At 38.6% G+C, this 120,638-nt stretch overlaps 6 protein-coding genes and 1 long non-coding RNA gene across 11 annotated transcripts; all 7 read left to right on the forward strand.

The window, feature by feature from the left end:
• The first annotated feature begins 1,487 nt into the window (after nucleotides 1-1,487).
• Nucleotides 1,488-13,738, forward strand: LOC143706445 (uncharacterized). Its single transcript, XR_013192980.1, has 3 exons — nucleotides 1,488-1,616; nucleotides 2,788-2,838; nucleotides 13,651-13,738. It is a non-coding gene; the product is annotated as an uncharacterized LOC143706445 (long non-coding RNA).
• A 294-nt stretch (nucleotides 13,739-14,032) lies between these two features.
• pfkmb (phosphofructokinase, muscle b) lies at nucleotides 14,033-24,789 on the forward strand. Its single transcript, XM_077198349.1, has 22 exons — nucleotides 14,033-14,270; nucleotides 16,148-16,221; nucleotides 16,472-16,549; nucleotides 17,942-18,131; nucleotides 18,682-18,847; nucleotides 18,933-18,977; nucleotides 19,612-19,720; nucleotides 19,820-19,915; nucleotides 19,995-20,087; nucleotides 20,165-20,290; nucleotides 21,030-21,094; nucleotides 21,187-21,250; nucleotides 21,397-21,543; nucleotides 21,627-21,697; nucleotides 21,822-21,909; nucleotides 22,042-22,194; nucleotides 22,287-22,451; nucleotides 22,533-22,594; nucleotides 22,745-22,856; nucleotides 22,978-23,077; nucleotides 24,159-24,264; nucleotides 24,354-24,789. Exons 1-22 carry the CDS (start codon nucleotides 14,186-14,188, stop codon nucleotides 24,487-24,489), a joined length of 2,331 nt encoding a protein of 776 aa, XP_077054464.1. The 5' UTR covers nucleotides 14,033-14,185; the 3' UTR covers nucleotides 24,490-24,789.
• An 812-nt stretch (nucleotides 24,790-25,601) lies between these two features.
• Nucleotides 25,602-40,930, forward strand: itgb7 (integrin, beta 7). The gene is made up of 16 exons (XM_077198350.1): nucleotides 25,602-25,989; nucleotides 27,845-27,893; nucleotides 27,999-28,078; nucleotides 33,111-33,309; nucleotides 33,593-33,763; nucleotides 34,375-34,616; nucleotides 34,752-34,907; nucleotides 35,056-35,151; nucleotides 35,715-35,804; nucleotides 36,448-36,588; nucleotides 36,695-36,885; nucleotides 38,692-38,918; nucleotides 39,004-39,211; nucleotides 39,475-39,665; nucleotides 39,801-39,961; nucleotides 40,132-40,930. The coding sequence occupies exons 2-16, from the start codon at nucleotides 27,845-27,847 to the stop codon at nucleotides 40,207-40,209; spliced, it is 2,280 nt and encodes a 759-aa protein (XP_077054465.1). The 5' UTR covers nucleotides 25,602-25,989; the 3' UTR covers nucleotides 40,210-40,930.
• Nucleotides 40,931-41,209: 279 nt separating this feature from the next.
• espl1 (extra spindle pole bodies like 1, separase) lies at nucleotides 41,210-57,457 on the forward strand. Of its 2 annotated transcripts, none has more exons than XM_077198351.1 (32): nucleotides 41,210-41,344; nucleotides 41,700-41,797; nucleotides 41,932-42,237; nucleotides 42,599-43,315; nucleotides 43,393-43,482; nucleotides 43,567-43,678; nucleotides 44,279-44,406; nucleotides 44,657-44,850; nucleotides 45,746-45,988; nucleotides 46,094-46,238; nucleotides 47,222-47,387; nucleotides 47,514-47,650; nucleotides 47,774-47,908; nucleotides 48,017-48,133; nucleotides 48,258-48,426; nucleotides 48,999-49,127; nucleotides 49,212-49,368; nucleotides 49,568-49,677; nucleotides 50,948-52,161; nucleotides 52,260-52,674; nucleotides 52,768-52,908; nucleotides 53,219-53,432; nucleotides 53,537-53,730; nucleotides 54,308-54,444; nucleotides 54,588-54,710; nucleotides 54,802-54,945; nucleotides 55,022-55,186; nucleotides 55,313-55,417; nucleotides 56,188-56,303; nucleotides 56,393-56,476; nucleotides 56,577-56,741; nucleotides 56,830-57,457. In XM_077198351.1, the coding sequence occupies exons 2-32, from the start codon at nucleotides 41,711-41,713 to the stop codon at nucleotides 57,029-57,031; spliced, it is 6,561 nt and encodes a 2,186-aa protein (XP_077054466.1). In that variant the 5' UTR covers nucleotides 41,210-41,344; nucleotides 41,700-41,710; the 3' UTR covers nucleotides 57,032-57,457. The 2 variants fall into 2 exon arrangements, with proteins under 2 accessions (XP_077054466.1, XP_077054467.1); XM_077198352.1 differs by having other exon boundaries at nucleotides 54,308-54,435.
• A 658-nt stretch (nucleotides 57,458-58,115) lies between these two features.
• pfdn5 (prefoldin 5) lies at nucleotides 58,116-62,132 on the forward strand. The gene is made up of 6 exons (XM_077198354.1): nucleotides 58,116-58,232; nucleotides 58,851-58,953; nucleotides 59,048-59,079; nucleotides 59,226-59,300; nucleotides 59,396-59,501; nucleotides 61,488-62,132. Exons 1-6 carry the CDS (start codon nucleotides 58,167-58,169, stop codon nucleotides 61,565-61,567), a joined length of 462 nt encoding a protein of 153 aa, XP_077054469.1. The 5' UTR covers nucleotides 58,116-58,166; the 3' UTR covers nucleotides 61,568-62,132.
• Nucleotides 62,133-62,399: 267 nt separating this feature from the next.
• On the forward strand, nucleotides 62,400-102,357 carry larp4ab (La ribonucleoprotein 4Ab). 2 transcript variants are annotated; one of them, XM_077198355.1, is made up of 16 exons: nucleotides 62,400-62,869; nucleotides 70,007-70,148; nucleotides 70,871-70,984; nucleotides 71,072-71,162; nucleotides 78,159-78,295; nucleotides 78,380-78,483; nucleotides 78,842-78,952; nucleotides 79,414-79,467; nucleotides 84,074-84,274; nucleotides 86,566-86,669; nucleotides 97,630-97,821; nucleotides 98,175-98,223; nucleotides 98,302-98,478; nucleotides 98,592-98,716; nucleotides 98,940-99,120; nucleotides 99,227-102,357. In XM_077198355.1, the coding sequence occupies exons 1-16, from the start codon at nucleotides 62,765-62,767 to the stop codon at nucleotides 99,602-99,604; spliced, it is 2,265 nt and encodes a 754-aa protein (XP_077054470.1). In that variant the 5' UTR covers nucleotides 62,400-62,764; the 3' UTR covers nucleotides 99,605-102,357. The 2 variants fall into 2 exon arrangements, with proteins under 2 accessions (XP_077054470.1, XP_077054471.1); XM_077198356.1 differs by lacking the exon at nucleotides 62,400-62,869 and adding an exon at nucleotides 67,964-68,259.
• A 736-nt stretch (nucleotides 102,358-103,093) lies between these two features.
• atf7b (activating transcription factor 7b) lies at nucleotides 103,094-112,089 on the forward strand. 3 transcript variants are annotated; one of them, XM_077198357.1, is made up of 12 exons: nucleotides 103,100-103,176; nucleotides 104,521-104,596; nucleotides 105,045-105,141; nucleotides 106,833-106,963; nucleotides 107,071-107,229; nucleotides 107,325-107,479; nucleotides 108,735-108,828; nucleotides 109,653-109,772; nucleotides 109,959-110,054; nucleotides 110,264-110,452; nucleotides 111,024-111,126; nucleotides 111,211-112,089. In XM_077198357.1, the coding sequence occupies exons 2-12, from the start codon at nucleotides 104,549-104,551 to the stop codon at nucleotides 111,396-111,398; spliced, it is 1,380 nt and encodes a 459-aa protein (XP_077054472.1). In that variant the 5' UTR covers nucleotides 103,100-103,176; nucleotides 104,521-104,548; the 3' UTR covers nucleotides 111,399-112,089. The 3 variants fall into 3 exon arrangements, with proteins under 3 accessions (XP_077054474.1, XP_077054472.1, XP_077054473.1); XM_077198358.1 differs by lacking the exon at nucleotides 103,100-103,176 and adding an exon at nucleotides 103,960-104,099 and having other exon boundaries at nucleotides 111,211-111,669; XM_077198359.1 differs by lacking the exon at nucleotides 109,959-110,054 and having other exon boundaries at nucleotides 103,094-103,176; nucleotides 111,211-111,669.
• The last annotated feature ends 8,549 nt before the right edge of the window (nucleotides 112,090-120,638 follow it).

Raw genomic sequence — 120,638 nt, forward strand, 5'->3', positions numbered from 1 at the left:
GGAGGAGGACAAACAGAAAAATGTATTGAAAAGATAAATGGAGAAAAAAAGAGATGGCGAAAAGGCTAAAGAGAAATTAAATATGGGGGAATGAATCAAGTGAGAATAGTAGACATGATAATAAATAAATAAAGGTAGCTGGAAGAGGTAATGGTGGGAAGTAGCAAGTGAATATCTATTTCCACCCACTGGTAAGAAATGGTATTGCAGTTTAACGAATGACGACTATGACAGAAAAAGAGAAAGTATCTGAATAAAAACAGGATTTTTATTATATGGTTGGTATAATATGGTTGTGATGTCACATAAGTAAGCCATAACTCATGAATATTAATTAGGTTATTCAGAAACAAAATAGCATAATCTGTTACTATTCTAATATAGTCTTTTTTCTGTTGAGCGGTTAGCTGTGATTTGTACTGTATTAGGCCCCATTAACAGATTATCTGATGTGATGACTGGCAGAAAAAGAGATTTTTCTGGGAGATTTTAAATGTTTTCCCCTAAATAAATAAATCTATGAATTAATAAATCATGAATTAATTATGATTCATTAACATATTAATGTTTGTTTAAATATTGATATTTATTTTATTATTATATTATTTATTAATATTGTATTAAATAAATATTTATTCTATATTTATTTATACATGTGTAAATATTTATTCTATATTTATTTATACATGTGTAAAAGGATAAAGTACATCTTGTATCCACTCTTGGTCTCTACCTTGTGTCAAATAATGTTAGTGATATTAAATCTAGGTACAGTACATCACAGAAAAGCAACCGTTATGTTTACAATTAAGGCAAAAACAACATGCACATGATCAACTAACATAAGATTTTGTGACAACGCATACAGGCCTGATTAGTCAAGTAACAGTAAATTGGCATGAAACTCTTTCACACTGACCCCGGGGCAATCAAGCCACCATAATCTTTTAAAATCACAGTTTGTCAAAAAGTTCTTTATTTCTTTTTTTACATTCACTATTCACTAACATTACCTCTATTAACTCCTGCTTTGATCCAATAAAATCTACACGTGAAATGTGTTGCGTGCAATCCTATTACAGTATTAGACTGCCTCTACTGCTGTTAGTCAAGCTGATTTCGAAGTATTGAGCCAGAACCAAACTACTATACATTCATTTGATTAAGAAAAATCCAGTGAAAACAGACCGACGAACAAATGCTAATTTAAAAACACCAGAGAGTTAGAGAGTCAGATTTGGGAAACACCAAAGAAATAAGGATGGTGTGTAGAAGGAGGGAACACACTGGAAGAAGAGAGGAAAAACGTGAGTAGGAACGTGAGGTCAGTTCTAATAATACTGATAAGACCTTGTTATGGCCACCACACCATCTCATTCTAATGGGAAGAATGGAGGCAGTGTGGGACAATTGTGTGTGTGTCTGCCAGGTGTGTGTATGCATTTGGGATGTGTTTGTATGCGTGTGTCAGATTAGTGTTTGTTTGTTAGAGTTGTTTGTGTGCTTTCTGCAACTGTCTTTTCTCCTGTTCCACTGGATCCCTCATATTGGACTGGCGGTGCTGATCTGGCAATGCACACACAGGAAGATTCAGTTCGATGCTAATCATGTCTACGGTACGCGTAGTGTGTGTGTGTGTGTGTGTGTGTGTGTGTGTGTGTGTGTGTGTGTGTGTGTGTGTGTGTGTGTGTGTGTGTGTGTGTGTGTGTGTGTGTGTGTGTGTGTGTGTGTGTGTGTGTGTGTGTGTGTTTTTGTGTACATATGTGTGTAAAAATAAAAAAAGCTGTGCATCTTTTATCTCTATACATTGTTGTGGGTGTATGTGGTCAACGTTAGTAATACTACATAGCCTACATCAGAAAATACTCTGTGTATTTTGATTGTGTATCTGTGTCGAGTACGAGATGCCATGTTTCAGTGGTCAAGCAGGCAGATGACCAAATGACACCACACTTTAATATTCTGATGTCACAGTGAGCAAGCATTGCTCATAGGGAACTGATATTTTTAAAACAGGAGTGGCTTATTAAACTTTTTTCAATGGCTTGATTCCAGAATTAGGCTACTGTATGTACTCGATTCTTTAAAAAGTAGAGATGGAAAGTGAGACTGTCTGATGTATACAAGCTAGTATATTTTACACTAACATGAATGATAATGTGAAACGGCAAAATAGCTTGACATAGCTTAGCTTAACTAAATCTGACAAGACTCCAATTTGAAAAGAACAAACTTGCTGTTACCTGTTTTATCGCCTTAAATGATGCTATGATTTGCCGTGATTTTAAAAATCTGTTTTTTTTATTAGTGTTGTTATGGTAACACTTTACAATAAGGTTTATTAGTTAATGTATTAACTAACATGAAATAACAATGAGCAATACATTTGTTACAGCATTCACTAATCTTTGTTAATGTTAGTTAATAAAAATACAACTCTTCATTGTTTGTTCATGTTAGTGCATTAACTAATGTTAACAAATACAACCTTTGACTTTAATGACGTATTAGTAAATGTAAGTAAATTAGTTATTAAGTAAGATTAATAAAATGCTGAAGAAGTATTGTTCGTTCTTAGTCCATGTTAACTAGGGTAGTTAAACAATGTTAACTAATGAACCTTATTGTAAAGTGTTACCGTTGTTATAGTATTTCCATCACAAAACGGCAAAACTGAATGGAATGAATCTGTTGAGTACAAATTACTCAAGACTCACGCATTGTACTAAAGAAGGGATTGTCGCCACTACTGGTCTAGTGATGTAACACTTTTTTTTTTTTAAACAGGATCGGAAAATTTGAGTTGCCGGGATGAATCAAAATCCGAACTATGTGCTGGTAAGGCTCTTCTGGAAAGTGAAGTAGTTTGGCAATCAAGTTAACGGACATACTGTAGCTAAAGGGTTCATGACATTGGTTTGTTTTATTATTTTAATGTTCCTTGAGGTTCAATTAATAAAGATTTTGCTAAAAAATTAAAATAAATAATATGTACGGAAAATATATGTATATAAATATAAATATACTTTTGCCGAGAGCGGGCTCTTCAAAAGTGTGCATCAAGGGCGCATTTCGACCGCAAAGGGGGCACTCACGAGGATTTTAGCACTTCCGGTTCCCTTTTTCGTTTTTTTTTGGTAATCCATTAGGCGGAAACTGAAGCCTCCCTGGGGGCCGCCATTGTAGCAGACCATCACCTGCTGTTAGCATTCCATTGACTCCCATTCATTTTGGCGTCACTTTGACAGCGAATAACTTTACATCTGAGGCGTCCAATGACTTCATTTGTCCATTATTGATTTCTAAAGAAACACGACAATGTATAAAAGGCCCCATTACTTTGTAACTTTCCTTATGTCCCTGTAGAAGCCGTTTTTGTAAAAATAGGCTAACGGTTGCGTCATAACCCCGCGACTCTCTGTCGCACCGTAGAGAAATTACCGTATAGAAAGGAGGAGAAGCTCGCAGGCAATATTTTACTGTCTATGAGACAATCGGGGGGATATGGCAGAAAGTCAAAGGAAACCCCATTGATAGAGAGTCCATAAAAGCAACGGGACAAAATATTGAAACAACGATTTTGAGGAATTGGAAATAATTTGGTCGTGGCACAGCTACTAGAAGGTTTACAACTGTCAGTCTGCTCTACGTCGTCAAGCTCATTTTGACTTTGATCCTGCACAGTATGCTCGGCCATCAGGAAGTGAGTGCTTCTATTGGGCTTCACTTTTCTCCGTTGAAAATCAAGGGGGTCGCTGTGTCCTATTCTTTTACCGTCGGTTTTAAAAAGGATTTTGGTTAAAGTCCGTAACCTTTGGCGCTCTTGCGGTTAATAAACAGAACTGCATGCGTTTTGCGGAAGAACATTGTAGCCGGAGCAATGTTTGTGTAATGCAGGTATACTACTGGGCTAACGTTACTCCAAAGTGGTACTAAATACAATTTCAAGTTTTATTTTACAACATAAAATACATCAGTATTACCCTTTTACAGTCTATGGTATTACCCCATGATTTTTAAGCAGTTAACGTTACGTGTCTTGAAAAAGGCGGTTGCTAAAGAGTGGCTAACGTTAGGCTGTCGGTGACATTAAACGTCATTACGCCGAACATGTTAACGTTAGATCAATTACTTTTACAGCCTCGTTCGTTATGCTTATAAGCATCGGTGTGCTCTTATAAACTATTCGAACTCACTTTCATGGATTTTTTTATATAAAAACTGAAAGCGTAGTGGGGGTGACTGAAGTCTTGGGACCGTGGTGTAGTAACGTTAGCTACCTTACATTTAGCCGTTTACTTCTGGTGACTGCATTTAGCTGTCAAAATTCATAAAAATTGTGCTCGTCTGTGAAAATTATCTTGATGGACAAAACGTGTAAGTATCATAAACTTTTGTCGAGGGAACCAGTGTGATTCTACTGCCGATTGGACTAACGTTAAGTTACTACAAAGTGACGTCCTGCACCACTCTATTACCCACACTTGTAAATCCGTAATTTACAGACAAATCATTATTAAATAATGTACTTACTGTTTGTAATGCAGCTGCTGTCCGATCCAGTACAGTTGTCTGCTTCATTCAACAAAGTTTCGTTGCGAACTCTCCATTACACAATGCTTCGTTTACAAAACAATCTGCAGTCAAATGCTTTGAACAAAAAACCCCGACGCAATCCAGGACGCCATTTAAAAAAAAAAAAAAAAAGACCCACAACATATGCTGGTATCTTTCTTAAAGGTATTGTAGGTAGAAATCCACAAAAATACTTTTTGTCAAAATTTGTTTAAACTGTCTTTATATATCAATGCATAATTAAAATGTAAGTACTCTGGAAAAGAAATTATAAAAATCGAGTGTCTGTAGTCCTCTTAGGACTGCAATAAACACAGCTCATTATTCCATTAACTCCCACTCCCTCCCTACTCGGCTCCTTCCAAAGCCACGCCCCCAAAACAAATGAACGCGCGATCCCGGCCATTCGTTCAGCTGGAAGAGTCGGACGTGTTTACCAGCTTTACCAGATGTAGTGACATCATGTCAGAATCACAAGTAATAAAATAACTAACTTTATCAGTATGAATATAAACAATTAACATGGCTGTTAGTACTCACTATCCAGCTCGCATAACGATACTTGTAAAGTTTAAAATATTTTACTAGCTCGTAACGGAATCAAACTCAATATAAGGCAAAGCTATAAATAGCTTCATTGATACACGTTTGCCGTTACTATCAGTTACACTGTGATGAAGGTGAATTTGTAAGATTCATAACATAAGATTATTTACAGATAAACTGAATTACATACACTCAAACACCTTCTCACAACTGCATTGCAGACCCAAGATAATATAACACACACACACACAACATATATTGTATAGCACATACAGATACAACATAAAGACATATGTAAACATATGTAGAGCATATAACAACAAACCAAACGTGAAAAAACGGAGTAGGTAGAGTTCACGGTGAAAAATAGGAACACAGTTTAGGCAGAGGGTAAAGCTAGGTGTAAAAATAGATCCCCTAAACTTTTTAACCTAAAGTTAGATTCGGCGAAATTAAATAAAACAGCTTTCGACTGCAGATAGGCCTATTGCTTATTTATCGTCTCAACCCTGGCTCACTAACAGTAACGTTATACTAGTCGACACCAAAGTTACACTGTCATAGCTAAGCCAGTACCGTTAGTTATGCTACGTAACGTTAGGTAGCTAATATTAGGTAGTTAGGTGTGCTAGTGATACATGCTTCATGAAAAAATAAATGCCATCAAAATGAAAACAGCAAGATTACCTGTCCAGCAGAAATAAAGCCATCATGGAGTCACTTTTCAGCCCCTTGAGATCACTCAGTTGTAGCCGACGCTGGAAAGCCACGCCGACTCTCTTATGATTTCTTTATTTATCCAAAGACTTTTTGTTCATAGCCTTTTCAAATACTGTCTTCCTTTTTTTAACTCGTTTGACTTCGCTGCTTCTATATGCAGGTAACGTTACTGAGAATTGTGACTGTTCTTTCTCTGCCATAATTGTTTGTTATTACTAGGGTGCGCGCATTTGGGCTCCTCCTGTATCAGCAGAGGTGGTATCCATGGTAGCGAGGGAGAGTGACAGTCGCCCCAGCCAATCATTTCTTTCGTCCCGGTTGGAATAATGAGCTGTGTTTATTACAGTCCTGAGAGAACTACACACACTCGATTTTTATAATTTATTTTCCAGAGTACTTACATTTTAAAAATGCATTGATATATAAAGACAGTTTGAAAAAAATTGGAAAAAAGTATTTTTGGGGATTTCTACCTACAATACCTTTAAGTCTGTACCGAGACGCGACGCAAAAGAGCTGTTTAAACTGGACGCTTCAAATTCAATGTTCTTTCACTCTTCCATTTGTCCTGTTGTCCACAGACTCAAGAGGATACACAGAAACTGAACGCGCACCTGTATGTATCCTGTGTAGACAGCGTAAGTTATTATAATGGCATCTTTTGACGCGATGCTCACATCCAGTGTAGGCAAAACTCAGCTGTTAAGCCATTTACATACTTTCGCCTGGCCGCTGACTGCGCGTGCTCCTCCTATTCTTTGAAACGACAGGGCCACTTCGAGTAATTGTTTTCTAACAATAGAAAGGAAGCAGAAGTGAGAAGGTACACACGTGATGTTTGTTTTTCATTACACTTCACCAAACCAACAAAATAATCAAATAATCGTCTAAAATCCAGTAAACCATGAGATTTATACTTGTGACATTAGAACAAAATATATGGATATGAGAAAATATTTATAGAACAAATTAAACAACAATCTCTTAAATATGTTCTAATTTTATTAAATATTTGTATTTAATTTCATGAGCATTTTTATTAAATCTTTATTTTTATTAAAATGCATTATTTCTGCTATTGTAGGCTTATTCTGTAAATTTAAGCAATTTAATTGTACAAACGCAAACTGGGTGCCTGATGGTACAGACGTACCTGTCTTGCATCTACGAATGCGGAGCCATGCACAAAGTTACAAAAAAAAGCCGTGCACACCACCACACGAAAGACCGCCCACACCTCGTGCGGCAAGTAAAATCAAGCTTTAAGCGAATGAATGCCAGTAGGCTGGGCCTATGGTTAGATGAGTAATCTATTCCTTGATGTCTTGCTCTGGAAGATTTCCATTACACAAGAGTAGATGTTAAAACTTCATGCTGATTTGTACTCGGCTTTCGCCAAGATAAGCACCAACTGAATCTCCTTCTGTCTGGTGTTAATAGCTGCAGTGTATTTGCACACACAACGGCTGCAACCACAGTGCGGTCCCCTCATGACAACCTTCTGGATTGAGCAGTGTAGGGGACATCTCTAGGGTCTTCAAGTGGGCACCTTCCGTCCTCAGTGTTTCGTCGACTAGCCCACGACACCTCAAGAGGGCTCGACAGTGACTCTGGCGTCCCAGAGTCACCCCCCTCCGTCCCCCACTCAACTCAGCCCAGCTTACATCCTTTACATTTACAGCCCTCCTGCTGCCTTTGGTTACTCCTTCCTCGTAGTTCACATGTGACCTAACCACAATCTCTCACAACCTCTCTACAACCCGACCATACACGCCAACCCGTTTGACTAAGGCTGTCGAGCCCCACTGCGGACGTTAAAGCGGTCAGTGGCAACGGTTCCGTATGGCATACTACCGCAAAACACAATATCTGTCCAAACACCAATCCTCATTCACGCAAAATACACAGGAACGTAATAACTGTAATTACTATACAAACTATACAAATAAACCAACAGACTCTTCAAATTTTCAAGAATTTTTTGAAACCGTAGCATGGCGGCCTGTACACAGCCAGCCAGACTCTTTCCGTCTCAACCACAGCCAGTTGCTGCTCCTCTCTGCTGCTTCAGATAAGTTCTTTACTGTGCAACGCAACTCTTGGCCACTGAATCCGATGTCTCTGAGGAACCGGGTTGTGGAGTGTGCCACAAATCCTTGACAACCCACTTCCACTGGATAAACCCGGACTCTCCATCCTCGCTGTTCTGCTTCAGTGGCCAGCTGAGCATACCGCAGTTTCTTCCTCTCATATGCCTCATCTACAGCATCCTCCCATGGCACTGTTAACTCTATCAGTTGAACAATGCGTGCTGATCCAGACCACAAAACAATATCTGGTCGGAGGTTAGTGGTGGCAATTTCAGGTGGAAAAATAAGCCTTTGATCAAGATCAGCCAGAATTTTCCAGTCCCTAGCAGCTTCCAGTTGTCCTGAGCGAGAATTGGTTTTAACACCTTTTCCTGGTGGTTGCTCGCTTGGGCAGAGGAATATTTTCTTCTGTGTGTAATGTTTTGCTAGAACAGGTGGCAACTTATTGGTCAAGTTACGCTTGTCTTCCAATGCTAAAGCCAAACATCGGAGTACTTGGTCATGACGCCAAGTAAACCGACCTTGGCTAAGAGCCACCTTACATCCTGTCAAAATGTGCCTTAATGTGGCAGGTGATGAACACAAAGGACAAGAGGGATCCTCTCCTACCCAGAGGTTTAGGTTCTGTTGTGATGGGAGAACATCATATGTTGACCTGATAAGGAAACTGATCCTACTCTCTTCCATTGACCAAAGGTCTTGCCAGCCCATCTTGCGTTGTTCCACACTCTCCCATCTCATCCACTCTCCCTGCTTGGCCTGGGAAATGGCCTTTATATATTCATCCTCATATATTCATCCTCTCCTCCTGCTTTCGCACCTCGTTGACTACGAGCTTCCTCCTTTGAGCTGGGGCTTCCTTGTGACATTTAGGAGGAGCTAAACTGAGCCCAAAACCCCCTCTTCCACGCTGTACCTGCCCCACGATATCACCAATTTGAAGGGCAGCCTTTGCCTCTTCCACAGATTTCTTTGCTGACCACTTTCTACCAGTTTTTAACACAGGTACTGCCTCCCTTTACACATTTGTCGCGTGACTAAGGTTATCTTCTACTAAGGTTTTTTCCAGTCTGACCTTGGCGCACTTAAACTCCTCGGTTAAAGCAGAGACTGGCAGCTGCAATATTCCTTTACTATAAAGTCCCACTCTGCTGAGGCAGCGTGGAACTCCTAACCATTTCCTGATATATGAACTTATTAACGCTTGCAGCTTATCCACTGTTGTTGTCAAAGAAACCTTGTAAACACTCAGTGGCCACAGCAACCTCGGCAGTAGACCAAACTGAAAGCACCAGAGTCTTAGTTTCCCTGGTAGAGAACAGCTGTTTATGCTCTTCAACCCTTCCACTGCTTGTCGTCTAACTTCTCCCACTTCTCCCACTTGAACTGTGTCCTTTAGATCCCCATCGTACCATCTCCCAAGACTCTTCACTGGCTTCTCAGAAACTGTTGGTATTGCCTCACCATTAATGAAGAATGTTTTATCTATCACCTTGCCTTTAATTATCGAGATGCTCCTTGATTTAGAGGGCTTAAATTGCATTTGTGCCCATTCAATGTTATCGGTTAACTTACCCAATAACGATTAGTGCAGGCTACTGTTGTAGTCATGGTTGTCATGTCATCCATGTATGCTATGATTGGTGGTAGTCGCATCCCAGAAGCCAAGCGCTCTCCTCTTACTACCCATTTTGATGCCCTAATGATTACTGCCATTGCCATGGTAAAAGCCAGTGGAGAAATGGTGCATCCTGCCATTATTCCAACCTCTAAGCATTGCCATGTAGTGCTGAATTCTGGAGTTGAGAAACTAAATTGCAAATCTCCAAAATAGGCTTTCACAAAATTTGTTATCGACATCGGTACCCTGAAAAAATCAAATGCTGCCCAAAGAAGCTCATGTGGCACTGAACCATATGCATTAGCCAAATCCAGGAATGTCACATGGAGCTCCGTCCTCTCCTTTTTAGCTGATGGAATTCGTTGCCAGATAACATTGATGTGTTCTAAGCATCCTGAGAACCCTGGAATGCCCGCTTTTTGAACTGAAGTGTCAATGAAGCCATTCTTTAATAGGTAGGTTGAGAATCTCTGACCAATAATGCCGAAGAAAATCTTACCTTCGTCGTTTAATAGTGAAATAGGACGAAACTGACTGATGCTTGTAGCATCTTTTTCTTTGGGTATAAAGACTCCACCTGCTTGGCGCCATGCTCTAGGTACAACCTGCTTTTCCAATGCCACTTTTATCAATTTCCACAGATTTCGTAGAACTCCTGAAGCACTCTTGTACACTCTGTATGGAACTCCATTAGGCCCTGGAGATGATGAAGCCCTTGTCTTTCTCACAGCCTGCTCTATCTTTTTCCACTTAGGTGCACAGACCTCCATTTGGTATTCTGGTGGATTGATAGGTGGGATGTCTGACGGAATTGACATAGGCTCATGCCTTTTTGCATCTGTATGCGTTTCCTCCAAACATCTCTCTAGCTCAACCCTAGATGCTTTTAAAGTGCCATTCTGCTCACTGGTGAATAACTTCTTTAAGAAATTGAATGCAGACATATACGCAAATCTATTTGCCTGTGTGACATCACAGATCCCGTAAAATCAAAATCAGCCATATTTGAAGCTTGATTAAATAAATGCTTTGTTTATAATGAGGAGGATTTTGAGTTCTCATGTCATGACCCCTTTAAGTCACATTCTTCTGTGTAGTCAATTCTGCTTTGTAGATTTTGGGTTTTTCTTTATCATTCTTCTTTACATGATAACTAAGGTGACTAGATTTAGTATAGTTTTAATATTAATAAACTAACTTACAATAAATGTCAATTTTATTTTTTATATTCTTTTGCGATTATTTATTCATGTATTTCTATAAAAATATGAAGCAAGTTATTATTCTAACTAAAGGCCAGCACACACTGTTCAAATTTGACCACAATTTTTGCAATCTGAGACAAATTTCTGGGATCGGAAAGGATTTCTGTTGGCACTTACACTGTACACATTGCACAATATGTCCGTCTTTGAGATCACATTGTACAATCTATCATTACATTATCTTAAAGGATTCAAAAAAAACGTACAGCATATAGTAGGTTTAAGTCTGATTATATTCACAGGAATTTGTTTCCAGAACAAATTTGTCAGGACCACATAGAACTGTGGCTAGTCTAGAATAGACTATCTTGGAAATTAGTAACATCATTTTTTCTTCAAGATTGGTCTTAAATTTTCTTTACCTGAGTTACACAAAAAGGTATCTGAATCTGAAAAAGAAAGAGTGATTACCTCTTGTATAACTGCTAGTTGGTCAAACAAATTTTTAAGACACAGTCTTAACACAGACGCTAAGTTTATGCAACTGGCCCCAGATCACACTACATTTAATGTTGTTAAATAGAATTATCTGGTGTTAAGGAGGTTTAACTCAGCACTGTAAATAACTTGTTTAAATCGCAAAACAGGATTGGAAGGTTCATGGTGGTCCGCTTCTTTAACCCGTAGTAACTAACAGACATGACTGGCTGGGTGTAACCAAAAACAACAGCAAACTCTGATTAGTCTGCTAACCCTGATCCACAACAGCATTCGACCAGTAGACAGCAACATACTGGAGTCTGGACGCTACATCTAACACCAACGTTCACCAACACCCAGCAGCTGTTGCATGTTAGAGTCATAGAGTTTAATCCGGGCTCTACTATAATCACTTTAGGATGCTAATTTTGGTGACTAAAAGTCTTCTTTATACTATATAGAGAAATAAAAGATATATCTACCTCACCAGTACTGGATAATGTGTTAATTTACTTTTATTTACCTTAATTCTTTTATTTATCTTAATTACCTTACTTACTTAATATTTAGGATTTTTTCCTCCTGGTTTAGGGCTCAGGGGCCGTATTCACAAATAATTTTATTTTACCACTATAGGCTGCCTACTCCTAAATCACACTAAAATATTTTAGTTAGGAGTTTTCTCTTAAAAGTTATTCACAACGCCTTTCAGACCTACTCTTAGTAAGGAAAAATGACAACTCCTAAACTAAGAGTGAGTCTTCGTTGCTATGGATGACGTCAATTCTCATGCACGAGTTTCCTCGCAATGATCACGGTGATTGGTTGTTAGATGACAGGGCCATCATGCGGAACATAACATAGACGCAACAAATCATGGAATTACGACATCTAAATACATGTCTGTGTCCTACACAAAATAATAATAGTAATGTCATCGAAATACATATATAATGACATGTTTGTGCAGGCCCCAGTGAAGTGTAATTCTAAAAAGGCAGAGATGAGAAGGAGAAAAGTGGTGAATTAAATTAAATTAAATTAAGGTAGCCTAATACCCTAATGAAACCGCCACTTGCCTAATAATGAAAAACGACACTTGTATTAACACTTGCTTGGTTAATTGACATCCTATTAGTATGGAAGCTTGTTTCCTCCACTGAATAAAAAGAAATAAAAATAATTGCGACTTTTTATCTCACAATTGCGAGATATGAAGTCAGAATTGTGAGAAATAAAGTCGCAATTGTGAGATAAAAAGTCGTAATTACCTTTTTTATTTTTCATTCTGTGGCGGAAACAAGCGTCCATAGCCTAAATAGACTAGGCCTACTTAAAGCAAGGAAATGTTGCTCCTATTGAAGTAGGCCTAATGTAGCCTAATAGACGGTGGATTATGAACTCGCCAAAACCCAAAACGGAAAAGAAAGCCCAACTGGACGCAGAATCAGTTACTGCTGCTGGCACAGTTGGATCGAAAAAATAAATAAATAAATAAATAAATAAAAGGGAAATTTGACACTGGGATATCAAGTAAAACTAAGCGTGAGACATTGGAGAGGATTGGTTTGCAGATCAATGCAGCATTCCCGCTTGTGTCGCGGACCCCGGACAACTGCGAGAGGCGGTAGTATGCGCTACAATCCTTTGTGAATAGGTCTTAGTGAGTTAGGAGTCCTCTCGACTTATTTTAAGCTGTCCCAGACTTAGGTGCTACTTTTAGGGCTAAAATGCTTCGTGAATTACTCTTAGTGAAAAAAATCAGGAGTCCTAAAGTTATGAGTGACACGCCCATTATTTTTAGGAGTTGCTCCTGAATTCGCCAGTTATGAGCTACTTTTAGCCTTAAAATTCTTTGTGAATACGGCCCCAGATTTACACTGGCCTTGTCAACATCTTTACTGCCCCACCACAAAATGACGGTTTATATTTGTTAAAGTCACCAATGGACAATTCCTAATAATTTAATGGAATATTGCAGTATTTTTTGTTATAAATTATTTATCCGTGCAGATCATTCTTTTTTTTAAATTCATATCCCCTATAATCTATAATCAAAAAACTTACCCTCCCTTTTGCAGCAACATCGCTTCTCTTTTCTGATGATGTTTACTGATGGCGGGACAAAGAATCCCTCATATGAGATGATCACAGCAATAGCAAACCACAACGATCCAATCAATTTGCGATGGACAAAATCAAGTCCTACATTTCTTCTTGTTCGAGAAGCTGTTTCACTCTCATAAACAAACGCACACACCTCCTCACCATATAGTCATGATATTGTGTTCATACCATTGGGTGTTTTCTCAGAAAGATCAGATGGAAGAGTGCTAAAATTTAGTCAAGTCAGAGCTTCATTATTCTAGGATGAAAAAATTAATCTTTTTTTTTCAATGACCTTGTGTTACAGATGGAAAGACCACATCTACAAAGTATTTTGATGGAACCCTGGGAGATCTCAACTGCTCTACCACCATACACAATGGCTGTAAGTGTGTGTGTGTGTGTGTGTGTGTGTGGGAGAGTATTTTTGCACTGCATATTCACAGTATGACCTATAGGAAAAGATAGCGTAAAGGTCATGTTGCTGTATGTTGGTGTATGCTTGTCCAACCATGTGTGTTCCTCCGTGTAAGTGTTTTGTGTTTGTATCTGATTGGGTTTCTGCATAAAGATCCCATGACATGGGATTAAAGTGAAAGTAAATGCGGTTTGTATGTGTGTTTTAATCAGAACACTATAAGCACGTGGTGCAGCAGATCATTTTAAATTTAGTTATGACGGGGGTGGATACTGTGTGTGACACTGGATGCCAGGGTGGAGGGTGTTTATACTGCTGTCACGCTCCCATTCAGTCAGTCGGGAAGAGAGTGGTCTGATAGCGAGAGAAAGGTTGACAGTTCACTTCAAAATTTCTCTTGTCGTCTTCAGGCCATTTTGCCAAAATGCAGCGTTCAGCACCTGTGGACCCCACAAAGATGGGTGTTGGAAGGGCCATCGCTGTCCTCACCTCTGGAGGAGATGCACAGGGTGAGGAAGTGTGTATTTGTGTGTACAGGCATTTATGGAGTCTAACTCCATGGGTGTAGATACAGAACAAGTTTGCTGAATCCTTTGGCTCTTAATTCTGCCCATAATATGCCATTGGTCTTGTATTAATAGATGATCTGGTCATTAAGGTTCTCCGTACTAACATTCAAAGCTTTGGGGTCAGAATGCTTATAAGTTCTCTTATGCTCACCAAGGCTGCATTTATTTAATCGAAAAGCAGTAATATTGTGAATTGTTATGACAAATTTAAAATAACTGGTGTCTATTTAAATATATATATTTTCAAATGAATTTATTCCTGTGATTAAAGCTGAATTTTCAGCATCATTACTCTGATGTGTCTTCAGTGTCACATGATCCTTCAGAAATCATTCTAATATGCTGATTTGGTGCTCAGGAAACATTATTATTATCACAAAAAACAAATAGTTGTGTTTCTTAATATTATTCTTTGATGATTGTAAAGTTCAAAAGCAGCATTTGTTTGTAACATCATAAATTCCTTTACTGTCCCTTTTGATCAATTTAATGTGTCCCTGCTGAATTAAAATATTAATTTCTTTAAGAAAAGTCATACAGACCCCAAACTTTTGAACATTAGTGTAGATGTTTTTGTGTAGTTGAGCATAACATGCCCTTTACCTAAATGAGGATTATATTCAACATAAATCAAGATTTTAGGTTTAAATTTATAGGAACACAATAGTATTTATTTTAGCTTCAGCTAGCATCAGTGTTTAAAAATGAAAAATATTTGATAATTTTTCTGCAACTATTTTTGTTCAATGGAACACTAAATCCCGTCAAACTATAAAATTACACATGTAATGTTCATGATACAAACCTTGTTCATGTGTCTGTGCATTCAAAATGTGTGCAACTTGTTTTCTTCCTTTTTGTTGTTGCATACATTTCAACTATATAAATCATCATCCACTTTTGTTATATGGGAAAGAGCAGCAAGGACATTCTGCTAAACATCTCCCGTGTTTCATGAAATACAAACATATGGGGTTTGGAATCATGAGAGTGAGCAAATGATGACATCATTTACAGATATGAGGAAACTATACCTTCATGTAGGAAGGTTTTTGCAGTTTCCTCCATTAAAATGCAAGGTATAAAGTCAAATGTTTTTTGGTATTTAATTTAGGTGTAACTTGACAGATGATCATTTAAAGTGGTTGTGTTGGATCCTTGATTACCTGATTGAACTACCACCCCCTCATTTACTATATCAGCCATATTGAATGAGCAACAGGAATCATATATCAGAGAGGTCATGAGAGGTGCTAAAGCTCTCACACTGACCTTTTATCCAACCTTTAGCTGTAGGAAAAAGAACTGGCCTTTAACCTTATCTGGTACCAGCTGCAGAATAAGTCAAATAACTGTGTAATGTCAACTAGTCCTAGAAGAACCTTAACTATGGCCGTCCCATCATTCCCTCTCCCTCTCACTCAATTCCTCTCCATGATCTCTCTGTCTCTCTCTCTGTCTGGAGGGTGTTATATTTAGCCGGTGACCTTTGGGGAAATGTGGTTGCTTTGGAGAGCTGGGCAATGAAGCTTGCCTGTAGTCCTCTCTGGTTCAATCTTAAATGAAACTTGAGCCACTTAGATTGCCCTTTTCAATAGGACTTAACCACCATATGTGTTTGTATGACCAGATGACAAGATAACAGGTTTGGAATAAAACCAAAAACAGTTTCCAGTTAATAAGTCACCAAAACTTAGTTAAATCTAAAGCTTTTGACAAATTAAAAGAAACCTTTACTTCTGTATATAAATGTCTAACAAATCAAAATACTATCAAATATGTGCAGTAATTATGATTCATTAATTATTATATCTCAGGCATGAATGCTGCTGTCCGAGCCATAGTGAGAGTTGGGATCTACACCGGTGCGAAAGTCTATTTTGTGCATGAGGTTTGTACATCTAAATACACACACATACGAAAATAAAGAATTGAAAGTGAAAGATTGCCATTCGCTGCACACAAAAATTGAGAATTTGTAATTCTAATTCACTGTTATTCACTTATGCAGGAGAAATTCACTTTCCAATTCACTCAGCTCTTGCTCAATTCTAAGTCTACTCAATCTTTTTAAAGTCTATGCATTATGTAACATGTGTTTGCTTTCAATTATGCATCCTCAAATTTCTGTGTGCGTCTAGGGTTATCAGGGCCTAGTCGATGGAGGCGATAACATCCGACAAGCAACTTGGGAGAGCGTGTCAATGATGCTGCAGCTGGTAATTTGATAATCTTTTTCGGCAATCATATCATGTGTGTTTTCTATCAGCTGTTTGGATTCCGAACTAGCAATTTGTGAATGAATCACTATTTATGTAATTGGTCAAATGGTTTTGCAAAAAGGTCTGAAATTGTGATTGTTTGATTCATTCCAAAAGTGTTCTGCAGCTCAAACTGTAGAAAATGGCGCTAGTAATGACAAGGTCATGGGTTCAATCCTCAGGAAATGCATCAACTGATAAATTATATCCACTTTATTTAGCAACTCGGAAGTAAGCTATTTTCTGAGACTTCATTAGCCGCTATAGATACCTAGAACAGAGTGGAGTAATAGTAAAAATATTTGCGCTGCAAAACCAGTGTGTTTATAATTACGACTATTAAAATAATATGGTGAAAAATATCAGCTTGCAATATCAAGCAGCATAACAAGCTGTTCTGTATACAGTTAAAAATAACTGGAAGCAAATGACAACAAAAGTCAGACAAATTCAATTCACAAATGGCCACTCCCACTCTGATGTTAAAAATAAGGTGGGTACGTTCAATGCAATGTAAGTTGCTTTGGATAAAAGTGTAACTATAAATGTAAATTCAAACAGTTCAAATACAAACTTGCAGTGGTAAAACAAAAACAGCACTGGATGAGGTGATATTTAGCTACAGTCCATTGTATGACACAAAACTCGCATGCGTGTGTCAGCAATGAAGCTGCTCTTTATTGCACGTGCAGTTTGTGAACAAGCAGCACACTCAGTATTGCAGGTAAAATTTGTATCCATGTATCCAAAACAGCACTAAAAAAAATATTAAAATATGGGGATGCTTTTTGATGGGGTCCTGTGCCCCAGTACTTACGAAAGGCTAGAAACGCTCTTGCCTTTAACACACATTTAAACTCATTTAGTTGACTCTTGTGTACACATCAACACAATCAAACCATAACTGAAACTGAAGGGTGAGTGCATCAGGTTATTTCTGTATGCATGTTTGAGATCATATTGCATGGTTGGCTATAACCACTTTGATCTAGCACAAAATGCCAGAGTTCATCTAGAATTGCTGCTTTGGAGACTTAGGGTAATATTACATAGACACACATATTATACTGCCCACACTACAAATTACCATGTGAGTAATGGCATGAGCCATAGATTATGACAATGCTGATTGGCTAATGGCACCACAAAGACCACAGGGAGTTTCAAACCCTTACTATCAAGGCAAACCTTGACTCATTGGCATCCTGCACATTATGTAGTCAATAACCATCCACAGCACTTTAGTATATTCCTCTGCCAACATCTCAGGTCATGTTAATATTTGGCATTTTTGCTGAAGTGTCTGTATTTTTGATTATTTTTCATATTTACCTCCGTCTATTTTGTCAGGGGGGCACAGTCATAGGCAGTGCCCGCTGTCAGGACTTCCGCACTAAGGAGGGTAGAGCTAAAGCAGCATGCAACCTGGTGAAGTTGGGCATCACTAATCTGTGTGTAATTGGTGGAGACGGCAGCCTGACTGGTGCCAACGAGTTCCGTAATGAGTGGAGTGAACTGCTCCAAATCTTGCTGAAAGCAGGTAGGACTACACCATCCGGTAATCCTTGTCGGCCTGTTACATCAGGGGTTTTAAAACTTTTTTATGTCTACATCCATCCATCCATCCATCCATCCATTCTTGAGCACTACATCAGCATATTACAATGATTTCTGAAGGATCATGTGACACTAAAGGCTGGAGTAATGGAACGAACATTCAGTTGCCATGTCAGGAATATTCAAATGTATTCAAATAGAAAACAGTTCATTTAAATTGTAAAAATATATTACAATATTACAGTTTTTACTGTATTTATGACATAAATGCTGCCTTGGTGAGCACAAGAGACATCTTTCAAAAACATCAAAACAAATTCACAGACCCCAAACTCTTGAACAGTATTGTATATGGCGATCTTAAAGAATGTGTTTTGGCTTTGTAAATATATTAAATATGTACATAATATTTTGCAGAAAGTAAGACACTGTAACTTTATATAAACAGGGACACTGACGAGAAGATTCAATGTGTCAGTTATTAGGAAGTTACACATAAAACGCATGCCTGTCTGCCTGTGCTCATACTGTAGGTAAGATCACAGCAGAGGAGGCTAAACGTTCATCTCATCTGAACATCGTTGGGATGGTTGGATCCATAGACAATGATTTCTGTGGCACAGACATGACCATTGGCACCGATTCAGCTCTGCACAGAATCATGGAAGTAGTGGATGCCATCACAACAACAGCTCAGAGGTAAATGCGTACACACACATGTATGTACATATGTTGCTACACCGTTGCATTCTGAGCCTGACAACACATTGATTTGTCGTTGCAGTCATCAAAGAGCCTTTATACTGGAAGTGATGGGGAGGCATTGTGGGTATGTTGTAGTATGGATGCATGATATGTCATTCTGTTGTTGCATGTTACCATATTGTCTGTTCTAAAAAAAAATCCACTTATGCCAATCGGTGTTTGACTCGATTATTGATCATAAACCAGCTGCAGTAGTATTGTTATGCACAAGGTTACCACCAGTGTTATTTTAGTATCATTGAGATACTATTATAGTATTTTTGTAATATTTTGAATACGTTTTTATTTTTTTATTTTATTTTCTACGTTAATTTTATTTTAAAAATATATATTTCGTTGTGTGTTTTTGTAATTTTTATTACTTATTTATGTATAGTTTTTATTTTCTTTATTTTAGTTTTAGCTTTAGGTACTTTATCTCATCAAGATAAACTAAATGAAAAATGACTAATGTTGCTTTGGAAGCTAGCTAAAATAAAATTATAATATTATAAATTCATATGTTATGGCCTGGTTTCACAGACAGGCTTTAGACTAAGCCAGGACTAGGCCTTAGTTAAATTAGGACGTTTAATTAAGTACCATTTATTAAAACATGCATGAAAATAATTTTAGCTCTAATTAACTATAGGTATAATAGACCTGGTTATGACAGTGTGTAACCAAGAGTGTATGTATATTTTTATGTGTAAATCTAGGTATTTGGCCTTAGTCACTGCTCTGTCGTGTGGTGCTGACTGGGTGTTTATTCCTGAGATGCCTCCAGATGAAGGATGGGAGGACCATCTGTGCAGGAGACTTACCTATGTAGCATCTATACACATTATAATGCCTTACTTATCATCATAGTCAACATCATCATCATTATATTCTGTCTAATATAATTATACTGTCTTAATTGCGCAGCAAAGAAGCATTGGCCATCGTTTGAATGTCATCATTGTGGCAGAAGGTGCTTTGGATCGCCACGGCAAACCCATCACCAGTGACTTTATCAAGAACGTAAGCCCAAACTGTCACATAAATCATAGTGATTTTTTTAATCATGACTTATTCTTTGTGCATGTTTGTGTTTGTTTAGCTGGTCACTAAAAAGCTCGGCTTTGACACACGTGCCACTATTCTGGGTCATGTTCAGAGAGGAGGAACACCTTCAGCCTTTGACAGAATCTTGGTATGATCAGTATTCAGATTCTGGTCTGACAGCATGTTTATTTGATGCATATGTAACATGCTCTGTCTTGTTCTCAGGGCAGTAGGATGGGGGTGGAGGCTGTGATGGCATTGCTAGAGGCCACTCCTGACACCCCTGCATGTGTGGTCAGTCTGTCTGGAAACATGGCTGTTCGACTGCCCCTCATGGAGTGTGTGCAAGTGGTGAGCAGGCATAGACACATCCTGACTTCCTGGCCGCATTAATATTTTATGTTTGATGTGTTTTGATGCGGTAGTTCAAATCAAATCAAAATAACTGCTGTTTTCCCCAAACAGATATAAAAGTATTTATATGAACAGGTCGTTTCGGTCGTTCATGTTTGATTTTTTTAAAATAAGTCTCTTATGCTCACCAAGGCTGCATATATTTGATCAAAAATACAGTAAAAACAGTAATATTGTGAAATGTTATTACAATTTAAAATAACAGTTTGCTATTTTTATATATTTTAAAATTTAATGAATTCCTTTGATGGCACTGAATTTTCAGCATCATTACTCAAGTCTTCAGTGTCACATGATCCTTCAGAAATCATTCTAATATGCAGATTCGGTGCTCAAGAAATAGTCATTATTATTATCAATGTTATTCTATTCTTTGATGAATAGAAAGTTGAAACAGCATTTATTTGAAATAGAACATTTTGAGACAATATAACAGTCTTTACGGTGCGATGAATTTAATGAATCTTTACTGAATAAAAGTATTAATTTATTTTTTTTAAATCTTACTGACCCCAAACTTTTGAATGGTAGTGTAATTTTATATAACATTTAATATATTATTATTATGTATTTTATTTTATTTTATTGCAGTCAATTTGATGAAGATGTTTGGTTTGTTGATTTGTACCATAATTACGTGAATTAATTTGAAATACATCTTGTTCTCTTTTTTTAGACAAAAGAAGTGACCATAGCTATGGCAGAGGGCAGGTTTGAGGAAGCTGTTAAGCTCAGGGGAAAGTGAGTTATTTGTCCTCGTCTGTCTATCTTTCTTTTTTTTCTTTGCTATAACAAACTAAACATGCGACTGATTTGCTGTTTCTCTTCTGCAGGAGTTTTGAGAACAATTGGAACACATATAAACTCCTGGCCCATGTGACCGCCCCAGATGTGAAGGTGCGTAACAAGATATGAAACATTTAATCGTTCATTTTATCCCATTTATTAGACTTTACACCAGATATGTATGAATTTCTCTTCTAGAAATGTATTTATTTTGATTTTCATTATCTTCCTCTTTCCATCTTTCTCTCCTTCTTTAGAGTAATATAAACATAGCTATACTGAACGTGGGAGCTCCGTGTGCAGGAATGAACGCAGCAGTCCGTTCAGCAGTCAGAATCGGTATCATTCAAGGACACAACATGCTAGCAGTAAATGACGGCTTCGAGGGACTTGCACACGGAACTGTAAAGTATTTAACATACATGAGGAATCCATGAGTCCTTATGAAGAAATGTCTTCTCTTTGATTTAAACTCTGTCTCCTGCAGATTGAACCAATAGATTGGGGCTATGTGGGAGGCTGGACAGGCAAAGGCGGTTCTGATTTAGGAACCAAGAGGTATGTTTTTTTTTTAATCAAATAAATACAAATTGGTGAACAAAAGAAATCTTACTTACCCCAAACTTGTGTATATAGTGTGTGTTATTTTTGTATCTCTTTCTTTCTCCTTCTCTCTCTGTAGGTCACTGCCGGCTAGTATGATCGAAGATATCAGTCTGAATATAGCCAAGTTTAACATTCATGCCCTGGTTATCATTGGAGGATTTGAGGTGAGAAAATCTCAAATACTACTGCCAATATGAAACAAAAATATTTGAAATCCTTTTATTTGTCCACCGGCAACTACCTCACCTTGTTGTTTCATTTTTACACACACTCTCTCGCTCCCCCTTTCTGTTTAGGCCTTTGTTGGAGGTTTGGAATTAGTGACTGCCAGAGAAAAATATGAGGAGTTGTGTATTCCCCTGGTTGTTATTCCTGCTACTGTGTCTAATAACGTTCCTGGATCAGACTTCAGCATCGGTGCTGATACTGCTCTCAATACTATCACGACTGTGAGAAACCACACACTATAAAATTGTATAATGTACAATTCACAGACATGTCCCCAACTATCTGTTTAATCTTCTGTTTTGTGTCTTTTAAGACATGCGATAGGATCAAGCAATCCGCCGCTGGAACAAAGCGCAGGGTTTTCATCATTGAAACAATGGGGGGATTTTGTGGATATCTGGCTACCATGGCAGGACTGGCTGCGGGGGCTGATGCTGCTTATATCTATGAAGATCCATTTGCCATTCACGACCTAGAGGTGAGGCATGTTTGGATGGGTGATTGGATGGATATATGTCATTTTGTTTGTTTTTAACTTAAATTTTTGGTTGAGAAATAGACAAATGTGGAGCACTTATTGGAGAAGATGAAGACCACAGTGAAAAGAGGCCTCATCCTCAGGTTGGTCATTTTTGTCACACAATCGGTTTCTGCATCTTTTCACTCTTTCTTTCTCATTCGGTCAACTTCTGCGATAATCTAGATAAATGACTCTAGTCTTATGTAATTCTTGTGACAGCACTCTGATAACATCAAACTGTTTTCCCTCAGGAATGAGAAATGTAATGCAAACTACACTACAGATTTTATCTTCAACTTGTACTCAGAAGAGGGCAAAGGAGTTTTTGACTGCCGTAAGAATGTGCTTGGGCACATGCAGCAGGTGTGTGTGTACAATATTGATAGTATTCTAGGGCTTTGGCCTGTGTTTTTGAACATTATTGCTGAGCTTCCTTGTCATCATCTCTGGGCTCAATTGCTAACTTTTCTCATGGTATTTTCAGGGTGGAACGCCTACACCGTTTGACAGGAACTTTGGCACAAAGATGGGTGCTAAAGCAGTGTTGTGGTTGACTGATAAACTGAAGGAGTGTTACAGACATGGTGAGTGAACAATAATTTAAATGGGTGGATGATAGGAGACTAAATAGGAGACTTAATGGGTTTGTATTGTGTTTAAATTTACAGCACTTTCCATGAATGGGTTGCAAAATAGTGACTGAGATTTTACACACTCAAACACACACACACACACACACACACACACACACAAACGCACATGCACACACTCGCACATACAAACATGCGTGCGTGCACACACACGGTTACATACTACTACTAATAATTACAATTTTATAATAATTAAAATAATAAACATTTCAATTAATAAATAATAAGAATAATTACATATAACATGTTTTACTGCAATAAATTTATTATCAGTAGCTATGTTTCCATCAACCTATTTTTATGCGCATTTTAGGAAATCGTAAGAGAAAAAAAATCCACCAAGATGTGCATTCAGATAATTTTTTATCAGATAGGAAGACATGGACATACAGTAAACTAAGATGAAAACGCATTTACCAAATAAATCCCTCGATGCGCAACAGAAAAAGTCATATGAGTTCCGTCCTGAGATTCATATACTGTAGCCTCAGAATGCAAGATGCAGAATGCATGACAATTTTGCATATGTTAAATTCACAGCTTTGCATGGAAACATAGCTAGTGTCAAAGTCATGACTTGACTGTGTTTTAATTGATGGTTGCAGTCAAGATGTGGGAATGGCCTAAATCACCATTTCAAGAGAGGAATACAAACATTTAGGCCTTAGTTTAATTAGGACATTTAAGTGGCTTTTATAAATGTGTCTTGAGACAAAACAATGGAACTGACATATTTTAAGATCAGTCAGTGCAAGTTCCTTTCAGTTAAAACAGCTCAAACATGCATTTTAGTACTATAGGCTTAAGCCTTGTCTAACCGGGGGTTAATGTTTCAAATTAGCTACTTTTAATGCTCGGTTAATTGTATCTTACATAATATTTTATGTAACATAAGTAATAATTCTCACAATCTTTAATGCATTAAAAAGCAATGGAACACCAAAGTGTACTGTATTCATTGAAAGTGCCCTACATAAATTCTTTACATAAACATCTTTCACTCTTGTATGAGCAGGCCGTATCTTTGCTAACACACCGGACTCTGCATGTGTTCTGGGAATGAGGAAGAGAGCCATGATTTTCCAGCCTCTCACTGATCTCAAAGATGACACTGACTTTGTGTGAGTGATCCCTGATTCATTTACCTATTGTTTCATCTCATCGCTCACATTGTCATTCACTGAGTGAATCCCATCTGTTTCTGTTCCAGACATCGTTTACCGAAGACTCAGTGGTGGCTGAAGCTTAGGCCCATTCTCAAGATTCTGGCCAAATACAAGATCACTTTGGACACCTCAGAGACCGCTACGATGGAGCATGTTATTAAGAAGAGAGGAGCAGTCTAGACACGCTGAATTACAGTGGGATTAAAAAAAAAATCGTAGTATAAAAGAATAATCAGCTGATCACTCTAACGTTCTAACAAAACCATGTAAACATAAAAAGAAATATAGGTTACATGAGTGACTAAATAATGACAGAATTTCCAGTTTTGGGTGAACTATCCCTTTAAGTACGAAACCCCACAAATTTTAACTCTCAACTGTATTTTTACCATTATCTGGCCTAAATGTACTATTGTTAAAAAATAAATAAACTATTGTACTATTGTTTCTAAATAAATAAAACTCCCAGAATAAATTAAACCTGTAGATTTAATTTTCGATGATTTCCCTGAACACAGAAAATTTGTACAGTCACATTAATATCAACATGGCAGCATTGCCAGAGAAATACAATTTATTACACTGCATATTTTCAGTGCTTTTTTATTTGTTTATTTGTTTGTTTTATTTTCTAAAAGACTAACATGATTTATATATGTGAGAAATGAAGTTTTCAAAGTGCCCAATTTTTCTTATGTATATGGTAACAAACACACTCACACACACACACACACACACACACACACACACACACACACACACACACAAAGAACCTGTACAATATATCAATGTCATCAAGTACTCAAATCCTACCACCCAATATTTTCCCTTTCGTCCTGAATAGAGACAATCTGATCGAGTGCATTTCTAATCACATTTATGTGGAGGTGAAATAAAGATGCCTGTCTAAAACTGTTGTTATTCATATAGGCTATATATAGCGGTATATATAACGGTTTTCTAAAGTAGAATTTTCAGATTACTTTGAATGTGAGATTCAAATAGAAGTTAATCAACATCCAATAGCTGAAAAATTGGTGCTGAAGAGAGAACAAAGAGCACCGCCATGTGGACACAATGCCCTTGTTACAAGAATAATCTAGTAAAACTAAACGGGTGTCTTTCTTGATTCAGTGCTCATTAACATGTTTGTAATAACTTTATTAACATTTGCTTTGCAAATATCAATACTCATTTTGAATCTTATTTGAATATTTTGAAGCGTGTTGCATTTGGCTTGTGGGGGGAAAGTTACAAAAGTAAGATACACAGTGACAACTAAAATATAAGACAGGAAGAGGAAGAGGTGAACTAAAGTGACCACATTATTCATGTAGATCTTGCATGGTAGCCTACCTCTGTGATGTGATCGATAAACTGTGTCTCAAATCCTAGTGAACTTCCTATCTAGACATCATGTCTAAACATCATAAGCGCAGGTGACATTTTTGGGAACCACATATAACATACACGCTCAGTGTTTTTTGTTGTTTATGTTTAGCTTCATAGGGCGGTACCCTGTGCAAACACGTGTCTGTAGCAACTAAATATGCTGTCTAGGTAGGAAGCTCATTAGATTTTGAGCCACAACCATAGACAATCTGACGAGAATTATAATGACGCCTCCAGTGACGTTTTGAATTCGTATTCACACGTTCTGCGCGACATCTCACATTTACGGTAAGAGACGATTAACATTATTTCAATTTTTAATAGATTTCGTTGTGTTCGATTCTATATAATTGACCTGGTTTTGTTAAGGGTTGACAGGTTTAGTTTATAACAGTTTGAAAAGTACCATTTTAATTAGGAGAAAAGCAAGTTGTGTTGGATTTGATTAGGGAACCGTTGCTGTAGGGCTGAAACTGGTATACTGACCAACATCGAATTACTGGTTGGGTGTCCCACTTTGTTTGAAAGAAATTAAATACATAAATGAAGTAAAAAAATAAACAATTAGTATAATGGTAGACAATAAATATGTAGACCTAAATAAATAAACTAAATACACTTTAGCCTAGACTGTTAATATGAAATTGGGCAATTTAGATTTTTCAAAGGGTTATAAATAGTTTCTGTTTACATGACAAGTATAATGTAATATATGAACCCAATATTTACATGATGAACTAAATTATGCCATCACTTGCGTGTTGTAACTACACATTTACATCGTTTTATCTCCATTAATTAGAGTACCATTATACAATAGAGGCCTACCTCTAAAATAAAAGTGGATTTATTTTTTCCCCCTCTCACTTCCACTCCAAACATTTTCAAGGTTTTCTAATTAGAAAACAAAAACAAAATACATACAAACTATCATATTGTTAAAAGGGTGCTACCTACATATTTTGTAGCTCTTTAAATGCTTTATCTCATATTGCTCCTATTGCAAAACCTTATTAGGTAATTGTTACAAACTTTATTTTATTCTGGCATATTTGCTTTCTTAATTATTTAAGCTACACAATTTGGAATTTATAAAAAAATAAATAATATTTTTTTTAGCCCAGTTGTCTATTAGAATGCTTGCTTTACTAAAGTATATATATATATATATATATATATATATATATATATATATATATATATATATAATATAAACAGTAATAAAAACAACAACAACACTCTTTCTCTCTGTTTCTCTGAATGTTTCCGTTACTGTTACAGGGCTAACTCACACCTAAAAATGTGAGAATGTTTTTTTTCCACACACTACTTAAAAAAACGACTTAAAAAACAGCTGACGGTTGCACCTAGATGTCTGATGTCTGATGTCTAATTGTCAGATGTCTGGTGTTGAGTATGTTCACATGAATGTTCAGATTGTAACTACTGGGAAAGAATGCTAGAATGTGTGTTTTCACCTTTGAATGAGTTGTCTCTCATCTGGTCTATGTCCATGTGATACTATAGTCAATGCTGAGCGATAAAGAGGAAGAGTGACACTGTGGTTTTATGACTTTCTGTCTGCCGCTTTGGTTTACAGATGCTTGCACATTTCCATCCTGTAACGTCTGACTCATTGTCAGATGTCTGGTGTTGAGTATGTTCACATGAATGAGTAGTAGGCTATACAGCGTGGTGGAAGTGCAGTTGTGTAGCATTTAGTTCTGTTTCTCTTTATTCATGTGCCTGTCATATGGTATAGTATGTCACGTACATGTAGAAATCCTGTTTTTTTGTTTTGTTTTTTAACAAAAGAGCAATTGTAAAAATGTAAAAAGAGAACGTCAGATGGGATATGTCTTTCTGGTCCCAAAACCTCAGATATTTCAATATTTATTTCAATATTTATTTGTGTAAAAAGAAAAAGGAAGTTAAAATGAATATTGTTTTGATTAACAAATCTGGTAAATATGGAAACATCTGTGTTTGTTTGGTAATTCTGTATTATTTTGATTTTATTAAATGGACAGTATCTTTGAAATACAGTATCAGTAAGGTATATTTCATATTATAATTCTAATATATTCTAAGAGCTCAAAATGAACTTTTTGTCATTATAATCTAAAACACATTTTCTCTGCAGATGAAGGCTTTTGTGATAGCTGTGACAGTTCTCTTTCACTGTATACAAGGTAATGCACATAGACATCCATGCCTTTTTAGAAAAGTAAAACAAGTCTTTGATGCTTTTTATATTTGATTTTATTAAAGTGTGCATTTTATTATTTGCATTTTAGGGCAAGAACCATTTTGTCAATCTCACTCGTCATGTGCTGAATGTATAAGGAGTCCTGGATGTGCGTGGTGCACACAGACGGTAGGTTATCATGTGAATGGATCAATAGGTAGTTTATTTGAACCTTCCTCTAGAGTCAGTTTCCCATGATCAGAATGGAGAAGATGTCATACTTTGTCAGAGCTGAAGAGAACTGAGAGAAGAGATTACAGAGAAACAAAGCATTCACATTTAACTTTGTGCTCTCTTTTGGAGGCTCTTTCCTGCAGTGGTACCTGTGGTTGAGCATGTTTTTCTGTGCAAACTTAACAGCTGCTTCATTGTAAAACCTGTTAAGTTCAGAATACTCAAAACATTTGTGGAAACCTATTACTTCAAAATATTTAAGTAAACTAACTCAATTTTTTAAAGTTAACTAACTAAAAGATTCAGTTAGATCTTAAAAATGTTGTACTACACTAACGTGTTAATTACAATTCAGTTGAAATATTGAAAACGCTACCTCATACAGTTTATTTGCATGAACATCCTATTAACTTAAACCTTTATGATTAATTGTTAATTAGCAATAGATAGCTAATGCTAATTTAACCATCAAAGGGTCTATCACTCTATACTTGCAAGTAGCCCACCTAATCAACATTCAGTAAAGCCTTGAACTTTTGCTGCCCATTCTTGGCCTAACCACATACTCTATTCTTCACCACAATGCTAACCCTACACAACTCCAACCTAACAGAAAGGTCTGTGTACCTTCGGATAATTTGTTTCCTCGTTTTTGGTTTGTAAATGGAAAAAAACCCCAAAGAAACCGTTTATTTATCATATATTCGACCCTTCTCATGAACATAAATAAATCTTGTGTTGTTTTTTCATATTTTTATTTTTGTTTTCATCACACCAATCCGCCAAATGGAAAAACAATAAAACCAAAATGGTTAACAGCTTGAATATTCAGTCTCTACATGGGCGGGACAAAAACACCCCTTTCCGCTGATTGGTCAACCAAGATCAAGCCATGCTGTCATCAGTTCTTGTTATTATTCTTATTATTATAGAGTTTATTGCAACAACGTTTAATCTCTTTCTCATCAAACAGCCAGACTAATAAATCGCCCGACACAAACCGGGGCAGAGCCTAGACAGAGCTTTCTTATGTGTAGCCTACATATAAATTTGCGTGCCATGAAATACTAATTTATCGTATTAGCCTAAATAATCTTTTATGTGGCATGTGCTCTCACAACTACCCCTACCCTACATATTTGGCACACCACCAACTCTTAAAATATGTGTGCCGAAGCTGCGCGACGCACTAGACAGCGCGCATTAAGATCAAGCCATGCCGTCATCAGTTCTTACTCAGCTCCGTGCAACAGTATAATAGTAGGCTAGTCATCTGCTACAGTTGTTGCCATCTAAACTTCTAAAGCAAAGACACAGATCATCGATTTCTTTCACCGTAAATCGATGCGTATGGCCGTCTGCCAGAAGCTAGTTATTTTAGTCGATAAAGATTTAAATATGGATATTTTTCTTACACAAACGCATCGCTTCGCTTCAGAAGGCCTTTATTAACCCCCCGGAGCCGTGTGGAGCACTTTTATCATGTACGGATGCACTTTGATGGACTTCAAAACAGAAACGACCATTCACTGCCATTATAAAGCTTGGAAGAGCCAGGACATTTTTTAATATAGGCTAACTCTGATTGTATTCGTCTGAAAGAAGAATGTCATATACACCTAGGATGGCTTGAGGGTGAGTAAATCATGATGTAAATTTTCATTTTTGGGTGAACTATCCCTTTAACTATTGTAAGGCCTGCCCAATCGGTCCAACGACAGTTTCCAATAATAGGGTGAAGGTTTACTGTGTGTTACTGTCTTTTCAACGTGGCAAAGTAATTTAATTCCAATTATACTTTTATCTGACTCCATTTTATCACAACCTTGAATTTAGGTTAGAATGCCAATTGGTTTTTGGTCATTTATATAATAGTTTAGCGACACATTTGATTATTCTACTCAACTCTTAACTTTATATTTTATGCGTTCATTATTAAACTATGTCGCTTTGAGATTCTCACGCCGGCCGTTTAACAAGGGTCTCACGGTCACAAACTCGCCAGTTTTGGTTACTAAACAGAAGTAATTGGCTAATATCTTAGACGGTCTCATTCACGCTTACTTAATCAAAGATATTTTTGTATAGTCCCCCATTGTCAGTATACACTTGAATTAAAGTAACGTTTTCTTCAGACAGAGGTCATGGCCACTACTACAGATATAAGCCGACCAATATTACTTTCTCTGATAGTAGCTTTGGTTTGGTCATGCCATGGTTTCCCACGTACACTTCACTAAAGCAACATTACATTAAACAGAGATAAGACTTAACGTATTTAGGTCCTAAACGGAAATTCCCTTTTTGTCTTTACAAAACCAGGTACACTTGAATTAGTGCCAAATATTTGCCGGAAACTCTTAAGATGGCAGTTGGTGTGCCCCATGCTCCACTCAAAACTGGAATCTAGTCCGTCACTAATGTGATGCAGATTTGCAGTAACATACGAATCTGTTTAATCTACTTGGGAAAATAATTTAGTAAGTCAGAATAAATCCAAATGTAACAATTTATTATGTCAGGTAAATGTATCATGCCAATTACATAATCAGTTCAAAGATAATAAATACAAAATCAAATGCTCTGGAATAAAGAGAAAAGATGCAAACCGGACATGATGCTGAGTGTCTTGAGAGCACATTCAGCATCACGGGCTGATTTGAACTACGAATCGCCCTAAGCTTCTGTTGACATTTCTTTAAGTACAAGGAAACATTTGATAACAGTGGAAATTTCCACTCAAGTTTACACCTTTGTACCAGTCGCACTGAGACATTTCAAATAATACTGTAAGACTGGAAAAACTGGAAGAGAGGGCTACTCTCTGAGAAAACAAAGGAAATTACCATTTGAACTCAGTCTTGTGCACCATTCGAGATGCAAGTCTCACCTCAGAATCATTCTAATCTACATTTCTTCCCTTCATCCCCCACTCTTGCAGAGATCACCCAAACCCACACAAGAATCTATATGGTTTTAATGTGAACAATTAGAATACAGTCTTATACGTGTTTGGTATCATTTGAAATGTCTCAGTGCGACTGGTACAAATGTCTCATTCCCAAAGAAGTAAACCAAAAGGTAATAAAATTCTTAAGAGTTTAGAAATATCTTGCACACAGAAGGGTGTGTCTTACAGACAAATGGTCAGAAGGTGTTAACTCAATGCAAATTTCCACTGTTAGCAAATGATTCCATGTAAATCAACTTCTGCCCCCAGTAAGTCTGGGACAGTGATTAAGGTGAATTTCCGCTGTGAACTCATGTTTACATTTGAAATGAGTTCTGGCTATATAATGGAATGCAGCAAAAGGATCGGGGCCTTTCTGTACCTCAGATCAGCCCATGAGTGCTGAGAGTCGCCGAGACCGTATGTATTTCCTAATGTCGGGTTAACATTTCTCAGAGAAAACGCTACGCTTGGGTAAACAGTTGGTGAATAGGCTACTACAAATGATAGCCGTGACTAAAATATAATATTCAGATATTTTTAAACCACAACCCTCTAATGTCAGAATGTTTATTTTTAAACCACAATCTTCTAAACATCATCTAAACATCTTCAATGTGTGCTTCTTTAACCGAGATATGCGAATAACAGACAGACGTTTCTGTAATTTATTGATAGATGTATGTGTGTATGTGTATAGGCTATATTATATTTATATATACTGCATATTATACGTCTGTGTGTACTGTATATTTTGTACAGTTTTATACAGACAGACGTTCCTGTAATTTATAGATACATACTGAGGTGATTGACTCACTGTGATTTCGTCTTGGAATGTGGTGCTACTTTCTCGAGAGAGAGAGTTTCAAATGTTAATTTCCTTGTTTTTCTTCCATTTTTTCCAGTCTTACACTATCAAACATGTACTAACATGTAGTTAAGGCTACTGTTATTCATGCATAAATCCTTATGACTCCTGTCGTAGTTAAGGATAGCTCTTCATTTGTTCATGATTAGTTCATATCTTCACTAATCATGAGTACATGCTGAAGTATAACTATTATTTCAGGTAGTAGTACATGTATATTCATGTCCTGTTATTGTAAAGTCTTACCGACATCATAAAAGTAATCCTCAATTTTATGAAGCTATACGCGAGTGCTTTGCTTGCACAAAAAAAACATAATTTACAACTTTATTTACAAAATATTAATCTTCAACTCAGATTCACGCTCATTCACGAGAGCACTACGACACATGCGTGTTGTGTTGACGTGAGAGCAGACGTTTTTAAGCGAACCCGTGTTGGAGATTAATATTTTTTGTAAATTAATTACAAAATAAAACAGGTTAAACCACTGGAGTCACAGGGATTACTTTGATGATGTCTTTACTACCTTTCTGGGGCTTGAAATTGGTAGTTGCATAGACTGTCAATGGAGGGACAGAAAGCTCTCAGATTTCATTAAAAAGATCTTCATTTATGTTCCAAAGATGAACAAATGTCTTCTGGGTTTGGAATGACATGAGAGAAATTAATGACAGAATTTACATTTTTTTGGGTGAACTAACCATTTAATGTTATAATTCCTGAAATTATATTTAAAGTAGAGTATGCTCAAAGTTCATTTCAGTTAATTTCTAAAGCCTTCAGAAGATTCTAGTTTATATTGCATATAGTAATTTGTGCAATTTTAAAACCAATAAATCATTAAATCAATTAAATAAACATTTATACAATTTATAAATGTGTATAATGGGATAACGAACCATTATTTAAAAAATTATTAAACTTTAACAAAACCGCACCCTATCTCCTATATTGTAAATGTGTAAAGAATTGGTATCAAAATCGTTATTTTTTTTCCTTATTTGACCCTTATCATGATTTGGTGTAGGTCACTTATAATAAAGATGTTACCATATTAAGCAAATTTTTAAGGACATATTTTCTTATTATATTTTGTATATTATTATTTTTAATAATTGCTTATAACTGATTGTACTTGTAATGCAAATTTCCTTCTGATGCAGGACTTTTTGAAATCAGGCGAGTCTAATGAACGGCGCTGTGATTCTTCCGAGTCTCTGAAGGCTAGGAGTTGTAGAGAGGATAATGTGATCAATCCTGGAAAAATTCCCTTGATCCATGTAAAGAACAGTGACCTCAGCAACGATATTGAAAATGTGGTCCAACTCAAACCTCAGAATATCAACATTACACTCAGAGTTGGTGAGCTTACTCATTCATACAGCAGGATGCTGCAACTTATTGGAACATAAGCTTGAAGCTATTTGCAGAGTATTTACACTTTAGTGTAATTGTTCACTTTAATATGTACAGTAGATGTAATATTATACAGCAAAGATATACAGGCTTATGTTTCTTACACATACAATACGCCATATAAAACAATTGGCACAAAACAACCATATTTTTGACTCTCCTTAACATTGTTAGTCAATAGTATATTGGGAATGCAGTCCCTAAATCATTTTTTATTTCACGTGTGCAGGAGTTCCATATGAATTCACAATTGAGTTCAAGAGGGCTCAGGGTTACCCTATAGATCTGTACTACCTGATGGACCTGAGCTATTCCATGAAAGATGATCTGGAGCAAATTAAAACTCTGGGGCAGAAAATCCTCAAGAAGCTGAAGGACATCACTGAGACCGTCCGGATCGGTGAGAACCGCTAACTGAAATACTAACAGCAATGTGGCTAACCAATGATGAATTTTTAACAGATTAGAGACAGTTATTTATAAATAGAACATAATTAGTATTTCCAGGTCTGGAAAATACATTTCTTTATTAAATGTATTTATTATACTCTGCTCATATTTCACAACTTATCAAACTTTTATTACATTTTAAACGATAAGAAGAGATTTTTCTTGAGCACAAAATTATTATTTTAAAATTATTTCTGAAGGATCATGTGACACTGAAGAATGGAGTAATGATGCTGAAAATCTATCTTTGCCATTACAGGAAAAAATTACATCTTAAAATATATTAAAATACAAAACATTTATTTTAAATTGTAATAATATTTCAACATATTACTGTTTTTAATGATTTTGTATTAAATAAATACATAAATACAGCGTTGGTAAGTATAAGAGACTTCTTTCAAAAACAGTAATCTTATTGCTTAATTTAAAAAAAAAAACTGAAAAACGTAATTGTCAAATAAAATAGACCTATTTGAACTGCAATTTTAAATAATAGGCTGTGGTTTAAATAGAGCTATGTTTCTGTCATTTATCCTAAGCCCTTTCTCCATCTTTCAGGTTTCGGGTCTTTTGTTGATAAGGAGATGTTGCCATATGTCAGTCAGGTGAAGGAAAGACGTAAGAACCCCTGCCCCAATCGTATAGATACCTGCCAACCAGCTTTCAGTTTTCAGAATGTCCTGCCATTGACTAACGATGCCAAGGAGTTTGAACGAGAAGTTAGCAAACAGAAAATCTCTGGCAACCTGGACTCTCCTGAGGCTGGTCTGGATGCAATAATGCAGGCTGCAGTCTGTAAGGTGAGAGCTGATTTGCCATGAATGAATGGAATTACATGTAAAGATTTCATCCACAAGTTGCCATGTTTTGTGTGCAGAGTTTGTGAAAAGCTACTGTACATGAAAAAGTATTTATTTTTTGTTTTCTCACCACAGGAGAAGATTAGATGGCATAATGAGACACGGATTCTGGTTTACACATCTGATGATACTTTCCACATGGCAGGAGATGGACGACTAGGTGGTGTCTTTCAGCCACATAATGGACAGTGTCATCTTAATGAGTACGGTTCCTATAATGGAAAAGCCTATGTGAGTGTTGCTCATTTAATTATGAACATTATGCGTTTTCTGTTGTAGATAAAAGAGCAAAAGATTAAAAATTCAACTTTAAGAGGAATATAAGTGGGATAGTTTGCATATGAAGACAAAATAAAAATCATATTCAATTGTTCTACAGGATTACCCATCAGTGGGCCATGTATCTAGAGTTTTGAAGGAAAACAATATTCAGCTCATTTTTGCTGTGACTGAGGGCATTTATCCAGCATATCAGGTTTGAGGGAAATATATATATACTGTACAATACTGTTCAAAAGTTTGGTGTAAGTTTTTTTTTAAAGAAATGAATTAATACTTTTATTCAGGAAGGATGCATTAAATTGATGCAGTAAAGAATACTGAAAAAAAGTATTATGGCTTCCACAAAAATCTTAAGCAGCACAACATAGTTACTGAGGACCAAATCATATTAGAATAATTTGATAAAAGGATCATGTGACACTGAAGACTGAAGGAATGTCTGCTAAAAATGCAGCTTCACCATTACAGAAATAAATTGCATTTTAAAAATAAATTTTAAATACAAAATACTAATTAAATGTAATACTGTTTCACAGTATTACTGTTTACTGTCAAACTCATTGATCATAAGAGAATCTTGTATATTTCCTTCTTATAGACCTCTTTCAAAAACATTAAAATTCTAATCGACCCCTAACCTTTGAACAGCATTATGTATACATTTAAATTTATCTATTAAAATAATAATTTATATGTATTATTAAAATATAATTCTCTCTTTTTACATCTTTCGCACACACACAAATATATTCACAGGCATTGAGTGCATTGATTCCTCAGTCTGTGGTTGGTGTATTAAAGAATGACTCTAGTAATGTTGTTGATCTCATCTCTGAAGCCTATGGGGTGAGTGTTTTTATCATTTGCTATCCTGTGTTTTGACCCTATTTAGTGGCTTGTGCACTGGCCCTACTTCCCACTTGAACTAATTACAAGTTGCTATAGAAACAAAATAGTCATTGTTTCCCTGCTGTTTTTCACTTCTGCTTAATGGTTAAATAATTAACTAAATTAACTGACACTGTGTGTAGGTGTGTTTGTGCCTATTATATGGCCTACTTTCTAAATCAATAAATAAATTGCCATAAATGGAATGATTTAAGTTTAAATTATCTTATTATGTGATCATCACTATGATCATGTGACAGCGGAGTCATATTAGAGACTTTAAACTAGCACAGTGTAAGAAACTGCTTGCCAAGGATAACTAACGGTCAATTATACAGTTTACTGGTCATTACGTGAAAATATTTTATCATAGCATGAAACAATTGACCGTTCAGCATAAAGTCTTGCAGACAGCCACATTTATTTTTGCTTTGACTCTTTAACTAAAAATTAAACAACTTATTGTAAAAACATAACTACATATAATCAGTATGTCTACATATAAAATTTGCCATAGATATTTATGTTTTTGCTTTAATTATTTCATACATGACTGTATATTTTTATATACATACTTAATATAAATTTTTTTGTGGGCCAGAATTTGTCGTCCTCACTGGTGTTGGAGCAAGAGGATGCTCCAAAAGAACTGAATGTGTCCTTCAGGTCTTCATGTAAAGGGAATCAGGCAGATACTGAATGGAAGGAGAAAGGAGAGTGTCAAGGCATCAAGCATGAGAAGGTGAGCGCCACCATCAGTGACGTTATTATTATCATAAACCAGGAAACATTTGTTGTTGTGTCTGATAATAAGTTTTGTTTTTTCTTGTGATTTATTATTTTTATAGATTAAGTTCCAAGTACGTTTGAACGCATCTGCGTGTCTGAAGGAGCCTCAGACATTTCGGATCAAAATGAAAGGTATCAGAGAGGAAGTGAAGATCATGGTGCATACAGAGTGTCACTGTGACTGTGGTGCTCCAGAGGAGGCTTCTAAACACTGTAACAATACAGGAACGCTCTCATGCGGCGTGTGCAGGTAGAGCCCCCTAGCATCTCAGCAGAGAACTACACATCAGCTGACAGAATCTGTGACAGAATCAGATGTCATGATTAAAGGCACAGTATGTAAGTCTCACCGGCAAAGGTAGCTTATTCAAAACAGTAACAAAGGCGTAGTTTGGAATCATGGGAGTTGTCGTCTTCACCTCCACAGCCGATGGAAAGCAATCAGACGGGACTCGGGCAGAAATCATGAGCTTATCGCAGTGTTTCCCAACCCTGTTCCTGGAGGCACACCAACACTACACATTTTCAAACTATTCCTATTCAAACACACCTGATTCAACATCAGCTCGTTAGAGACAGGGCTGTCCAATCCTGCTCCTGGAGGCCCATTGTCCAGCATATATTAGCTCCAACCCCAAATAAACATTAATCAAGCTCTTGCATTCTAGAAACGTCCAGGCAGGTGTGTAAGTTGGAGCTAAACTTTGCAGGACAGTGGCCCTCCAGGACCGAGTTTGGACACCCATGCTCCAAGACCGGAAATTAAGGGGCCAGATAAGGGACATCCAAAATGTGTACTGTTGATGTGCCTCCTGGAACAGGGTTGGAAACAATGAACTAATGTTTTAAAGTTTTATTAACATTACTTTGGTATATAGCCGGGTGGGGTCCACCTCCTTCTTCCCTGAAGACCTGAACTTTATTACAGTTCCATTTGATCATTTCAATTAACATTATTTTATTTCATTCTAATGAAATAGCCCCAAGTGCTGAATTACTCCTCATACAGGTCTCTATATTTGGCAAATTAAACTTGTAGGGTAACGCAGCGCTGTTTTAATAGGTCAAAACAATCATGCTAAAAATACAGTCGCACTCTGTGCGTTAGCTCGGTGGCTGGTGTGAGATACTTGTTGCACATTGAGGTATGCCTAAGTCAGATCAATATTAGAATATCATATTAATAAAAGCTGGATGACTTGAGTTGCTAAATTGCATGCAATTCATTTTAAAACATATTGTATAGTGGAGAAAATGCTTTATTACTGTTACTATAAATAAAGCTCTTTCTGATTTTGCTATGTTAGCCACTTGACAAAACTGTTGTCTCTGAGGCATGGTACAAAAATGTTACCTGTGGTAAATCAAAAATTAATAGATTCAAATAATAAGATTTAAATAACTGTGTTGAGCTATATAACAATGATTAGTTTTGGATAATGTAAGTCAACAAAATATATAACATTAATATTTTATCCAAAATCTTACATATTGTGCCTTTAAAGACTATATTAAGGAATAAAGAAATGTGTAATTCAACTAAAAATTCACACAACAATGTATTATTTTGTTCTTCCATTAAAACACAAAAGGAGATCTTAGACAGATTGTCCAAGGTGTTTTCCATGGTGATTTATTCTACCAAGTGCCAAAAAAAAAGCACCAAAACTGTCAGCCCCCAAATCTATTTTGCTAGTCTCGAATTGTAAACAGTCAGTAAAAAAATAAATAAAAATAAAAATATATATATATTTGAATACAAACATGAAGAAATTTTTCAGTGATTAACAGCTTAAGAAGACAGTAAATTTTGCTAAACAGTAATTTTTTTATTTTGTGGTGCTTTTTTTTTTACTTGCCCGTATAAATCACCATTTCCTTTTCACAGAAGGAAGAAAATAAAACAGCGACAGAACGATATGTGATGTCATGCCAACATATTGATATATTTAAATAATCTTTTAAGTAAATATTTGGTTTTGTTTGTACAAGTGTAAATGTTTGTATGTCTCACTATCATTTTTTACTTAAATTGTGTGTGTAATGTGTGTATTAGCTGTAATGAAGGGTATTTGGGTCAGCACTGCGAGTGTGTGCAACAAAGCGATGCGGACTCTACCGTCAACATGCTGGCGTCCTGTCGGCCTGATAACAGCTCTCTGGTGTGCAGTGGACATGGCACCTGTGAGTGTGGCAAATGTGTGTGTCAAGGCCACTACAGTGGGAAGTACTGCGAGTGTGATGACAATAGTTGTGAAAACCATAATGGCAAGTCCTGTAATGGTAAGTAAAATATTTGGCCTTAATATGTTTGTTTCTTTAAGTTTCGTCTTCAAAACTCACTATCTCCTATGCGTGGTTGTCATAGGACAGGGAACATGTAAGTGTGGAATATGTGAATGTAAAGAAAACTACATGGGCTCTGCGTGCGAGTGCGAGCCTAGCCAGGACAAGTGTATTACTGAGAAGGCGCTTTGCAGCGGTCAAGGCAAATGCACTTGCAACCGTTGTCAGTGTAACGCAAGCTTCGTGGGAGATCACTGCTCTACATTCATCAACGCTTGCATGCAGTTTAAGTGAGTATCTCTTCCTGTGATCTGATATCTGTGTTTCAAGATTATTTTTAGTGAGTTGTGCATTTGTAGGTTTGTTTCTACTTTAAACCACAATTTCGGTTTCCTCTGTCTGTTTGTTCAATAAGTCGCTAGCAACATCAAGGTCATTGGTTTGATTAAAGCGTGAAATGAATGATACCTTGAATCTTATGTTCTACAAATGAAAAGTGACTTTGGATAAAAGTGTTTGACTAATACCTTTTTCTGTTTTAATGTGTCTGTAGGGAATGTGTGGCATGTCATGTGGAAGCTGGTACTCATGATGCCAGTGTCTGCGCTGAGAAATGTTTGAATGCTGAAATATCTCGTCTCGATGGCACTCATGAGCTGCATTGCACATATCAAGATACCATTTCCTACGAAGTAGAACTTGATCCTAACGGCATAATTATACTTCGATATGCAGACCTGCCCCGTATGTATTAAAATATAATTTTGTATGTATTAAAAATCATTCATTTAATTATACCACACATATACTGTATCTGTATGACAGAATTAATGTAACGAATGTTAAAATGTTAAAATGTTTTTTTATTTCCTTCTGTAGGTTCCATTGATAAGACTACAGTTATAATTGGCAGCACTGTGTCAGGCATAACTTTTATTGGCATTATAATAATCATTATATACCGTCTCTTGCTGGAACTGTATGATGTGAGAGAATATCAGAACTTCGTCAAAGCACAGAAACAGACCGAATGGAATGAGGTGATGTGCACACAGAGACACACTCCTTAAACACATTTAGCAGTTTAGGCTATAAATGTGTTGCAAATTATAACCTGTGTATACAAAATGATGTTTAAGTGCTTCAGTGTGAAATTAAAGAATTTACAGATTGAATATTTAACAATCTAATCTTTCTCTGTTCAATGCAGGTCCAGAATCCTCTTTTCAAAGGTGCCACAACAACGGTGCTTAACCCTTTGCATATGCAAAACGACGAGAATGCATAGCAACATTCTGAAATTATTTTACATTCTTAAAGAGGATTAATCTGAAACATTAATCTCTTGAAGTTTGTTATTGTAATATCTTGTTTTATTTTTTTCTATTGTTTTTCTATTGTAAATTTTACACTGTGCAAATTTAAACTTCTTTAAAATGTATATTCTAAGCTAGCAATACAAATATTGCAGTACAGGAGAACAGGACTGTTATAAATATGGTGATGTATTTTATGCTTATTAATATGTATGCTGAACAAAAAGCCTTGAGTTTCTCTTATGATTAAATAGAGCTGTCCAGGTTGTTGTAAAACTAAACAACTCTAAGAGAACTTGCATTTTTAAGCCACGTGTCCCTCAAGAATCTCCTCTGGGAAATCCTTATAGTCCTTGTCAGCAACATCCCAGTTTACATTGTAGTTTAATTTATTTTTTAAATGATGGCTTCAACATTTATGTTTGAGGTATGACTTTGTGTTATTTATGTTGTTGAAAACAACATGAAAGTTAACCACAGTTTATTTTTCTCATTGATCCAAAATAACTTTTCTGTATATAGAATATTTTCTAGATAAAATTCCCATAGGAAATTCCAGAGGGGACCTATAGTGAATCATGTTGGCCTACCATTGATGTCTGATTAGCTTTAATGCAAAATGTTTAATAGTGTTATTTTTGTATTTTACGTGGTCTGGGTAAGAAAAATAATAAAGGTGCCATTAAAAACAAATTGCATGTTTTATTTCATATTTTATTTTCAGTTTATTTAAATCAATTTAATTAATAGATAGCCTTCTATTGTCCGTTTCCGAAAGATTAATAGTTATATTTATTGCTACTACTAATTAAGGAAATCAGTAGAGACTTGGTTATGTAAGAATTCTAAAAACTACAGTACCCATAGTTCCTTAGCTCCATTCCGTGCCGGCAGTTTCCCGATAAGCTTTGCGGTATTTTAAACAAGTGCGCGAGCAGCGCTTCGTGTTTTCCGCTGCTGTCATCCTGATAACGGCGACGCGCGACTGGAAATAACAAAACATTCTACATTTATATTTATTGAAGATAAGTTACATATGAACGCCACATTTCCTAACACTCAAATAGACTCGCTATTCTTCCATATTTGACCGTTTAACCGAGCATGGTAAGTGAAAGACTAACAGATTTATTTGATTTGTTTACACGGGTCAGGGATTAACATTCATTGGGCTGAATTAGCTAGCTAACATGCTAGTTTGCAGTTGTATGGCATAGTGTGAAAGAAAGCATAGCAGATGATCATAAAACATTGTTATGTAGTAACGTTAGGTCATTGTACATTCATGTCCTTGCCAATCAGTCCAAATCACTTTGCAATAGTAATACATTTATATGTACATTTTTTACTATTATTAAAGTGTATATATACACACACGTATGTACAACAAACATATTTTACCATGCCAGTTAATCATCTTTGTATCTGAAATATTTAAAAAGCAGTTTGTTTCGCATTGCAGACACAACAGTGATGACAATGAAGTGTCTGAAAACAGAGGAGTATGTCCAACAGTTATCTTGTGTAAAGGACACTGTAGTTCTTCATGGCAAGCTTAAGGTAAAAAAACAACAACCCCTGATTGTTTTGTGTATACATGTGTGAGTGGGAACAGATGTCCAGTGAGTTAGAACCTGAGTTTATTTCATATATGATGCACACTGCTGGAGTTCTTTTTTTTTCTTTTGCTGCAGAAACATGTTGATGATGGGCTTGGTCCTTCTGGTCGCACAATGTGCGATCGTATCATCCGGGCATGCAACCAGCGCCTGGGCAGTGGGAATCTGGACCCTGCCCATCAGAAGCAGATAGTGGAGTTGGTGGAACTGGCCATCCGTGGGTTTGAATTGCTCGAAGTGTCCGGAATGGAGAGCAACCCATTTTATCTCGAGAAAATAGTCTTCCACATCCTACAAAAAGTCTGTAACCTTGGAGCTCATGGCCCTGCTTGTCGATTGGGCCAACTTATGTATAGAAGACTGAAGCGTTTGTCTGCAGAGGTACGGTACTGAGTCTTAAAAAAATCATAAAAATAGCAATCTCAATAAAATGAGTATCCTTTCATTTTTAAAATATCCACCAATTTACTACATAATTAACTAACTGTATTTTTTCTATGTACATTTCCGAAATGCACTTTCTATAAAGCTGCTTTGAAACAATATGTATTGTGAAAAGCCCTATACAAATAAATTTGAATTGAATTGAATTGAATTGAACTAATCTGGAAAAATCATGTGCATTCATTGGTCAAAAAGTGTGGAAACCCTGGAAACCGTTACATTTCTTTGGATTGTAATAAAGTATTCATATTTCAAGGTGCTCTCTGTAGACCTCATATTTTTGTTTTTTTGTCAACAGGCGGATGACTTCCATGTTCTGGTGCGGAATTGCTTTGCAGTGCTGTGGAACAGTCTCCTGTCTAACAGAACGAGTGGTTCCACCCTCTCTCCGCGGGACAGACTTCACTGTCAGCTACAAGCTTTATCCTTCAAACTCCTAGAACAAGGGTCCAGCTCGGCCTGTTTCCCATCCAAAGTTCCTCTGTTTGTAGAGGAAGCGGTAGTGGAGCATGAACGGTCGTGTGGGTGTTTTACTCTTGACGATGTGTGTTTTCTGACCTCTGAATTGCGAGAACTGTTCTTCGGCCCACAAGACTCTGCGCTGACCCTTCCCTTGCTGGCTGTGCGGTGTGAGGTGGTGTTTAAAGTGTGTAAACTCCTATGTAAGAGCCAGTTTTCAACTGAGGCTGTTGGACTGTTGCGTGGCTCTCTGGACGGGGTAGATGGTCATGTGGGTTTGTGTTCGGCTCTGAGCCTTGCCAATTGCGCAGTGCAGCTGCAGTGTGCATTAAGCTCGGGAGGTGAATGTAGTAAGGCTTTCACTGAATGTGCACGTGCACTCAGGGTGCTGCCCCGTGCCATGTTGGGCCCAGAGTATCATGCCCTATTAGAGGCTTGTCAGCTAGTGGTTTGGGTGTTGGAAACTGGTCAGTCTAAAGGGATGGATATAACCACATTGCTGGCTTGCTTTTCCTTTTTAGAAGAATATCAGGAACTTCTGCTTGCACAGCAAAAGGTAAGATCGTATAATTTACTGGTACTTATTGATACATATTTGGAATGTGAATTTTGAAAATATTTTGTTCGTTCCAGGACTCGTTTTCACAGCAGGTGCAGTACTCCCTTTGCTTCAGCTTTTACCAGGGCTTCATTAGCACATACGATAGTCTTCACGCATCTCAGGTAATATACTAAACCAACTTTAGACCACAATGAAGTGACTGGCTAGATGCCTCACATTTATTTACTTTACATTTACATCTAAAGGTGTCAGCGGGCGGTTCTCTGGATAGGGTGTTGTTGTACTGCCAGGCGACTGCAGGACAGATGCTTGCTGAACTGCGGACACTCAACAATGACAACTTCCTTCTTAAAGCAGGTACATCTATCTGAAGTCTGAATGCTGAAATCTGATTGGATGTTTGAATACATTGTAGAATAGATATAGGCTACACTACCAATCAAAAGTTTTTGAAAGACATATTATGGGCCCCACTAAGGCTACAGTTCCAAAAGTAAAAATGGTAATATTGTGAAATATTATTACTACTTAAAAGATATGTTTTCTATTTTAATATATTTTTAATTTTAATTTATTCCTGTGATCGCAAAGCTGAATTCAAGCACTTCAGCAGTCATTTAGTGTCACATGTTCTTGGAAATCATTCTAATATGCTGATTTAGCTCTTTAGCTCTTTTTTTTTATCAATGTTGAAAATTGCTGTTAAAAAATGCTGCTTAACTTTTTTTTATTTTCAGGGTTATTTGATTAATAGACAGTTCAAGAGAACAGCATTTATTTGAAATTATTTTTATTTTTAGAATTAATTTATTTTGAACTTTTTATAACAACAATGTAAAAGTCTTCACGTAATTAAATAATTTTTTTGGAGAAAAAAGAATCTTGCTGACCCCAACTGAACTGTAGTGTAATTGTGCACATACATTTAATTCTATATTGATTTCTTTTTCTTTTTAGTGTGTGCGGTGAATAATGTGGTGTATGAGCTGTTTAACAGAAAGCTGTATGAGGGTGCCTTTGGTTTGGCTGTGATTGTGTGTCAGGAGCTGTGTAAGGACTGCCCACCCTCTCTTCCTCTGGATAGGGTAAGAACTACAGCTTCCTCTGGTCATTTTTAGCTTTTGTTGAGATTAAAAGAGAATAAAACGGAGCAACATATAAAATTGTGACATTTTGTCTTTTTATTGTGGCCCTTGAAGTATCTTGTATTTTTGTTGTCTGATCTATATGTTATAATATTTAACTCTTTCAAGCTGTATATTTAGTTTAAAGCATGCAAATGCATAAATTACAATATAAGATCTTGGCTGTCGATTTATTGTGTGAATGTTTCAGGTAAATCGCTGTTTCATGCTGACGGTGCAGTGTAGCCGGCGTGGAGGTCATCTGGAGCGAGCTCTAGACTGGATAGTGCGCTGGATTCGGGTTTTGGGCATGCAGATTTTTGATCATCTGGCAGAACCTGTGTCACTGTGGGTCAAAACCAAGTGTGATGCTGCCCGAGCAGGAGAAGAAGACACACGCCTGAGGTAACTTGCACTTAGCCAATCGAAAAAGGTTCAGGTGTACTGTTGTTTGACACTTAAAGGAGAACTCCGTCGCAAAATGAACCTGGGGTGTAATAACACATTGGTACCAAGTCGACTGTTCTCTGGGATTTGTTTTCATGATAATCGAGTGTAAAGAGTTTTATCTCTAAAAACTGTTTAGCTTATAATGCTAGTATATGGGGCATATAATAAGTAAAAAGAGATCGCTAGTTAATACCACTAACAAGGCTCAAAATAGCCCCAAACTAACACGGTAGCTTAATGAGGGTCTCTACATACAAACTGAAGCACTGAGAACTTTGTAAGTGTACAGACAGTTTAATAATAATATACTTTATAAAGACAGTACCATCGCGGAGCCATCTTTGGAAAACAGCCTCGACCAGTCGAACCACGAACGCCGTGCTACGAGCTGAACTGTGACTTGGAATCTCACAGTTCAGCTCACTTAGCACGGCGTTAGTGGTTCGACTGGTCGAGGCTGTTTCCCAAAGATGGCTCCTGCCTGTATACGCGATGGTACTGTCTTTATAAAGTAAATTATTATTAAACTGTCTGTACACTTACAAAGTTCTCAGTGCTTCGGTTTGTATGCAGAGACCCTCATTAAGCTACCGTGTTAGTGTGGGGCTATTTTGAGCCTTGTTAGTGGTATTAACTAGCGATCTCTTTCTACTTATTATATGCCCCACATACTAGCGTTATAAGCTAAACAGTTTTTAGAGATAAAACTCTTTACACTCGATTATCATGAAAACAAATCCCAGAGAACAGTCGACTCGGTACCAGTGTGTTATTACACCCCAGGTTCATTTTGCACCGGAGTTCTCCTTTAAGAGTGAATGTGCTGAAAATCTTTCTTTTTTTTTGTCAGGACTCTGAGGGATGGGTTAAGTGAAGCATTAGTGGATGAGGAAGTTCTGATGTGTTTGTTAGAGGAGGAGTTGCGTGTGTATAAAGAGCAGACTGGAGACACAGCGCAGGAGCGCTACAACACACTCTGTGACCTCTTAGATATCTGCCATGAAGATACACCACACACACTGAGACGGGCTACTTATTTGTGTGAGATGGCACAGGTTGTGTGCTACCAGGACTTCAGCCAACAGACTGACTGGTGGGTGACCATGAACACAGGACAATATTAATTATATATTGCTTTTTGCCTAATTTGAATTGAAAATATGGAGGACTTAATAAATGTTTTGCTCTCTGTAATCAGCTTAGCAGTCGACTTTACCCATGAGGCTTTGCGGTTGCTGGAGGTGGAGCCAGAAAGTGCAGAGAATGCTGATAGGTTGAAGGATGAGAAGGCACATGCCTCCCTGTGGCTTTACATCTGCACTCTTGAGTCTAACCTGCAGGAGGTCAGTGCCTTATACACTACAAGACAAACGTTGACATTTGACTTATCTGTTTTTTTCATGATCTTAACATTCTGATCTGCCTGAAATTTTTCTTGTAGACAAATATATAAACTATCTGTTTATTTATTTATTTAGTTGGTTCGTAAGTCACTTCATATAGTGAAGGAAAAGTAAACTATTGGTGCCCAACATACTTTACTTTTGTTCTAAAATTTGAAAATTATGCTAAAATGAAGAATGACTAGATATGTTCAAACTTTTGGTTGTTAGTGTACACTGCTGTTCAAAAGTCACAAAGAACCTAAACAAAGAGACGAGTGCATTTAATTAAATATTACTACTATTTTTCAGTAATTTATTTACTTTAAGCCCGTGGAAAAGCAAGGAAAACTACACAGTTCCTCAACAAGGCGGCATAATGGATGGCACTCGTCTCTTCTTGGAGGTGGAAAAACAAGTTCTTTGTGACCTCAATATTTATTTTATAAAGATTTAAATGCAAAAGAGAGTCTGCTATTTTAGCCAATTGTATGTTTTAATTTAAAAAGTTTGCGATATTAACACAAGTACATTAAATGGTTAGCCACTTGCTATATCAACTTAATATATAGGCCCTAAATCTATATAGAAGTAGTGCATTGAATAATACGTTGTTTAAATTTGTTGAGTTTAAACGTGAATACATCTGTGAAAAAATGAAAAAAATAAAAAAAAGTTGTCAGCACAGTACAGTTAGGCATACACTCTGCCTAAGGCGAGTGTATGTGCAGTGCAAATGCAGCATATGTGAAAGCACAATAGCACGTGCTGCTGCTGCACTGCAAACAGAGTATGTGTGAAACAGGCGTTATGCCACTCGGGTACTTACGCCATTGTGTACCAATTGAAGATAGTCTTTACTGCAATGGAGGTATTGTGCCATGTCTATTGTATTAATAATGCCATCAGAATACAACCTCTATTTTCCTTTTTGTGTGTAACAGGCTGTGGACACAGAGAAGCGATTGCGTGCAGTGCAAGAGGAGAATAAAACAGAGCTGAATATGGATCCTGTTCCTACTAATGATCTAGAGTATGAGGACAAACAGAAATCACAAGAGAGCCAGTTAGTCTATGATGGACTACGCTTCAATCTACTGGCTCAAAGCAGTAAGCCACACACTCAAACACAGCAAATACATACTTGCATATTGCATTAAAAATTTCCAGAACAGGTTTCAGAAGCACTGATTTTTAGGATAATCTACCAATACTGTTGATTCATGTGTGTGTCAGAGTTAAGTGAGCCTTTGGATAGATGTTTGTCTCTATGGCGGAGTCTACTCAAGGGGTCTGTGCCTGCAGTTAGAGACCCTAAACTGACTGCTTATTCCATGACACTGATGGCTGCCCTCTACACACTGATTGGCAAAGTAAGACTACACACCCACATCACTCACTGTGTTCTGTGTAACATAAGTCTCCTCAAACTCATTACCAAGAGAGAAGTATGTGATATTTGTATTTATGTTGACTAATAAATATATCTCTGTTAGCACCTGCAAGCTCTGGAGGCATATCAGCTCGCTGCAGCCCTTTTCCATAGCCTCGGTGATGCCCAGAATAGTGCGAATGCCTTTTGCCACTCTACCAGGGTCCTGCTGTATCTGGGCTCTCCTCAGCTTGCACAGGTGAATTAATTTTAACCAGGACAAACTTTTCAGTTGACAATTAAGAGCCTTATGTCATATTAAACTCTAACAAGTTGTTTACACCAGAACATTGTCTGCATGTTTCAGGTGGAATTGCAAAAAGCAGAACAGAGTTTGACTTCGGTCCCAAGCTCCGAAGGCACATCTGTTATATCCATGCTGGCTATGCTGCAAAAAGCACAGATACACTACGCTTTAGGGCAGGTAATACTCGTTCATATAATTGTTTGTGGACCAGTGTGTCAATTTTATCCAGTACTAGACTCCTTGGAACCATCCATTAAACTGTAATTGTATAAATACTGACAAAACCACTTCTCTTTCTCAGGTGGAGCATGGTGTTTGCTGCCTGATGGAGGTGATAAAGGAGTCCGCTCAGCATCATTCTAAGAGCTGGTACCTGCTCAGGGCACGAGCACTGCAGACAGCAAGTGAATTCTTGAGTCTGGACACACAGGCTTTGGACTCACAGTTACGTCAGAGCATCATTCAGCATGGTCAGCTCTCATCCAATACACACATTACACATTTAGGTACCACAAACAGAACAATTATATCCCATGTATAAGCTTGTGTGAACTTTCATTAAAGCTGGAAGAAAAAAAAGTTGCTTCGATAATATAGAATTAATGATGTAGAGCATAATTTCATAATATTCATATGTTTTAAAATGGCATTTATTGCCGTGATGGCAAAGCGGAATTTTCAGCAGCCATTACTCCATTCTTTAGAGTCACACGATCCTTCAAAAACCATTATAATATGCTGATTTAGTGCTCAGGTGACACTTCTTATCACTATTGAAAAAAGTTGTGCTTAATCTTTTTGTGGGAAACATGATAGCCTACAATATAGCCTACAATAAAAATTCATCATAATTTATTTTAAATGGGAATATTTTTTAATGCTGAATAAAAGTATTTAATTAAAAAAAAAATTACTGAACCCAAACTTTTAAATGGTAGTTAATTTATTGTTTTATAACTTAATAGATCTGGACAGAAAATTAGTGACATCACTTACCTATATACTACTGTATGTGTGATTAATGTTGTGAATTGTGTTGTAGGTCTGAAGACTCCAGACACTGCTCAATATGAAGGGTTGAAGCTATTGTGCAGCCTGGTGATGATGTTGCTGGGCAATGGATTTTATGGAGCCCCTGGACCAAACACAGACTCTCGCTTTGTAGACCAAGGTACAACAAGCGGTAGCAGTTTTGACTACTTAAAGGAATTTTCTTTATTTGTCATTTTCAACTTGGTGTGTTTTCTCACTGTAGGAGATAGTGTTGTTTTTAAATGGCTGTTGCTGAGTGAGGTGCTGGTGTGCTCCGAGAGAATGGTGATTGTGAGGAGCAGCAGTGGAGCCATTCATGAAGCTAAAGCTCAATGTCTAGAGGCTCTCAAACTTGCCACTAAACTGCAGACACTCAGCCAGTGAGTGGATGCTCCATTTCTTTGAGTGTGCGAGTTCAGAATGTGTGTGACAGTTCAGGTCCAAACGTGTATTTCTGACATTGAGGGGGGACATGACAAACAAATATTTATTCTCTGAAGCTTGAAGTAGGCTTGAATAAGCTCCTGGGATGCCAGACAAATTTCTTGCTGATTTGTAATTGCATATTTTGTTTTGTAGCTGTGCTGAGCTGTTGGTGTTGAAAGCAGAACTGGAGTTGTTGAAGGGCGCAACTGAAGCTAGTAGTTTGGACCTGGAGCAAGTTAGAAACTTACTTGATCTCTGTACAGGTAAATATGTAATATTTATTACCAAATCAAGACACCTTAATCCCTCTCTAGTCCAAGGTTCCCACAGGTCCTTGAAATCCTTGAAAGTTTGTGAATCTGGAAAAAAAAATTGAAGGCCCTGGAATGTTTTTGAAAATGAACATACATAGATACAGGTCCTTGAAAGTGCGAAATAAGTTTTCTGGAAAAAAATCCTTATTACATCTGGTTTGCTAATGTTTTATTTCACCAATACTTCGTGGCCTATGCATACTAGCCTGCTTGATTTACGTAAGTGCATTTACGCGTTACGTTAAGTGTTTCCCGCGTGAGGTACTTTGTGTTGTACGTTGCCATGACGTTCACACGCGCACAAAAATACTAAGATGGTATCTCAACATTTCACAGACACACCGTGAAACATTGCAAAAATAGGCTGAAACCGCTGAAACGTGATGCCTGGAAAATGCAAGTTTCATGATATTTGGCTCACCTTAGGGTTGCCACCCGTCCCGTATTTAAAGGTAAAATGATGCGTCCCGTATCAAATCAAATTTGTCCCGTATTTTACATAGACCCACACATTCATTTGCGGGTGACTGCATGTTAGTCTTTGTTTCCATAGCGACGGAGTCTAGAGAACATGTGCCGTAAAAATTTAACATTTTTTAAAACCACGTTGAGCTCACGTCCTCTCCAGATATGAAAGAAGGTATCAATGGCTCTGTCCAGTAAATAATGATGAACGTAAGGCGAACTGCACAGTTTAATTCGTTCACGCGGTGGACTTCTGAGTTATAGCAGTATCCATGCATTAGCACGTAACATGAATTCTTCAGTTTTTATGCAAAACAGAAATTGTACAAATAGAATATCAGATCTCTCATATGGGCAAAAATAAATGCAAAAAAAAGAAGCCGCTTTTTTGCATAGTTGTTTGACACATGAAAACTGTAACAATGTTTCTTACAAGGTAACAGGATGTAACCTTCCTCTCACTTGAAATGTATCCCCACATTAAGTCCTTGAATTTGAGGGTATTGGACCTGGAGAGTCCTTGAAAGGTCCTTGAATTTGACGTTAACCAAGGTGTGGGAACCCTGCTAGTCATTATTTGTGACTATACTTTTTGTATTGGTAAAGGTGCCCAAAAGGTATTAAGGAGGAAAGGTTTTATTTATTAAGTTTTTTTTAAATGTATTTATTTCACTGCTGCTAAACACAAACTAGATTTAAGTATTTATTTTTAAAAACAAAGTTTATATTTTGGTCTCATCTTGCTTTCATGTAGATTTTGGCCACGGGCGACAGCAGAAGTCTGAGGTGAAAATAAAACCTCGCAAAGGTCGGCCAGCTGCCCCTTCTTCCTCTGGTCACACCCTTGAGGAAGATGATGATCTGAGTGGAATCCTTAGCTCTCGTGCCCTTCTCAAGGAGCCTTTGGAAGCCATGTCTAGATTAGGAAGCCAAGGAGCATCTCCCCCGCTGAAGCCCAAACGTCAGCATGGGCTTTCCTGCCTGACCCATGCAGTGACCTGCTCCTGTCCCTGCTGCAGTGAGCTTAGTGTGGCTCGAGTCAGTATCCACTGGGCACTATTACAGGCAGAGCTCCAGACAGACCCCGAAAACTCCCGCCGACTACGCCAATCTGCCAGTAAACGCTGCTGTAGTGTCACTGCTAAGCTCCAAAGCAGTTTGGCAGCTCTTGTGTGCTCTAAAAAGTCAGCTGGACTGTGTGTTCTCCAGGTGGAACAGGGCAAAGTGCATTTGGGTGCTGTGCTTCAGCTTCTCAGAACAGGAGACAAAGGGAAAGCTACAGTCCTGTGGGAGGAAATAGAGGCAGGATTGAAGTCAGTGACACACAAAGGGGCACTAAAACCAGAGCTTGGGCCCATCAGAGCTGCTCTACTGGGGGCTAAAGCTGTGGCCTGCTGCTTGGCATTGGCCACGAAGAAAGGGTGTACACCTGAAGAACTCTTTGCTTCTGAATGGGGCTGGAATCCCCCGAAAAGTAAACCACAATTAAAACTTAAAACTGAATCAAAGCATCAATCCAAGAGCCCTGTTTCTGAAATAACTCCTCCAGAGGAAGGTGTTAAACGCCACCCTGACATTAAGAGTGGATCTGCAGACCATGAAAGCATGAAAACCAAAGAGATCTCTGTAGTTTCAAAGAAAGCTAAAGACTTGGTGCCCAAAATTACCATCACAAAATCCTCCATGATTTTTAAAACGCCCAAAGCAACAAGGACATCCCGGTCAAAATCTGTCTCCACAAGCACTGGTGTTGGTGACTTAAGAGCATTTGACTTCACTAATGAGGTGCCTGAAATTTCTGTCAACTTCACCCCCTCACTACATGCATCTGCCAGTCATTGTGGGATTACAAAGTCAAAAGTTGCTCCAAAGGGATGTTTCGAGGTTTACAAAGATTCTTCTCCTTCAGAAGAGAAACCTGTGGTCGTGCCAGCTGCGCCTAAAAGGTCCAAGCGTTCTCGCTTTAAGGTTTGGCCCTTTGATTGATTTCAGACTTCTTAAGATGATGGTAAGACATTTTCGAATCATAAATCGTCAGTTAATTAAATACATCTGTTCTGTTTTAGGTCGAGTTCAGTGATGAAAGTGACGCTGAAGCCGCACCTCCTGCTGTAGTGGAAAAGTCAAAAAAGCGAAACGCCTGCAACTCCAAAACATCTCGCACCCTGAAACCAGCACTGAACACCATCCCTTGTGACGTCAAAGTTGTGAACCCCACAGTACAACCAGAACCTCCCAGACGCTCACGGACCACTAAGAAAAGCACAGCTCTCGCCTCTACCAGTTGCGCCTCTTCTGAGGAAGAAACTGGCTTATCTTCCCAGACACGCACGCGCAGAGGACGATCAAAAAAGAGTCAAAGTTCAGAGGTCACAGAAGAGCCAGAGAGGATGAGGATGATTAAAGAGGATGAAGATGAGGTTCTTTTGGATGTCAGCCTGGAGGAGCTCAGAGGGTCTGACACAGAGATAAATGACACAGGTGTGTGTGTGTGCAGTAGAAAACCGATGTAATTTTATAGCTTATTTGACTAATTCTTGTTGGACTAAATTCATGTTATGTGTGTGGTTCCAGGCAGCCCAGATGCTGATTGTGAGGTCTTGAGGAGAGATCTGGCTGCAGATGTTGGGCGAGTGTGTTTCAGTGAGCTCAGAAGAACTGGACAAAATGGCTCTGGATCTCACACAACCCTACCACATGGATCTACACCGCTAGGTAATACAGTGTGGCATGTGCACTACCGTTCAAAAGCTTTTTTTGTTGTTTTGTTTTAAAGAAATATTTTTATGTGACAGTGAAGAAATATTTTAAAAGATTTGAAAATAGCTATTTTAAATAATAATAAATAAATTAAAAATAAATATTTAGTTTTTTATTGAATTTTTGATAATGCAGACTTGGTAATTATGAGACTTCTTAAAAAAAATCTTACAGGATCCTAGTTTTATATTGTATTTTGACTTTGATGTCATTGATAAAATTGTTGAATGTCTTGTAACCATCAGTGTATTTATTTCATATTTAGCTGATCTGTCCGTAGAGGCGGTCCAGTCGTACCTGCGTTCCTCTTGGCTTCTTCTCCACCACTTCCCGCCTCCCTCTCTTTATCCTCACGTCTGCTCACTTCTCGCTCAGTCGCTCGGCCAGACCGATCCCATCACCACAGCAATGCTGCATGCACAGTCGCTGGGTGTGTCCACTCGCCACCACATGACCCGTCATGTGGTTAGTCAGTTCAGGTATGTCAGTTAGTATGAAATGCAAACATTTCGGCAGAAAGTGTTAGCCTGTATTCTAAACTATTTGGACGAAGGAACAGAATCTCTTCTTCCTGTCTCTGTAGGAAGCTGAAGAAATCTTGTAATGATGTAGCAGATGGTCTAGGCGCTCTGAGTCTGGAGGAAACGTCTGGGGTGACACAGTCTCAGAAACTCTCCGCCCTGGAGCAGATCTTTTCCTTCGCCTTATCACACCCAACACAGTTCCCACAGACACACTGTCAGCAGTTCACACAGCAGATGAAAGATCTGCCAGCAGGTAATAACTTCATCTTAAAATTAAAGTGATAGTCCTGAGAAAACAAAGGAAGATATTTGGAAGTATAGTGATAACTAAAAAACATTCCATTGACTCTCATTGTAGTCTTTAATCAATAGAATGGAAATCAATGGGAACCTAAACGGTTTGGTTATCAAAATTCTTCAAAATATCATCCTTTATGTTCTGCAAAAGAAAGTCAGTCATGCAGGTTTGGAATGACATCAGGGGGAGTAAATGACAGTTTTCATTTTTGGGTGGGTTATCCATTTAAGCAAGATGACCACAGCTCTTTGTAATACCCTAACCCAAATTATTAGAATTGGGCATTGTCTATGCTTCTGAAAGGGACCTAATGACTGGCACTGTTTGCTTCTGAAAGTGACCTAATGACTGGCACTGTTTGCTGCAAGTATGCAAGGGTAATTTCTTTGTCATAGGCACAACAAAACATTTTTTTTTAAATATGCAAAATAGTTTCATGGTGGTAAGAAAATGTAATGTAATTTTTAGCCCTGTTGGTATGTATTATGAGAATAATACAGGATGATATAAATGTGATGTATATTTGCTTTAGGAATAACAGTGTGCATGCTGTCACTCGCGGGGGTGTATCCTGATGAAATTGGCAGCACTATTCTTCTGACTCGACTAGAGCGTGGCTCTACCCCAATCACTGTTCGAATCCCTACTGCAAACAGAGAAGTACAGATTGTGTGCTGATGTTCTTAGTATTTCTGTATATTACTTAATGCAGTACAGCTAAGAGTTTTAAAACTTTAAAATAATTTTTTCACAATGAGAAGGAAATCGGGAGATGTTTGCACAAATCTGGTTTATATTTGACCTTTATTTAGCGCTCTGTTGCCATGCTTCTGCAAGAAATGGATGGTGTCTTGAAGGGGCAAAAAGAAGTGAGCATGATGGCTGAGAAATCACAGTGGTGGGAAGGAAGGAAGTCATTGGATGTCCGTGTGGAGGTGAGACAAGATCTTTGACAGTTAGAAAATTATCAATATGAAAGGGAGGATGTTGGATATACTGAATGTAAGTTCTTTCTCTGTCCATCAGAAAATGCTCGAGGAGATGGAAGAGGCTTTAGGTGTGTGGCGAACTCTACTCCTGCCTTTAGCCTCTGACCCTGAGCTTGAAGTTCAGGTGAAGTGCTTCCAAAAGGCACTGAAAGGAACAAAGATCACACAGGACATTCTCAGGGTATGTTTGATCATTAATTTGATCATCATATGTTCCCACCTGTAGTACTTTTTTCATTTCTTCTTTCTCCCTGAAGGTGGTTCTCTCAGCATCTCCACTCCTGTCTTTGCTAGACCTGCAGTGTCTTGTAGAGGGAATGGGTCAGCAGGACAAAAACTTCCTGAGGCTTCTGCAGTGCTGTGTGACTAAACTGAAAGGAAGGGAGGAACCACAAGGACATACAGTTCTGATCTTAGACAAGGTACACTAATAATATCCACTTGTGTGAAATAATATAGACATGACTATTTTCTAGACAATTTGAATTTGTTTTGAGTTGATTCCATATGCATGTTTTGGTCTTACTAGAAGTTTTGTGTTTCTACAGTACTTGCAAAGGTTGCCATGGGAGAACATTGCTTGTCTAAAGTCTTGTTCCGTCACTCGTATGCCCTCATTACATGCAGTACTTGGACACAGTCATCTGAAAGAGGTATATGGAACTTAAGCCCCTTTCACACAAAGATTCCGGAAAATACACGGATAAAGTGACCCGGGATTTGACCCGATTTTGGTTCATTCACACTTCCAGTGATTTTCCAGAATCGGAGAGTGCGTTCACACACAACCCGTAAAAATCATTGGCTGCAGATGGCGTTTCGGGACTGATCCCGGCAATGTTACTAGGTCCCCAACCCGGGATCAATCCCGGCATCAATCCTGGGTCGTGTTTGCGTTCACACAGAAGGCGTTCTGGCAATTTCCCGGGATCAACGCGCTGTGTGAAAGGGGCTTTATTGCAAGCAAAACACGCACAGTATTTAATACACATAGTAAAGGTTTAGCTTATTAAAATTAGTTCACCCATCATTCACATTTTTAAATCTATATTACTTCCATGGAACTCAAAAGAGTTATTTGGCAAGAATGTCCTGGCTGTTCTTTTCTATTGGTATGAACCAATGATGTTTGATGTCAGCTGGCAGAAGTCAATATTTATATCAAGTAACAATTCAAAATTTGGTCTATTTCTAAACGGTGCTCAGGAATGAGAGCTAAAACCTGGAAACGAGTTAGAATTTTTGAACTTCCAGTTCCATTGACCTGAAAAAGCTCAACAGCCTGTCTCCATTTAGTTTCATTGAAAGGAAAAGTTATTGTATTTTGTCATAATTTATTCACTTGTGTCATTCTGAACCCTTTCTTCATTTTTAGGGTGAACTGTTTCTCTAATAAGAATTCTGTTTGTCTTTCTTTTCTCAGATGGATTCAAGTTGTGTTCTGTCATGTGGTGTGAACCCTGAGAAAGTTTACTATGTGCTAAACCCAGATGGAAACCTACCTGACACCGAGAATCGCTTTAAAGAATGGTTTACTGGGTAAGTTTACAAAATATGCACCCTGACAGACACAGTTGTGTAACTGGCCCCATTTCCAATCTGGCATCTCTCTCTCTGTGATTGGCCAGTGAAAAGGTGTGGCAGGGGGTTTGTGGAACTGCTCCTGATCCAGATAAACTGCATGAGGCTGTGACCACCAAAGACCTCTACATGTAAGTGAAACTGGAAGTGGTTATTTACTAAAGAATAATGGATGAAATATAAAGATGAGATGACATGTGCTTGACAGTATGTATGTGTACTTCTCTATAGTTACATAGGACATGGTGCAGGTTCCCGTTTTCTGGATGCTCAAAGGGTTTTGAAAGGGCCTGTACGGACAGTAGCTCTTCTGTTTGGCTGCAGTAGTGCGGCTCTCAGTGTTCTTGGCCATCAGGAGGGAACAGGGATCATCCTCAGCTACCTGACTGCAGGATGGTAATGTACACATCCATGTTTACAAATATTTTGTGTAGTTACTTATGATTTTCTTTATTATTAAATGTTTCTTTTGTCTTTTCACCAGCCCGTTAGTGCTCGGTAACCTGTGGGATGTGACAGATCGTGATTTAGATCGTTTCACGTCGGCTCTGCTCCAGTCCTGGCTCTCTTCTGGGTCTGGCTCCTCCCTTCTTCAGCATTTAGCCAAATCACGTAATGCCACACATTTAAAACATATAATTGGTGCTGCGCCCATTGCATATGGTTTGCCTGTGCATATTCACTAGCCCAGAATTGAAATTTTTACTTCTATTATTCACAGCTTATATAGTGATTTTTAAAAAATGTATATAAACGCATTCATCTTTTATTTAAGGTCAAATATAATGTCAGGGCTAGTTAACAATGCAAAGAATGAGATCTGCTTTAATGAGAACGAATCTAGGACTAAATCTAATCTATGCCAAGGTGCTTGAAGTGTTTTTCCATTTTAAAGTCCTCCCATATGTTTTCTTCCATGTTATTTTGTGGTTGCAATTGCTGATTTAGTTTGCGCATACCTCAAGATGTTTTACTACTGTTTTACTAAGTCTTAAGTCAAACATTTTTCTGATGTACAAGTTTTTTCTTTTACATTTTTGTATAACATTTTTATTTTCTGTTTGTTATCTTAAATAACAAGCTTCTTTAAAATAAAATGATTTTAAAATGTACTCTTTGTCAATGCTGGTTATTTCAACTTCATACGGAGTAGTTGGAATGAGGCAATTGCATGTAAGAATTAAAGAGTACAAATGGTGGAAAAATAACATGAGCAAGACAAGTGTCAACTGGATGGATAAACTGACAGGCTGCTCCAGTGGCAAGGACCATAAACACTGAAGGTTGTGTCCTCATTACTCTTCAGAATGTCGAGGACATGGGGATGGGGATGGGGGAGGATCTCATCTCTATGTTCCTCAGATATGTATCTGATATGTGTGCAGGGGCAGGCTCAATGATCGAACTGACAAAGGTGAAATGATTAATTAAACCCAACAATAAGAATTTTTAAACTGGTTTTTATCTTTTTCCATGATAGGTTTCGGCGTCTTTGATTTTGATGCATTTTGGGCTTCCATTAATCAAATGTTCAAGACCCACCTTACTTATGTTGGAAAATGTACTTTGAATTTTGGCAAAATACCATAAGCATAAAAGTAAAATACTTGTTGCATTGTACGGTGTTACAGAGCGAGACAAAAAAGAAGCCATTAAGGAATATTTGTAAGCCTTACAAAATGTTTAAATTATGCACATTTTTGTATTATGCTTGTCTTGATTTTTTATTCAAAGTTAAAAATGTTTTATCATAATGCAAAATCATTGCTAAAAGTCCTTCCGGTTGACCCGGAAGCTTTCCTCCCCTATTCAATTATCAACATGGCGGTGAATCTGACTGAATTGTCTCTTCCACAATTAGAAGGCTTGAAAACTCAGCTTGATCAGGTAATTTGTGCTATAAATATAACAATTCTTTGAAGATCCCTAAATTGCAGCTTACGATGGTACTTTTCTGTCAGTGGTTTACTGACATGCACGCAGCGGTTGTCATGCTGTTTGTGCGCGTGCTGCTGGTAGTGTTGTCTTTAATTCGCCATTAAACGGATACCTAAGCCAAAATTTAGTATTCTGCAATTATTTACCAGTCTTATTCTTTAATGTCATTTTAGAACATAGAAGGAGATGCAGAATGACAGCCTCGCTTACCATTCATTGGATAGAATGAAAGTGAAGGCTGTCAAAACGTAAATTATGACATTTTTTTTTGTCTGAACTATTCCTTTTTAGAATTATTTTAACGAGTAGCGTGCTATATAATGAGCAAAATGATTTTCAACCTCTATTTTTAGGATATAGAGAAACTGAGATCAATTTATATTACTTTTTGTTTTGCTTGAACAGGACAGATCTGAACACATTAGCTCAGTATAAATAGCCTTTCCCCCTAATATATATATATATATATATATATATATATATATATATATAATTTATTAATTTTTACAAAGCAGCGGTTTATCAGAGCCATGTTAACAAATTAAACGACAAACATTTGTTTTCTAGGAAACAGAGTTCCTGTCATCATCCATAGGCCAGTTAAAAGTCGTCCAAACAAAATATGTGGAAGCCAAAGACAGTTTGAATGTCCTTAACAAAAACAATGAAGGTGAGTATTACTGCTAAACTTTATATGATTCTTCATTGATATAAATAGTTAATCTGTTCACTGGGTTATTTTTGCTATTACTTTTTTCTTTTAGGAAAAGAACTACTGGTCCCTCTCACCAGTTCTGTATCCTCCAAACAGCTGAGTGATAAATTAGTGCTGATTGATTTTTTTTTTTTGACCCTCAACAAAGTCACATGGGCAGTTTGGTTTTTATTAATTAATTTGCATCCATCTCAGATAAGTTGTTTCCCTTAACTACTGCATTGCAGATGTACGTGCCTGGAAAGCTTAATGATGTGAATCATGTCTTAGTGGATGTCGGAACAGGTTATTTCGTGGAGAAGGTGAGCCAGGATTTTGCTGATCTGTTTAATAATTTGTACTTTTAAGGAAATCAAAGTCTAAGTAATTCTCACTGCTTTTTAAAAAATCTTTTCAGAATGTAGAAGATGGCAAAGAGTTCTTTAAACGCAAAATTGACTTCCTTACAAAACAAATTGAGAAAATTCAGCCTGCCCTTCAAGAAAAACATTCTATGAAACAAGGTGATTTTTTTTTACACACACACACACACACACACACACACACACACACACACACACACACACACACACACAGTATATATATATCCACCTTATTCTGCTCTAAACAATGGGCGCCGCCATGACGACGACTCCGGTTACCTACTTCCTTTTCGTACTGTATTAGCAGTGAGAGAATGAGTTCAGGCTCTACATGTGCTGTTGTTGGTTGTTTTAACAATTCAAAGAAGATAAAAAACTTTTTAGAAACTGGGTGCTTTGAGCATAAGATAAAAAGGAGAGAATGCCTATGTCCGGTTCGTACCAGCTACATTCAATGCCAGAGAGTAGACGTTTTTGGTTAGCTGCGCTAAAACTGAAGCATCCAACGAAAAAGGTGTAGCTAATACGTTACCAGTAGGGATGGGCATTTCAAGCATAAATAATTTTCGAAGATCGCTGGGTATTATGCAATTAATATTTGAGAATTGCACCCCTCCATCACATCACGCACACATGCATGTAAAGGCTATAGGCTACACACCAGAGCACATGAGCAAAGCGGAGCAGTGTGACGCTTAAATATAAGTTAAATAAAAAAAAAACATACGTTTTATATTTAAGTTTCACAATATAATGTTTTTTTAAAATGTATTTCATCTATGTTGATTATATGAAAAGGGAACCGCATGAGATGAGTCAGATATGATCATAAGATGCCCAATATATCGGAAAACATTTGGAATGGCTCAGACATGATTTTGACCACTTATCAAGTTTTGTTTTGTAGAAAGCCTTTCCTTAAAGTGAATTTCGTTTAGTATAAATTGTATCTTCATTTTTATCAATGTTTTATCAACAAATTGCCTGGAATAATAAATAAGCACAAATAGTAGATATACAGGACATGGAGGCACGGGAGCTTATTAATCAACGAAACTCAGCGTATAAGTTACTTGCCTCACATACATAAGTATATCTATAGAAAGCTTGAAATGTGTACTTTTAAACATAATTAAAAACGAGCAGAAATGGGCTGCTCTCTGCTTATGTATAGGTTAATTCGTATGAAGTGTGCATTTCACTACTGCGAAGATGGCGAGTCCGCATCATCAAATTTATCTTTGCAGTCGACACTTACAGAAAACTCTAGTTATTAATAAACAATTCAAATGTTTAATGCATAGTCATTACTTTTGCCGGGTTTTTTTGTGGCAAGCTTATGCGTGCGTTGAGATGCAGAATAGGCAATATATTACGAAAATGCTCATTATGGTTTAGCATTCTCTCCCATATAGTATACATAACTTTCATAGCAGGTTTGAACCGGAAGCCGGTTTTCCTTTTCCGGTTCGAAGCTTTATGAAGATTGAGCGCCGCTTGCTCAGAACGCCGCAGTGATGTGCTGGTTAGAAAATATGTGAAATAAGTAGGGCTGCCCCTGCCCGTGCACGACTGAAGTTGGGTTGGAATGAATCATGGGTAAATTCGCTAACCAGGAAAAAGGTGGATATATATAGTAGCCTAGTCAACATTTGAAGTGGATCAAAACCTTTCATCAAAGTATTACATGAATTTTGAACAATACCCGTTCTTGTCTTAGGACAACTTTGATTAACTTTTTTAATCCACTTCAAATGTTGACTCCTGTGTGTGTGTGTGTGTGTATATATATATATATATATATATATATATATATATATATAATATATTTACTATTTCCAAGTCAAGTTACTGCAAATCACTTAGTTATCTAGAATACTGGTAACTGGTATTCTGTAATTATTAGTTTATTTCAGCTCATATTAGTATTTAATGTCTATTTATTTGGTAAGTAGCCATGTAATAAGTAGGATAATGTAGAGTCTTTACCATTCTCACAAAGAAACCCCTTCAGAATCATACAAGCCCTGATCAACCTGTTGCATACTGTCACGTTTTCTGATAATGTTAGGAAAACCTGCACAAAATCGTAAATGCATTAAATACGTTTCATCTCCCTTCTAACAGCTGTGGTGGAAGTCATGAATATGAAGCTTCAGCAACTGCACAGCCAACAGGCATCACAGTCTGGCACCACCAAAGCCTAAAAACGGTTACAAGAAGCATGGCAGAAAATCCAGGGGAGATCCTGAGCATTGACCTGTCAGACAGATCCATTCTGAACCCTTGAAACAGAGAACCACTGCTCTGATGTCAACATGTTGTACATATCTCCTTGGGGGAGAATGAAGTCCAGCACTTTGCCTGCATTAAACAACTAAAAAAATTTTTTTTTCTGTTTTCATTCTCACGTTTAGTGAACAAATGAAGCGTTGGGCACGGCCTGTGTGGCTGTATCCGCGAATACGTCCAAGACTGGGATTAATGTCTTTGGAGGAGATTTACTTTGTGGCTAACACTTTGCATGGATTTTTTAAATACAGCAAATATTTACTTCTGAAATCGGCTCAAGAAAATGTTCTTGCTTGGCTAAAAGTGAATTTACGGAAATTTACAAGCAAAACAATGGCTTGATTTGTTGTCCCATGCAGGCAAATGAGTTAACTTACTGGGCCATGTTACAGAGAGCAGCAACTTTGACTACTGTAAAATGTTATGTACAATTTTTCACCCATGCTGAAACAAATAATAAAAATTGACACTTAAACCTGACAGTACATGTATCTGTTCTATCTATCTATCTATCTATCTATCTATCTATCTATCTATCTATCTATCTATCTATCTATCTATCTATCTATACGAAAGATAGACTTTAATTGCCATTAGTCTGAGTGCGAAGGATGCGGTAATTATCTGTGTATTCGCTGTGTCATGGTTCAGTTGCCCGGTTGCAGAGTTTCGCTGCGCGTCTGTCTCTGTCGTTATGCGGCGAGAGCGCCTGCTGGTTGCTATGCGGCGCGGCGCGTGTTACGCTCTGTTGCCAGGGAAGAGCGAGCGCGACGGAGGGGGTGGTCGCATTGTCTGTCGGGACGGTGGCGGTGTGTGAATTTCTGCCGTCTGCCAGGAACGCTCGCTGATCCCTATTAAGGCTCAGTATTATTAGGATATGAAGTACACCACTACTAGAGATAGATTCGCATGCGTTAGTGTAAGCGCAGCTCCCTTTCCCACCTTTGTTTAGTTTCCGAAACGGTAAGACAAACCGACCCTAACTAGCTAGAGCAAGTGCTTGTTGCATTCAGCCGGTGAGAGGAGGTGAGGACTGGCGGATCGGGCGAGGAGGCGCTTGATCGCGGATCGGGGTCGAGAGTGGCCGGCCGGTGCAGAGCCGAAGGCGGCCGATGACTTCGGAGAGTAGCAGCCAAGCACAACAGAAGGAGGAGGTCGAGCCGGGATCAGTCGCCCGAGATCAAGAGGAAAAAACCGGCGAGGACCACGGCGGCATGGTGAGCTCAGGCCTGTGGTGCTGAATTTGCACAACCCACTTAACCTCCCGCGAAAAACGACGTTACTGTGTGTGTGTGTTAACTTTTCGTTTAGAGTGTAGCACTTCCATATTTAGAACAAACGTGTTTAGACCACATGTTTATCGAACTGTTAAGCATCAGTATCTACTTGCAAAATGCTGACAAACTTACTTTACCTGTGTTTTTGCGCGCTATCCAAATTGTCAGTTCGTTACGTTTTATCGATCCACTGAAATTGTTGAGCTTAATAACTGCTTAACTTAGTTGAGTATTAACTACGCCTGGCTAGCCGGCTTTAAGTCGACCACCGGTAAGACGACATTACTAGGCAACATAAACTAAATATATTGACACCGAGGCTTCGTCAGCGAATAAAATGAGACAGCACGTGTTCGTATCCTGGTCAGTTTTTTTTTCTAGTTTGAGAATAATTCAAATCTAGTGTAATAATGCTGGTTGCAATTGTCAAAAACTATTAATTTTAATAATTTATATTATTTAAGTAATTAAAACTTAATTATTAAATTTACATTTATTAAATGGTTCTCATTTAACCAAGGTTGATGATATTCTAATCTGACAAATCAAGATGCATGACTGTTTTTCCACTTAGTAAAAAATCAAACAAATGCTACTAATGTACTTTAAGCAGGGTTTAATTTCTAACTGTGACACCACTATGATTACAGGTACATTATAAATTTACCAGGCACTTATTGCTGTTAGTGTTTTGCCCAGATTATTGTATCATGCCTGTGTGTGAGTGTGTGTGTGTTTTTTTGTTGTTGAACAGAGACATGAGGTGCTTAGTCACTGCAATGAATGTTTTAACATGGTGAGGAAGGTCAACTTTAAAGGGGTCAATGTCACATGATCCTGTTTAATGTTTTCCTTTTCCTTTGGTGTGTAATATATCTGTTTGTACATGCATAAGATCTGCAAAATTACTATGCTCATAGTCTACCACAAAGGGAATTATTCTTTCTAACAATCCTGACCTGCCTAAAATGCATAGACCAAATTCCAGACTTATTACTTCCTCAAAAGTCTACGTCACATTGTGAAAAATTTGCATAATTCCAGCCTAAGGCATACGCAAAAAGAGAAGATGGGGCTTCGGTGAATTGTAGTGTTGTCGTCATGTCGCTGAGACTGTATATTTGGAGGCGAAAGCAAAAAAAAAGAAAAATTTTGGCCTTCCGAAAGATGAAATTAGGAATCAGGGATTAAGATGTATTTATACAGCTGGTCTTAAACAGTACAACCCAAAAGTTTGCTTGTGCATAGCACAATTTAACAGAGGTCAGGACAGCTTACTGAACATGGGAGAGTACAACGCCGGTTTTACACAAAGACTAATTAATTAGCACTGTGAAACGTTCTGCTCAAGTTGTGCTTGCAAAGTTGGTTCAGATCGATCGGTGGCGAGGGCGGCATGGCGCGTGCGTCTTCGGCGGTGAGAGCGGCGAGGAGAGTTGAAATCAGGTCAACTTTATGGTAATGAGCTATGACGCGGTTCGGCGGCAACCAATCGGAATGTAGAAGTGCTCCGTTTGAGAGGATTCCAGAGAACACAGTCCTGTAAACTTTGGTTCCGACCACATTAGTTCCCAAACAAAATAGAGGAGAGGTTGATCATTTGAATTTGATAAGAAGGTACGCAACACTATTTATAGGCAAGATTTTCGCGCTAGAACACTTGTTTTTCAGCGGGAATGCAAATTAGCATAGCACGTAACCATGAACACAAAAGCCACAACACGCAAATGGCGTTTAATTGGTTTATTTCATTAGCCAACATGTCACTGTAATTGTTAAGTTCTTTCCATCTATCAACTTTCTGCAAAAATAACGATCGACATGCTTGTTTGCTTTGCGGCCCCTTTAAATAAAGTTTTAAAAAAGACCAAGCATTCGATCTACGTCAGAGCATCAGAGCGTCCACGAATCATTCCACGGCGTCGCTGGCAGGGTGGCGAGAGCGAATTTGGACGAAGCTGAAGCTCGCAATTATGGTAAGGGATGTGTTACATTTCTGACACACGCTTAAGGTGTTTGGGTAATCACAATGCACTGGGTCCGCTGGCCAATCAGAGCACTCTGAGCTTTTCGGAAGGAGGGGCTTTGTAGAAATCACCGCGTCTCAGACAGACTATGAATAGAGGATCTGCAATAATGTACATTATGTGAAAAATTAACATTAAAGCATGTTAACTTCATCTTTTAACCAAAATTGAACAAAGTAATGAATGCCAGGGATAGTGTTCAATGTTAATACTGTGATGCTGAATGATTACCATATTCATGTACCATGGTATTAACATAGTATCTTAAAGAATATCGTTGTACTACCATGTTTTAATGACAGATGTGGACCAAAATGAAGCTCACATATTCATGTTTTGATTCCAGTTTATGAGTTAATGGGTAAAGGATTAAAATATTTTGTACTCAACATTTCTACCACATAAAATATTTCAACTCGGCATAACAAGAAAAATGTATATATTCATAATAAGAATGGCCATGGAGTTTTATTAATTTAAACTTATTTATTAATTTATGAATGCATTAATTTACATAACCTATTATGTTGAGGCTTTAAAAGACAGTTATTGTGGGGGTGAATTAAGTAAGGATTAATTGGCAACAGGCCGTTGAATTATTAGAAAATAATGCACACCTGAGATGGTAATGTGGCCACGACGTGAAGCAGAGTATTATATAGGCAGGAACACACCAAAACGACGGTCGGCCGTCGGGCAGTTTTTGTGCGTCGGCCGACTAAGTTTCCTCAGTGTGTTCTGCACCGTCGGCTGAAATTGGACCTCGTCGGCTTTGTTTCGGCCGATTCGACATGTTGAATCGGCGTCGGGGAAAGAGAGAACTCTGATTGGCTGTTCAGCTTAGTGAAAGAGTCAGTGCACGAGAATAAAAGCAAAACAGCGAGCAAAGGAGTCAAAACGGTAAGCATGCACTGCTTTGTTTACGGTATGTGTATCTGCAGCCGGCAGCCCCGGTTTCCTTTTTTGAATGACGAATATAGACTAATATATCTGCAGAAATAGACAGTTGTCTCATTTACACGAAGGCGCAGAACGCGCCTTCTAGCTGACAGTCGGCTGTAGTTCTCTCGGTGTGTTCAAGTCCAGCTTTTTACCCCGACGAGAGGCGACAACACAGTCGGCTTTCATCGGTTCTAGTTAGTCGGCGTCGGCTTGGTGTGTTCCTGCCTTATGAGAGAGCTTATATGGTTACCACACCTCCAAACATTGTTCAGTAGTAGCTAGTAATGGATGCTTGAGCCATTGCTAGTAGACTAATGGATTTATTAATGCATTTTGTAGAGAGAGATCGAGAGATCAAGCGTGTGTGAATTACCAGAGTCTGTGCATCTCTCAAAAGTGTTTGGCAGCAGTGTCTCTACTAATAGCGAAACTAAGTTTATCTGCTTCAAGAGCAGCCCCATTACCTTATGCTTTCTGTACACCTAAAGACTTTGAAAAGATTTAGAAAAGACTTTATAAGATTATCAGCTCACATCTAAAGACTTGGGTTCACAGTTTTTAGTCTCAGACTAAAGACTTGCGATGATATCAAACATGTTTGATATGAAAGACTAGAGAAAGACTGGCATAAATCGGGTTGCTTAATGCAGATTATCACCTCACATTTAACAATCGAGACGAAGGGAGCGCGCCGAGACTCCAGTAAGATTCCTAAAGACTGCCGGTCTTTAGTCTGGGACTGTGAAAATCCTTTGGTGTACGCCCGGCATCAGTAGTGAGAAATGTCATGTAGCTTTTAAGTTGTCAAACTATTTTACTGATAAAATCATCAGAGCAGCGCTGACAACATGTTTCTGTGCGAGTGTGTGTGTTTGTGTTTGAGTGGGAGAGAGAGCAGGAGAAAGAGAATGTGCTTTCCGTACATAATATAACATAATTATGTGGGGGAAATTACTTTTTATTCCTTGTGTGTGCAAGCACACTTGGCAATAAAGCTCTTTCTGAATTTCTGAAAAAACATGGAAACAATTTGTCGTTTTATCCTATAGTTTACCATATTTATTTGTTTGGTTGGTGTCATTGTGGGTTTTGGTTCTTTTGCTGTTGTAGGCTGTAAGGACCTTTTGAAATAACTGAAATCATTTAAGTGATAATGTGGTCAGAAAATACACTGTATATTGCACTGCACACCTTAGAACGTTCGTCAACCAATCAGATTTCTAGTGGTATAAAATAAGAAATATCTTGATTTTTAGTTGTTTTAGCTTATTTCAATGCTAGCTTTGTTTTATTTTAAATAATTGTAATAATGTTTAGCCTCCTTGGAAGTCTGCTGAGGCCCCCTTGTGGTTCCCAGCCCACTGGTTAAGAATAGATACGGGATAAAATTCAATTTACTTTGGCTTCTGACAAGCTAGTATAGATAAAGATGTCCAAAATTAGAGTTTCAGCAGTAGAGATATAATTTTAGGGAAACTACGGACTTTCCTTAATAATAAATTAATAAACTTAAGTATTGTAAGTTTAATATTGTTTTGAACAAAATGGCATAGTTGATTGAAATTTGTGTCTGACTTGTCATCAAAACACATTTTTATTAGACCGTTCTGGAAGACTTTTTATTGGGCTCTCACTCCCCCCCCCCCAAGTCTCTGTTTTCTTCAGTTTCTTTGAACAGTGGGTAAATGCAGTGAGATCCACCCACCAGTATGTCCATTGTCTGAATTAGGCGTTTCTAGTACAATTAATGCCTCGTGGCATTACGATATTAGACAATGTTATATTATAGTAACACGCAATACACACATTTTATCATTTAAATCCATTTTATTGCTCCCAAATGTAGTGTTATTTGTAAATTGCTCATATTTTACTACATTCATTCATTCGTTTTTTGTCAAGCATGTTACAGCATTTGTCTTAGCTGTCGCCACGTGCTCAGCAGTGATCTTTATGGCAGAGGTTACAGTTCCGGTAACTTGAACATACATTTGACGGACGAAACCCCACTCCAATCACAGGGAGATTCCAAATGACGTATTTACGCATGCACCAATCCCGTAATGGTGGGCGGGAGATTTTCAAAATGTGCTTCTGCATGTGATCATAAAGGAGGCGAAGGAAAGACGAGCGCACGACCAATCAGACTCCTCAAGCACCGTTCCAATGCTTACGCAGAGTTAAGGGGATTGATGCAGATAGTGGCCGCGAAACTATTTGGCAGTGAACTTGCACTTTTGCTTTAAACGGAAATAAGTGTAATAGGTTGCTGCGTTATTGTAAGCTAGATTAATTCGCCTACAAGGTATCTAGCGAGGGATAGCGTTGTCGGGGGAGAAGACCATGCTGTTGTTTGTGGAGGTGAGTTAAAGAGCTCAATTTGGCGACCGCGAAGGTTCTTCACAGCTGCGGCATGGATTCAGCTCGATGGCGCCTGCCATGAGTTCAACAAGGAGACATGTTTTGTGGTTTTGTAGTGCTGATACAGTTATTATTAGTTGTTTCTGGTTTTAAATCGATTAGCTAGCGATAAAGAAGGTTAGTTGAGCTACTATGTAATACCTTGTTTATGTGGATGCGAACTGACCGTCAGTTGCGAAAGATCCACGTGCGTGCAACAAATGCTAGCTAACTTATTTAGCCAGCCAGCCTGTTGGCTTAAGGTGCGTAACTTTTATTGGTGAAATTCACAATTAGTAATGACCACATCAAAAACGGAAGTTATCCACGAATCGCATCGGCTTTTAATTTAACCTCTCGTTCAAAAATAACTCTAGCCCGTTCAAATCCAATAAAGCGCTAGTCAGGTTAACCAGGCTGCGTTACAGATGCAGGTTTTTAGCTCTTTGCCCTGAACTCTCGCTCTGGTTTATCAGAGTGGCTAATCAGATTAAACGGGTGAAAGGCCAACTATTTAAAACCTATCTGTGTGTATGAAGTGTCGTGTCGGGTAATTAATAGATCTTGTGGATGATGTTGGTAAAGTATAGAGAAGTTGTGTAACGTTACAGTTGTGGTTTTCAAACTCGTGGAGCGTGTTAATAGTTGGGGCCCTTGCCTGTCCTGTGGTGTTTGTTTTCCTTCACCGTGCTCTTCAGACGTCCTTCATCACATAATACTCAATTTCATTTGAGGGAGCAGTTATATTCGATATAGTTTGAAGCAGTGTTGTAATTTGTTCCTCGGCGTGTCATGTGAAACTTTGATCGCGTCGTATCTGTTAACCCTTAAAAGAGCCAAGCACTGACATTGCATTTTCATTTCTCCCTTTTGTGATATTAAAAATCTTTTTAAATCATATTTTGGATATATGTTCACCCCTGTTATAATGAAGTATGCAATTACTTTAATGTAGCCTTCAAAGGGGTTGTCAGATCAGACCGCTTACACTGTTTATAGTTTGAAGATCTGGGATATTTCTCACTGACCACCTGCAAAGTACATGTCATATCAATGCAAATTTAGAGGCCTACAGTGAAGTTGCTTTGGCCTTTGAATTAAAGCCTTCCCATTAAGCAAGAATGCTAAAAATTCACTGTAAAGTTGCATTAAGCTGTCAAAAAAGCATTTAAAATGTGTTCTCTAGAGAAGATCACTGAATGGTTTCCAATATCCAACAATGCTAATTGACCTTTGTAGCCCACATTTTTTGTGCTTAGAAAATGTCTATTTTTTGAAAGTTGATACCGTATTTAGTCTTTTATCACTTAAACTGGGAATTGAGAGATGCAGTTAGGTACTTGTAAAATTACCACTTCTAATGCTTATTTTTTGCAAAAGTCCTAGATGCCTTAAATGTTGATTTGAAGTTAATTTAATTCATTTTCCAGGATTGTTTCCTGCTCTTTTTGTTGTGCTGCCAGTTAATTCAACAGTTACTCCACATTAACTTTAATAAGGTTGCTCCATGATAGATTGCTGTCAGTTTTAGACTATGATAATGGGTAGTTAAATGACCAGTAATGTTGTAGTTAAGTCTCAATTCTGTTTGCAGTTAAGTCTCAATTCTGTTTGCTGAATCTACTGTCGGAAAGTGTTGACAGATTTCTTATGGTTTTATTCTACTGAACTGAAAAATGGATATTTTTTTTTTAACCTTGTCTTCAAGGTGACCACCAAGGGGGCCGGTCTGAATCCCAATGCTAAAGTGTGGCAGGAAGTGTCTGCACCAACCACCCAGGCTCCGGAGGCGGCCACGGAGACGTGCCATTGGCCACATGGAGAAACTGTCTCTACTGAGGAGTCAGAGGGTACGTATATTGATTGGCAGTTGTATAGTGCTTCAAGTAATGTGTAAAAATGGAATTAATGCTATCTTAAATTTTGATTTGTTTATTAGAAAATTATTTTACATTTTTATGATTTAATTGACTTTTCATAAACTCATGAACACCCTATTTCTAACATAAATAATAATAATTCGTTACATTTTATAAAGTGCTTTGAGTACCAAGAAAGCGCTTTATAAAATGTAACGAATTATTATTATTTATGTTATAAATAGGGTGTTCATGAGTTTATGAAAAGTCCATTAATATCCATTTACATGGAAGGGGGAATCTTTTCAACCACCACCAATGTGCAGCATCCACCTGGTTGATGCGACGGCAACTTTTTCTGGTTAGACGTGGCTAGATTCTTGGCAGGTGTTGTTTTGAGACGAATGAAATTACTCTGCGGTGGATTCATATGCAATAGCAACTATGATGTTAAAATTTCCTAAAACCCAGTGATGATCAGTATCGCGCTTGGAAGGACCCAGAACTATTCTCACTGTAGAGATCTGTCAGCCTAATTTCTCCTCTTATTCCCTCCATTCTGTTCTTTCTCATTTCTTTCTCGAATTCTCAAACTAAATTTCTTGCTCTTTCTCGCAGTGGATTGGGTCTGCCCTGATGACTGTGAGATTATGAGATCTGAGGGTTGCATAGTTTCAGATTAATTTACTACTACTGTCATTCCTCTTCTGAAGGTTTCAAGGAGTATGTTGTTGGCTATGGTGACTCTGAGTCAGTCCCTCCTATGGAGAGCAGCATGTTAAATGGCATTGAGTCAGCAGAACTGGCTTACCAACTCTATGAACCAGGTCTGCCACAAACACCCACTGTCACACTTTAATTCTATCCGTGATGCTTAATGGCTGATTGTCATTGTGGACTGTTTTGTTGCTCAGTGGAGGGTGAGACCGTAGAGGAGCAGCCTCCACTGTCCGAAGAGAGTCTGAAGGAGTCGTTGAAGAAGCAGCTAGAATTTTGCTTCTCAAGGTAACAACCACTCTACACCCTGACATGCTTCCACCTGCTCTCCCATATTACATGTATGTATTTATTTATTTTATACATAAGACCTTCAGGGATGAATGGAAATTCATAATCAGCTGAACACAGCTGATTGGCACTTTCGATCCGGTGCAAATTCGATACCTCGGTTTCGATACTGGTGCCTAACGATACTTTTTTCGATACCAATTTTATGAAATCCATTTGAACAAGATTACATAACACATTACCTCAGAAAAACTTTTTTTTATTTTTTCAGTTTGACTCATGCTCCTAGCCAGTGCAAAAAGGACCAAAAAAAGCACAAAGTAACAAAAAATTTTTTATAAAGAGCTCATTCTCACCAAAGCTGAATTTCTTTAAATAAAAAAAAAAAAGTAAAACTTGTAATATTGTAAAATAGTATTACAATTTAAAATCTTATTTGAATATATTTCAAAGTGTAATTTATTGAAATGAATTTAATTCAAAGCTGAATTTTCAAAATTATTACTTCAGTGTCACATGACCCTTCAGAAATATGAAAACAGTTTGCTGCTTAATATTTTGGAAACTATGATACATTTTTTCATGTTTCTATGATGAATATAAAATTCAAAAGAACAGCATTTACGGTATTTAAAAACGAAATATTTTGTAACATTAAACATGTTTTAATGTCACCTTTGATAACTTTAATGCATCCTATTCCTTACTGAAAAAAAATTCTGACTAACCCACACATTTTTGAACGACAGTGTAGCCTACATTCAGTAGGTTTGATCAACAAGGTATCTCTTTATTTACCAGTGGAAGAAGGACCAACTTTTATGTTTACTCTGTGCACTGTCAAGGTCTTCATCATATTTGTCGTGGTACCGGTCTTTGCAGCAATTATTTTACCGCAAATACTGCATCGAGTGCAGTTGGCATCGAGCCTGGAGAAATGTACCCACACTTTTGATCGACTTTTCCACATCTTTAAGGTATTATGTGTAGGCCTGTCACGATAAAAAAAATTGCTGGACGATAATTTGTCCAAGAAATTATTGCGATAATATTGATAAACGATAATATTGTCGTACTGAGACCATTTTAATCTAAAATAATGATAATGGCATAATAATGCAGGTACACCTTTTAAAAAATCAATAAACTTTTATTTCTAAAGACTATTTAACACTGAAAAAGGAAAACATTTTAAATATCCGCAATAAATGAACAAAACTTGGAAACAATAAAAGCAATGAACTCTCATTCTCTGTTAACAAAAAATGTACTTACCAATGTGTGACTTACGTTCACACCGAGAATCACCTGCTTCATGTACTGTGTGAGCATGCGTCTCATATGAGTAGGCCTATGTGCGGTAGTTTGTGTGCTCGCGTCTCATTGAGTTTTTGTGTGTGTGTGCGCTCGCGTCTCATATGAGTATGTGGCGGAGAGTTTGTTTGTGCACGCGCACGTCTCGTATGAATATGTGCGCGAATCTCGTGTGTGTAGAGTTTGCGTGTATGTGCGTGAGTGACTTTAGGTGCGTCTTTGTGCATTTCATATGTATTTGTTTGAGCATTCAGCAGTATACATGTGTTTTTTGACTACTTCGTACACAGGTCCTTCTCAAAAAATTAGCATATTGTGATAAAGTTCATTATTTTCCATAATGTAATGATACAAATTACACTTTCATATATTTTAGATTCATTGCACACAACTGAAATATTTCAGGTCTTTTATTGTTTTAATACTGATGCTTTTGGCATACAGCTCATGAAAACCCAAAATTCCTATCTCAAAGAATTAGCATATCATGAAAAGGGTCTCTAAACGAGCTATTAACCTAATCATCTGAAGCAACTAATTAACTCTAAACACCTGCAAAAGATTCCTGAGGCTTTTAAAAACTCCCAGCCTGTTTCATTACTCAAAACCGCAATCATGGGTAGGACTGCCGACCTGACTGCTGTCCAGAAGGCCATCATTGACACCCTCAAGCAAGAGGGTAAGACACAGAAATAAATTTCTGAACAAATAGGCTGTTCCCAGAGTGCTGTATCAAGGCACCTCAGTGGGAAGTCTGTGGGAAGGAAAAAGTGTGGCAAAAAACGCTGCACAACGAGAAGAGGTGACCGGACCCCGAGGAAGATTGTGGAGAAGGACCGATTCCAGATCTTGGGGGACCTGCAGAAAGCAGTGGACTGAGTCTGGAGTAGAAACATCCAGAGCCACCGTGCACAGGCGTGTGCAGGAAATGGGCTACAGATGCCGCATTCCCCAGGTCAAGCCACTTTTGAACCAGAAACAGCGGCAGAAGCGTCTGACCTGGGCTACAGAGAAGCAGCACTGGACTGTTGCTCAGTGGTTCAAAGTACTTTTTTCGGATGAAGGCAAATTTTGCATGTCATTCGGAAATCAAGGTGCCAGAGTCTGGAGGAAGACTGGGGAGAAGAAATGCCAAAATGCCTGAAGTCCAGTGTCAAGTACCCACAGTCAGTGATGGTTTGGGGTGCCATGTCAGCTGCTGGTGTTGGTCCACTGTGTTTTATCAAGGGCAGGGTCAATGCAGCTAGCTATCAGGAGATTTTGGAGCACTTCATGCTTCCATCTGCTGAAAAGCTTTATGGAGATGATTTCATTTTCAGCACGACCTGGCACCTGCTCACAGTGCCAAAACCACTGGTAAATGGTTTACTGACCATGGTATTACTGTGCTCAATTGGCCTGCCAACTCTCCTGACCTGAACCCCATAGAGAATCTGTGGGATATTGTGAAGAGAAAGTTGAGACGCAAGACCCAACACTCTGGATGAGCTTAAAGGGATACTCCACTTTTTTTGGAAATAGGCTCATTTTACAACTCCCCCAGAGTTAAAGTGTTGAGTTTTACCGTTTTTGAATCCATTCAGCAGATCTCCGGTTCTGGCGGTACCACTTTTAGCATAGCTTAGCATACATCATTGAAGTGGACAAGACCATTAGCATTTCTCAAAAAAAATGCCCAAAGAGTTTCGATATTTTTCCTATTTAAAACTTGACTCTTCTGTAGTTACATCGTGCACTAAGACCGACGGAAAATGTAAAGTTGCGATTTTCTAGGCTGATATGGCTGGGAACTATACTCTCATTCCTGCGTAATAATCAAGAAACTTTACTGCCGTACCATGAGTGCAGCTGGCGTAATGATATGACGCAGCACCTGAAAAAAAGGCTACCTTCCGTCAACATAACCAACGTGACAACCTGCTTGCGCAGGGTGCGTTCCTTGTAGCATGGAGACATTTGTGACAGATGATTCAGAGGACATATACTACAAGGAACGCTCCCTGCGCAAGCAGGTTGTCACGTTGGTTATGTTGATGGAAGGTAGCCTTTTTTTCAGGTGCTGCGTCATATCATTACGCCAGCTCCACTCATGGTACGGCAGTAAAGTTTCTTGATTATTACGCAGGAATGAGAGTATAGTTCCCAGCCATATCAGCCTAGAAAATCGCAACTTTACATTTTCCGTCGGTCTTAGTGCACGATGTAACTACAGAAGAGTCAAGTTTTAAATAGGAAAAATATCGACACTCTTTGGTCATTTTTTTTTGAGAAATGCTAATGGTCTTGTCCACTTCAATGATGTATGCTAAGCTATGCTAAAAGTGGTACCGCCAGAACCGGAGATCGGCTGAATGGATTCAAAAACGGTAAAACTCAACACTTTAAACTCTGGGGGAGTTGTAAAATGAGCCTATTTCCAAAAAAAGTGGAGTATCCCTTTAAGGCCGTTATTGAAGCATCCTGGGCCTCCATAACACCTCAGCAGTGCCACAGGCTGATTGCCTTCATGCCAAGCCGCATTGAAGCAGTCATTTCTGCAAATGGATTCCCGACCAAGTATTGAGTGCATAACTGAACATAATTATTTGAAGGTTGACTTTTTTTGTATTAAAAACACTTCCTTTATTGGTCGGATGAAATATTCTAATTTTTGAGATAGGAATTTAGGGTTTTCATGAGCTGTATGCCAAAATCATCAGTATTAAAACAATAAAAGACCTGAAATATTTCAGTTGGTGTGCAATGAATCTAAAATATATGAAAGTTTAATTTTTATCATTACATTATGGAAAATAATGAACTTTATCACAATATGCAAATTTTGAGAAGGACCTGAATATGTATGCAAGTGTTTTATATATGTGTGTGTGTGTGTGTGTGTGTGAATGTTTGATTTAAGCCCTAGACAGCACCTCATATGAGGAATAGAGAGAGACGAGCGAGAGGTAGTGCTGCGCGAATGCGCTACGGCGCTCTGCAATCAAAAACAACAATAATAATAAAAAAAACATTTGTAAATCAATGTGTGGCGGTCAGCGTTGATATTGTGGCAGGCCGCCACAAATAAATGAACGTATGGGAACCCTGCCATGTGACTGACAAGCGCCGGGGCACACAAAAGACCTTGCAACTGACAAGAGGGTTCACCGAGAGTTGTCATCCAGTCTCTTTGGGAGAGAGAGAGACGAGGAAAACAAACAAGCATGCGAATGGAATTTATCGCGGCCGGAAAAATTATCAAGCTCATTTTTTTCATCGTGCGATTAATTGATTTATTGAATATCGCGACAGGCCTAATTATGTGTGTGCTCGCGTCTCATATGAATATGTGCGTGGAGAGTTTGTGTTTGTGTGCTTGCGTGTCATTGAGTATATGCGCAAGTTTGTGTGTGTGCTCGCGTCTCATAAGTATGCGCGTGGAGAGTTTGTGCGTGCACGCGCGCGTCTCATGTGAGTGGAGAGTCTTGTTTGTGTAGAGTTTGCGTTTATGTGCATTTCATATGTATTTGTTTGAGCACTGACGTTGACGAGTTAACTCCTTAGGTATCGAAATCTGGAACCGAACAACATGTCATTTTTCGATTTCAATTCGGTCGGTACCTAAAAAGTATCGAACTCTACCCAGCGTAAGTCTTAGGTGCTGTCGACACGCATCGGATATTTACATATTAGGCATGTGACTGTATCACATTTGTGTTGCGATAATTGCTTTTTTATTCTTAAAATGAATTCTAAAATTCGGAATAATTCACAATATAAAAATATTCACAGTATTTTGAAGTGACCACAATAACAATATCATGCATGTAAATTATTATGATATTATACCATGGTCTGGGTGAATACTCAATTCTGATTGGAAAAGTGATTTTTAATTTGTCCATTAAAAAGTGATAGAGGACACCTAGTAAAGGAGTTCTTGTGAAACTGACTGTTTACCGTTCGAAATTAATAAATAAATGCGCTGGCTACATCAGCTGTGAGTAACCATAGCAACAGGTAGTCAAAGTATCAGTTTACAATTTATTGCATCAAAACAAACATCTAGTTAGCCGTTATACATAGCCTAAAAAATAACTATGCCTACGTGTGTTTTCATTATAGGTTGAAAAAAACGAAAGTGTAATGCCCATGGCTAGACAAGCCTAACTTGCATGACATTTTTTTTTTTTTAATTTCTGGCTCGTAAGTTGGCTAAACTGAAGGGTTCTATGAGCTGAGCGGACTATAAATATCTCCGGTTGCTAAATAAACCATCAGACGTAACCAGGGAATCCAAGTTATTTTTTGTAAAAACTTAAGATTTTGATTGTAAAACTAATTAAAATATAAACTAATGTTTTAAAAATGTGTTATTTGGCAAGTGACCATGGTATAATCGGGTTAATGCCCTTCGAGGTGTCCATTGTCCAGGTATTAATGGACTTCGGACTCCGCTGCGCGTCGGACGGTTCACGCCTCGCCGTCGTCCATTAATACCTGACAATGGACACTTCGCCGGGCATTAACCCTTACTTGTATTATACCGTAAACCGGCACATGTCTATTACATGTATTGTTGCTCCAGTAGTTTTGGTGTTTTTAACAGCAGTGCTTTTGTGTGTTGGAAATATAATTATTTTTTTATCATGCCCTTTAAAGGGATACTCCACCAGTTTTTCTTATTAAACTATGTTATTCCCTTAACTAAGACGAGTTGATACATACCTCTCTCGTCTCAGTGCGTGCACTATATCGCTCTGTATTGCCGCAAAACTATGTTAGCACTTAGCTTAGCCCATGCATTAAATATGGGCCAAGCAGAGAAGCGACCAAACACTTCCACGTTTTCCCTATGTAAACAGTTACTCGAGTGGTGTAACTTGACCTGGGCTGGTGACACAAAATAAACCGTTGCGCTTTTCTAAGCGTTTAAAATTGATGACTATATTGTATGGCGGAATACCATAACAAGTGCTTTTGAGCACTTCGACTTGGCGCAATAATATCTTCACTCGTGAAAAGTCCTCTTACCGGCTCCCGCTTCCTCTCCCTCTGACATTTCCGTCAATACAGGTTTCCGTCAATAAAGGGATACAGGTTTTAAAGTATCCCTTTAAAACCTGTTTGCATCCATGTGCATTTAGACGTTCTTTGGCCGTTGCTTAATGACCTGAACTGTTTAAAGCATTATTCTGCAAGTGTTGCATTTTTAAGACCCAAAAATAAAAAGTCCAGCTTTTAAAAAAAATTGTCAAGACATTTCTCGCTCCACATGGTTGTCTTATATACTTCAGGTGAACTGAAACCAGTTTTTCAGGGCTGCTTTAGGATCAATTAGTTGACTAGTTGTTCAGGAAACCTACTGACTAGTCTTATTTTAAAAATGCAACCAGTCGAAAGAAACGCCGTTTGTAGAAATACTTCTACACTTCTGTGGAAAAACATTTTGAATTTAAGCAAACATGTCCAGTGGTGTGATAAAACAGTAATATTTGGAGTAACGGGTTTCTATCAATGGAATATGCAAACCATTCAATGGAAGCTTGTAGTTGCCAAAGCAGACATTATAAATCTGTTTTCCCACTATATACGCTTAATCTGTATTCAAAGGCTTTACCAAGTAAAGTGCTTATGTTTTGAGTGCTACCAATATCACTGCAAGTTAACATCTGTTATTTAAAAAAAAAAATTCTACAGGGAGAATCTCTCCAAAGACCTTTACCTGATATCTCAGATGGATAGTGATCAGTTTGTCCCTATTTGGACCATTGCGAGCATGGAGGGGGTCAAACTGCTGACTACTGATATGGACCTGATACTTCAGGTGCTACGAGGTAAAAAGAAAAGAAAACAAAACCTGGCCAAAGTTACAGAATTTGTTGTTCATTCCTTGCATTTAACGGCGTTGTCCTTCTCAGCCTCTCCCATGGTGCAGGTGGATGAGAAGGGCGAGAAGGTACGGCCAAACCACAAGAGATGCATCATCATCCTCAGAGAAGTCCCTGAGACCACACCTGTTGAGGTGAGACCATTCTGTATATTCATCTCTTGTAGCTGTACATGGTAGAGTGGTTATTTCTGTGGTTACCCCGATGATGATCAGTATCGCGCTTGGAAGGATCCAGAACCATTGCTGCTGAGATTTCATTGTCTTCTTGTTTAAAACCTCCTTTATCTGTTCCTCTCTCTCTCTCTCTCTCTCTCTCTCTCTCTCTCTCTCTCTCTCTGTCTCTGTCTCTCTGTCTGTGTCTCTCTCTCAGTACAGTGGATTTTGCCCTAATGACCGTGAGATTATGAGATCTGAGGGATATCAGACATGTTTCTCAGTAGTTTCACTTAATATTTTGATTTGCTGACTAATGCTTTTGTGTCTCTGTCAGGAGGTGGAGGCACTTTTTAAAAGTGAGAAGTGTCCTCAGGTCATCAGCGTGGAGTTTGCGCACAACAACAACTGGTACATAACATTCCAGTCTGACACTGATGCTCAACAGGTATCACTGACAAACACATTCACGAACGGCCTTACTCATAGAATAAATGTTTGTATAAATAATTGTTCAAATCTTTCTTTCATATATAGTTTTTTTTTCACGATCTGTGCTACCATAATTCAGATCATGACAGTTCATGACTATTTAATCTGTAATTTGTAATTTTCTGTTCACTATTATAATTCATGAAATATGGCCATAATGAAATCAAAAAAGCAGTAAAGACTTGGTCTTCACTCTGCATCAAAATGATTATATACATATATTATTAGCTAGCTGCTGATTAACTAGCTCCTCAGCTTAAAACTGAAAAGTTAGTTTAACAGCCATAATTTGCTGATATGAAAACCAATATGCACTTTTGCTCTGCTGTTGCATGGATTAGGCCTAACATGTTTTTGCATTTTGTCTGCTGATTTAATTAATGCAAATGGTCTTTATCTGGCCACATTGTTTCACAGGCTTACAGATACTTGCGTGAGGAAGTTAAAACCTTTCAGGACAAACCAATTATGGTGAGTGCACATCGTGCTTGTGTGTTAATGAATGGATGTGTGAATGAGCACTATTTCTGTTCTAGAAGTATGGCTTTATTGTTCTCAAGGAGGCTGTTCTAACAGGACTCTTTGAAATACTCAACTTTAACCCTTGTTGTGTGAACCAATCAGTGATCAGTTATACTATCATTATGTAAACAATAGGAAAGACCCCTGTAAACAGTGTGTGGGATTATGTAGCCAACAGCCTTGGGATTTTTGTCCTGGTCAGTCTATTTTTGAATTAATTTATACAACAAAATACATTCTATCTTATGAAGCCCACATCCTTAAATCAAACAAAAGATATCTGTATGACGAATGCATTAGATGCGCCTATGCTTGAAGGGAATCTGCTTTCAAGTGCCCTGCTGAGACACTGGTTCACATTTATAAGTAATTTCTGGATCTTGCATGCACTATTTTAACTCTTCGGGGTCGCCGATCACGCCGGCGTGATCAAGTTACATGACCAGTTTAAGACGTCGAAGCATAAAAACAAAGTCACGTTGAGCGCTGCCGTCCACTTCTGTCGAAAGTGCTGGCTTGAAATTCTATTTTACTTTTTGTTTTGTGTTGATAGACCAAGTAAAAACGGAGATATGATCATTTAAACTTTATATAAAAAAATACTGACGTGTTCGTAAAAGAACGCAAGATGGGATGCGACAGGCGTTGCATTTATTCTAATAACTTCGTCGGTTTTTGTCATAAAACAAAACGGAGAAAAATGTGTGAATCTGCTGACTCTGCTCTTCAGGCTGCACATTTTAGGGAATGGAGGAGGAGCCAACTGAGCTAAGACGCAAAATTGAAAGGCAGAGGATTTACGGAGGTGATAAAGAGAGACATATATACGTTATATATAGAGAGAGAGATTATTGCTAGTTTTTGGAAGAGTTTGAGTAGATTTTGAGAGTAGTTTAGGAGTAGTGTAGATAGTTTAGGTAGTTTAGGAGTAGTTTAGGTAGTTTAGTAGTAGATTTAGCTAAACTGTTTTGAGGAGAGGCACAGATAAAAAATAAAAAAACACCTGATATTTGCTGTAAAGAGTTGTATGTATAATTTGATTTTGTGTTCATTTTACCTATTGTATGGTATATTTGCACTTTTGAGGAACCCCTCTTACTCAAGGAATGAAATCCCTGTAATGTAGCTATCTGTGTAATTGTACATGAATTGTTTTGTAGAGTTTCTAAGCAAAAAAGAAAAGAAAAAACGCCTATTGCCACACCTGCTTTTTGCTGCATATAGTTTAATTTTATCTCAATTTTAAATTTTTTATGTTGTATTTGCACTATTTGCGAACCCTCATACTCTGGGAATGCAAGGCCTTAAATATAGCTCTCTGAATAATTGTGTGCACAACATTTTTTAAAAAGTGGCTGAGCTAAAAAGAAAGAAAAAAAGCCTATGGCTACACACGCTTTTTTTTGTAAATCATATTTTTTTTGTATATAGGTTGATTATATCTGAATTGCACCTGTATATGTTGACATTTACAACTTGTGTTTACATTTTAAACCTTTTAAAATGCTTCATTGAGCATGTTTGTGTTTTTTGTAGTAGAAAAGCTATAATTTTTCTATTCGGATTTTTTGTTTTTTGTGTGATTTTGGGTCCAGTATGTTGATAGAGTACATCAAAGTGAAAAACTAATTGTCTGATCATATAGGTGATGTTGTGCTGAAAAAAATTATACCAAACATTGGTATGATAAACATTTTTTTATGTTGCAAAATTTAAAAAAAATAAAAGTACTCAAAAATGGCCAAAATAGCCCAAGACTCCGAAGGGTTAACTGTTTCAGGGCTCGAATTTCATTGCGGGTATTGCGCATCATTTTAATCATTCCCGCAGGTCTTGTGTTTATAATGCGGGAAATTCCCGCAAACATCCATTCAATCTAGCATGTAGGCCTATGAGTGAATTTAACCTAACAGATTATAAGATCAAATCAGTCATTTTAAAACTTTATGCGAGACGCAATTTCACAAACAGCGTGAGTGATTCTGCCAATGCCGCGTCTTCTGTCTCAAATGTGTTGCACCAGGCAAGTCAATCGCGCTGCACTGCAGGCGGCGACTCTAGACTCTCACGTTTCAGGAGTCGGGACATGGAAATGTCACTTGCACAATCGGGCCATTGCATCGTCACTAATTTTTATAATTTGTGCGTCTTTTTAAGTTTACCTTACCTATTTAAACATTCAAGCGATTTTAAATCGCATAACAAACAGCTCGTGAGTAACAAAACGGAGTTCTTTTTTGCGAATTATAGCGCTTTAACGGTCAAAAGCACACAACATTGTCTTAATTCCGGTCTTGTGGAGTATCCTCTCAAACACAATCGGTTATGTCTTAAAAAAATAATACAAAAAGAAAATGCATGTGACACTATAATGAAAACAGTATGGGCCGTTCACGTTACGTCTTTTGCGCGCTCATCCTTTACTGAAACGTCTTTGTCTTCATGGAGAACATGGCTCATGATTGCTAAGCAACAGGGAGCCCTTTTTAAAAGAAGAGAAAGTTCCACGGACTGCGCTTTACACGCAACATGTGAACGTTGGATCCGTGCACTAGCTCTTAAAGTGAGAGTAGCCTAAAATGTGTCTCTCATTATTGTATATAAAACGACAAAAGATAGCATTAATTGTAAGGAATCAGGATTGATAGCCTATGCGTTCAAATTATACAGGACTAAAAGACTATTCCGTGTTATTTTACATTTGATTACTTTTTTCTGTTTCTGTAGTATATATGAAATTGGTGAAATTGTGTTTTAATTAGAGATGCTCTATGCATCTGCAGATTAAAGCAATTATTTTCACTATCGGCCATTGGCAGATTGTTTAAAAACAGCCAATAATCAGCGATGATTATAACCTGTCAATCATAAAGCCGTGTGTCCACCAAAGCGTTTTTTCACGCAGCTGGCGTAAAATTCCAATTGTTTTCAATGGGAGCGCCGCGTTTTTTAAACGCCATGAGCGTAACGAGGCGCTGAGCGTGTATTTAACGCTCAAGCGCTGAGCGCCCGGCGTTTTTTCTGGTCGCCGAGAGTTGAGAAAAGTTCAACTTTGGGTAAAACGCTGCGCTCATCACTGTCACTTTTACACAGCCGTCCAATCACAGAGGGGCGGGACAAATACCACATCGACCAACTGTCACAACATTCTTTCTGTACAACGACGTCAACCAGCAGAGCTAACCGAACAAAATGGATGAAAAATAAATTTAGTATGAAACAAAATTATCTGCGAAATCAGTTACAAGTAAACTGTGCTGTGGATATTCTGTATCATAGCAACGAATCGTCTCAACTGAAAAAACGCAGCGCTGCCAAAACGCTCTCAAGCGCCCACAGCTAGGCGTTTTTAGCAGAGCGTCCAGCGTTTTCAGCCGGCTAAAAACGCTTTGGTGGACACACGGCCTAAGGGTTTGGAAAACATTTTCAGACTGCAACTCATACTGTGTGAAAATCTCTCTTGTGTTGGATTTAGGGACAAAAACAATATCTCATTAACAGATAAAAAAAATAGTGACGTTAAAGCAGGCACAATTTGACCCTATGAATCACCCGTAGTTCAAGCAATGTCCATTTTATTGTGAAATTCTAAACAATAAATGGTATTGATGCTCTTAAATGTGACCTGACAGATCGCTGTAGCACCTCAGATCAAGCGGCAGCTCGGAGCGCCAGTCATCTCTTCCACTTTAATACAAGTTATAGCTAAAAGAAAATTACTGTGAAAACTAAGCTGCATACAAAGATTTCAGTTTTTATTTGTGTAATTACTATGTGAAAATAAATAGCAGTTGAATATAACTTTTTAATTTTATCCTGTAATATTATAGTAATGTATCAGATGAGAGGGTTCCCTGTATAGTTGGCAGCATTATTTGGGAGAGATTTTTTTTTCTTTTCTCCCTTTAGAAAATCAAACTATCTGTATTGACGGCTGTCATTCTGAAAAATCAGCATTGGCTGAGAAATTAATATCGGTGCATCTCTAAATTTGAGACTTTTGCATTCCCCCAGGAAACTTTGCGTTTATTCGCAAAGAACTCAACAGTTTTGAGTGAACACAATATCTTGGGGAATGCAGAACATTTGCAAGAGAACACTAAAACATTCATTAAATTCATTTTTCCTCCCAGACAAAATCTTCTTTACTTTTTACTCTACTGAAAAGCTTAATATTAGGTAACCTATTTATTACTTAAACAGTTAAATTAAACAAGAGCAAAAAGTGTATATTATGATACAAATGTTATATTTTTTGACCAGTTTTAATGTTTCATTACATTTTTTGTTCCTGTAATCCACCCTTTTGCTGGGATCAGGATAATCCTGATTTTTATTTTATTCTTTTTTTTATATCAAAAGTATCCCAAACTTACTGAAGTATTAAACCGCACAAACTAATGATTTGATCCAGATCTACACTGAGATTTCCAAATTCTTTTGAACAACCCTTTTTCAAGATTTGACCCAATCCGATAGCTGAAATCAGATTACTTTTGAACAACGAGCCCTGGTTTTAATGCAGGTCTGTCTTTGTATGTTTTTGTCATGGTAGGCTCGAATCAAGGCCATCAACACGTTCTTTGCTAAAAACGGTTATGGGGCCGTTGACTCTGGAGTGTACTCCACTCCATCACAGTACTCGTCTCCAGTTTACCTGCAGCAGGTGTACCAGCCTCCACAGCAGTACCCTCTCTACAGCCTTCTGCCACAGACGTGGAACCCTTCACCCACCCCTTATTTTGAAACACCACTGGTGAGAACTTGAAATATATTTTCTTGAAATATTGTGAAGTGTTTTACTGCTGAATGAAGACATTTAAAGGAGAACTCCGGGCAATTTTTGTTAATCTTGTATGTTATACCTTTGTGAGTACTGTCTATAGAAAAAAAAATGAACCGGATTGGTGATTGCAACACGTTGCTGTTCCCGCAAATGCCCAGAGCTCCCACTCAGCTAAAACGGCAGTTATGGGGGCATAAACATAAAGAGTGTCTTTGTGCCTCTTAACAGACACAAAATGTAATTAAAATGCCTATCCAACATGAACAGGGCCCTTACGTGTGAACAAGACGCGTTTAGCAACTTAGCCATTGTTTAAATTCACCTAAATAGTGTTTTAGACGACTAGCTGTAGTCTTGCGCTGAAGTCCCATGGTAACTCAGTTGTAGCCAAAGGTAAATAGCAGTGTGTAGGTGAAGAAGAAATGGTTCACGTTTGTGTCGTTCAAGGATGACTACACAGACACAACACAGCGCCCAAATGGAAGGATAAATAAAGTTTACATTACCTCCACAGTGGTTGCACACGTATTCGTCCACGGAATCGCTTTTTTCAACCGGCCCTGCTGTGTTGTGTCTGTGCAGTCATCCTTGTCAAAGTGTTCGCTGCAAATGCGGTAATCTTTAGCGCGTAGTACTTGTATGGGAGTTTGCGCATCAAGTTGTAGTACAACTAGACACCACTGCAGAATCTCGAGGTCATGGAAAGGAAGACGATGAAAATAAGTTCTTTTATTTTCGCATTCTGTTGCCATAATTCGGAACGGCACAAACGCGAACCATTTCTTGAACCGGTTCATTGAAACAAACTGTCAGTGTCCTAAAGAACCGGCCTTTCCATCACTACCATTTACCTTTGGCTACAACTGAGTTCCCACGGGACTTCAGCGCGAGACTACAGCTAGCCGTCTAAAACACTATTTAGGTGAATTTAAACAATGGTTGTTGCTAAACGAATCTTGTTCACACGTAAGGGCCCTGTTCATGTTGGACAGACATTTTAATTGCATTTTGTGTCTGTTAAGAGGCACAAAGACACTCTTTATGTATATGCCCCCATAACTGCCGTTTTAGCTGAGGGGGAGCTCTGGGCATTTGCGGTCGCAGCTCCGTGTTGCAAGCACCAATCCGGTTCGTTTTTTTTTTCTATAGGCTGTGCACACAGAACGCGCCAGTACCGATATTTTTTTATTTTTTTTTGCCTCTTCCTCGTTTAAAATTGTATGTGTAAATTGGCAAGACAAAACACGTCCAAATTATACACTTTCACTCTATGACGATTAAATTTAGCAGTTAATCTGCTAATCAATCACATTATCACATTTCAAAGAAAATAATTTCTTTGAAATGTGTAATAAAAAAAAAAAGAGTCTTGTCTCTTCAATTTAATGCATCCTTGCTGAATAAATTTTTTTTTTAAATTTTTACTGAATCCAAACATTTGTATCGGTAGTGTAAATGCTAACTAAAATATGTAAGATTAATTTGTTTTATTTAAAATATATTTAAAAAAGTAATTTAAGATGGCAGGTTCACAAATAATTTAATAATTGATTGATGTTGCCATGGTGCTATTTGTTCAGAAACAAAAAATGTAGCTGTATATGAAAGATGATCAGAGCAGATTTGGTTTTGACCCAGTGATGATAAACTAAGCGCATAGAGGGAAGCAGGGAGTGATCAGAATTTGTGGGGATCTCTCTCTCTCTCTCTCTCTCTCTGTCTCTCTCTCTCTGTCTGTCTCTGTATCTCTCTCTGTCTGTCTCTCTCTCTCTCTCTCTCTCTCTCTGTCTCTCTCTCTCTCTCTCTCTGTTCACTCCTGTCCCAGTGAGCGTACAGATTATGAGATCTGAGGGTCACTTGTGATATCCAAGCATTGTAGCAACGCAGTGATTTTTCAACAGATTTGAATGACACTCATCAGATAATTTACTCTTTTTGATAGCCTTTTTAGATACATTTGTATTGCAGTCATGGAGGATGAAGGTATGAGCTAATGGAGTCTCAGTAGGTCTCTGGGTTTGTAATCAGGTTTGATTGCAGGTCGAGCTGCAGGGGAGTTACTGGAATGAAGCTCAGTATGAAGTCAGTCTGGGCAGTTGACTGCTTTCCAAATGGTTACCATGACAACAGTTGTTTGGTTCATTTACCGGTTCACATTAATGTTAGAGGTGTTTTGGGCATGCGTCACAAAAATGTGAATTGAAGATAATTTGTTGGAGTTTGAGGATGTGTGGGTTAATCTCAGCTGTTTCATCTTGCAGGCTCCATTTCCCAACAGCACATTTGTTAATGGCTTTGGCACAGCAGGAAACTACAAAAATGGCTCGTCTCCAATCAGCCTTACACGCAACTACTCCCGCAACCGGTAAGATCCTGAAATCTACTTGTTTTAAAAATCTCTTTCTTAGCCTATCCCTTTCCCTCTCTGCCAAAAACATAATCGGTTGTTTCTTCTACCATGGGAAATTTATATCCTAGGGGTTGGCTTTTATTAAAAACTGACTTGTTCAGGGTTTCTGCTGGACTTAGAGTCTTAATTCACCCTTCTAAAAATTAAGGCTTTGAAAATGCCTTAAATCAAAGCAGAAAGTCTTAAATTCATGAAGTCATGGCATTAAATTTTGTATGCATTGCAAAAACTTAAGTTTCAACCTCTGAAGTTGGTTATTCAATCAATACATTGAATTGGAAATAATAGTTTGAAAAATGGAAAGCAGGTTTTTTGATGAGATGTTTTTGCTTGTTTGCAATCTGATCATTTAAAGCTTCTAAACTCTGAAGGTTTTTAGTCCAAGGATCCAGTAAGCGAATGCATTCATGTAATCAGTCCAAAACAGTGCTAATGCAGAGAGAACTCTGCTGATTACTTCAGAGATGGAAGAGAGAATAGTTACTCTCGTCCATTTTTCAAAACCCTATTTCTTCCAGTGTGTATTTAGCTTTTTTTTTCTTTTTTACTTCTCTCATATTTAGAGATTGTTTCTGAGCTAACGCGGGTCCTCAATCACAGCGCTGAAGTACAAATTAATGAATTAGTGAAATACAGACTGAACAGCAGGTAAAAACATCCAACTGTTGCCTGAGCATTATGATGGCAAACTACAACTCTCAGCTGGATAAACAAGACTTCATGTTTTGTATCTCCAGTAAATGCATCTTGATTTAAGAATCTTTAGACATTTGCTCCGATGAAGAATATCATTGTTTTGCAGTGTAATCCAAAGGTACAGTAAAAGTTATTTCCATATTCTAGTGGTATGGAGCGGAGGTATTTAAGCTATATTTTTGTAAAATTAAATAAAAAGTTACTGATATCTGTTGCAAGTAGAGGGGTGCGATGTATATCGTCTGCGATTTTTAATATCGTGATAACATGTGTTTTAAACGTGCGATCTGACATTATCGAGTATATCCCTCAAACACACCCAGAGAGTGCATGCATACACTACGTGATGTACTCTTGTAGATTAGACTAGTGGGTATGCGCATTAAGTGCACAATTTCACTGCGTATTTTAGTCTATATTCATATAATTTAAAAGTTAATAGCACAGTTTAATAAACAAGTTAATATTAAGTGACTTACATTTTAAACGCCGTATTGTCTGTTTTTGCTCTATTTCGCCAACGAAAATAGTTTAATTGCATCTCTGAGCAACACAGCAGTGTGCGAATCTGTGAAAACGGTCAAGTCATGCACAAGGCTTATTACTAGTTTACTTTATAAGATATTTTATTATTTTGCAAATGAAGATGCATCGCAAGTGGTTATAAGAATTACACAAATCAACACAGTATAATATTTTATCATGAACAGTTAAAGTTTCCTTACAACAGACTCAAGGATTATGTTTTCGAATCCTTTGTATTCAAAGATTTTGACATTTTCTTGAAGTAAAAAGTGACTTTTTATCAGAGGAGAACGTTCTAAAATTAGGAGCTGCGGTGAATGTTTCTGGCTTTAAGATGAATTTTACCCCGTAGAGTTAAACAATTGAGAAAATCCCAGAAAATATTGTTTTTTTAATATATATCGTGCACCCCTAGTTGGAACTCTGAGGTGTTGCTAATAGAAATTGTTTCTCCATAGACGAGGGCATTTAGAAAACGCAACGTGTTGAGTTCCCTTTTATTTATTCCTTAGGTTTTCTTTACTTGGTCTTAAAAAGGTCTTGCAGTCTAAATGTACTTCCATAAAACCTGCAGAAACCCTGTTTTATGTGGGTCACATTAAAAACATCTTTTAGACTTTACCTTGCCTTGCTACTTTGAGATTTTTAAAAAGATTTACACATTTGTTCACTTGGCAGATGTTTATCTATCAGAATCAGAATTTCGCTGAAACTAAAGCATCACTTCATAGAGATCAATAGCAATGATTTAATGCATTGATCAGTGCTGCACTGGCACCATTCATGGGAAATACCCTTAAACGTTAAAAGGATGATACGACAAAGACTTCGCTCTCCTTGGAAATGGCAAACTTATTTATTTTTATTTTTCACAAATATATGACTTGACCTGAAGGACAGACGCAGGTAATCGCGCGTGCCAAGTCGATCTCTCTCGTTCGCTCATTCACTGTTTGTTTAGGCTTTAGTGCAAAACAGAGCCTTTGTACAAATCACCATGATAAACAGTCTTGTTATTATTAATTTATTTAACATTCAATATAGGGATGCTCATATTGACCGTTTAACCGTTAACCGAAAGTAATAATTTGCCTATATTTGTTAACTCAAGGGGCGCGTCGACACGCGCAACCACACGTGCCTACAGACATATTTCGCTGAGCAAGCAAAAGGAAGCGAGCGAAAAGTACTGTGTGGGACCATTTCGACAGAGCGACAAAGTTACTTGCAAAAAAATGCTACGCAGTATTGAAATACAATGCAGTGATGCAATGCAGTAGTACAATGCAGTATCACTGGCGAAGCAAACATCCCCAAGTAAATGAAAGGCGCTTCCCAAAGCTGGCCACTCTAGCGAGACGTTATCTCTGTATTCCCGGGATATCTGTGCCATCGCAGAGGGTGTTTTCTGCCGCGGCTCTAACTGTTAACAGGCTGCGCTCCAGACTAACCCCACATCATGTAGACATGTTACTCAAAATTTTTTTACATTTTTTTTTAAATATAAAAACTAGACAAAGTGTGGATTGAGGTAGGCCTGCTATTTTTATTTGACTAAAAAACTTAGTCTGACGGAAAACAAATTGCTGGTTTTTCAAAGCTTCAAACGGATTCAGTGTTTTCTTTGTCATCTTAATTTGTGGATTTAAGTGTAAAAATATATTTAGTGTAGGCCTATTTTGTTTTTCTCTGTTGTCATTGTTAGAAATACTGCAGGTGAGAGAAAATTTGATGTGAATCCAGGTTCTTTTGTTGATCTGTTCTTTATGCTGCTGTTTGCACGTTAATATAAACCTGTGACATTTTTTCTTTTTGTATTTTTAATGGGTCACAGACACTCGTCAATTTTATTTTTTTAATGCTAATTCAATATTATAATCTAATCAGTTAACGGTTAATACTCTGATAACAAGCGGTGGTTGTTGGTCGGGAAAATTAACCATAATGAGCATCCCTAATTCAATACACATGCACTAAGTGTAAAACAATGTATTGTGTAAAAACATAAATATCGCGGTTGCTGCAGGTACTTGCATTCCTCTACTAATGCCTGCTAGTAGTACTGTAACTGTTATTTAGTGTTAAATTATTGTAGTTGGGTTATGTCGGTGGCTTAGGTTTTTTGAGTTTGTTACATAATTTTGTTGTGTATTTATATATAATTTAAACTTTCAAAATTTTGTTGTGTATTTATATATAATTTAAACTTTCAAAATATTGTTCAATTTAAAGATTTGTTTTCTCCATAAGAAATTCTTTAATATCATCCACTGTCGTTTTGTGGCTCTTTTTTAAAAGTATCGGTTTGGCACCAGTATCTTTTTAAAACCAAACGATACCCAACCCAAGTTATTCAATTTTTTATAAAACTGATTTTTCTTGCAACAAAAATAACTGATCATTTATATAAAACTATAACATTAACAATGGTCTATAGATACTGTTGTTGCAGAAGTTATTCTTTAATAAAAAAAGATCATTATTAAAATAAAAACCTGAGCTAACGAACTAACAATGTATTATATGTTGAAGCTAATATTAAGATTAATAAATGCTTTGGAAGTATTTTTGTCAGTGAGTTTAACTATTGAATTTACTAATGAAGCCTTATTGTGAAGTGTTACCGAACAATAATAAGGAATCAGAACTTTTTCAATCAGTATCTAGGGCATGTTGCAGTCCAGATTAAAATGTAAAAATTTGAATGGCTGTTTAAAACAATAAAATACTGTGTTTACGAGGGTTACCAATGTTACGGTTGCATTTCTGCTCTTCCATAAGCACCATTTGCTGTCAGAGAGTGAATGCGCATTGTCATTCAGTGCGTCTCCTTCACTCGTTCCACCTTGCTACTCATGCGTGTTGGACTTGTGTACATCAGAGTGCACATGCCTCTTTGACGCAGCACACACAGTGCTGTACATTTTAACCAGTTGATTGAAAAGTATTCTTAGTGCATTCTACAAATCTGAATATTTCCTAAATTATTCATGGTATTTTAAAGTGCCCACGATAATACCATGCATGTTCATTATTGTGATATGTCATATTACCATAAATCAGCACGTCTCTCCCTCCATTTACAATTAAATCGGCTGAAGTTTTTGTTCAAGTGTGAAATATTGTTGACGTTTAACTACATTGATGTCCTTGTTATGTGCAGAAAGTGAGGTAGAGCTCTGTTTGACCCCCTGGAGTCAGACTGTCTTTGTTACTTTTACTTTCTAGACTTCCACTTTATTCCAGAAAGAATGTAATCAATGCCTTCAGGTAAATTCATTTTAAATCATAATTGTATGCACATTCATTTTAGTGCTATTTAACCATGAGTAAAAACTCCATAGTGAAAGACCATCAGGACTCGGCTAAAAGCTGTATGTTGCATGTTGGCTTTCACATTGAATGACAGTGCATCGTCATCAGATCCGTCATGTAACCCTGTCCTTGCATGTATCATCTGTTGCTCTGTGTGTACGAGAATTTCCTGATTGTATCTTGAAGTACATGCATTGTAAAAATAATCTCTGCATAGGTGTTGAATGATGGGGACAGGTGAGCCAGTGGCTTATAGTGCCAATATATGCTTTATCCAATTTAATGGCAAATAAGATGGCCTAAATGTAATTTTGGTTAAAAGGAAGTAGCAACAATTTTTGTTCACTTTCTATTCTTTTATATACTTGCGTCAAAGTAATTGTTGGGTACTATGCACTTATGTTGAATTGCAAAACACTTTTGCTGCTATTGAGGTGGGATGCGTGTAAGGTTATGGACAGATTTAGTGGTACGGTTAGGTTTAAGGATGGATTAATGTGTAGGAATTAAATGGATCATAGTTTATCCATGGCTCGTACGGACCAGGTCCCATGTGATTTGTGGAATAATTGCAAAAGTTTATAATTTGCTATTTTGCTATTTGCTATTTTGTCTTGCAAATTTACACATTCAAGTGATTTTAAACTATTCCAGTGCAAGAAGATGTGATGACTCAATTCAGGACACGCTCACTGTTATCTGTAAGCACAGCCGTGCACACACAGTCGTGTTTAAGACGCGTGAATACTGAATTGAATCCTCTTTCGCATCTCCTTGCGTTTGAAAGGACACATACACTCAAATTTGTCGCATCTCACCAAGTATTCTCAAATGTAGTTATGTCTGAAGTGAACGTAAACAGTTGAGAAGGAAATCACGTCATTAAATTTGGATCTGTGCATTCGCTCTCAAAGTGACAGCAGCCTATAAATACCTGCGACTGTCTGGCATTATAGATTAATCTTTTTTAAAGCTGTGTTCAGTTGTGGGATTAACATTATTTAATTTATACAGTGAACTCTAAAGTCTTTTTACATTTAAGCCTAATTATATTTCTGTAGGTAAATACTAAATACAGTTAGGCCACTTCATTTGTAACTGTTATTGTATTCAACTATGGTAATTTGTTTCACTGACATTTCACTTGTCTTTAATGTTTGAAATGTATTAGTTAGGCTAGTATTTTTTGATGTGGTATTGAAGTACTAAAGTGTGCTTTTAAATAATAAATGAAAAGCAAAGTTATATTTGCCTCCATCCATTCCACCACCCTCACCCATTTTTTTTCTTGTTGATCCAAAAAATGTTCTGATCCATGACTCAAAGTAATATAATCCGAACCACTAGTTTTGTGATCCATTGACCCACTAAGATTTGGGGATAATTTTTGCGTTTAGTATTTTTGAATGACCGTGCTTCCCTCCCTCATGTCCCCCTGAGACGCGAGATTTCTGTATTGTGTGTCTGGGGGAAAAAAAATTTCATTAAAGGCTTTTTTTTTGGCCAGAGGCTAGAGACTACAGCCAGTAGTCGGAGCTAGTTCCGCATGTTTTCAACCCGCCCATGGGGGTGGGATCTCACTCACAGAACGTACATGGCTTAAAAAAAAAAGATGTCTGACACTAAGGCCCTGTTTACACGAGAACGCTCGCGGGTGAAAACGTAAAAACCACCCTCCTGAGTGGAAATCTTAAAAACGCTCCACCGTCGCGTTCCCGTCTAAAGGGTAAAAATGCAAATCTGCTCACGGTGGCTCTCGTGGCGTACGCGTTAACATCACTGGCATGCGCCAGTACAGGAAAATGACAACCAACACGTCAGATTATTTCATACGTCGGACTTTCAAGTTGCCCTAGAACATCTGATAAACGTACAAGAGTCTTTTTGCTGTTTGCTTCGCCATGTTTTGATTTCGCGCTACTAGGGAGAGAAGTAGAAGGAAGGTTGTACGCTGGCGCACGGACTTAGTGTTGTTGTGTGGAAGTGCTTCACATTGCCACCTAGCCGCCTGGAGTGCTTACTACATCGAATTTCACACACTTTTGCGTCACCATATGCATGCAGATTTCCCCCCCATAGCGCTCGTCTGAACGCAGAATAAAAAGTGATAACGCAATGCCGCTTTTGCGTTTTCTCTTCAGATCGTTTCCGTGTAAACATGGCCTAAGCTAACAGACTCTTGCTCTGTGGAGAAAGCTTAGGCAGAAGGGGATTTTGAAGAGCTGGTGCGCGTATCGGATGCTCGTAGCTATATGTACGAGCCGCAATACAGCGAGGAACAGTTGCGGATGGAGGAACAAGAGGCGGCCGGAGCAGCTGCTACAGCAGAGGAGCAGATTTGTGCCTATGGACAGAGATAAAGTCCTATTGCTGTTGCGAAGTTCAGCAGTGCCATTTTCTTCTGGAAAAAAATTGCTGAATCTGCTGAGGAAACGTCATCGCCCGCATGTGTAACAGAGCACCCTAGCTTTGATCCACACATGGATCTATCAGTTTCGAGTCAACTAGTAGCCTAGTTGTATCATTTCTTCCGATACTGCCCTCTGTAACCATTAGGCGTGGCTTGGGAGTGGCCTCGTAGGGCAGCGAAGCAAGTGCATTCTGTGAGTTGTCTTTCATCCACATGAGCCAAAAATAAATTTTCTGGCTTTTCTCAGTCTAGAAGGCACCAACTTCTAAAATAATTTCACATTTCTACTACATAAATGACCCAATTTAAATACATTCATCTTTCCAGCGGTGAAATACCCCTTTAAGATATAAATCATACAAAACGAAATTCAATATTTCACAGTCAGGCGCTTGAACTGGAGCGCGTCACAGATGCTTGAACTGGAGCGTGTCTCATAAATTAACTGAAACTCAATGTATAAGCTACTTGCCTCACAGACATGATAAATATATGTATAGAAAGCTTGAAACGTCTACTTTACAAAAACAACAATTCAAATCGAAAATAAATGGGCTACTCTCTGCTTATGTAGGCTAATCCGTATGAAGTGTGCATTTCTCTCTATAGGCGCGTTCATCTACTGCGAAGATGAGTCCGCATCGTCAACTATCTTTGCAGACAGAAAACTAGTTTATTGATAAACAATTTAAAATGTATCATGCTGGTTCTTTGTGGCAAGCTTTATGCCTGCACTTGAGATGCGGAATAGGCAATATATTAGGCTACGGTAACGCTCATTATGGTTTAGTATTCTCTCCCATATATATATATATATATATATCTCCTTAAAAAAATTGCATATTGTGATAAAGTTAATTATTTTCCATAATGTAATGATAAAAATTAAACTTTCATATATTTTAGATTCATTGCACACCAACTGAAATATTTCAGGTCTTTTATTGTTTTAATACTAATGATTTTGGCATACAGCTCATGAAAACCCAAAATTCCTATCTCAAATAATTAGCATATCATGAAAAGGGTCTCTAAACCAGCTATTAACCTAATCATCTGAATCAACTAATTAACTCTAAACACCTGCAAAAGATTCCTGAGGCTTTTAAAAACTCCCAGCCTGTTTCATTACTCAAAACCGCAATCATGGGTAAGACTGCCGACCTGACTGCTGTCCAGAAGGCCATCATTGACACCCTCAAGCAAGAGGGTAAGACACAGAAAGAAATTTCTGAACAAATAGGCTGTTCCCAGAGTGCTGTATCAAGGCACCTCAGTGGGAAGTCTGTGGGAAGGAAAAGGTGTGGCAAAAAACGCTGCACAACGAGAAGAGGTGACTGGACCCTGAGGAAGATTGTGGAGAAGGACCGATTCCAGACCTTGGGGGACCTGCGGAAGCACTGGACTGAGTCTGGAGTAGAAACATACAGAGCCACCGTGCACAGGCGTCTGCAGGAAATGGGCTACAGGTGCCACATTCCCCAGGTCAAGCCGCTTTTGAACCAGAAACCGCGGCAGAAACGCCTGACCTGGACTACAGAGAAGCAGCCCTGGACTGTTGCTCAGTGGTCCAAAGTACTTTTTTCGGATGAAAGCAAATTTTGCATGTCATTCGGAAATCAAGGTGCCAGAGTCTGGAGGAAGACTGGGGAGAAGAAATGCCAAAATGCCTGAAGTCCAGTGTCAAGTACTCACAGTCAGTGATGGTCTGGGGTGCCATGCCAGCCGCTGGTGTTGGTCCGCTGTGTTTTATCAAGGGCAGGGTCAATGCAGCTAGCTATCAGGAGATTTTGGAGCACTTCATGCTTCCATCTGCTGAAAAGCTTTATGGAGATGAAGATTTCATTTTTCAGCACGACCTGGCACCTGCTCACAGTGTCAAAACCACTGGTAAATGGTTTACTGACCATGGTATTACTGTGCTCAATTGGCCTGCCAACTCTCCTGACCTGAACCCCTTAGAGAATCTGTGGGATATTGTGAAGAGAAAGTTGAGAGACGCAAGACCCAACACTCTGGATGAGCTTAAGGCCGTTATCGAAGCATCCTGGGCCTACATAACACCTCAGCAGTGCCACAGGCTGATTGCCTCCATGCCACGCCGCATTGAAGCAGTCATTTCTGCAAAAGGATTCCCGACCAAGTATTGAGTGCATAACTGAACATAATTATTTGAAGGTTGACTTTTTTTTAAATTAAAAACACTTCTTTTATTGGTCGGATGAAATATGCTACATAATATACGGGGTGGTGATGGCGCAGTGGATAAGACACATGCCTTTGGTGTGAGAGACACTGGTTCGAATCCACTGTGAGACACCAATGTGTCCCTGAGCAAGACACTTAACCCCTAGTTGCTCCAGAGGCGTGCGACCTCTGACATATAGCAATTGTAAGTCGCTTTGGATAAAAGCGTCAGCTAAATGAATAAATGTAAACGTAAATGCTAATTTTTTGAGATAGGAATTTTGGGTTTTCATGAGCTGTATGCCAAAATCATCAGTATTAAAACAATAAAAGACCTGAAATATTTCAGTTGGTGTGCAATGAATCTAAAATATATGAAAGTTTAATTTTTATCATTACATTATGGAAAATAGTGAACTTTATCACAATATGCTAATTTTTTGAGAAGGACCGGTGTATATATAAGTAATTTAAATTAATATAAATTTTTTATTAGACTAATGGCTTAAAATGAACTACTACTAGTCAACTAGAAAACTTTAGCACACGGGCAGCCCTACTTATTTCACATTTTCTAACCAGCATGTCAATGGGCATTCTGAGCGAGCGGCGCTTTGTGGACTGAGTGATCGAATATATAAAACAGAATAGATTATTTTTTAAATGAATATTCGTTTTTCTGCATTTTGGGAAGACGGGCTACTCCTCTTTTCATCCAAAACGTGCGGCTGTAATGAACACTCGTTGGAGCACTAAGGTAGACTCATGCTGCCTTTTTTGCAGTTGCCAGTTTTTCGTATTCACCATACGTCTCGAGGTGGCTCGTCTTTAAGTGCCAAATCAGGTTCGTCTTTAAAATGTTTTGGACCATGCTCCTCCACGTGAGATTTCTTTCTACCATACACGGCAAATAGCGAATTTTTTATTGTTTCTCGAAACATCATAGTAATTCCACACCGGCAATGACTGCAGCACCAAATCATTTAAGTCCCAATGCATCATAAACTTCCTCACGTGTTGACGTGATCGTTTTGTGAGATCGGCCAAATTTAGTGAGTATTGATAGAGTTGTCAAATGTGATTATCGGCCGATACCAATCTCTTGCCGATCAATCGGAGCATCCCTAATATAGGCCTAAAATTTGGGGCATCAGTGAGCTGCTATCTATATGCAGGGTACTGAAATCGCGTTTGAAAGCATGCTCGCTCGAATTTGTTTATTCTGTGTATTGGGAGCGGTGATATTGACAGCACATTTTATAAGATATGTCAGTGACGCTCAGGATCTGTGGCGAAATCCTCTGCCATCGTGTTGTCGGTCATCTCTTCTTACACTATTCACTGCGACTCTGCTGCTAGTACTGTATGGAGTAGTTTCCGTTGACCAACTAAACAAAATTGTTTTTATTTAAAAAAAAAAAGCAAAATGACAGTGCTGTGCGGAGCTGTTTCGGCCATGTAATGTAATCAGTTTACGTCCGAACACTGTGTAGCACCGGTAACCCTGACTACCACAGCAAGCCTGCTACAAAAGAAATAAATGGTGTCACTTCAGGAATTTCTCTGCAAAACATTTTTCTTTTTGTCACTACATCTCTCATGCATAACAACTCCATTTGTGATGATTGTTCCACACAGTGAGAGAGACCACCCTTAAAGCCCAGCTGGACAAACTATCTTTTCTACAGATGTTTATTCAGCTTTGCTCTGGCTTTTGAGCTATGGTTATAGTTACATGCTATCACTTCTGAGAAACGGCTGATTTTTCTGTGCTCTGTGCAGGAATCATGTAAAGCCACAGCCTCGTGCTGATGCGAGTCAGCTGACGGAGACTTCGTCCGGTGCCGGTAGTCCTCAGCCCCCATGCACCCACACTGTAGATACCACTGCCTCCACCCTAACCCCACTCTCTGAACCACCAGTTTCCCCCAGAGAGAACCCCCTCTCCGAACTCTGCATCAGCAGCCGGGCCAGGTCAGTACACACAGATAAGACATGTAGCAGCATTTTTCTTTTACCTGTATAATTAAGTTCACTGTATAAGAATCAGTTTTGGTTGTTTTGACCCAGTGATGATCAACTAAGCGCATAGAGGGAAGCAGGGAGTGATGGGAAGACTTTAGGAGTTCTTTATTTTCTCTCTTATCACTTCTCTTGTACTTTCATCTCTTTCTTTTCATCTCTCTCGGTCTCTCTCCTTAAAGTCTGTCACTTCTGTCCCAGTGAGCGTTAAGATTATGAGATCTGAGGGTCTTCTGTTAAGTGCATTCTCTGAATGGTGACTGGTTTGATACGAGTGTATTTAACGACTTATGTGATGTGTCCAGGAGAGGAAGCTATCGTGGCATGAGAAGGAGAAGAGAAGATGAAAGGATGGTAAGTCGTAAGTTTATTGCATGGTTCTCCAAAATTGAAATTTTTGTCTCTCGTTTAATTCAATTTCATTTTACACAGAGGCCGAATCCTGAATCAGAGGTGAAAACTCCGCCTCCAAAGTTTGACCTCGCAACCAGTAATTTCCCGCCTTTACCAGGAGGTGTGCCGAGTTGTCTGCCTGGTGTGACCATGCAAACGGAGTCTGTGTTGGAGAATCGCATGGCAGATGTAGTCAAGGGCATCAGCAGGGACAAGGTAGTAAGAACTACTTCTTGTACCTGTGTATTCTCAATTACAATTGTTTTACTTGTTCACAGAGAATCTTCGATATCACTCAAGTAAAGTTGCCATTTTTCCATGTGCTTTAGCCTGAAACAAATAAGCAAGATGTCAGTCAAGATACCAGAACATGTCAAGTAGAAGCCCAGTCGACCGGACTCTCCCCTCCGGCGCCAAAGCTTCCCGCCACAAAACAGGACACACCTACCACTAGGTACGTACATGCATGCACATGCATGTACATGCATTAGGCATCATAAACTACTAATGAACATTTACTTTTACAACATTTATTAATCAAGGTTTCAAATTATAAACATACAAATTAAATCAACAAATTATTTGTAAATAAATATTACTATTATTAAGGTTGTTCAAATAGAAACAAGTTGAAAATCTGAAAATCATAATAAGGAACTCCTTATTTCTCTGTACAGTACGTCACATCAAGTGAAGAAACCAGAGAAAGAGGTTCAGACCCCTGACATGCCTCCAGAGCCTGCATCAGTGACCACACACCACCACGTCCAGCCCATTTCCGCCCCAAAAGCTTTGCGCAGCCAATCAACTTCAAGCACTGAAACTACTCCACCTCTGCCATCAATCACATCTTTACAGGTAAACACCTTCATTTGCTAAACTACATATGCTCCTGGAGCTTATTCACACATGAAGTAAAAAAGAGGTTTCTGTCAACCTTTAAGATTATATTGACTCTCCTCAGGAGCCTCGGAAGCTGAGCTATGCGGAGGTGTGTCAGAGGCCACCCAAAGACCCTCCCCCTGCACCAGTAGCCCCACCCAGCCCCAGTCCCACCCCTTCTCCCACCACAAACCAACCACTACGTGAACTTCGAGTCAACAAAGCGGAAGGCCCAGGTTCATCCCGCTGCAGCCCCGGTGAGAAAATGGAGAGAGGAAGCGAGAGTCGGACGTCCAGAGAGCAGACTGGCTACCAACGTGGTAACTGTCCCAGAGGGTCAGCCTTTAAGCTCAGAGAGCAACAGAGACGACCTCCACAGGGTCGGCGCTCCTCGCCACAGTCGGGGTACAACAGACGCAGTGGAAAAGAACAAAACATCCCACCCAGATCGCCAAAGTAATGCCTCTTATGTCCACGACACATGCACACTCGCGTGTATACTTGGAAACACATCTTATACATAAAGCAAGAGTATATAAATCTATATATATCTATATAAAATCTACATATGAAAACTGGACTTTCGCACTATGGTGTCGAAGAATCCTCAGCCTCCCGAATGACTTGAAATCTGGGATGTTGATTCTTAAAAATACAGAAGAAAACTAGGAATTTAAGGAAGATGGAAAAAACCTCTTACACTTGAACTGAAAAATGGAGGCCATGCTTCCTGTGTTGTCTAATTTACAGCGATTAATTAGCTTGTGAATGAGTTTTGATTTAACTTGGAGTGTTTAAGGTCCTGGCACTAGTGTACAATGTTGTACTTTTTTTATTTTATTATTATCTATAAATTATAGTTCTGTCGGTGAGAAATCAAGCACATGTTTATGCAACAGATCACACACAGACAGCATAATACCGCCCCCACTGGTCCATATTTAACCTTGTGTGTTTGTGCACTACTTCCTGTGTTTGCATCAGCCCTGAAAGGGGCTGGGGGAAAATTTGATTAAGATGTCATGCTCTCCCAAATAATTCTTTAATCAACGCAGAATTAAATGTGATTCATAGTGGTTTGTTCTTTAATTTATTGGAAACATGCGCAAGAATAAACATTACAGATATCGATTAAAGGTTCCCACTGTCCTTGAAAAATGGGGAATTACAAAAGTGGGATTTCCAGGCTTGGGAAAAAAATTATAGAAATGAATAAAATAATTAATGTAATAAATATGAGTTATTTATACAGCTAGAAATTACTCCAATATGATGAGTCAATCTCTCTTTAAGATAATTTCTAAAATCCTTATGTAGTCTTTAAAAACTTCTGGAAAAGTCAAGGGAATGTTTTGGTGGAATGTGTGGGAACCCTGTCGATATTTGGCATGCAGTGCACAAGGTCCGCCATGCAGTTTCAAATGGAACTCTCAAGCAGGCATTAAGGGTTTGGCCTGATTCAAAAAGCTTAATGCACTTTGTGAATTCATTAATTTAATCATGAGGTGCTTATTGATTCCCACCCCGGTCTAAAACTGGAAGCCAAGTGTATGCTGTTTAGACGAAGAAAGAGGGAAATTTGTAGGTTTGAAGGACACATTTAGACTGATCCAGACTGAAATATGGATGAAATAATACTAGACATCCATAGAAAAAAGATCCAGACAAATATAATACAATTTAGGGCGATTTTGAGTTGGTTTGTCGTGCTGTATAATGTCGTATCGTGTCATCTGTGATGTACGGTGTTTTTGAATGCTGGGTCTTTCAGTAACGGGAAGATCAAGCTGCTTTTATGCTGAAAGAGTGAATAGATATTGTGTAAATGAGCAAAGCCACTGTTTGTCTCCCTTGAGCGAGTCTTGATAGTGTTTCTATACTGTCGGCCTTTGTTTTTTTCGTCTGCTGTAGATGCTGGTGACAATAATCAGGTTAGATTTTATATGCTCTGAGTTGTGCTGCTTCGGAGTTGCTGTTCATGTCCTAGTCTGTGATGGTGTCAGTCTATGTTCTGTGTTTTCCTTCTATTTGTTTAATAATAATCTGTATTTGACGCTTTCATTTATGCCTGTACATTTCAGGTGTGATTCCATAAAATATACCTGCTACAGAGATCATAATTTACTCGTGTTATCCAGTCTCATGTCAGCCTTGGTAAAAGAGAGGGAACTCAGGACCTCAGAGGAAATTGGTGATGTGTATGACTGCTATATTTTGTCAAACTTATTTTAGGATTTTTTTTTTTAAGCTTTTTGAATTCAGTAATCACATTAAACTGTTTAGGGGTCTTAAGTTTCAGTTAATGTGTATTTGAACGTTTAAAAAAAATGTTTAATCAATGACACTTATGCATGATTCTCTCCTCAATTTGATTTCCTCCCCTCTCTATCTCATTCTTAAGTATGGATGGGTTGTGCACAGATCCAGACCAAAGTCAAATCAGCAGAGAGACAATCTCAGGAAGTGCTGTTTAAATGCAGTAGCTCCTCCCTCCTGTCTTATTCTGCCATGGGCAGGGCCACTGTTTGAGCCAGTGTTTATAATCCTGATTGTTGATTAGTGAGTTAAACTATATATGTTTTAGTTTTTGAAAAATGTGTGCGCGTGTGGAACATTATAAAGGTGTCCTAATGAATAATTTCCCAATCCCCTACTTTTAATTTGACCGTTTTTATAAGAAACATCGGAGGGAAATTTTATGCATCAGTTTTAATTTATTTTGATTTCAAATCTGTTTCTCTGTTCAACTTTCATTGTGGCTTTTTTGCCCAAACACATGTGTGTTAGTTTGAGATTTATTTAGATTTTTATTTTCTGTTTGGCAATATTATCCTTGGGTGCAAATTACGTAGAGACTGTGCCACTAAAAATAGAAAAATCAGTGGAACTGGTTTTATTTTTTTATTATTTTAACTGAATTAATGGATTTGATTCATAACTGGTTGGTGAAATAAAAATGATTACGTTTTCTTCCTAATCTTATATCCTGTGTAGGCTGTAAGCTTTTTAGACACCATGAAATGGCACGGTTACAAGTAGCAAGTCTTTAGCCAAAAAAAAAGGGGGGGGGGGGGGGGGTGTATTCATCCTTTTTGATTTTATAGGGGGATAGGCATAGCAACTGCTGATTGAAGTGTTTTGGATGATATTGTAGATGTTCAATGAAAATGCTTGAGGAAATGGAAGAAAAAATAAATGATAAAATGATTTTAATCTGTGTTTGACTATTTTTGAGAACCCCCGTTGAAAGTACAACCTAGTAAATCTATAGGGATTTTTAAAAAATACATACTTTATTAAATTTAAAAAGTTAAATTATTACCACCACATCACACAAAGTAGACCACCAACTTGCACAAGTATTTTTTAGAGTAATTTAAAATCCTTTGTATTGTAAAACCCTGAGACTTTCTGTATCTGTCCTGTTGCAGTGTTTAAATTTTTATTAAATGTAAGTATTGTTCTGATAAAGATTAAGTAGCTAATTTCCAACAGAACTCTAAAGGGATGAAACTCTTGTAGCGTCTCCAGTAGAATTTCGTTTGTCCCAATTTGTGATAAGTGAAAGGAAATCGTCTACACATTCCCTTTGTTGTTTTTCCACTGGGCCATTTTTCAGTAATATATCACAGTGCATAAATTGATGGCATTTTATGGTTTCCATTTAGAATATGTGAGCGAATGTTTGATTGCAACGTTGGGGGATTGTTTTAATGATTTAAAAAAATCAAGTAGGCTAATGTTTATAATTCCATAATATGCTTAAAAAGCTTTACGAGCTATATCAAGAACTTTATTCTATCTGTAATATCTACTTCCATTGCGTAATTCGACGTGTTCGGTGTGCAGCACAGACATGAGTAAACTAGAGCATTGGATTTTTCATCACTGCTTCAAATCTGTTACGTAACGATTTTAATCTGGTTTCAGTAGGACCTCAACATATCGCGAGATTTACATATTGTGAGCAAACTGGATGAAGGAGTTCCAAAGGTGGGAACGCGGAGAGAGAGGGAACGAGGGAGGAGCAGGGTAAGTTTGTAAACACTGAAATCCTTGGCTGAGGAACAGGTGACACGCAACACATTCGGATTACCTGATGCATAAAAATTAGTGATTTTAAGTGTTGCGGCGCTGGTCTCGCGAATGGTGGAGGTGTCATGAGCACCGTTTGTACACTGCACTAGACGCGACACAATTAGAACACTCCCATTAGAATCAACGAAATCTGCGCGCTCTCGCATTGTAGATTCGTTTAATATTTGGGAGTGTTCTTGTTTTGTCTCTTCGCGTCGATCGCTTGCAGTGTAAATAGGGTGTTACAGCCTGTTGGCTCATGTGTGGTTAGCATTAGCCAGTTAGCTTTAGTGATGGAAAGTCCGACTCGGTTTCGAGATTCAGTTCCTTTGAACAGCCCGTTTCAAAGAACCGAGTAAACGTGGATTCAGCTATTTTGTATTCAATCACGTAGATGAGTCATCTCGTAGTCACTGATTTTCAATCTCATTAATAATTACAGTTATATTGTAATGTGTCTTGTTTCAGTTGTTATTTAAAACCCATTTGAACCGTACATAATATAATTTGCCACTGCAGTAACTTTTATTTATTTATATTTACAGATTTTTAAGCTGTCATGCAGTCAAGTCATGAACATATTTACAGGAAAATTTAATTGTAACATTTATGCTATTCAGCTATTAATGTAATTTACATTTCAGTTAACTCCAACTGCTCTTAATGTCAGCTCACTCATCGGCTCATTGATTCAGTTTGTGAACGAATCGTTCGGTCTGGTTTTGTGTATTTCTGTATTGAAAAGATCCGACTCAAAAGAACGATTCGTTCACAAATTGGACATCGCTAAGAACAATTTAAACGAAACATACGGCGCCAGGAGTTGCTACAAACTCTCCGACAGGTTATCGTGGTTGTTATGACTTTGTTACATACTAGTGGGTATTAATTTTACTCTGGATATCTTTCTGAATATGCTTAGAGAGGAAACGCATGCTAGCTAGCGGTATGTTGTGTTATACAGCTACTGGGTTGAATCTGGTTTACTTTAGCGGAAATGTTCTTTAAACGGGGATGATCTCAGACAATAGTCAAATGAAAGCGTCTTATCATGTAATCATCATGCACATTATGCAATCAGTTGAACCCATCAGGCCTCTGTGCAGCAATGAAGTATGGATTCCTGTCATCTGTCAAAAGACTAACGTTACAGCAAGTTTAGGAGGAATTCATATTTTAAAAAGGGGTTTTATGTTCAGATGATTGTTCAAATTGAGCTCAAATGAATATAAATTAGTCTTTTAAAAAGTCTGGATCTCATAAGATACATAATAACTGTTCTTTTTGGATGGTCTTTAGAAGTAACACAGGAAGTAGTTGATCTAAAATGGGAGACGATCGACCTTTTGTCTGCACTGCCCCAGGCTGTGGACAGGTAAGAGCTATTTTTATTATTACTCTTAAAGTCTCGTTTACACTGTGTTCCTGTCCCACTGTGTAATGTGCAGTCCTGATCCTTTGCTCCAAGTGTAAACGATTTTGGGAGCCCAAATATAAAGGTTTAAGAATCTGTCCTTCAATTTTTTTTTTACGCCCTTAATCTTTGGGACAGAAGCAGATTGTTGCCCAAAACTTTTATTCTGAAATCACACCAGCTGTTTTAATCCCTGCTTCCACTGGGCAACTGTAAGAGGCTCCCATAGCACTGCATAACTGGATAACATAAGCCGTCATCAAAACAACAGATGGCCTGATATCATCCATTGCTTCTCTGTCTCTAGCTTCCATCTGATTTGAATTAGGACCCTGAATGAGATGCAAATTGACTGAAACCTTTACTGTGGTTAACGCATGTGTCTGTGTCAATGTTTCTCTCACGTCAGAGGTTCACCAATGAGGACCATTTGGCAGTGCACAAACATAAGCATGAGATGACGCTAAAGTTCGGACAAGCCAGAACAGATACAGTTATTATAGCAGGTTTGTGTCCCCACTTATATGAATTTCTGTCATTCTGTTGGTTCAGTCTGCATTGTGTTCATAGTAGGGGTTGAACTGACTAGTCGACATGTCGACTTTAATGCTCTGCCATGGCGTCAACTAGTCGTTGATCATGTGATGTTTGACACTAACAACACGGCTGCCTTGCAGAAGACCTTCAGACTGTTCTGACTTAGTGTGCTATATTTTTTCTAACCGATCGGAGTTAAGATTTAAGTATAAATTACAATCAAAACTCAAAAAAATCCCATAGATTTACACTGGCTGTAATACTAGTCCTACAGAGTATAAGAAATCTTTGAAAACCACTTTAACTTTCCGTTTCCATCAGTTAAAATGACAAATGAATGCATCCTCCGAGAACACTTCACTAGTTATGTTTGTTTCTATTACTATCTGGATGGATACTTAATATTGATCGGGTGAATGCACCTTTTAAACAGTTTATTGTACAGGTAAGTTAATCGTTGTTCTAAACTAATGTGCTGCTACAATGTAACACGCACCACGCATAAACATTCAGACAGAAGCTTGCACATCACGTGCAGATCGTGCGCACACGGAAACATTCAGACAGAAGCTTGCACATCACGTGCAGATCGTGCGCAAACGGAAACATTCAGACAGAAGCTTGCACATCACGGGCAGATCGTGCGCACACAGAAACATTCAGGAGCGCAAAAATTTACCATCAGCGCCGTTGTGTGATTTTAAGTTTGTTCACAAACTTTAGCAGATGCAAATTGTGCCATGTTGGAAAGCATTCCCATCTCTTGTGTTTTTATTAATTACGGCATCAATGATTAGTTGACGTCGACTTGCTTAACCCGTAGTTCAGAGTAAGTTGCATTAAGGCCAGTTCACACCTTGAATGATAACTATATAAAATGACTATTTAGTGTCCACACCAACACAATAAAATTGTGTTTATCATAAGCCTGCGCTGCAGTTATGTCCTCTGCTGCTGCAAGCGTTTAAGCTCTTTAAAGTCGGGTGGATTCTGTTTAGCTGTCAATGTTTTTAATCATTAATCAGCTGGGAAAAAACATTCTGAAAGTGTAACATTCAATCAGTATAAATGGGGATGATTAGGAGGCCATGATGATGGACAAGGGCCAATGGGGAAATTTGGCCAGGATGCCGGGATTTTTAATAACCATTGAGAGTCAGGACCTCGGTTTAACGTCTCATCCGAATGATCTACAAGTGTGGATACTACTGTGGTTATTGCAATAGTTATCATTCTTGGTTTGAATGGGCCTTTATAGTTATGGACTTCCCTGTTCCCTGTAACAGAATTACATCGATTATTAAAACTTTATCATTATAGTAATCGCTCTGGGTATGAACGTCCCTTTGTTTGTTAATTTGCTTGTTAAGCTGTGTATATGTTTTGTATATATCTTAATTGTACACTTGATTTTGATGTCAAAATAATAGTAACTAACTTAGCAGTATCACACAATCAAGCATGCCGTCTGGGTGGAGTCTGATTGTGATTTAGATGTTAATATAAATTTTAAAGAAACTTGCTAAGACTGTGTGTGTGTGTGTGTGTGTGTGTGTGTGTGTGTGTGTGTGTGTGTGTGTGTGTGTGTGTGTGTGTGTGTGTGTGTGTGTGTGTGTGTGTGTGTGTGTGTGTGTGTGTGTGTGTGTGTGTGTGTGCGCAGATCAGACACCCACTCCCACCCGGTTTCTTAAGAATTGTGAGGAGGTGGGTCTGTTTAGTGAGCTGGCTGGCTCCTTCGAGCAAGACCTTCGCAAAACACACGAGGAAGAGGAGAGGAGAATTAAGAGCACGGTAAGATTTCAAATAAGGAAAGTGTAAAGTATTAAAGGTTATCAACTTCTATGCTTTGTTTGACAATTGTTAGCATAACTTGATATCTTAAATCTTGCCCTCCAAAGCTTCAAGCTCTACAGACGCCTACAGAGGTTAAAGAGAGGGAAGGTCCTCTTGAAATTGACTCCTCCCCTCCTGACAGCCCTGACTCCACCTCCAGCATGACAAACAGCAAAGATGCAGTTGCCATGGCAAAGGAGCCTATCGCCTTGAGGAAAGCCATGGTGAATTTGAATTTGCGACAAATACAGTATTTACAGTGCAGGTTTTTTTTTTTGTAGTACGGCATATAATATTATCATGTTACTCACTTTTACAGGATGTTCCTCCACGAACTGCAGCAAGTTCCACCCCTACACCAACCATAATGCGCCCAGGCTCGCTCCCACTTCACCAGGGATTCGACTCCATGATCCCAACTCAGCCCTCTCCCACCTCTGTTATCACCAGGACCCCTCCGTCAAACAGACTCAGGTACACACTAGTTGACCTCATGTCAAAAAGGTTTTGTTTAGGATTGTCACGATTCCTCTATTAAATTTGAGTACTCGATTTAAAAAAAATCCTTGATTCCAATTTTCCCGTGTCGATTAAAATACCGGAAGTGTTCCACGGATAAGAATCCATGGATCTCATTATTAGACTGTTTTCAAAGGCTGCTCAAGATATTAAAACCATTTTAGAATCATAATATAGCATAGCACTATTGAGAAATCACTAAGGCTGCGATTCAGTTTAATAAAAATATGCACTGCTGGTTTCAGGGTGAAGCGCGACACCTTTAATTACTTGCATGGGTTCAGGTTACGAGTTTCTTCCGTCTCAGAGCGGCTCTGTTCACAGTAGATGCTGCTCCATATGAACTCTTTTGGGAACGCGTACAAATTCTGAATGCACTGTTATTATTTAAATGCATGCATTACATCAGAGGTGGCAGAGAGAACATAGAGACTCACAGCCAGTTTTCAGTGAATTATTCTTTCCATTGTCTGTTTAGCTTTAAAAGCTCTGTCATATTCAGTGATTGTTTCTGAAGAGCGCGAGCCTTCACGCGCTGTGTGAAATACAGACTGAACGGAACGTCAAAACATCCCACTGCCAGATGATACTCAAACTAAGTTTCTCGGCTGGGTAAAGCGGCAGCTTCTCGCTAGTAAAGTTTGGATGGATGCGGATTGTAATCGAGGTAAAGACGATTGCAGTGACGTACAGGAGTCGGCGTACAGTAAGCACGCTTGAGTATGTTATATTGATGCACATTGATGCATATTGATGCGCACTCGATGCACTGATCGCGCGTTATGCAGACACATTTCAGTACATTCGCGTTGTTTCCACACACATTCAGAATGTTTTTATCTGTCATATGTATGTTGCTGTATTTAGTAATTCTGAATATATCCGTGTACTATTGGTTTTTTTCGAGGATGCGATTAATCGTGATTCAATATTTTAATCTATTGGCAGTAGTTTCCCTAATTTTAAGTCATTTTATTGTCTATTTTTATAACCAAAAAAAAACTATCCGATTGCATTTTAGTTGTTCATCCACTCAAATAAATAGCTAGCCTTAGTTTTTGATAGGATGTGTTGATCCTCAGCAGTGGAGCAGATTTGAAACTTTTTTTAATTTGCATGAGTCATTTCAGTGTTGTTCACACCTCTGATTCCTCACCCTGTGTGAGGAAAAAATGTCCTAAAATAGTACCTCTATAATTCTCTTTTTTAGCTCGCCGTCTGGTTCTTTTCCTATGCTGATGCAGCTTCCAAATGGTCAGACTGTTCCTCTACTTCCCAGTCCAGGGCAGACTTCAGTCATATCGGTATGGAGGTCTCACATACGTATGATTATTAATCCATTATTTAACAAATCAGCTAGTTATTATGCATTTTATTTCGATGTATTTTTTTAGTTACATTTTTTGGTTTTAGCTTTTAAAATTTGTATAGTTTAATATTAGCTTTAATATAATTTGTAGCTAATCCTTCAATACATTTCAAGACAACTACTTCAAGACAATTACCTTCAAATACTTCAAATTACCTGCAGTAAGCAATGTTCCTGTTTTTTTTTTTACATAACCTATTGTTCTCTGTTTTGTGTGAAAAAAATATAGAATATAATTTTTATATATTTTGTTGTCCTTTTTTTTCATTGAAGTTGTAGTTATTTTGCCTAAATATTTGTGGAATAGATGTTACCCTTTTGAGGGAATGTGTGTTCTTGCACTCTGCGCTATTTATTTAACAGGTTTTCTTGCACCATCAGCATATTAAGTTAAAAATAGTTTATGCATTCTGATGCACCCTGTCCAGCTGTTTTTGAATGCAAGAATACATCTGATATAAACAGCCCCGGTGAACATTACAAATCATTTTAATAATACAGACAGTCTTTTTTTACCACTGACTAGACAATTATGAAAATATACAGTACATCTCAACTTGTGAAAATTTTCTACAGAAAGTTCCACAGTATATTGCTCCTAAATCAAATTAATAGTAATTGATTTGACTGTATCAGTGATTACATTTTCAGCAGTATGAGCCTCAAAATAAGTACACATCGTTTTTGTGTTTGTGTTTATGCTATTTATGTTTATAGTATGTTAAACTTGTGTTGCTGTGTGTGTGTGTGCGTGTATAGCTTGCCAGATCATCAAACACAGTGCCCAATATCCCAGGGATTCCAGGCCCTCCTATTGGTGGAAGCAGCAGTGGCTCCTCCTCTCCGTCTGGATACAGTACGCACTCTGATGCCAAGACGGTGAGAATGAGCACGCGTGTACACCTACGCTAGCACATGTAGCATTTACATAGGGATAAATACTTAACAACGGGCTTATTATATAACGATTAACTTACTACACAAATGTAACACACAGGTTTTGAGCGTTAATTTACACGCTGTGGTGTTTCCTTGTGTTTGTGTATGGGATTTGTCTCCATCTAGAGGCTAAAAGCAGCACTATCTCAGCAGAGTCCTAGTGGACCAGCACCAATACAAAAAACAGATCACAATGAGACACCATCACCTGCTCAACCACAGGTGCTCACAGACACCTCATGCCTGTGTTACATATATGCTAGTATTTGCCTGTTCTTTTTTAATAGTTTGTGACGTTTGAAAGTAGTTAAATTAAATGGGATGTATCAGTAAATAAGCTCCACTGAAGCATCATGTCTGTATACACTATTTAAATGCTGACATATGTTTAAGTTCTCACTGTATCTGACAGCCCAAGCAATATCTTGTAGGTATCCCCTGCTCCCCCAAAAGGTGGCCGTAGACGACGGGGTGCAGATATTGAACCGGATGAGCGCAGGCGCCGTTTTCTTGAACGGAACAGAGCAGCCGCTTCCCGTTGCCGGCAAAAACGGAAAGTGTGGGTTAGTGCCCTGGAGAAGCGCGCCGAGGAGTTAGCTACTTCTAACGTCTCGCTCACTGTGAGTCATACAGACAGAGTGAAATGATACAGGAAATAAGATGATCTTGTGTTGTTGAAATTTACACTATGGTTGACAAATCTAGAAAGGACACATTACATTGTTGAAAAGTGACAAAGACTTTTGTACTGTTAAAAACAAAATCTATTTCAAATAATGCAAATTTTACACGTTTTATTCATCAAAGAATCCTGCATTTTTTTTTAGCACGGTTTCCACAAAGATATCAAGCAGCACAACCATTTCCAACTGTGGTAATAGTAAGAAATGTTTCTTGAGCAGTAAATCAGCATTTTAGAATGATTTCTGAAGGATCATGTGACACTGAGGACTGGAGGAATTGTTAAAGATTCAGCTTTGCTGTCACAGGAAAACATTAAATGTTAAAATAAATAATAACAACAATAAAAACATTCACAACATAGCTGTTTTTTAATTTAAAATGCAGACTTGTTGAGCATACAAGAGATCTCTTAAAAAACATGACCCTAAATTTTTGAACGGTATAGTTATATTTTTGATCATGCCATTGGTTGAGTCTATGTTGCTGTTGTGTACATGTGCTTGACAGGGTGAAGTGTCCCTGTTGAGGACTGAGGTGATACGGCTGAAGGAGCTGCTGTTGGCCCATAAGGACTGCCCTGTAACTGCCATGCAGAAAAAAGCATATCTCGGTAAGATACACCCACATCCTTTATATGTCCTTTATAAATCCTTCATGCCTAACATTCATCCTTCCTTCATTTCTCTCTCTTTAGCTGCAGGAGTAGATGAGAGTTCAGTGTCGGCGTTGGTGATGCCCGTGTCGGTCCCGGCTCCGGTGTCTGTTAACGGTCTGAGCGTGCGTGCGGCGGAGGCTGTTGCTGTTTTAGCGGGAATGGGCTCGGGTCAGTGGAGTAGCACGTCTGGAGATGCTTCCTCCCAATCACAGCCCACATCAAGATGATGAGCACGTCGTTCAGGCAATACGAACTAAATATACTTTGAGTCTTTCAAAGGAGCGAATCCCCGTTTCCCCTCAAAACTCTCAGTCACGGTGTGTTTGCAAATCCTCTCATGTGACAAATGGGAACCAATGTTTCCACGTTCTGACCACACTCCGCTCACAGACTCTCTCCGGGCGACAGTGGCGGCATCATAGAACGCTCCTGTCAGACTGCACAGACTAGGAAGCACTGCAGTGGAAATGAATTATCTTCTATCATCTCAAAAAAAAATACACCTTTACATAAACTTGTGTAGATCTTCTCACTAATGCATTCAATAGATATTTGTCTCGTTTGCAGATATTTCTAATTATTTTGCATTTTATTCAGTGGGTTTCCTAATATAATGATTCGTTGCATGATTCTGGCCACATTAGAAAGATGATTTCTACACTATGCAGATAAGTTTAACGCCTTCTTTCTCTGTGACACTTTCTCACACATACTCACTCTCACCATTTCTCCCAGTTTCCTTTTCTCTCTCTTCCTCTCTGTCCTAATTTTATTATCGTATGTACAGTAATTTCTCTCAGGTCTGTGCTTCTGTGGCTGTTTTGGTGAAGATCGTGTCTCGCATTAGTGTAACCTGGCGCCACAGAATGGACTCGCAAAAGCTTAAGAATGGAGAGAAAATATATTTTTATATTTGAATATCGTTATCAGTTTGTTTGCATTTTGCAATATATATATATATATATATATATATATATATATATATATATATGGATATATATATATATATATACATGGATGTGACGGGTAGTGTAACCATGTGGACATGTTTTAGATCAGTATGATTATGATATGCTCTGCTGAATTATAGGTATCTTTAACCAAAATACATAAATCTTTTTGCATTATAGGTTAGACCCTAAAGTTTAAGTGCATCTGGTCTCTTATCAGGGAACGTGCACACAAAAACTCACACGTAATGACTCGTGCTTGCATTTTGTGAATGTACAGTAGTTAACTAACCCAGCTATGAATGTGAGGCCTTGTTTAAAAATGGTTGAAATGCTTTTGAGCAAAGTTGAGTCTTAGAAGCTGTTATAGAAATAAAATATTTCTTTTTTGGGGCCTGAAAGACTCGCACTTGGCCATCCTGAATGAATTTCATCTGGAGCGCATAACTAACACTTAACCTAAGTTGTATTCTATTAAACAGTTTGCGCCTGATCATGTTATCAATAGGAGAATCTGCATTAGTTTAAGCTGGGCTTGTTATCAAAACCATTGCAGTTTTTTTTTAATTAATTTAACTTTGAATATCAGTTTTTGTATGGAAGCTCATTTCTGCCACATAAGATTTTTTTTTTATAAATTATGATTTGGTAAATCATAATCATGAATTAAAAGTTGAAACTATGCGATTTTCAATTTATTGCTTAATTCATAGTTCTAAATGACATCATACTAGGTTGTAAATATATTCAAATTGACTCAAAAACATCATAACTGACTTTTCATCTCATAAATATTTATTTTAATTTCATAATTATGACTTTTTAATTTATAATTACGATCTACCAAAGCATGATTATTTTTATTATTGTTCTGATGTGGAGGACATTCTTGGACAAATGCAACTTTTTATATATATTTTGATTAAATGGTATGTAGACTATTTAGGTTTTATTTTAATGATCCAACCAGCCATATCAGTTTCTGTCATTGAGGTTTTTTGCATCTGGATTTCTCATATTTGGATGTAGAACGTATTGCTTTCCACTGTGTGTATAACTCACTGATCCCAAATTGTGTGGTGTGTCAGTGAAGCCCTAAACTAGAGCTGTAAATATGAAATGAGTGTCAGCATACAAACATTGCTTACTGTATGATATTGACTAACTGAAACGGTCCTTAAGATATGTTAAAATTAAACATTGATGGAACTCTAGCCTCTTGTACATTTAATGAGATTCTGTTATTTTGATGATTTTTGTCATCTTGTTTTGAAGGTGTTATATTCATCTGTGTATATAGAAGTGGTGCGGTGGGACTTGTGTGCGTGACTTCTCTGTGGATATGGAATAGCTTGGATGAGATGGATATGCATTGTGTTTGAGTGTGAGCAATTTATTATAAACCTTGTGTAATGCCTTTAATTTGGAACGTCTAAATCATGTTTAAAATTATATTTACACAAGTAGCACATGTTTCTGAATTAACATTTTTTCCATTAACTTAATCCTAATCCCACCCTTATCTCTATAGTCAAAATCTACCTTAAACTATACAATTAGAGGACACTGGTTGGTTATTTGGATTGTTTTCCAGAAAACTGTTTAAAAACGTTAACTATAACTTTAATGTTAAAAGAATGTGAAAAAGTATATCGTAAAAACAATGTCAATTGGTTAAGGATGAGTAAAAAAAAACTGTAATAGCTCTAATTGGACTTGACATGCACTTCTACAGTAAAATACTGTTAAATGTACAGGCTTTGGTTCTAAGAACAAGTAATTAGCAGAACATTAGAACAAGTCTTATAATTTACAGGGGAAAAAACAAATTGACATTAACAGATTTCCCTGTGTGACACTTTTTTTTGTTTAAACTGCAGTTTCTTTTTTTTTTTTATCAGTTATGTACACTTAGGGTTTTATTTCACAACATCTGTTAAATTAGTTTATTGCATTATTTTAGTGTTGTGTGTTCCATGATGTTTATTTATTCATTTATTTGTGTGTACAACACCATGCACCTTTTATATATTATTATTTGACTCTGCGTGTGGAAAAGATACTTGTGATGAACTTTGATTCTTTACCAATAGTGTTTATATGGTGGTGTTCAATGCTATAAAGGTACAAACCAGATTTTAGTATATTAACATTATACCAGTTAAAGAAATGTTATTTTTACTGTAAATTTTAAGTTTTTACCATAAATTTCACTGATTTATCTTACAGTGTGTGTTAAAGGGATAGTTCACACAAAAAATGTTGAACACAAAAGAAGATATTTTAAAGAATGTCTGTAACTAGACAGTTGACGGCACCCATTGACCTCCATAGTAGGGGGGGAAAAAACTACTCTGTTACTATCGTAACCTCAGTTCCCTGAGAGAGGGAACGAGTATTGCGTAGCTATACGCAGTGGGGGAAAATCCTTTTCCTCGATTTACTGAAGCCTATAGGTAAAACGCATTTGCAGCTGCACAGCTAGCACACTGAGCGTCTGGCACGCTCGTAGGCTGTGCTGCGGCAACTGCACATCCAATGGCGTGGGCGACTCCGACGTGCAACCAATGAGCTAGCCCACCGAGGGGGCGTGGCCTAGCCTATATAGACCCCCGAATTAGCCATTATAGCAGGTTTATACGACTGAAGCGACAAATTCACCAGTTACTATGGTGCGGCCGGCTACGCAATACTCGTTCCCTCTCTCAGGGAACTGAGGTTACGATAGTAACCGAGTAGTTCCCTTTCGAACGGTCACTTCGTATTGCGTAGCTATACGCAGTGGGGACGCCATGCAAAATGCTGCACCCTAAGTAACCGGTTGCCCTGCAACTCAGAACCCCTGAGCTAACAGAACAAGCCAGAACCCAACAAATATATTTATATACATAACAGACCAGACACTGTCAGGCCTGAAAAATATATATGAGTACAACTGACAGAATATACTAACAAAACCAGACACTGTCGGGATTATTAGCACAATTTAATAACCGGCCTAAGCGGGTTTTATATATATATATGTATATGATTATGCACAGTAATCTTTGTAGACAAGACCAGACACCGTCGGGTCTAAATCATTCCGAAAGTACCTTCGCCTGCAGGGAAGGCACCTCCATATTATAGAACTTCATAAATGTGGACGGCGAGGACCAGCTGGCCGCCTCACAAATATCTTGAAGGGGAAAACCCGATGACCAAGCCCATGACGAGGCCATGCCTCTAGTCGAGTGGGCCTTGACACCTATAGGGCAAACCTGACCCACTGATGTATAGGCCATAGAAATGGCATCCACTATCCATCTAGACAGTCTTTGCTTCGTGACTGGATCACCCTTAGATCGGCCACCAAAGCAGACAAACAGCGGTTCTGACCGTCTAAAAGACCTAGAACGCTCCAGATAGATTCTCAGCGCCCTGACAGGGCAGAGAAGATTAACCTCCACATCCTCAGCCGAAGGGGGAAGGGCTGATAGCGTAATAACTTGTGCTCTAAACGGCGTTGAGAGCACCTTGGGTGCGTACCCATGCCTGGGTTTGAGAATGACTCTGGAGTCATCCTTCCCAAACTCCAAACATGCAGGACTCACAGAGAGAGCCTGCAGATCTCCCACTCGCTTGATAGATGCCAATGGCAACAGGAGAACAGTCTTTAGCGAGAGTGGTTTTAGATCAACCGACTGGAGCGGCTTGAAAGGCGGTCCCTTCAGGGCCCTAAGGACCGTGGAGAGGTCCCAAGGCGGCACCGAAGGGGGCCTGGAGGGGTTAATCCTCCTAGCGCCTTTCAGAAACCTTACCACCAGGTCATTTCTTCCCAGTGAGTGGCCAGCCACCAAAGCATGATGCGCTGCGATGGCTGCCACATAAACTTTGAGCGTGGGGGCGGCTGGGCCAGGGATGAGCCAGCGCGTTCCTGTTCTTCGAAAAGAACACCCTGCAGTGGGTGTTTGCTCTCGAGGCGAAGAAGGTCGACTGCGGCCTCGCCAAACATCTCCCATATTAGACTGACCGTCTGAGGGTTCAGGGACCACTCGCTTAGGGGAGCGTTGCCCCGTGAGAGCATATCCGCGCTCAGATTTTGGACGCCCGGGATGTGTGCTGCTCTCAGAGAGCTCAGACTGGCTTGTGCCCACAGGAGGAGTTCCCTCGCCATAGCATGCAGGTTGCCTGACCTGATGCGACCCTGGCGAATTATGTAGGCCACCACTAACATGTTGTCCGTACGGACTAGGACGTGGGGACCCCTGAGGTTTGACAGAAAAGCTTTCAGGGCCAAACCAACTGCTTTCACTTCCAGACAATTGATATGTTAGCTGTGCTCCGTGCTCGACCAGAGGCCAGAGGCAGGCTTGCCCTCGTGCAGCGCTCCCCAACCTAGGTTGGACACGCTGTAAAAACCACCTTCTTCCTGGAAACTACCCCCATGGTCACCCCCATGTGGTACCAGTCCTGACCCCGCCAGGGAATCAGTGTTCTTAAACACCCGTGATTCACCATAATGCGCAGGCTTTTTGACTGCCATGCATGGGTTGGCACTCGGCGTTTCAGCCAGTGCTGCAGCGGGCGCATGGGCAGTAATCCCAAGTGGAGTACTGACGATGCAGCTGCCATTAGACCAAACAGTTTCTGAAATTTCTTCAGAGGCGCGCGCCCTGAACGCAGCCGCCAGTGTCTGTATAGAGAGCGCGCGCGCTCTTGAGTGAGCCACGCTTTCATTGTCACCGAGTCTAAAACCGTGCCCAGAAAGACAACAGTCTGGCTGGGGGTCAGTTTGCTCTTGGTCACATTGATTGTGAGCCCCAGGTATTTTAGATGGCTGAGAATCAAATCCCTGTGAACTATCAGTTCGTCTCTCGACTGCGCCAGCACCAGCCAGTCGTCGAGATAATTCAGCACGCGCACTCCCTGACTTTTCAGTGGGGAGAGCGCTGCATCCTTACATTTTGTGAATGTGCGGGGTGCCAGAGACAGGCAGAACGGTGTATTTATATGCCCTCCCCTCGAAGGCGAATCTCAAGAATGGCCTGTGACGAGGGGTCGATCTGAATATGAAAATATACATCTTTCAGATCCATTGTAACAAACCAATCGCCCGGGCGAACTTGCGCGAGAATTTGTTTGAGTGTTAACATTTTGAAAGGCCGTCTCGTGAGAGCCTTGTTCAAATGACTCAGATCTAGTATGGGTCCGAGTCCGCCGTCTTTCTTTGGAATTAGAAAATAGCGGCTGTAAAACCCCGAATACATTAGCGCGGGAGGGACTGACTCTATCGCTCCTTTTGCTAATAAATTCTGAACTTCGGTGCGTAGCACGTGACCCACGCTGCTTCTCACCGACGTCTCGATAACCGCCTGGAATTTCGGGGGTCTGCGAGCGATTTGGAGCGAGGAGCCTGGCTTTATAGTGTTTATAACCCAACTCGACACACCGGGATTGCTTGCCAGGCCATGGCCCGTGTGGCTAGGGCATGACACACTGAATGGGACGGGCTGCCTAACATAGGGGGATCTGATACCCTTATAATGTGATTTGTGCTGAGTGTTTGACTGACTATACAGGCTTTTGCCCAGGGGGAAGTCAGGGTTACAACAGGGAGGGGGCCACCTAGTGAAGGGGGACCGTGAACCCGTGTGTTGTGATTGTGAAACATGCTCTTTTTGTGCTTTATTTGGGTCGCCGTGAAAACGGCGTTTGATTGCAAAGACGCGCTCACTGCTGCGGGCCTGTTTACAATAATAAAGTTCCCAGCCGCCTGAACTGAACAGGGAGCTGTGGGAAGTTTTGCTGGTTTTTTCGAGGGTGGTCCGGCTAGCGCGAGACACGAGCCCTCTCTCTTCCCTCCTTGTGCTAGGACGACTTCGGAGGTACCTGGTCAATCACGGCGCTGGTCCACGGGCCTTGACGCTGGGGGAGCGGGTAGCGCTTCACCGGCCTTGACTGGCGGTGGCTATCAGCGGGAGGGGGTGAGATGCCTGCTTCACCGGTTTGGCTGGATGAGGCGAAGGTGGTGGCTTGGGCTTGCTGGTCGTGGAGCTCGAGCGTTTCGGCAAGAACTGTCGCATAGCCTGGGACGCTTTCTGTGCCTCTGTGTACCTCTCCGAGAATCCCTTCACCGCCGGGCCGAAGAGACCGGAGCTGGAAACCGGGGCGTCGAGAAATCTAGTCCTGTCGGCTTCTTTGATCTCGATGAGGTTGAGCCAAAGATGGCGCTCGAGCACGACCAAGCTCGCCCTGTTCCTTCCGATGGCCTGTGCTGTAGCCCTAGTAGCACGCAGCGCTAGTTCTGTAGCACTTCTCAGGTCTCGAAAGGCCTCCGGGTCCGGGCCAGCCTCGTCCATGGACTGGAGGAGTTTGGCCTGGTAGACCTGCACCACGGCCATCGTGTGCAGGGCCGATGCAGCCTGACCGGAGGCGGAATACGCGCGTCCAGCGAGGGCTGAGGTGTTTCGGCAGGGTTTGTTGGGATGAGAGGCTCTAGCTCGCCAGCTAGCTGCAGTGCTCGGGCAAAGATGAGCAGCCACGGCCAATTCGAGGGGCAGCAAAGACTCATAACCCTTTTCCGCTGCGCCATCCACAGAGGAGAGCGTCGCGGAAACTGCAGATCCCACACGTGCCGAGTACGGAGCGCGCCAGATGAGCTCCTCGTGGACCTTGAGGAAAAATTGCAACTTCCATACCATCCGGTTGCCGTTGGCTGCGACGCTTCTTCTTCCTTGGAATAGACATCTTCCTTGGCGTGGCTGAAGCAGCATCGCCATCTCGAGAAGGAGCTAGCCGATTGCGCAGCACGGAGATAGGCATGCTTTCGCAGGCCGCACATCCGCCGGCAGAGAGTGCATTCTCCGCGTGGTTGATCCCCAGGCAGGAAATGCAGCTCGAGTGTTGGTCTGCCTCGTGCAGACGGCCTCCGCACGTGGCGCAGGCTGAACGAGGCATCTGAAATCAAACACAACGCTTTCGAACAAAGGATATAGGCTGTCGCCAGATAGCCACAGGTGAGATGGCGTCAGGAGACAATGGCGTGCAGGCGAAGTCTGCTGAAGAGAAGCTCGCTCAGGCTGAAAAGGCTTGTTCGACGGTGAATAACAGTAGAAAGCTCAGGGACATATGTACTGTCGCTGAAGGAGTAAAAATCTGCTATAATGGCTAATTCGGGGGTCTATATAGGCTAGGCCACGCTACCTCGTGGGCTCTGACGTTGGGCTAGCTCATTGGTCGCACGTCAGAGTCGCCTGCGCCATTGGATGTGCAGTTGCTGCAGCCAAGCCTATGAGCGTGCAAGACGCTCAGTGTGCTAGCTGTGCAGCTGCAAATGCGTTTATAGGCTTCAGTAAATCGACTAAAAGGAGTTTTCCCCACTGCGTATAGCTACGCAATACGAAGTGACCGTTCGAAAGGGAACTATGGTGCCATCACTCATAACTATCTCTAAACAAGTAAAACAATAATAAAAGAAAAAAGATCCAGTAATGCCTTATGTAGGCTAAATCAAGGTAAAGGAATAGTTAACCCAGAAATCAAATTATGCTATTATTTATAGGGATGGCCCGATACCATTTTTTTTCAAACCGATACGAGTACGAGTATTTACATTTGTGTACTTGCCGATATCGAGTACCGATACCGATATTTCTACCACAAAAGTAACTATAGGCTCCCAGAAAAGAAGACAGAAGACTATTTTAGAACACAGGTTAGAAGACTGTTTTTATTTTCTTCTCTGCTTGTTTTAACAAGTCTAAAAATAAATAATAATGAGTAAAATAATAAATGTATTAACACACAAACCACTGTTAATTTAACATAGAAGCAAGCAGTTACTGCGTGCATGGTCTGACATGACTGAATGCGCCCAAAGTGCGCTCCTTTAATAGTCTAATTCCTAAAAAGCTGACAGTTCATCGCGATCTCACTCATCTGTTATTATCAATGAAGCTGACTGCACAATGAATCTTTCATAATATCCACACTTTGTTCGTTATAATTAGAGGATTTGCCAGCATACAGAATTCAGCACTGAACAAAAAAGTTTTGAGCAGTGAGGGGAGTCTATCTTAAATGCTTCTGATTAGCCATTGCGTTCAAGAAATCAACACACATGTCTGTGATTGGCTACATCGCTCAACGCTGCAAACATGTTATGAATAGAAACTCTGGCCTGTAAATCGTTTCTATTTTGTTTTAGTTGTTCTTCTGGCTTTTCTGCAACAGATGAATGAAAATCTATTAGTTTTAATATGTTGTATTCATAGATATTTCTAGTTTGCGGGAGTCCCGCGAATCGTTTTATTCTCCCGGAACCCGCACACACAGAGTGAGTGCATTACCGCGCGCGCCCGCGCTCGCGCTCGGCCATCAGATCTAGTGCCGCGCCGCACTCTTTTGCGTTACGTCCCTATGCCTCAGTTCACCTCGACAAAGCACTCGCGGCGGCCAGTTTCGTTTCGCAAAATGTACGTGGTACCGGGGCGTGGTATCGGCGAATTTTTATGAGTACGAGTATATGAGGACAGT

The sequence above is a fragment of the Siphateles boraxobius genome, unplaced genomic scaffold (assembly GCF_051911475.1).
Source record: "Siphateles boraxobius isolate OS27281-9 unplaced genomic scaffold, OSU_SipBor_1 41, whole genome shotgun sequence".
In the NCBI taxonomy this organism is placed as follows: domain Eukaryota; kingdom Metazoa; phylum Chordata; class Actinopteri; order Cypriniformes; family Leuciscidae; genus Siphateles; species Siphateles boraxobius.

What these genes read in the sequence shown, in the direction of transcription:
- espl1 (XM_077198351.1), top strand. Translation starts at nt 41,711, where the DNA reads ATGACAATGAAGTGTCTGAAAACAGAGGAGTATGTCCAACAGTTATCT. An exon ending in CAACTTCCTTCTTAAAGCAG is followed by an intron (nt 43,679 to 44,278) that starts GTACATCTATCT and finishes TTTTCTTTTTAG; the next exon opens with TGTGTGCGGTGAATAATGTG. An exon ending in TACACTACGCTTTAGGGCAG is followed by an intron (nt 48,134 to 48,257) that starts GTAATACTCGTT and finishes TCTCTTTCTCAG; the next exon opens with GTGGAGCATGGTGTTTGCTG.
- larp4ab (XM_077198355.1), top strand. Translation starts at nt 62,765, where the DNA reads ATGACTTCGGAGAGTAGCAGCCAAGCACAACAGAAGGAGGAGGTCGAG. An exon ending in GATACTTCAGGTGCTACGAG is followed by an intron (nt 78,296 to 78,379) that starts GTAAAAAGAAAA and finishes TGTCCTTCTCAG; the next exon opens with CCTCTCCCATGGTGCAGGTG. An exon ending in CTTATTTTGAAACACCACTG is followed by an intron (nt 84,275 to 86,565) that starts GTGAGAACTTGA and finishes TTCATCTTGCAG; the next exon opens with GCTCCATTTCCCAACAGCAC.
- pfkmb (XM_077198349.1), top strand. Translation starts at nt 14,186, where the DNA reads ATGCAGCGTTCAGCACCTGTGGACCCCACAAAGATGGGTGTTGGAAGG. An exon ending in CCAAATCTTGCTGAAAGCAG is followed by an intron (nt 18,132 to 18,681) that starts GTAGGACTACAC and finishes CTCATACTGTAG; the next exon opens with GTAAGATCACAGCAGAGGAG. An exon ending in GTGATGGGGAGGCATTGTGG is followed by an intron (nt 18,978 to 19,611) that starts GTATGTTGTAGT and finishes GTGTAAATCTAG; the next exon opens with GTATTTGGCCTTAGTCACTG.
- pfdn5 (XM_077198354.1), top strand. Translation starts at nt 58,167, where the DNA reads ATGGCGGTGAATCTGACTGAATTGTCTCTTCCACAATTAGAAGGCTTG. An exon ending in TGAAAACTCAGCTTGATCAG is followed by an intron (nt 58,233 to 58,850) that starts GTAATTTGTGCT and finishes TTTGTTTTCTAG; the next exon opens with GAAACAGAGTTCCTGTCATC. An exon ending in CAGGTTATTTCGTGGAGAAG is followed by an intron (nt 59,301 to 59,395) that starts GTGAGCCAGGAT and finishes AAATCTTTTCAG; the next exon opens with AATGTAGAAGATGGCAAAGA.
- atf7b (XM_077198357.1), top strand. Translation starts at nt 104,549, where the DNA reads ATGGGAGACGATCGACCTTTTGTCTGCACTGCCCCAGGCTGTGGACAG. An exon ending in CGCACTCTGATGCCAAGACG is followed by an intron (nt 109,773 to 109,958) that starts GTGAGAATGAGC and finishes GTCTCCATCTAG; the next exon opens with AGGCTAAAAGCAGCACTATC. An exon ending in CTTCTAACGTCTCGCTCACT is followed by an intron (nt 110,453 to 111,023) that starts GTGAGTCATACA and finishes TGTGCTTGACAG; the next exon opens with GGTGAAGTGTCCCTGTTGAG.
- itgb7 (XM_077198350.1), top strand. Translation starts at nt 27,845, where the DNA reads ATGAAGGCTTTTGTGATAGCTGTGACAGTTCTCTTTCACTGTATACAA. An exon ending in CAACATTACACTCAGAGTTG is followed by an intron (nt 33,310 to 33,592) that starts GTGAGCTTACTC and finishes TCACGTGTGCAG; the next exon opens with GAGTTCCATATGAATTCACA. An exon ending in CTCTCATGCGGCGTGTGCAG is followed by an intron (nt 36,886 to 38,691) that starts GTAGAGCCCCCT and finishes TGTGTGTATTAG; the next exon opens with CTGTAATGAAGGGTATTTGG.